Genomic DNA, 142,648 nt, shown 5'->3' on the forward strand with positions numbered 1-142,648 from the left:
TGCATCACTCAGATTTTTCACAGGTTATATTTATAGCCACGGACTTTAATAATGTAAATAGAATTAAATACAAAAAAAATTAAACTAGCAGGCCGCAGTATGGATGGCAATCTGGGAAATAGATCTACTATATCCTTGGCAACTTTCCCACTCAAACTGCTGTTTTTAAAGAGAGGGATGAAAGGATCAGTTCTGATGTCAAGTGACCAACTCCACGACTAAAACAGTGAAAGCAAAACAAAACAATGAGAGGTTAGATGAGGGTTTTGGAAGCTGACCTGGCTTGTCACCAATCACCAGCCTATGTGGCTCCATGGGCATCTTTGGTTGACTGCTTATGGCACCAGCATTAGTCCTCCTTCCTTTTGAAAGAGAACCCAGTGACATTAAGAGTGGGTCTTGACTCTTGCCCGAATTATATTTAAATGAGGCAGAGTTACACAAAGTCAACAACTGCACTCTCTCTTCCAGAATCATGTCCCAAGGTCAGGACAACTGCAGAGCGTCTGAGATGACCTTATTTGAGCAAGCTCTAAGCATTCCACAGCCCCTTCTTCAATCACCTTCATGGTCATTGACTCCATGTTCTGGCATAGACAGCTCCCTAACCCGACAATGTAGTCCATCAGGTATCCGGTGGTTTAGCCCACCTGCTGAGACAGTTCTAATGGGGTGTGGCCACTGTACATTGTAAGCTTCTTGGAGTCGTAGATGAGCAGCCTTGTAGGGCTTGGCAGCCCTCATACATAGGCCCTGCTCCTGTCTGAACATCCCATACACCCGTGTTCGTTCACTATCATCTCTCCCGCCTGATCTCTCAGTGTGGGCCAAAACAAGCAATCAATAATTATTACTCACATGGCCTTCCCAGAAATTCCTGGTCTTAAGGACAAAATGGAAAAATATGACGGACTCTGAAGACAAAAAAAAGGGGTGGGGGGGAGAGAAAGGAAAGGAAAGGCAGAAGGAAGGAAGGAAGGAAGGAAGGAAGGGAGGAGGGAAGGAAAAGAAGGGAGGGAGGGAGGGAAGGAAAAGAAGGGAAGGAGGGAGGGAGGGAGGGAGGAAGAGAAGGAAGGAAAGAGGGAAGGAGGAAAGAAGGAAAAAGAAAGAGAAAGAAAGAAAAAATACCACCACCACCAACAACAAAATCAACTTTTTACATTTCTACTGCCCGGAATTTCTTGTTCTTATTTGGGGGAGACTGAAGATGAAAACCTTCATCTCCCCACAGCTCCCAGCCTCTCCCGGCACGACCTGCTCCCCTCTTCCTTCTCATCCTGTCTGTGCAGACAAGGGCTCTGGTGGGGAAGGGGGAGGAGGGTACATCCTAGTGTGCACGTCTGAGTGGGCCGGATCCCTGCTAAGCGTCAGTCCTGTGCACCGAATATTTAAAAACAAATTTTAACATGAACAGAAATGAAATTTTTAATGGTCTGTGAAAAAAAGGGCTGCGTATAAGCCAGGTGTGGAGCAGTTGTAGCCTATTGATTACTCACCAGATGGCGCCCCTTCCCCATCCCACTCCACTCCTTCAACCCCAAAGACTAAGTCGTCCGCACTTTCCCTGGAAGTCTATTGGTAGGACCTGGAATAGAACCAGAATTTTCAAAAATGCAAATTTCTTCAACTCATTAAATCCCCGTTTCCATGATATGACTGTTTTCTTTCAACCACAACTTCCCGAGCTCATAGGAAGAGAGTGAGGTTGGGGGAACTGTGGGTATGTGTGGGAGGGGGCTTCTAGGAGCAGTTTAATGCCAAACAGCTACACGCGAGCAGCGGTGGTCAAGTGGCTTGTTTCCTTGTCAAGCTTCTCTCTGGGGTGAAAAGGGAGACTAAGGTGTGCTCTGGAATATCATGAAACTTTCAAAAAACCTTGTTCCTCATTGGGACGTCCCCACCCCAATCAGATGGGAGAAAAAATCTCTTCTTGCTTTGGGTCAGCTTAATCCCATGCATCACTCAGATTTTTCACAGGTTATATTTATAGCCACGGACTTTAATAATGTAAATAGAATTAAATACAAAAAAAATTAAACTAGCAGGCCGCAGTATGGATGGCAATCTGGGAAATAGATCTGCTTTCTCCTCCTTGCCCTCCCTTTCCTTCTACCTTTCTGAGAGAAAAATAGCAAAATGATACAAATCAAACCTCCCAAAACTTGGACAAGGAAAACTTGGACTCCAGGAAATCAAATGAACAGGCCAATCAGTGATTGGCCTAAATACTCTCTGCCTTGATTTCCCCCTCATCTCCCATCCCTGGTTCCTGGATTTCCTCCTCTAGGCATATCTTCTTAATATTAGCATGCTATTTCATCTATTTTACCTATCATTATAGATTATTATTTATTTTTCCTGTAATAACTGTACAATTCCTAATAATAACTATAAAATCTGTATACCTTTAGATACTACACAGGTATAACGTATACTACCTAATAAAGAAACTAGGGAAGTTAATAGGATCCTAGAATACCTGGATATGATATACCTCTGGAGAAAATTGAATACAGACAGAAAGGAGTAAACATTTTTCTCAGTAGTACATGGCAGTTACAGAAAAATTGACCATATATTAGGGCATAAAAACTTCACAATCAAATGTGGAATGGCAAAAATAGTAAATGTTTCCTTTTCAGAACACAATATAATAAAAAGTATATCCAATAAGGGGATACGAAAAGATAGACTAAAAACCAATTGGAAATTAAATAATATAATTCTAAAGAATGAGTGGGTCAAACAACAAATCACAAAAATAATTCATATTTTCATTCAAGAGAATGACAATAATGAGACAACATACCAAAATCTATGAGATACAGCCAAAGCAGTTTTTAGGGGAAATTTATATCTCTAAGTAGCTACACGAATAAAACAGAAAAAGACAAGATTAATAAATTAGGCATGCAAATAAAAAAGCTAGAAAAAGAACAAATCTAAAACCCCCAACTAAATACCAAATTAGAAATTTTGAAACTCACAACGCCAACAACAATGTATTAGTGTCTCAGATAATGATATTTATCATTATCCTTTCCTGTCACCTTAGCCAATCTGAGAGCTATGTAATGGTACCTCAGAGTCATCTTAATGTGCATTTCTCTAATCAATAATTATTTAGAGCATTTTTTATATGACTAGAAATAGCTTTCATTTGCTTATCTGAAAATTTGATCATTTATCAATTAGAGAATGGCTTGTATTCTAAAAAATTTGAATCAATTTTCTATATAAGAAATCAAACATTTACTGATAATAAATCATAATTTCACAATCTCTACATTCAGTTAGACAACCCCATATGGGATTGTTACCCACAGTTTAAGAACCTTTGATATAGAGGTCTGTCTTCATTGTTCTGTACTCTCTGTGGGCAGGGTATGCTGATATAACTTCAATCATTATATTCCTGAAAGAAACATTTTAATGTTAATTGGCATCATCAACATTTCTCCATCATTTTCTGAAATCTAGACAATTAGCAAAACAATAAATGAAATCTTTATTTATAGACTATTTTGAGCTACCCTGAAAATTTAGTCTCAAGCTAGCTCCATCATGACCCTATTTCTCCCTCTCAGAGGTTTCTCTATGTGACTTTGGTTATTACCTCTGGGTAGATGATTGTAGAATTTATGAGCAGTGTCACAGAAAGAGTGCTGGTTTTTGGGGGGGGGGGTGAAAAAATTGGATTTGAGTCCCAGCTCCAATACTTTCTAGCTATGTAATTTTTAGTAATTCACATTTCTTGGTCTGAGTTTCTCCATCCATTAAACTAGACATTTAGCCCTAAGTGATTTCTAAAGTTGTAGTTACGAACTGATCCAACCATTCTGGAAAGTAATTTGGAACTAGGCCCAAAGGGCTATCAAACTGTGCATGCCCTTTGATCCATCAGAATCTCCCATTTTTATGATCTCCCAAAGAGATCATAACAAAAGGGAAAAGCATCCACATCCCTTTTTTATAACAGCAAGGAACTGAACTGGAAACTGGATGCCCATCAATTGGGGAATGGCTGAATAAGTTATGGTATATGAATGTAATGGAATGTTATTGTTTTATAAGAAATGATCATCAGGATGATTTCAGAAAAGCCTTGAGAGACTTGTATGAACTGATGCTAAGTAAAGTGAATAGAACCAAGAGAACATTGTACGATGACCAATTCTGATGGACATGGTTCTCTTCAACAATAAAGTGATTCAGACCAATTCCAACAGACTTATGATGGAGAGAACCATCTGCATCCAAAAAAAAGACTGTGGGGACTGAATGTGGGTCACAACATAATATTTGGACCTTTTTTCTTGCTTTTTTTCTTTCTCATTTTTTTCCATCTTGATCTTTTTTCTATGCAGCATAATAAATGTGGAAATATGTTTAGAAGAATAGTATAGTTTTAAACGATATTGAATTACTTGCTGTCTAAAGGAGGGAAGAGGAGAGGGAGAAAAATTTGGAACACAAGGTTTTGCAAATGTGAATGTTGAAAACTATCTTTGCATGTATTTTGAAAATAAAAAGCTATTATTAAAAAAAGAAATTTTGGAACTCAAAGGAGAAATTGATAAAATAGAAACTAAGAAAACTATTGAACTAATAAATAAAATTAAGAGTTGATTTTAAGGGGGAAAAACAATAAAATAGATAAACCTTTGGTTAATTTGAGCAGAAATAGGAAAGAAAAAACCCAAATCACCAGTATCAAAAAATGTAAAGGATGAACATATTACCACCAATGAAAAAGAAATTAAAGCAATAATTAGGAGCTATTTTGCCCAACTGTATGGAGACAAGTCTGACCCCACACAACCTTGTTCAAATACCTCCCCAACTCAGCTTGGGGAGAATGGGGGTCAGGCCCCAGGGTCAGCATTCCCTGAGCTCTGGCACCTGAAACTATAATTAAAGGGAGATCCTGGCATCAGTCATACCAGCCTTCAACAGGTTCTGTCCAGCGACTGTGTGGGAAGAAATTGGGTATTCCTGGTATCACCTTATTAGTTGGCCTTCAAGTATGAGGGTGTACAGCATCTCTTCTCCCTTCACAGAGTGAAGAGAAATATCAAACAGCGCAGCACACAAAAAACACTGAGTTGTCATGTGCAAAAGCAAGCTCAGCCCCTTCCTTGGAGTCTTTGTTAACTCCCCTTCATTTGTAAGCTTGACAGTTTTCTTGAAACCATCAGAGTAAGCAAGGTCATCAGCCCTGAGAAATGAACCTATTTTTAGGATGTATACTTCCTAAATGAGGAGTATATTTACTAAGAATCTATAAGTTTGTTTAATGATGATGCTTTGTAACATACAAAACATGTTAAACAAAATCTCCTATGTGCGTAAATCCTGGTAAACTTTAAAAAATAATATATCTAGCCCTAAGCTGTAATTAATAGAATTCACTGTTAGAGATAAAATCTCTTGGGACTGTAATTGATATTCTTTAGAACTTTAAGTTTGGGTATAATTGCCTGATGGAACATTAAGTCAATCACTTACTGTCTGAGAGAAATACAATAAATTACTCAAGGAGATATCTTCCTTAACTGTCACAGGTAGACATCTTATCTGGGCATGACCTGGGAGGACAACCTTAGTCTCTGTCAAGGTAGGATCCTTCTGACTCAGTTTCCCAGTTCTGTTTGTTTCCCACCTGATTATTCCTGAGTCTGGCTACGAGGTAGAATTGTTACTGCATGACTGATTGTCAAACAGAACTAAGGATGCTTTATCCTGTCATGGATGTGTTCTCAGGCTGAAGCCTGAAGAACTTATTTCCATGTTACTATAAGCATGTCTCGGCTTTTTTCTTTTAGAGCCAATAATCAGAACAAGTGATTAGTAAAAATCATGAGCACAATATAAGTATCCTAAGGGACACTCAGTGGTTTTCTACTTTAGATCTTTTGTCTTTTTCTTTTTGCCTTTGAAGGGACCAATCCAGGGGAACATAGCCTCCACCAATTAACATAGTCGTGCCCATAACATGGAGGTAGCTCAGGGCTTTTAGGACAGTTCCCACATATTTGGACAGGCCCTGGCTACCCAGTATGTAGATGATATCTTGATCTGTAGCCCAACCTGAGAGCTTTCTGTGGCTGCAGCCATAAAAGACCTTAAATTTCTGGCCTCCTAAAGTAGAAAACTATCAGTCTGTTGAATATTTGGGCCATGAATTAACTCCCCCCTCCTGTTCTCTCACAGTGGCAAGAAAGCAGATAATTTTACCACTCCTTAAATCTTTTTCAAAGAAACAGCTGCGTACATTCCTCACATGGCTGGATTTTGTAGACTATGGCTACCTATTTTGGTTATTGTCAAACCCCTCTATGATTCTATTCAAGGACCTGACACCCTTCCCCTCCATTAGGGCCCTGATCAGCTTAAGCTTTTAAGACTTGAAAACTAAACTAATCTCTGCCCTAGCTAAAGCTTTTTACTCTGTATATTAATGAAAGGTGGGGCCAGGTCCTAGGGGTCTTGCCTCAGTCCTTGGGCCCCAATCCCAGACCCCTTGCTTACTTCTCAAAAAAACTTGGTGTCTTTGTAGTGACCCTCCTGCTCTAGAGCAGTAATTGCCAAACTCTTCTAATTGAGGGAATTTCTAAGCTCACCCTAGACCAACCCCTGAAGGTTCTAACTCTCCACCAGGTTAAGAACCAGAGTTTTATAACTGAAGGAAGGAATGAGAGTGAACATTTATCCTGACTCCAAATAGGCTTTTCATGTTTCTCATGCTCATGGGGCTATATAGAAAGAAAGGGGACTTTTGACAGCAAAAATAAATCATTACCCCCCTTTAATAGGTGGGGGAAATTCTACAATTATTGCAAGCTGTCCCTGGACTTAGAGAGATTTCTGTTATGTTGTATAAAGGATACCCAAAGGGGGATTCACTTCAGGTCAAGGGAAACAGGCTTACAGATTCAGCTGCCTGTTTGCCCCTGACCATGGCACCTTTAATTCCCCAGCTCCCCAATTCCTAGACTCTCTTATATAGCTCCCAGGAACAAGAACTTGCTAAAGAAAGGGGACACACTCTTTTTCCTTCTGGATGGTTTCGAGCACTTTCAGGCCAACTTCTAATCCCAAGGGTGAGCCAGTGTAAATTCTTTGGCCTACTCCAAGCTACTCATTTGGGAAAAAATGCTCTTCAATCCCTTGTGAAACCGATTTTCACTGGTCACAAGCTGGGAGAAACAGGTCTGTCAGGCCTGCCCAGTGTGTGCCCAAGTAAATCCTGAATGGGCTGTCAAACCCCACCATCCTAAAGTCCCTCCAGAGTAGGGGGACACACCCAGGGGAGGACTGGCAGATAGATTTTACATAAGCCCCCTTATAGGGGCTTCAAATTGCTTTGGGTTTTTGTTGATAACTTTACTAATTGGGTAAAAGCCTTCCCGTGCAAGACTGAAAAGTTTTTGCTAAAGGAGATCATGCTTAGTTTTGGCCTGCTCAGCTTTTTACACAGTGAAGCTAAAAAGCTTCTACTCTGCCTGTCATCCTCTATCCAATGCTTAATTAGTGCCTTTTAAACATTATGGGGCTTGCATCTTAGGTCCCCTGAGCACTCCTTTCACTGTATAGAATGCCACTGTTCTCCATTGACCCTACTCCTTTAAGGAGACAGTTTGGTTCTTATCCTAGGAAAAGCTGTTTGTGAGACATTCATAATAGCCTCATCACCCCCTTCCCTACCAGTTCTTCCTCTGGGTAGTGTTCCTGGTCACTGTCCCTAGGAACGAATCCCCATACTAACTCCACTTTTAGTTATTCTTTTTGTTGCTCATATTCGGCCCCCATGCATTTTTAATCTACTGATGAATTCAAGGCTTAGAAATATAGTTCTGGATTTGGGTCATTCCTACTTTGGTGAGTAGTGTCAGAGAAGTCAGTGAAAGGAATAACAGAATAGTTAGATGCCACTAGCAGAATATCATGGGAAAATAGTATGGCCCTAGAAAAGCTATTGGCAGGAAGAAGAGGAACATGTATTACAATTGGAAATGGTTTCACTCCTAGTATAGCCCAATCAGAAGAATTAGCAGAGAATTCAGGGATTAATTATCCATCCTATGTAAGATCTGTGCAAGGGTTAATAGACTTTTATTTTGAAGTGGGATGTAAAAATTAGCCAAATCTGAGGGGTCTGAAAAAAAAATTGGAAACCAAATTATTAAAAAGAAAAAAGGGGGGCAGCTAGATTGCACAGTGGATAGAGCACCAGCCCTGAAGTCAGAGGATCTGAGTTCAAATTTGGTCTCAGACACTTAACACTGCCTAGCTGTGTGACTCTGGGCAAGTCACTTAACCCCAATTGCCTCAGCAAAAACAAATAAATAAATAATTTTTTTAAAAAGAAAAAACAGGGGAAATTGTGAGAAATGGTAGACATTTGTTCTGGTATGAACAAATTATGTTTGTTATGAAAATTAACATGGAGAAATGAAACAAATTAAAAAACTGAAACCCACAAGGACATCAAGGAATCATCAAAGGTGTAGTTTTCTACAGAATAGTCTTCTTTCAAAAGAATGTAAACTCCTTGGGGGCAAGAACTGGCTATGTAATAGGAGTGGAGATTGATGTTACTTCTGTAACACCTAATTAATGGAGAATTGGGGGAAGGACTTTGCTTCAAGATAGGAAATAAAATGCTACCTTTAAAGTTTCAAAAGTGTGTCTATTCATCTAGGCACCAATTCTTGCAAGAATGTAAAATAAATCTTTACTGCATTCATCAGTGAGTCCATAGAGTTCTTGTTAAGATATTTTGTTTCTTACATTATACAATGTACAACATAGATTGTACAGAATTATTCATTACCTTAACACAAATTGTGTTAAAACACAAAAAAACAAGTTCACAGAGAAAAAAATTTAAAGCCTCATAACTGATATGATCCCTAAAGCTTATGACCTTGCTAGCTGCCAGAAAGAATGGGCTAACAGATCTAAGAATAAAATCCATCTAGATAAAGTTTTTACTGTATCAAATAACTCAAGAGAATAATTTATCCCAGTACTACAACCTTAGAAAGAATCCAAGAACTCAGTTAATATCTACTGAGAAGCTTTAGCTGATAGATTTTTTTTTAAAGAAACAAGACAATTCTAAAATTCTAAAATAGGTGATAACTAAATAATTTTGAGCAAAAAGTTCACAAAGTAAGCATATGTGCAGATCATTTACATAAATGAATAGCCAGTATCTGATATGTGGGGGCTGTCATGGAAGCCCTGAGTTACCTCCATGTAATGGACATGACTGCCCATGTTAATTGGTGGGAGTTATGTTTCCCTAGATTTGCCCCTTCACTGGCAAAAAGAAATTGTGAATATTTATACAATGGTATGCAAAAAAAAAAAAAGCATCTTTAAGATCTAAGATAGAAAACCATTGTGTTCTCTGGGATATTTGTATTGGGCTTATGGCTTCTACCGACCATTTGCTCTGCTTATAAAAATTTGTTATAAGAGGAAAAAGCAGAGACGAGTATAATAGCTCCATTACAGTCCCAAGAGATTTTATCTCTAATAGCAAATTCTGTTTATTATAGTTTGGGGCTAAATACATTATTTTAAAAGTTTACTAGGACTTACATAGGAGATTTTAACATGTTTTATATGTTTAAATTTACTCTGGTGCAAAGGATCAATCATTAAACTGGTTTGTAAATTCTTAGTAAACTACAAATCCTAAACAGGCTCATTTCTTAGGACTGATGACCTTGCTTACCCTGATGGTTTCAAGAAAATTGGCAAGCTTACAAATGAAGGGGAGTTGACAAGAGACCCCAGGAAGGGACTAAACTTACTGTTGCTCACCCCAACTATTCTTAGTGTTTTCATGGGCTGTGTTGTTTGTTTCCCACTCTGTGGAGGAAGAAAAAGGTGTTGTACACCTCACACTTGGAAGGCTTTCACCTCACCTCTCTTGTTCCACACAGAGTAATTATCAATTCTAGGTTTAACATGATGGCAATAACTCCAAATAACTTAGTTAACAATTTTAGAATTTTCCTAATAGCCAAATAGTCTTAAATAAGTTTCCCTCTTATTTTAGGGAGAAAACAAGACAATTCTTAAAATTCAGATAGAACAGATTTTAAAATTGACTTTTGTTAATGAGATTCCCTAAATTCTGATTAAATGTTCTAGACAAACTGAATTACCACTTGGTTATTTTCCAATTTACTCAAATCCTTTCTCGATTGTGAGCTAGGAAAATGGTTAAGGGGCTAGTTTTTACTGACAGGGCCTTCAGAAGTCTGACTCTACATAACTCAAAAACAGGCTGTTTGGGTTGCCAGAGTTTTTAAAGTAGTAGCAAACTGTTTTCACTGCTTCCCCTATTTCTACAGGTGAGACAGAATTTGAATTTCCCTACACTTTTGAGATGAGAAGAGTTAGCAAACAGAGAGACTTGAGCTATATTGATCTTGTTAGTAATCCTCACACTAACATACACTCAGGATCATTCCAAGGAGTGGAGTGCATTCCTCTCCATTAAGGAGAGGGTTCTTAATGCCTTCTGGAGGGCATTCCCAAAGGAGCAGAAGGGGGAACTCCAGACAAGATTGGAGTCGAGTGAGTCCAGGTGAAGCTTTTTCAAAGAGTCTGAGATAGAGTAGGTCAGATCTTATGCCTAAGTCACATGATCCCTATTCCCAGAGATCTATGAAGATGGAAGATCAGGTCTTGGACCCAGGTTGCAGGAAGTCACATAATCTTTAGTCCTAGAGATCTCTAAAGATCATTCCCTACATCAGCTTCAGGAAGTGACATGACCAATAGAAAGCAGACAATACTGGTGACCATTGATCAATGATGGCTCCTTCCTTTTAGTCTATCCAATGAAAAGATGGGTCTTTTGGTATTTAACCAGCTTTACTACGTCCTGCTGGACAGATCTAGCACATGTTGGGAGCCAAGATGCTTCCAAGGTGGGCTTGGGCCTCTCCCTGCAGGGACAATGCTTTCTCATTGTACCTGAAGATGTCTCTGATTAATTAATTTGGGGAAGGGGGTCTAGCACTTGTCCCCCACACAAGGAAGAGTTAACCAAACGTTGCTATTTACCTAGTTTTATTTTCTTAGTTCCAATAATTCTATATCTACATCCATCTTCCCTTCAACATTTTGTCAAGCTCCTGTTTCAACAATTTAATATACTCACCAAACCACTTTATAAAACTGATTTACCTTCTTTGGTTCTACTTACCTTTCTTCTCTTATTTTGCTTTGCCAAGGACCTTCTCTTTTCCTTTTTGAATTTATCTCTTTGGCTCCTCATTAATTTCTTTAAGCCAAATATTCTTTCAAACTAGTAGCAGAATCTGGACCACTCTCTGGTTCTTAGAGATTGTTCTTCAATGTCTTCGAATTTTTTCCTCTAAATTCAACCTATTTCTTCAGTAATCCAAACGCTTCCAATTTACCTAAACAATTTCATTTTCCTTCTAATCTATCTGAAGTTCTCTCTCATTGTGTTCCTTCTTTCATAACCTTCTTCCATGAATATAACATGAATTCAACATGAATATAATGCAATATTACTGTGCTGTAAGAAATTATGAAGAATGAGCTAGACTTTTTATAGGAAGAATAGACCAAAAAACAGGACTTCATAGATGGACAACAAGTTATAACTGGTTACATAGCTTAAAGAAAACAGTATGATTGGCTGCATCATAGATGAGGGAGACAACTGATTGGCTGGAAATTGAAAAGCCAGTAACAAAAGCTGATTGAGTTATGGAGCTCATCTATATCTGACAGGGCTTGTTAGTTGACCAAAGAACAGACTTCCTCGTGCCCACTTACATGTTAGGCTTACTATGTGATAACTGAATCCCCTTAATAATGCATAGGCAGTAAAATGTGTAGATATATTTCTTTGAATTAATATGATTTATGAAACGATTAAGCTAGAGAAGAAAGCTGAATCTCTGAACTTCTTTTAACTTAGAGACAAAGACAGGGTCTTAGGTATTTGTATTAAAAAAAACAATTTTTTAAAAAAGGCTAGATCAGACTCTATTATGTTAGCTGAAAAAAGGCCAAGAATAGCAATCATGATCTCAGACAAATAAAAGCAAAAACAAATCTAATTAAACAAGACTATCAGGGAAACTATTGCTAAAAAGCACACAAAATAATATAAAAACAACTTACAGCAAGTTTCTATGCTAAAGGCCTCTTTTCTCAAATATAGAGGGAACTGAGTCAAATTTATAAAAATTAAGAGCCATTCCTCAATTGATAAGTGCTCAGAGGATATTAATAGGCAGTTTTCATTAAAAAAAAAAAAATCAAAAGGGGCAGCTAGATGGCACAGTAGATAGAGTACTGGTCATGAAGTCAGGAGGACCTGAGTTCAAATCTGACCTCAGACACTTAATACTTCCTAGCTGTGTGACCCTGGGCAAGTCTTTTAACCCCAATTGCCTTAGCCAAAAAAAAAAAAAAAAAAAAAAAAAAAGCTATCTATAGTCATGTAAACACATTCTAAATCATTATTGTCTAATTAGAGAAATACAAATTAAAACAACTCTGCGGTACCATCTCACACCTATTAGAAATGATAAAGGCTGGATGGGATGAAGGGAAAATTAATTTTTTAATTAATTTAGTTTAATTGAGAAACTATTTTTTCAAGTAGTAAACTGATTGAACCATTCTGGATAGTTTGGAACTATACCCAAAAGACTATAAAACTATGCATATTCGTTGACTCAACAATGTCATTACTAGATCAAAAAAAAGAACCTATAGGTACAAAAATATTTATAGCAGCTATTTTTGTGATGGCAAAAATCAATTGAGGAGTAGTTGAAGAAGTCATGGCATATGATTGTAATGGATTACTATTGTGTTATAAGAAATAATGAGGGAGGGAGGTGGTTTCAGAAAGAACAAAGCAAAATCTATATGAATTGATGCAAGATAAAGTGAGAAGAAACAGGACACACATTGTGCATGACAACAATGTTGTAATGATGATTAATTATGAAAGCTTGGCTAGTCTAATCAATACTATGACCCCAGATAGTTCTAAAGAATTCATGTTTGAAAAAATGCCATCTACCTGCAGAGAGAGAACTAATAAACTCTAAGTACAAATTGTTGTATAATTTTCTTTATTTTTCTTGCTTTTAAAAAATATATAGTTAATATGAAAATATTTTGAATGATCTCACATGTACAATTGATATAATTTTACTTGTGAGAGAGGGCTGGGAGACAGAATTTGGAACTCAAAATTTTTTTAAATGTTAAAAATAAATTATATATACATATATGCATATAAACATACATACACATATATGTATTTGAATATATAGTATCTCCTACCCATAGCTGTGAGAAATATGATGTTTGATATTAACATATAATGGGTTTACAGGAGAATAATGTATACAATAATAGCAACATTATGCAAGGATCAACTATTAATGACTCAGCTTTTCTCAAGCAATAAAATAATCCAAGACCAAAAAAAAGAAAGAAAGAAAGAAAGAAAACCACTATCTTATGTCAATTCTCACGTGTAGTGGCCAGTTGAGTACCCAGAAAGTGGCTAACACTTTCAGGGTTTTAGGAGTAGCTGTGAGGAGATGAGTTTCTAGTAGTATTGTTCAGAAGCCCCCACTGATGTACTTCTCATTGATATAAGTGGATGGAGTTTTCACAAAATTACAAAATTGAATTAGAGAAATACAGCGAAGTGAAACCTAAAATGGAAGCTAGGATGTAAAACAAGGAAATAAAAATTTTTTAAAAGAGGAAAATACAAAGGTGGAAATTTAGAATAAGAAGCACTATGTAATTACAAGTAAAGAATCACTAAGGGGAGGGAATGTAATGATGTAATGAGGGGTGGAGACATTCTAATCGAACACCCACTCAGTGAGGAATCAGGAGAGGGATTTAACATTTTCAAATAAAATATTTTTATTTCAGGAAATAAAAAACTGTCTTGAAGTTTCAAAAGTGTACTTACTAGCTTAGATACCTGCTTTTGCAAGATGTAAAATTTTCTTGCATTCATCAATAAGTCAGTAGAGTTCTTGAGTAAGAAACCATTTGTTTCTTTCATTGATAATCATCTAAAGTACTCAAATTAATTTTTTTTAATTATAGATTTTTATTTACAAGTTATATGCATGGATAATTTTACAGCATTGACAATTGCCAAACCTTTTGTTCCAATTTTTCCCTTCCTTTCCCCACCTCCTCCCCCAGATGGCAGGTTGACCAATGCATGTTAAATATGTTAAAGTATAAATTAAATACAATATATGTATACATGTCCATACAGTTATTTTACTGTACAAAAAGAATCGGACTTTGAAATAGTGTACAATTAACCTGTGAAGGAAATCAAAAATGCAGGCAGACAAAAATAGAGGGATTGGGAATTCTATGTAGTGGTTCATAGTCATCTCCCAGAGTTCTTTCGCGGGGTGTCGCTGGTTCAATTCATTACTGCTCTATTGGAACTGATTTGGTTCATCTCATTGCTGAAGAGGGCCACATTCATCAGAATTGATCATCATATAGTATTGTTGAAATATATAATGATCTCCTGGTCCTGCTCATTTCACTCAGCATCAGTTTGTGTAAGTCTCTCCAGGCCTTTCTGAAATCATCCTGCTGGTCATTTCTTACAGAACAATAATATTCCATAACATTCATATACCACAATTTACCCAGCCATTCTCCAATTTATGGGCATCCATTCAGTTTCCAGTTTCTGGCCACTACAAACAGGGCTGCCACAAACATTCTTGCACATACAGGTCCCTTTCCCTTCTTTAGTATCTCTTTGGGATATAAGACTAGTAGTAACACTGCTGGATTAAAGGGTATTCATAGTTTGATAATTTCAAATTAATTTTTAACAAAGGTATTTACTAAGTTGCTACAGTAGCAAGTATGGTAACTGGAAAAAATAATCTCATTTCTCTAGCCCCCTGATGAGGTTAGTGGGAGACAGAATTTGGAACTCAAAATTTTTTTAAATGTTAAAAATAAATTATATATACATATATATGCATATAAACATACATACACATGTATGTATTTGAATATATAGTATCTCCTACCCATAGCTGTGAGAAATATGATGTTTGATATTAACATATAATGGGTTTACAGGAGAATAATGTATACAATAATAGCAACATTATGCAAGGATCAACTATTAACGACTCAGCTTTTCTCAAGCAGTAAAATGATCCAAGACCAAAAGAAAGAAAGAAAGAAAGAAAGAAAACCACTATCTTATGTCAATTCTCACGTGTAGTGGCCAGTTGAGTACCCAGAAAGTGGCTAACACTTTCAGGGTTTTAGGAGTAGCTGTGAGGAGATGAGTTTCTAGTAGTATTGTTCAGAAGCCCCCACTGATGTACTTCCCATTGATATAAGTGGATGGAGTTTTCACAAAATTACAAAATTGAATTAGAGAAATACAGCGAAGTGAAACCTAAAATGGAAGCTAGGATGTAAAACAAGGAAATAACAATTTAACGAATGGATGCCCATCAATTGGAGAATGGCTGGGTAAATTGTGGTATATGAATGTTATGGAATATTATTGTTCTGTAAGAAATGACCAGCAGGATGAATACAGAGAGGACTGGCGAGACTTACATGAACTGATACTAAGTGAAATGAGCAGAACCAGGAGATCATTATACACTTCGACAACGATATTGTATGAGGACATATTTTGATGGAAGTGGATTTCTTTGACAAAGAGACCTGAGTTTCAATTGATAAATGACGGACAGAAGCAGCTACACCCAAAGAAAGAACACTGGGAAACGAATGTGAACTATCTGCATTTTTGTTTTTCTTCCCGGATTATTTATACCTTCCGAATCCAATTCTCCCTATGCAACAAGAGAACTGTTCGGTTCTGCAAACATATATTGTATCTAGGATATACTACAACATATCCAACATATAAAGGACTGCTTGCCATCTAGGGGAGGGGGTGGAGGGAGGGAGGGGAAAAAAAAATCGGAACAGAAACGAGTGTCAATATAAAGTAATTATTAAATAAAAATTAAAAAAAAAAAAGAAAATAACAATTTTTTAAAAGAGGAAAATACAAAGGTGGAGATTTAGAATAAGAAGCACTATGTAATTACAAGTAAAGAATCACTAAGGGGAGGGAATGTAATGATGTAATGAGGGGTGGAGACATTCTAATCGAATACCCACTTAGTGAGGAATCAGGAGAGGGATTTAACATTTTCAAATAAAATATTTTTATTTCAGGAAATAAAAAACTGTCTTGAAGTTTCAAAAGTGTACTTACTAGCTTAGATGCCTGCTTTTGCAAGATGTAAAATTTTCTTGCATTCATCAATAAGTCAGTAGAGTTCTTGAGTAAGAAACCATTTGTTTCTTTCATTGATAATCATCTAAAGTACTCAAATTAATTTTTTTTAATTATAGATTTTTATTTACAAGTTATATGCATAGATAATTTTACAGCATTGACAATTGCCAAACCTTTTGTTCCAATTTTTCCCTTCCTTTCCCCACCTCCTCCCCCAGATGGCAGGTTGACCAATACATGTTAAATATGTTAAAGTATAAATTAAATACAATATATGTATACATGTCCATACAGTTATTTTACTGTACAAAAAGAATCGGACTTTGAAATAGTGTACAATTAACCTGTGAGGGAAATCAAAAATGCAGGCAGACAAAAATAGAGGGATTGGGAATTCTATGTAGTGGTTCATAGTCATCTCCCAGAGTTCTTTCGCGGGGTGTCGCTGGTTCAATTCATTACTGCTCTATTGGAACTGATTTGGTTCATCTCATTGCTGAAGAGGGCCACATTCATCAGAATTGATCATCATATAGTATTGTTGAAATATATAATGATCTCCTGGTCCTTTCTGAAATCATCCTGCTGGTCATTTCTTACAGAACAATAATATTCCATAACATTCATATACCACAATTTACCCAGCCATTCTCCAATTTATGGGCATCCATTCAGTTTCCAGTTTCTGGCCACTACAAAGAGACCTGCCACAAACATTCTTGCACATACAGGTCCCTTTCCCTTCTTTAGTATCTCTTTGGGATATAAGACTAGTAGTAACACTGCTGGATTAAAGGGTATTCATAGTTTGATAATTTCAAATTAATTTTTAACAAAGGTATTTACTAAGTTGCTACAGTAGCAAGTATGGTAACTGGAAAAAATAATCTCATTTCTCTAGCCCCCTGATGAGGTTAGTGGCAGTCAGAGAGTTGTTAAAATCCCTTTATGGTCGGCGCAAGTTTTTCATGAAAGAATTCATGAAATCCAATTCATAAAATTGGCAAAAATGAAAGTTTATTTTTGGATAGGAAGCCAGTTTTGCTAAGAGACTTCCTTCAATACTGGCAAAGTCATATTAGGGAAATGAAGTCTGGTACTAAGAAGAGAATGCCTTCTCGGCAGGCAGGGTCAGAGCAAGTGGTTTTGCCATGCCACAGATCAGATGAGTCACCTGAGCTAACATTGGAAAGAGAGTTAATAGTGTTAGAAGGCTGTCTCCTCTCACAGATAAAGTTAGGGATTTCTAACTTAAGGCAACTCCTGGTCCATCTGTACTCTTTTCTTCCCTGCTTTGCTCATGTTCATCTAACTCAGTAGTGTCAAACTCACATAGAAACGGGCCCACTAAGTGGTATGTAAGGATCCCATACTGACTTGGAAAATCACACAATTACATATACATATCCCTATATGTAAATTTTATTAATAATCAATTCACAAAAACCCAAATAGGAACATTTTATTCTGGTTCAGGCTGCTCTTGAAGTATTGTGGGTGACATATTAGACACCTCTGGTTTAGCTCCTACCCCCATCTCCTATAATTCTTTTCTCTCAGCCTTTTCCTCTATGCCTTCCTTCCTTACCTTCATCTCGAAGCTACTCTGTCTGCCTTCATTCAATCAGACCTTCAACTTCCTTCACAAATGCTACCAGACCTCCAAAAGTCAGGGACAGAAGTTCTTTAATGAATTCCTGATGGATTGTTAGGATAGGGTGCTTCAGAGTGAGTTAGGTGTGGAAAAATATTCTCTCAATAAGTCTAACTATTTAGGGAAAGGACTAGAAGAGACAGAAAATCAGTGACCCATGTTCAGCCATTAAGCAGCTGCTGGAAACTCAACTTCTTTGCTGTCATCTGCTGCACATTCCTACAGGAAGGTGCAAGAAAAGGGAGGCAAATTTGGAGATGGATGGGGATTCAGAGTATTTTAAGAAACAGAAAAGGTGGTTCTTTTCATTAGAAGGCAATACTTTCACCGATAAAGCACCAGCCCTTAAGTCAGGAGGACCTAAGTTCAAATCTAATCTCAGACATTTAACACTTCCTGGCTGTATGATTCTGGGCAAGTTAACACAGATTGCCTTAGCAAAAAAAAAAAAAAAAAAAAAAAAAGTAATGCTTTCCTGGGCAAGGAATAATCCTTGAAGTTGAGGATGGGGGTTTAGAGAGAAGGAGATATTATATTTTGTAGGAAAATCTGTTACCATGAGCACGCCTAGCATCATGTCATAGTTGTTCATCAAAAACACAAGCTGCTTTTTCCATGAAGAAACACAGAATTTTTTTAGAAAGGAACTCCTAAGTGACCAGGTCCCCTTGTAAAGCTTTCATACTTCAATTATCAAGAGCCCAGGTCATTCTTTCAACCAAGACTTCAGTACTAGCCACCTTCCCCTTAGAAACTAGTGTTTCTCCCAGCAAACCTCTGCCATGATTCCTTGGCTCTAGGATGTATCTTCCATACTCATTAGATCATCTTTCTCAGCCATCTTCTCATACTGGGGAGAAATATGGAGAACAAAAGCTGACTATCTCCATGCTTATTTTTCCTTCCCCCCTTCCCTCAAACAAATAAAGCATTATGTCTATACCCATGTCCCATGGCTCAACTGAAAGCATCTCAGCAGGGTCCTCCTTCGTTTCCCTTACCTCATCTTTGATTTGCCCTGCCCCTTAACTCCTTCCAGTTTTACCTGAACCTTTATAAACCTCCCCAGGTAAGAACGTGAGTAGGATAGATAAACTTTGCCCAGCGTTTCCACATACTGGTCCCTGATCTCTCTTGCTGTTGCTCATTAATTTCCCAGCAAAAACTGATAGAAAAACTTGCAATTTCCATGGGAATAATTCCACAGGAAGGCTCAGAAAGCAATCCCCCATATTTTATCCTGGCTTTCCCAAACCCTAATGCCCCTCCTCATGCCCTGTTCCACAATTGTGATCTGTATTTGAGCAAGGCAATCTGTGGATTCTGATAGTTAGTCATTGGTTTGAATAAATCTTCAATTTGAATTCTCAGGTCTTGGCCATAGCCTGATGGGAAAGGATCACACATATAAGGAAAAGACCCACCTCCCTCCTCACAGCTAAAGGGGATCAGGGAGGAAATAATAATGAGATTGATAATGGAAACTTTTCAGAGTTTCTGATTATTTCCAAGAGAATTTCTTGGAGAAAGGAGGGAAGAGAGCATTATTTATTTGGGTTATGGGGAAGTCTTGGGAGGGATATTCTGGAAGTCTCAAGGGCCACCAGGGCCACCATCATTCTCTTCCCCACCTTGACCCTAAGCCAATTCAGGATACCCCTGACATCTGCACAAGCTGCTGTCCCATGAGCTTCCTTCTTTCTGACAGCAGCTGCCTTGGCATCGAACTCTTGTAGCTGTTCCAGGAACTGAAGATCAGTATTGATGCCTCTAAGATTGCTTTGGGTATGGACAGAGGAGATGTCAAGTTATTGTGTGACAAGGAGAAACTTCTCCTTCCCTGCCCAAGAGCAATTATTTTTTTATCAAGATTCTTCTCAATCCACTGAGCTGTGAGGGCAGGATGGAGTTATATGACTTTAGTAATACTCCTAATTCCTATGGGATCTCTGGCAATACCACTCAAGAAATGTCTGACCCAAAATAATTCCTTTTTTTCTAACCCTTGATTCAGGTGATTTGACCGAAGGAAATGCTCATCAAAGAAAAAAATTCCTCAGTTTTACTGAATAACCTTTGTCTATCTCCTTTCTCTTCTCTCCCCAAGCCCAGTTTACCTGACTCAAAAACACTTGATAAGAAAGTGAAACACTAATCTTTTAAAAACATATAGAACTGGCTCTAATCTGTGATTCAAGTGATTCATATTATCAAATGATATTACATGACTAGGGCAAAGGGTACATATTCAGTATACTGTAATGATGTAATTGGACTAAGGTATATAAGGCTGAGAAGGACTGGAAATGAGATATTCCATTTCTGACCAGCCTCGTGATGGCTGTCCTGCCTTTCACTCCTCCACTGAGACCAAGGACTTGGGCTGATCTTGAGGTCCTCCAGGAAGCTAGCCCAAACATTACAATTTTCTATCTCTATAACATCTCATATATTTACTCCAGTTCCCTTCTCCATCAACCAGAGTTCAAAATCTCATCTCTCCTCTTGCATCTTATTTAGTCTCCCTGCCTTCAACTTGATTCAACTCTTTTTCCACTCTAAACATCTTCTGTATAGCTCCCAAAGTAATTTTCCTAAAGTACAATAAATTTATCAAGCACTTGTGAGCATAAAGTAAGGAGATTAAAAAAAAAGAGAAAAGCAAAAAAATCCCTGCTTTTTGTATTCTAATAGGGAGAAACTATATAACTATATATCTATATCTATAAGATTCCAGCTGCAAGTCAGATGGAAAAACCCAATAGTCCTGAGGATACAGGAGAAAGATAGAGTAAACCATTTAGTATATGTCACTCCCTATTTAATAAAACTCCAATGGCTCCCTCCTATCTCCTTCAAGAACAAATATAAAACTCCTCAGTTTTTGCAACCTGTTTCCTTATCTTTCCAGTCTTAATATTACTCTTCATTACTTAATAGTATTAATTAAAATTAATTAAAAATTACTCTCCTCCATAAATTCTACATTCCAATTATTCCTAGCACAAGAAATCCCATCTCCCATTTTGTTCTCTCCCCTATTCCATATCTGGATTATTCTCCCTCCTCTCTTTCCTTCCAAAAATTTCTGGTTTCCTTCAAAACTCAGTTCAAGTACTACTTTCTACATAAAGTCTTTTCTGAACCCTCCACTTATTAGTGCAACACCTCCCCAAAATAATGTATAAATGTACGTGTCCCTCTCCTCTCATTAAGTATAAGTTCTTTGAAGGCAGGGACTGATTCATGTTTGTCTCTGTATTGTATAAAATTGTTTAGCACATTATAAGCACTGAATAAATGCTAGTTTCTTGATTTTTTCATGGACCTTGAAAATGGTAGCAGTTTTTATATCAATTTAGACCTCATAGAATCTTGATCACCTAAGAAAATAGCTCACTAAACTCAAGGACTGCATCACAGACTGTAATCTGGTTGTGCAGTGATTCAATGTTCTCACTTTCCTGGATATATGAGTCATGGGAAGTTAAGAGGATTCACAGAAAGAACAGAGAACCCCAAATCTCTGAAGAACTTGTTAAGCACCCACCTTCTCAAATGTCAGATCTGGGAGAAGAAGAGACAATCTTGGCTATCCCTTCCACTCCACCCTTCAAGTTAATGGGTTTCTGGTGGTCAGGGAGTCAAATGATAAAGTCTAGTGGCATGTTCGAAGTGCTTTTGAATAATGACAGAGATACACACCCTGAGAGGACCAGAAGACAAGCTACATCAAAAGAAATCCAAAAGTCTAAGGCTCTGCAGGTATAGGTAGAAAGAGGTAGAAATTAAGATGAAGGGAAAATACCAAATTATCTCAATAGGGAAGATATTGGGAAATATTATTGGATGTAAAATGGAAGAATGGAAGACAAAAGAAAAGACTATTATAGGAAGCCTCACGGTTTTAGGAGCCTCCTTTTACCAAATAATCTTCTAGATTTGCCTAAATGTGAACTAAAATCAGAGATAAATCATGAGAATTGAAGCACACAGTTCTTTACCTCCCAGAACCCTTCCCCACAGGAATCCAAACAGTTGGCCCACCCCACAACTTTCAATTTTTCCCATTTTCCAGCCCTTCCTTATTTTTGAAACTTGAAATCCAGAGTTGTACCCCGACCACACCCTCCCCCTTCTCCTTTTCCCTTCCTCCCCCTGATGCAATTTGAGTGGTCTCAATTCCTGGTGGTCAAGATGATGAAGGGATCCCAAAACTCTAAAAATTCTTAAAGGAGAAAATCTCCTTCAACTCTGCCTCAGTGAGGGACCCCGCCCCAAGGGACAAATAGTTTGTTTGTCCCTAGATAGATAGGTGGGGTCACTCAGTGCTGAATTCACTGAATTCAATTCAAATTCCAGCTCAAGCTGAAACCCAGCTATGAGCCAACTTGAGACTCTACCCTAAGGAGTTCCCTTAGCTAAAGCTCCCATTATAAAAGAGCCAAACTAAAACTTTCTCTTTTCAGATGTTCCAAACATGCCAGCTCCATGCTTGGGATGCCAAGGAGTCTCTGTCTACTGGAATACTCTTTCCAGTGCCATCCTCTCTTTATCCACACCTATTTCCCTAACCAGACTTTATGCCTCTCTGTCAGGATTTCTAACCTTATTTCCAATCCCCATAATAAACTTCTTTTATCAATCTAGGTTTTCAGGTCTATAAATTCCTTTAGAGAGAATCTCTGCACTGCCAGAAGGGAGTTTCCAAAAATTCCCTACCCTTGCACCAAATCCCAAGGCGGTACAGAGGAGCCAAACCTCTCCATTTGGTTCCCTGAACCCTGAACCTGCCACTAGACCTTATCATTTAACTCCCTGATCACCAGAAACCCTAATCTCATTTTGGTTCCCTAAATTTAGACCTCATCAAAGAGGTTAGTGGCAATAAGAGAGTTGTTAAGAATCCCCTTTAAATCGGCAGCAGGTTTTTTAGGAGTGAAAGAATTCGCTCATTCCCGAATTTTTAGTGGCAAAATGAAAGTTTATTGTTGGATAGAAATCAGTTTCTTGTGGGAAATGGAGTTTTGGCACTGAGAATGCTTTCTCAGTAGGCAGAAGGCTCCTGGCAGCTGAGAGTGACAGTTCAGGACTGAGCCAACCCCACCTACCTGTCTAGGGATAAACTGTTTGTCCCTTGGGGCGGGGTCCCTCACTGAGGCAGAGTTGAAGGAGATTTTCTCCTTTAAGAATTTTTAGAGCTTCGGGATCCCTTCATCATCTTGACCACCAGGAACTGAGACTGCTCAAATTGCATCAGGGGGAGGAAGGGAGAAGGAGAAGGGGGAGGGTGTGGTCCGGGTACAACTCTGGATTTTAAGTTTCAAAAATAAGGAAAGCGCATTTGCAAAGACCTCAGTTGAGGGAAGTTGTTATATTGGGTATCTTGGTAGGGGGGTGGGACAGGCCGAGCAGATCAGACCAGGTGGGGAATGGGACAACTCAGATCAGGATTCCTCAATTGAATGAGAATTTAGAATTTCTGTGGGAGTTGATTCTCTCATCCAGAAAGGTTTGGGCTCTGTCTCAACTCCTAGGAGCCTGGGAGATCCTGATCAAAGGGGACACAATCTCAGAGTGATAATCTTAAAGGAACCACAATTTAAAGTGAAGGAAACAGTTCCCTCCTGCCTCACCCCCATTTCTAGGAACCCTCCCCCCTTTCTTGGCCTGCTTTCCTAGAATCTAATCCTCCCTCACCATCCACTTCATCTAGAATAAATTCCTCAGATGTGATATCCCACTCTCCCAGCTGCAGTGATTCCTGGATCCCGAGCCGCTCCCCTGGAGAGAGAGCAATTAGCAAAGGAGATCTAAGAGATATGACACGGGGAGAGGCAATCCCCAAGCGGTCCTCAAACTACGGCCCACGGGCCAGATGCGGCAGCTGAGGACGATTATCCCCCTCACCCAGGGCTAGGAAGTTTCTTTATTTAAAGGTCCACAAAGCAAAGTTTTTGTTTTTACTCTAGTCCGGCCCTCCAACAGTCTGAGAGCAGTGAACTGGTCCCCTATTTAAAAAGTTTGAGGACCCCTGCGGCGAAGCCCACACTTTGGGTAATGAATGCTCGTATATTGGGATGTATATGACAGCACGTGCCTCCCATATTCAGGGAATGAGGAGATGGGTGGAGAATAAAGCCGCCACTCCGCGGGGAAAGCAATCTTGGCTGCGCTGGCCCCAGGTTCCGACCTCCAGAGCCCGGCGAGGGGAGTGACAGCCCGAGCTTCGCGCCCCGTCCGCTCCCGCCGGGCTTCGTGGGGCAGGAGCGCAGCTGCGGGCCCCTCACCAGCGCTTTCTCCGTCTCGACCCCGTCTGAGGCGCCGGCCGCTAGAATCAGCTCTGGAGCTGCCATTCCCACGTCTCTACCCCGTCCCCTGGGCTACTTCCGCCAGGTGGGTGTCAAAACAAATCCGCCCACGGCCCAGGTGCAGGAAGGGGGTGGGGGGATGAGAGAATGTCTGGGGAGGTTTGACAGTCGCCAGAATGACGCTATGCCTCAAAGGCACGCGTGTGAGCACCGTTCCGCCAGCCCCCCGGACCGTTTGTTTAAGCCCTCTATTGGAAACCGGGATCAGCATGCTCCCTGCTCTGGACCTCGATTTCAGCGAACCTTCATTTGCAAAGCGATGAGCTTGAAAGCACACCATGGAAACGCCGAAGCCCAGACAGCCCCCTGCCGGAAGTTAGCGTCAGCGCCACGAGCGAGAGCAGGAAGTGTCTTTTGGCTTTCATTAAGCCTTTCCTCTCTCCTCCTTCCCCCTCCTCCCCGCCCTCAGGACTGCTATACAAACAAGGATACGTAACTTCCGTTTTCTCTTCCAGAGAAGGTTCTCACACCCCTCTCACAGCCATGGTGAGGCTCCTGTCTGGGTCCGGGGATCTGGCGACATCGGGCTCAGGGTTTTGCGGACCGAACTGGGTCCACTTCGAGGGCAGCCCAGCCCATAGGGCTACAGTCTGCCGGCGAGATTGCTGAGCACGCCCGCGGGGTTAGGTCGGGGCAGAAGGTCTTGGGCATGGAACCAGCTCCTGGGGCTGGTGAGGGGAGGGAACGCAGAGTGACGCTGAGGGAGGCGGGGGGCACCCTAGATCCTCTGCCCCCAGTCTGGGGTGGCTCAGTCTCACCTCCCCGGTTTGGGTCTCGTTTTTCGGCTTCTTAAAACTAACAGGGTCCAGTCCAGGCGTGACGGACCTCCTGGTTTTCCTCCCGCCACCGGAACTGTTAATACCCCCATCACTGACTTACATTTAGCTAAATTGCTCTTTCCTGTGGTCTCGGTTCCCTAGTCTCTTGTAATCCCCGAGAAGTTCCAGCACATTTTGAGAGTGCTCAACACTAACATTGATGGACGGCGGAAAATAGCTTTTGCCATCACAGCCATTAAGGTAAGGAGCAGCCACAGGGATGAGGGGGAGGGCAAAGTGAATTTTTCCCTGAGACCCTGAAGAAGAGAGGAGCCTAAAGCTGGGACAGCTCTGTAAAAGACGAGCGTTACTTAATGAAATAAAACGTAGTAACCACTCGGGTAGTTTTTGTACACTAAATGGTACCTATCCGCGTAAACCAATTCGTCCCCCACCTCCCACTCACATACCTGCCCTCTATCTATAGGCATCGATATATTCTGTATACTTAAACTAACACGTACTTGCACAGGCAGAATGATAGAGCGTGGAAAGATTTTTGTAGGCCTGGGACAGTTTAGGAAAATTCCCTTAAGTCTGCATTTCTTCATCTGTGAGATCGATGAGTGATCGTTGAAATCCTTTCCAACTCTTAAATGTCCCAGTCTTTACTAAATCTTGAAATGTCGTTGGGAAGGTAAATAAGTAGGAAATAATTGCTTAGAAAAATGCACTAATGGATAAATAACCTAAAATTACTTGTGATTATTTTAAGCATCTAGCTTGTATTTTTTTTTTCTTGAGGCATTTCTAATTTGTATTTTTTATACCTTATTTTGTAATGTTTTATTTTGCTAGACTTTGCCTTCAAGATTAGTGATCCTCCTGACATTCTTAGTACAGTGTTTTTTGTATAAAAGCTTGTTGGATGTGTTCTGTTCAATATTCTAGAGGTGGGATTTGAAACTAGGCCTTGAATAAAAGATAAGACAAAAAAAATTGGAATCTGTCACTCTGTTAAAAATTTTTAGTAAAAAAGTTTTAAGTTGGAGTGGTAACAGTGAGACAAACTTCTCATTTTCAACACTCTTAAGACAGAAATCCTGTTCTTTCCCAGATCCAAACTTCCCTATTTCTATTCTGTAAAAGCATCATCGGAAAGCCTGCTTTGTGTGTAACGGTCCAAGTTAAGGCGGATGAGGTGGTCGTTTTGAGGCTGAAACTGGCAATCAGGAGAATTGGGGTGGAGGGAGTTCAAGGGAAGGTGTTAATTAGTTAGTAAACATTAAGTTCTTGTTATGGGCCAGGCACTGTACTAAGGATAAAACTGCAAGGTAAAAGACTGTCTCTGCCCTCAAGGAGTTCACTCTCATCTAAAGAGGAAGACAACTTGTGTTTACACTATCTTCGAAATAGAATTGAGAGGGATGGGAAATTTTTCCTGGTGAAGAGCCTTATGTAAGAATCTCAGCCTTTCAAAATCTAGATCTCACACATATTTAAATTTTTTTAATTTCACATTTAAATTCATGTAACTTAAATTGCAGTAATACTTTACTACATTTTCTTCAGCCTTGAATTATATTCACTTCCTTTTCAGATCCTTAGTTTCTTTAAAGGCACTTCATGAAGTTTTTCCTGATCCCTCTGGTTGTTAGTGCTTTCCTTTCAATTACTGTATTATGGTAGTTCCATTTTGTAGATGTACACTTCTTCAGTAAAGACACTCTATGGTTTCCTTTCCCTTCCTTACCTAGTTTTCTTGCAAATAAATAGGAGACACTTGATGTTCACTTAAACTAAACATGTTTGGTTTGGAAAAGGTTTGTCAGAGGTTCAAATCTAGTGTGTACTGAACCTTGGGTCATCTTGTCCAGGGACTCCTTGATGGGCATGGAGGGTGGGGTTTGTATCTTTATTTTTTTTTTAATAACCTCTATTAGAAGTTTAACATGTGAAATTAGGCAACAAACCACATTATTTTTAGTACCTGTTGATAGCGATATCATTTTGATTTATCTCTACTTTGAAATTACTATAGTAATCCGTTGGAGATACATTACAAATTAGTTTGGTATTTTTAATAACTTATACTCTGTGGTTTCCATTTTGACTTGGTTTTGTGCATATTAAACATTCTGAAATTTTATATGTTTCACTTCACTGCCAAAGGTTGAGGGTGGCACAAAAAAGATGAAGTCCTTCTGATCTAGTGTGAATCGTTTATTTTACAAATGAGAAGGTTAAGGCTCAGATTTAAGTTGTGACTTGGCAAGCAAGGTCAGACAAGTAGTGACCATCACAAGTAAAATTACAAACCATTTAGCCCTTACATAGAGAAAAGATCATATTAGGACTGTAAAATATTAGAATTTGACAAAAATATAATGGGTTGTCTCTGGAGGTGTCAAGATTGAAGATCCACTTTCCTGGTTCTTTGGTGGTTAGATGTTTTATTAGATGTGATAGTAAGATCTTCAATGTAAGCTTTACAAAACAATAGAACTGTAGCAGCTGTTAGTCATTTTTTTAGTTGTATCTGACTCTTTGTGACCTATTTTGGGGCTTTTCTTGGCAAATGTTGGAATTGTTTTCCATTTCCTTCTCCAGCTTATTTTACTGAGGAGGGAAATAAAGTGACTTGCCTGGAACCCACAGCTAATAGATGTGAGAGACTGGATTTGAACTTGGGTGTTCCTGACTCGCCAAGTTCAGCCATCTGTCCCATTAAGCCTTCTAGCTACTCATCAATAACAATAGTATCAACTTAAATAGGAAGGAGTCACCTTATATTAGAATCCCTGTGGGGCCACATATTTAGAAAACCACATATTAAGATTTCCAAATCATGTTTTCATTTGGGTCATTCAGGCTACACAGGCAGGGGGAAAGAGGTAGGCTGGGCTGGTGGTTAATGTGCTAGTGTGTGGCACTTTTGCCAAATTCACATCATTTAAATGAGTTGAAAAAAGTTGCATATGACATCGTTGGTGGAGTTGTGAACGAATCCAACCATTCTGGAGAGCAATCTGGAATTATACTCAAAAAGTTATCAAACTGTGCATACCCTTTGATCCAGTAGTGCTACTACTGGGCTTATACCCCAAAGAAATACTAAAGAAGGGAAAGGGACCTGTGTGTGCCAAAATGTTTGTGGCAGCCCTCTTTGTAGTGGCCAGAAACTGGAAACTGAGTGGATGCCCATCAATTGGAGAATGGCTGGGTAAATTGTGGTATATGAACGTTATGGAATATTATTGTTCTGTAAGAAATGACCAGCAGGATGAATACAGAGGCTTGGAGAGACTTACATGAACTGATGCTAAGTGAAATGAGCAGAACCAGGAGATCATTATACACTTCAACAACGATATTGTATGACAACGATATTGTATGAGGATGTATTCTGATTGAAGTGGATTTCTTTGACAAAGAGACCTAACTCAGTTTCAATTGATAAATGATGGACAGAAGCAGCTACATCCAAAGAAAGGACACTGGGAAATGAATGTGAACTATTTGCATTTTTGTTTTTCTTCCTGGGTTATTTTTACCTTCTGAATCCAATTCTCCCTGTGCAACAAGAGAACTGTTCAGTTCTGCACACATATATTGTATCTAGGATATACTGCAACATATCTAACATATATAGGACTGCTTGCCATCTAAGGGAGGGTGTGGAGGGAGGGGGGAAATCGGAACAGAAGCGAGTGCAAGGGATAATGTTGTAAAAAAAAAAAAAAAAAAAAAAAATTACCCTGGCATGGATTCTGTCAATATAAAGTTATTATAAAATAAAAGAAAATATTTAAAAAAAAAGAAAAAGAAAAAAGTTGCATATGATTAATAGCAATTATAGGCAATATTTATATTTTACACAAGTCTTATTTTGGGGGAGACAATCTACAGTGAAGTCAATTTTTGGCGAAAAAGAATCAAGTGAAGAGGATTTAAAAATATATTATGAATTTTCTGTAGAAGAAAATTAATGCATTTTGCCTGGAGAAGATGACTGAAAGAAAGTGAAGGTCATAGATTTTAAATATTGGAAAGGCTGTAAAAGTGAAGAGGGGATAGGCCAGTGGATAAATCGTGCTAGGCTTGCAATCAGGACTTATCTTCCTGAGTACAAATCTGTCCTTAGACGTCTACTGTGTAAGCAGGGAAAGTCCTCTTTTTTTAAATTTTTTTTTTAAACTCATATTTGCTTCAATTCTCCCAAATTGCCCTGTTACTGTTGATAGTACCACTATCCCTTTAGTTACTCAGACTTGCCACCTAGGTCTCATTCTCAAATTCTCATACTCACCCTATACATACCAAGTTATGTCATTTCATTGTTCACAGTATCTTGTAGATGTGCTTTTCCTTCTATACACATCTGTTTATTCTTATGTTTATTCTGTCTATTACAGTCCACTCAGATAAGAATGATTTTTCTAAAAATACAGGTTTGATAATGCTACCCACTTTGGCATTCAAAACTCTTCACAGATCCTTCCCAGCCTGTCTTACTCTTTCCCCCAATCCTCTCCCATACATTGCTAGGATCTTTCCAACCCTCTGCATATAACTTGTACAATTACTTGGCCTGCTTCTTCCCCAATTAGAATGTGAGCACTTTGTTTGAAGGCAGAGACTATATTTTTGCCTTTATTTGTATCCTATATGCTTCAGAATTTATGCTAACAGTAAGCACTTAGCTTTTCTTTACTTTTTTCTTTACCCTTTTCTCTATATTTGAAGTGATGTAAAATACTTTACAGATATTCTCTCACTTAGTCTTTATAACAGCTCTGTATGATGGTTGCCGCCAGATACAGATGAGGCAACTGAGAAGTGTAAAGTGTTTGAAGTTAGATTTGAATTCAGATCTTCTGTCTCCAGGTCTGTCATTCTCCCTGTAAACTACAATACCTAACTGCCATAAAAAGTACAAGGTACCATTCCTCACTTGTCCTGGATAATACAGCTAATAAATGCTTGGAAAAGGTGGAATATGTGTTTGCAGTGTTAGGCCCGAACATTAGTATTAGGAATAATTAGACCACTAAAGTAATATTAGAGGTAGAAGAGACTTTGGGAAAGGGTGAGGCAACTTTTAAGAGTAAATGCTCCATAAAGTAAGAATGCATGTAAATTGTGTTATGAAATAACTCCTCACAGTGAGGAGATAATAGGTGGTTTTGATTGTTTCTGTATTTGGATGTACCTGTTTTTAATGAGTCTTTGTCCTACTATGGTCCAAGGTTTTCCTTTGCATAGGGGTAAAAGCTATTTGGGGAAAGGTGGAGATATCCATAAGGAGTACAGAAAGATTGCATTCTCAAAGTACAGCTCCCAAAAGGTAGATATCCCGAAAAGCTAATGTGATCTTAGGTATAGTATCCCAGGATTGGGGAGATGTGCTGTGCCCCTAGTCAGACACAGAAATCAGGAGTACATTTCTAAGCACCAAACTTTATGGAAGGTTGTTATTAGAAGGGGAGGACCTATCAAGAAAGCTTTGGAGAAAAAACACAAATTTGTGGTTTAGTAGGATTGCTAGATTGGGGTCCTTAAAAGCAAGGACCCAAAACTTTTCTCCCCAAGAACTGTAGAACTCCCCAAAGACATAAGAATTGTGGCAGTAAGCAGTTGGTATTGCCTAGATGTAAAATCCTTGTGGAAGTCAAATTCCCAGATCCAAATAACTGTTACTCTACATAAATGCTTCTCATTTCTGTGATTTTGATGATCTTGTCTCTCCTTATACTATTTTTTTCTCCAGGGTGTAGGGCGAAGATATGCTCATGTAGTGCTGAGGAAAGCAGACATTGACCTCACCAAGAGGGCTGGTGAGCTCACTGAAGATGAGGTAAGAAATTACTGGAAGTGGGTGAGGGAGGCATCCATTTTAGAAGGGAGCTTTGAGCTTGTACTACATACATTATTCCTTCCATCACAGGTGGAGCGTGTGATCACCATCATGCAGAATCCTCGCCAATACAAGATTCCAGACTGGTTTCTTAACAGACAGAAGGATGTAAAGGATGGAAAATATAGCCAGGTAGGCAGAGGAGGCAGGGCAGGGAGGTCATAAATTGGGGCAGTCTTGGGGGGAGCTGGTAGAGAACTGTTCTGTTTACCTGTACAGGTTCTGGCCAACGGTCTAGACAATAAGCTGCGTGAAGATCTGGAGCGGCTGAAGAAGATACGGGCACATCGTGGCCTTCGACACTTCTGGGGGTGAGTCAGATGGGGATGTTGAAGAAAGTTCTAAGGACCTAGAACATCCTTTGAATTTTACTTGTACAAACAGTTGGTGATGTGGTCCTTTGGGTCAAGGCAAAGTTGAGTTTCCAGGGCAGTAAGTTATTAAAATGCCTAGATTAGCCCATCAGATTTCTTGTTTACCAAATCATTCTGATTTTTGTCTCTTATTCCCTATAGGCTCCGTGTCCGAGGCCAGCACACCAAGACTACAGGCCGCAGGGGTCGCACTGTGGGTGTGTCCAAGAAGAAGTAAACACATTCATTGGCCTTGTCCATTAATAAATAGTTTATATCAAAATTGTCCATGTTTATGGTTTCTGTCCTTCCTTAAATGCAAGAGTTTTTAATCTCAGTTAATAAGCTTAATGTAAGATGTTTTTATTAACTTTTTCTCCATGACAGTTGAAAAGAAGAGTCAAAATCAAAAGTTGTTTTAGTTACTTAAAACATGGGGCCAGAAGGCTCTGGCCATAGGATTTCATCCTCTCCCCACGTATCTTTCACCCTTTTTAAGAAGTCTAGGGACAACTAGGTGGCACAGTTGGTAGAGCACAGGCCCTGAAGTCAGGAGGACCTGAGTTCAAATTTGGCCTCAGATGTTTAACACTTCCTAGCTGTGTGACCCTGGGCAAGTCACTTAACCCCACTTGCCTCAGCCAAAAAAAAAAAAAGTTTCACAAGACATCTTTGCCTAAACAAGCCTCCTAGTGTCAGCTAATTGTACTCTTCAGCAATGTAGTCAAATTTGAGGAATTTAAATTGCCTTGTTAATTGGATGAGGAATTCCTCCCTGAGGTTTTCAACTGGGGCAGAAAACTGGGAGATGCTGACAGATAGTAGGAGGTCACACCCTTGGCCTGACTTCCAGAGCCTCTGGCATTTTAGGGCACTACCAGCTCTTGAAAGCCACTTCCCATACTGCCCCAGGAGCCATTAACCACCAATTTCGGAAAACACCTTAGGGCTGGTGGAATCTGGTTGATAGGAAAAGTAAACCAGATTAGACTTTCCTGGGTGAGACTATGATCACCCTGCACACTCCCATTGCAACCACGGGGAGGAGAAGGTAGAAGCGACCCCCAATGCTGGAGAGGTTCAGGGAAGTAAGGGCGATGGAGCCAGCGCTGGAGAAAGATGCGGGGGAAGGAGCACTGCACACGCAGCTGCTGAGAACACTGTCACTGAAACGCCGGCTGCTGGGGAGAATGCCTCTTATTCCCCTACACTGGGAGGACTGGGGGGGAGGGGAGAGTAGAATAAGCGTCCCCCCAGATAAAAACTCTGCCTCAGTCCCAGAATGACAGAAAGGGAGAGGGAGAGCCAAAGAAAAGCTCAGTGGGAGATAAGGCCATTCAAACCCAGATGAGAGTGGAAGGAAAGAAGCGGGGGAGGGCTGGCTGGAGCAGCAGTCCCAAGGCAGAGAGTGATTGTAGTTAGTAGGCCATCAAGGGGTGGAAGTTAGGAGGGGCTAGGCGGGCGCACACCGCTGATAACCAGCACAACCATGGAGCCAACATTTAGGGCATCAGGATGCTGCACTCAAAGGTAACCCGCTTTTAGTACCCCTTACCCTTTGTCCCCCACTCCTGTTCTACCCTTCCTCCCCAGGCTTCCCCAAACTCTCTTCTGTCACTCCTCCATCTTCTGCACTCAGTACCCTCACATCCATTGCCCCATATCCATTCCTCCCTTCTGTCCCCATTCTCTCTGGCAGCAGGACCCAGGGAGGAGGATGCTGGGACTCGGACAGGTAGTTGGGGATGAGGCCATCTCAGAAGGGTGGGTGAAAATTAGATGACTATCTTTGAAGGATGTCTGCCTGTATTCCAGCTCTTTCTGCTCTCCTCCCTCTCCTTCTCCTCCAGGCCATTTCTCTCTCCAGGTCACTACCAAATTTGACTGTTTCTCATCATGTCCTCCTGCCTTCTGCATCCTCCTGGCAACCTTGGCATTCTTATGTCTCCATCTTTGGTCCCTCTGGGCTAAGGAAGGAGCTATCCTCCACTCCCCCAATGCCAGCTCCAGCTACACCTGGGCCCCCACTCTCCTTGCCCCACCTTCTGATTCCAAGTGTAGGGGCTCACAAAAGTTCTGGTACCCAACCTTTTCTTCTGAGCTTAGCACTGCACATGAGCATCAAGAGCAGAGATGCTATTCGAGCCTCCTGGGGGACTGCAAGTCCCTCACTTGCTCTGGATACTGTTCCCCCCTGTACCTTGGCCACGTCCACTGGAGAGTTAAATAAATAAATCAAAGAAAGCTGGATGTGGAGGAGGCTAGAAGAGGCCTAATCAACAGGGGAGGAAAAACAAAACAAAACATTTCTTTCCATCCTGGGATGATCAGAAGGGACAGAGTTGACATTGTCCCCCAGGTTGCAGTGTATTTGGTCAGGGGCAGGAATGTATTATCTTATATGAGATCACAGTAAGAAAGCTAATGTCATATAACTAATGAAAACTAATATGATCTTACGGTGCAATGAGTGGGGTCCAGGACTAGAACGCTTACTGTCCAACCTCTGAGCAGATGCACTTGGATTATTGGACAATACTCTTATTAGCATTTGCTTGGAAAATAGCCCTTCCCACTATTCTGTGCTAGCTTGATCTGTTGGTGTATAGGGAGAATGGGAGGAGGGATGAGAGGGTGGAATAAGACAAGCCAGTATGACTCCTGGCCGGATTCCTGTGTCTATTCCTCTGACTTTGACAAAGAAGAAAGACCAAAGGCTTCTGCTTATCCTGAGTCCGGCTGATTCTAAAGACCCAGGATGAATCTGGTTCAATTGTGCTTCATGCTGCAAATCACATCAGTTGGATTGAAAGCAGGCCTGCGAAGGTCCAAGAGAAAGATGAAGCTAAGATCTCCGTTTGCCATTAGAAAATCAACTGAGGGGGAAAAATTAGGTTGTTTAGGAAAAAACAGGGAGGGATCAACTTGAACTGTTTGGCCCCGAGAGCAGATCCAGGAAACAGGATGGAAATTTGGAGGCAATATATAGATTGTTAATCACATGTTATATGTGCCTTACTTTTCTATGTACTTTTTTGAGTTTGAGTTTACTGCCTTCTTGACCTTGGATAAAGAATAATGGATTGCATTTATTTATGTAACATTTTAATCTCATTCAGTCCTCACAACTCCGTGAGGTAGGTGCGACTGTTATCCCCATCTGTAAGATCATGACAGCTAGTGTCTGGGTCAGGACTCTAACTAACTTGGCTCCAGCACACATTCTCTGTGCCAGCTAGTGGCTGAACCAAATTATTTCAGCTCCCTGAGCCTTGATATCAATATCTTTAAAATAGAAAGAGTTGGATTACATGTCAACTGAGACACCTTTCAGCTCCAGAGCCACGACTGTAATTAGGTGTCTGGTTTTCAAGAATTAGCTATTTACTTCCAGCTCTGGTTTCCTCCCATGGATAGGGCAGGCATATACTTGGGTCAGTTCCTGCCTCCCTAGAAATATCCTGTTTATCACAATGTAAGAGTGGTAAAGGCCCTATTCAGGAGGATCATGTGGGTCCAGATCTTCTTTAGTACACCCCCCCTCCCCAAACCAATAAAGGGCTGACCATTGAACTTTAGAGTCATGTTCTTTAAGTCACTAGGTGGTCTGTTAGCAGTAATCACAGCAAACCCAAAATACATGCATCTTGGACTGATTAGGAAGAGCATAGAACGTCTATTTCAATGCTACAGCAGGAGTGGTCCCTGGGTTCTAGTCCACAACTAGTTCTGGGAATCCTTCCTCCAAAAAATGTCTGAAAGAATAAAAGTCCCACTACAAGATTCCTAACATGGTCATCTAGCCTCTTCTTGGAAGACTTCCAGAGAGGGGAACTTGCCCACTACCACTACAAGCACCCTGTATCCACTATTGGACAGCTTTGAAGATTTTAAAGTTTTCCCTTACAGTGATAACAACCCTAAATCTGCCTTTGTTAATTAGACAAAGCAGTTTATTTAGCAGGATTTGGGTTCAAACTGCAAAGATGCTAGAGGGTTTTACATATATGGTTGAGACTGTAGAATAAAAGTAATTACTAATATCTATCTAGGGCCTTAAATCTATTTACCAAGAACTGTTCACTTAGTCTGTCAGACCACTTACAGATAGATTTAAGAGTAAGGAAAAACTGAAGTAGAGATATTTAACTAGAATAAGTTACCTTGACAAATAGTGGGATCCCCTCACTGGGAGAATTTCAAGCATTCTTAGAAAGAGTTAATTCAGGTATAGGTGAAAAGTCTGTTAAGACTGTTGTCTCATATATGTTCTGATTCAAATTCTATGACTTATGGGCTCTAGAAACTATTAAGTTGTGATTCTAAAATGGGAAATTTCTTCTGCTGCTTCTTTCAAAGTAGGTAAAAAATGCAAGGGAGAGATTTTATTTCTGTATGTTTCCATCTCTAGACAACATTTATAATGGTGAACAGCTTTGAGGATTTTAATGTTTTCCCTACAGTGATAGCCACAACTAGAAAGAGGTAGAAGATGTCAAGAAGCCTGTCTGTAGCTCCTGGACACCTTCGTTCTCCCACCTCTTCAAAAAATTTCTTCTGCTTCTTCTTTCAAAGTAGGTAAAAAAATGCAAGGAAGAGATTTTATTTCTGTGTTTCCATCTCTAGACAACATTTATAATGGTGAACAGCTTTGAGGATTTTAATGTTTTCCCTACCGTGATAGCTACCACTAGAACGAGATAGAAGATGTCAAGAGGCCTGTCTGTAGCTCCTGGACACCTTCGTTCTCCCACCTCTTCAAAAAAAAAAAAAAAAAATAGAGAAAACGGGGAGTATGATGATACTTTCTCTAGGCTTAAAAGACAAACAGGTTCTCACTTGGAGAAAGCCAGGTTAATCAAATAACAAAGCTGTTTCTCTGGCAAAGAATGGATACCCTCATACAAAGTATCATATAAAAAACCTAAGTTTTTATTTAATACATTCTTCACCCATAACTCAGATGTCCAATCTCTTGGGCAGGGGTACAGGAAGGAAGTTCCAAGTCTGTAGCAATACACAAGATCAGAAATCTGGGCTTTCATCAGCGTTTAAATCGATCCAGAGCAGAAGGCAGAGGTCCAGTAGATAGGGGAGGAGTTGGTTTCTTCTTCTTTTTCTGTTGCTGATCTTGCTGCTGCTGCTGGCTCTGCTTAACTTTCTCCTAAAAGGAAAGACAGCAAAGTATAGGAGAAAGGCTGGAATAGTTTGATGGGTAGGAGAGCCTGCATCCTATAAGAAGCCTTTCTGTTTTCTTTCATTCTTCACTCCCCCTTTCGTGTCCCCAGTTCCTCTTACCCTCTGTTTCTGGTCTTTAACCTTAGTCTTCCTCTTCACCAAGTTTGCTGTTGAGCTCCGTCCCTTCTTTTTCTGCTTTGGCTGGAAGGGAGCCTTAGCCTCAGGGTCGAATCCCTGAGGAAAGAAGTGGTTGGCTTGTGAAACAACAGAATTTACTTTCTGGACATTCCTGATGAGACAAGGCCATTGCTCTACAAAGGCCTATGTATAATGAAACAGCAATATGTTTGCCCCAGACACAGAGATAAGTCCTGATTTAGATGAGGCTCTAGGACCATACGTTTTCTATTTTTTTTTAAAAGATGGGAGAATGAAGGTGTCCAGGGTTACAAACTAGCCTCTTGGCATCTACCAATTTCTGATTCTGTCCATCTTTATAGATAATGTCTAGAGATGAAAAATGTCTTCATCAAGGTCAGAAGGATCTTAGGGGCAGTCAGGTTTTGTGCTGAAATCTTCTGACTCCAAATCCAGTAAATTTTCTGACATACCTAACCTAACTGTTTCTCTAAGAAGGATTTGGGATTGATCATATGAGGAGAGGGGTAAGAGGAAGGAATGTAATGTTCTCACCAATCGCTCTATTTGTTCCTTCTTCTTCTGCTCCAAAGAGATGACATCAATTTCACCCAGATTCCGTGGATCCAGATCAATCAGTTCTGCTGGGATCTGGGGGTGTCATGAAGAAAAAGAGGAAAAAGTACTATCACAGGTTATTAAAGAAAGGGGATCAGGTTATAAAAAGGACTCACCCATAGGAATCAACAAGCTTGACCCTTCTTAATGGTCCTCAGCACATATACACCTCTCATCCTAACACATTCCAGGACCCACCTGACCTCCCACACAGAGATATGTATGCATCTTCACAACAGCCTCTACTTTCTCCCTTCTCCCTCCCCTCCAACCCTCCTCACCAGCCACATTCACCTTAGGAGAGCCCCAAAATACAGCTAGGTACTCACTTTCTCCATGAGAGCTTTCACTTCCCATTCCTGACGCTGTTTATGGCTCCTATAGGGATTGCTCTCAAGTCCATCAAAGTTGGGTTCCCCAGCCCCTAGGAAGTAAGGGAACACAATTTTAGATACAGAAAATAAATATAAAAATATCTTCCCCTGATTCCATTCCCCTCTCTCCAGAGTCCACTCATCCCTATGCCCTCCTATTCATTCTTCTTTACTGCCGCCAAAGCCATTGTTGCTTACTTATGATCTCCTAAATCACAGGGCACCAACAGGATGCTGAGGTTTATATTGTTCGTCTTATTCTCCTGTTCTCCTAATCTCCCATATTTAAGCTTATTTTCAAGCAATTGGGTAGCAGTAAATAGAATGCAATACCTGGGGTCAGGAAAATATATACATACATACATATATAAATATGTATGTATGTATGTATATATTTTCCTGACCCCAGGTACTGGCTGTGTGATCCTAAGGAAATCACTCAACCTTTCTTCCTTTGTAAAATGGGGATAATAACATCATCTCCCTCCCAAGGTTGTTATGAGGACAAAATAAGTTAATATATACAAAGAATATTATAAACTTTACAATACTCTAAGCAAAGCTCCCCATAATTAGTATTAGTATATAACATGGGAACCAGCATGCTAGTTATATTTACATTGTGTCCTCTCTTTTAACTTCCTATTCCTCCTGCTCACTGAGCATCAGCAAGCTAATAATGATGCTTGTACTATGGCCCTATCTTCAGCAGATCCCCAGCTTACCAGGTACCAGGATGCTAGTGAAGCCTCTGCTGTGGCCTGCCCCTAGCACATCCTCAAAGGGGCAAAACTGAAGGCTGTGGACATGGCCAGGGAGCCGATGGGTCAGATATGGCTGGTCAAGGGAGATAAAGTTCCCTTGCCCCTGTGGCCGCCATATATTCACCACATCCCCCATGCCTCCAGCCAATAGTCCTCGCTGTGAGAATGCCAAATGGCCAGCTCCCTGTGGCAGAGCCCGGGATGTCAGAGGCTGGAATTTTCCCCGAAGGTCAAAGATCTTCACCTGGTGGTCCAGACCAGATGTTGCCATGTACCTGGAAGAACCAATCAATATTTACTGAGCATTCATTCATGTGCCCAGAACTGTATTAGGCTGCTGTAGGGGATATAAAAGAAGTTTGAGGCAGTTATGAGCCAGCAGTTCCTCTTGAGTCCCCTATTATCCCTAGTGTGTACCCTCCTATTCATTCTTCTCTAGAAATTTGAAAGTCTTGTCCCTTTTTTATGATTTCTTTGGAATGCAGACCATATGCAGCAAACTGACAAAGATGCCAAAAGGAAGAAATAGTCAATATGGAGATTGTGGAAAATGGGCAAATTAAGGCATTATTAGCAGAGCTTCAAATAGTACAATCATTTTGGAAGGAATTATGAGATCCCACTATTACTATAGCAAAATATTTCTTTCTTTCTTTCTTTCTTTTTTAAATAACTTTTTATTGACAGAACCCATGCCTGGGTAATTTTTTACAACATTATCCCTTGCACTCACTTCTGTTCTGATTTTTCCCCTCCCTCTCTCCACCCCCTCCCCCAGATGGCAAGCAGTCCTATACATGTTAAATAGGTTACAGTATATCCTAGATACAATATATGTGTGCAGAACTGAACAGTTCTCTTGTTGCACAGGGAGAATTGGATTCAGAAGGTATAAATAACCTGAGAAGAAAAAGAAAAATGCAAGCAGTTTATATTCATTTCCCAGTGTTCTTTCTTTGGGTGTATACAGCAAAATATTTCTATGAGACTTAAGAATTACAAACAACATGGATATCCATCAACTGGGGAATGGCTAAACAAACTAAATATTTAACAAAATATTTCAGTACTATAAGAAAACAGGGATGATAAATACAGAGAATCATAGCAACACTTCCATGAACTGAAAGTGGTAAAGTAAGCAGAGCCAAGAAAAAATATATACAATGTCTACAACAATATGCTCTAAGTGGAATCAACCACAAAACAATCAAAAATGAGTGGTTCAAAATTACAAAGAACAAATATTCTTTCTAGGTATATGCCCAGACTGAAGTGAAAAAGGATCCATGTGTACAAAAATATTTATAGCAGATCTTTTTTGTGTGTGACAAAGAATTGACAACTAAGAGAATGCCTACCAATTAAGGAATGACTGAATAATTTTTGTTATATAACTATTACTAAATTCTATTATGCTATAAGAAATGATGAAGTATTTCAGAAAAATTTAGAAAGATTTGTATGAACAAGGCAAGAACAATTTTAAAGAATGACACTGTAAAAACAAAAATACTCTAACAGGAATTTTGATGAATCATACAATGAATAGCTATAATTCTACATGATTGATAATGAAATAGATAATTGACTAGAATAAAGAATTACAAGTTTCTTTTGGATGAGAGTGGAGGGATAATGATTAACAAAGAAATTTGTTTTGCTTTACTCTGCAAGTTTGTGATGGGTTTTGGTTTTCATTTTCTCAGTATAGGAAAAAAAGGGAGATGTGAAAGAGAGGTGAAAATAAAAACTTTAAAAAATAAAACAGAATTTAAAAAAATTTACAAAAGACAAGCATAGACCCAAAATAAAGCTATGAGAAGCCATCTTCCTCAACTGCTTTGAAGAACTGAGTGGGAGTTGGAACACTACATATAGTTCCAGATTTTTTTCGATGTGCTGATTGGTTTTCCCAAAGTTTAAAGTTTGGAAAACTATAAAGGAATCAAATATTAATTTGGGACCTTAATAGTAATGGAATTTTAGAGTTGGAAGTAACTTCATAATCACTGAGGGCTCAAAAAGAAACCCTATTATTACATACAAGCTAAGTGGTCATCTTTTCCATGCTTAAAGATCTGGAAATGAAAACCAACACCCTTTCTCCCATGGTAGGCCTGTTCTACTTCTGAAGCACAGCATCCACTTTTAGAAAGTGATTCCTGACACTAAGGCTAAATTTCCTGCCTTCAAATTCCTAGTTTGGCTCCTAGTTTTGCAAAATCCAATACTTGTAATCACTCCTTCATATGACAAAATAGTTTTCATGTTTTTTTTTTTTTTTTAATAATTATAACTTTTTATTGACAGAACCCATGCCTGGGTAATTTTTTACAACATTATCCCTTGCACTCACTTTTGTTCTGACTTTTCCCCTCTCTCCCTCCACCCCCTCCCCCAGATGGCAAGCAGTCCTATATATGTTAAATATGTCACAGTATATCCTAGATACAATATACGTGTGCAGAACCGAACAGTTCTCTTGTTTCATAGGAAGAATTGGATTCAGAAGGTAAAAATAACCCAGGAAGAAAAACCAAAATACAAGCAGTTTATATTCATTTCCTAGTGTTCTTTCTTTGGGTGTAGCTGCTTCTGTCCATCGTTGATCAATTGAAACTGAGTCAGATCTTCTCTTTGTTGAAGAAATCCACTTCCATCAAAATACATCCCCATACAGTATCAATACATCCCCATACAGTATTGTTGTTGAAGTATGTAATGATCTCCTGGTTCTGCTCATTTCACTTAGCATCAGTTCATGTAGGTCTCTCCAGGCCCCTCTGTATTCACCCTGCTGGTCGTTTCTTACAGAACAATAATATTCCATAACATTCATATTAAATGGTTTTCATGTTAACGTATTCTCCTATACTCCACCCTCAGCTGGAACTGAGGTAGAGGAAAGCTGAATGCATCTGCTATAAATCTCAAGGAGGCCAGGAATGCAGCAACTCAAGTTACTCCTCCATCTTAAGTGACTCTTTATCTCACCACTATAGCTGTCCTAAATCTTTTAGTTCTCCTAACACCTCCCATACCATCTCTGCCTTCTTCTTTTCCTCTAGCAGAGACCTCATTTAATATTTTTCTCAGCAAACAAAGCCATTCACCAGGACATCCTCTCTTCTTTATCTGCTAAAACCGATAGCTTCCATTCTTTGTGAACCTTCTCACCTAAACTAACGCATCTCCTGGAATTGATCTCACTCCCTTTTATCATCATTGCCCTTAACTCCAATTGATCCTTACAGTCTACAAATATGCCTAGATCTCCTCATCCTTAAAATAAAAAAAAAAAAAAACCTTCATTGGATCCTGCCAATCTCTCAAACTATCCTCTAGTGAGGAGTTATTCTACTTTTTCCTGTTTTAACAGAACAAGTGCTAAAATGAATTTAAGAAGGCAAAATGGGGAGGGGATGTGTGGGATTCTGGGAAAATGGAGAAATAGGATTGGTAAATTTCAAGCTCTTCGGATTTCCTCCATAAACAGAACAAATTTGTGTTTCAGGGCAAACAGATTTGGGGGTAAGACAGGGATGCTCCAGATACAACCAAAGAAGATGGAAAAAAAAGAGCTGGAGCTGGGATTAACCCATGTAAAGTGCAAACACTTGGCTAGCTCCATAGAAACACCAGTAAGGAGCCCTCAGACTAGCTGGGTGTGGCTGGAGCCCCAGCAGTTACCACAGACTTTCACCTTTGGGACTGCTTGTGAACTCCCAATCTAAATTTGAGATTAAGGGAACCTCAACTGATTAGGAATGCTAGGCCCAGCTTTGCTGTGGGAAACAGCCCTGGGCAAGAAGGAACCAGCACCCAGTGAATTCAGAGACAATGGGGCAGAGACTTTGCAGGCTGTGAGCACGTACTGGGCACTGGAGTTCTTGGTTTGGGGTTCCTGGTCAGAGGGGAGAGCTAAGGTGAAGCCAGAAGCACCATCCCTCTTCCCCCTCAGGATTACAAGTGCTTACACTAATATCTCTTATTTAAAACAAACAAACAAAAAATAACTGGCAAAGAAGAACCCTACCATAGAAACATATCTTTAGAGGAGGATGCTAAAGTAAAAAAAGCTTCTACTCCATAAAGAAACATAAAATGGCTCCCTTCCCAGAAAAAATGTATAGAACTCAAAAAAAAAAAAAAAAATTAAAAATCAAATGAGAGACATTAAGGAAAAACAACAATAAAAAAAATTCAAGAAAACAAGAAAATTATGAGGAAAAAAAAAGTTAACCAAGTAGAAAAGGAAATACAGATGAAAATAACTCTTTGAAAATTAGAACTGGACAAGGAGAAGCCAGTGAAGCTATGACACCAAGAAATAACAAAACAGAATGAAAATAAAGAATGAAAAAATAGAACAGAATGTGAAATATCTTATAAGAAAAACAACAGATCTGAAGAATAGATCAAGAAGAGAAAATATTAGAATTGGACTGCCTGAAAGTTGTGAACAAAAAAAGGACCTTGTCACACTAATATAAGAAATAATCCAAGAAAATTGTCCAGAAATGACATAATACAAGGGGAAAGTAAAACCTCACAACCTCAAAGAGATCCTTTGTGGAAAACACATAGGAACATTATTGTCAAATTTTGAAACCCCAGATCAAAGAGAACATTTTGCAAGAAATAAGAAAAAAAAATTCAAATATGCTGGAGCTGCAATTAGAATTGTACAGATCTTATCAGCAGCCACAATAAAAGATAGCAATTCCTGGAATCACATCTACCTCCAATCAAAAGAACTAGGGCTGCAGCCAAAAAACATATCCAGAAAAATTATAATATTGAAGCAGCAAAACCTGACATTCAATGAACTTGCAGATTTTCAGACTTTCTATTAATCAAACCTGAACTTAAGAGAAAATGTAACATATAAAAGTCAGTATCAAAAATCAATTTCAAGGAACACAACAATTTGGATAAATCTTTTGGTTTTTTTTTTTTAACATGGGAAATTTATAGCATATGTTTAAGATTGACAACAACAAGACATCTCAAAAGAAAGACTGGGGCAGAGTTAAGGTAAAAATAGCAATTATATCATATAAATGAGGTACAGAGAAGAACAGAGCATTAGAGGGGGAAGAAGGGCTTGTAGTTGTGAAAACCTACTCATATTAGGAATGGGTTAAACAGGCAACATAACATGCATACCATGAAGGGTATAGCACCCTCCAAAATCTATAAAGAAATAAGGGGACAGTGGATAGAGCACCAGCCCTGAGGTCAGGAGGACATGAGTTCAAATTTGGTCTCTGACACTAACACTTCCTAGGTGAGACCTGGGCAAGTCACTTGATCCCCAATTGCCTCAGCAAAAAAAAAAAGAAAAGAAAAGAAAAGAAAAAGATATAAGAGGGTAAGATGAGTGGACAGGGAAGCAAAGGGTGAGGGAAAAAGACAAAAGAGGGATCCCCCCAAAACAGGGGGAAGTTAAGTAATAGCAAGGCAAGTTAGGAACAATATTAAAAAAGAGTCAGCAGGGATAGGAAAGATTTTTTTTTTAAAATTATAACTTTTTATTGACTGAACCCATGCCAGGGTAATTTTTTACAACATTGATAGGAAAGATATATGTATGTTTGTGTGTGTGTTGTATATCTATATATAAATATATCCTTTCTCATAGGATATATAGGAAAGGATAGAATAATCAGCTTGGGTGTGGGGGATGGGAATAAGAGGGGGGGAAAGAATAAAGTAAAAAAGGTGTACAGCAGAGAACAAAAGAACAATTGACAAGGAAGGAAAGAAAATATGGATACTCATGAATATAGTTTCTTCAATTAATATATAAATACTTTCTTGAACTGGTACTTGTTATATATTCTGAATCCTCCCTGATGTCCCGCTGGGTACATGACAATGTTTTCTTTTGTTTTATTTCATTTTATTTTTTATCCCTTTTGTTTTTCTTTTTTCTTATTCTGTTTCTTTAAATAAATTGAGGGGAGGAGAAGGCAACATATATATATAGTATATATATATATGTATGTATATATATAATTTTTATATATAAATCCTACATATAAAAATTTCTTTTCTAAAATTATTTTAATAAGCATGAATCAATCCCTATTTCCCATTGTACATTTCACTAAAAATCTCATAATAAATATGCATAATCCACCAAAACATCTTCCCATACTGGTATATTGCCTTTCTACTATTCAAAAGCTCAAAGTCCAGAAATGGAGTGAATTGTTCATAGAATAGCCAGAAGGCCAGCATCACTGTATTAAATTATAAGTGCCAGGGAATAAGGTGTAAAAAGGCTGGAAAAGTAAAAGGTTATAAAGTGATATGGATGCCACAGAGTATTTTGTATTTGATCCTGGAGACAATGGGAAGCCCCTGGAGTTTATTGAATGGGGTGGTGACATGATCAGACTTATAGTTTTAATAAAATCACTTTAGTGGTTGAATGAAAAAGGATAGAGACTAGAATGAGGAGAAACTTGAGACAGGGAAAAAGTCAACTGGCCAAAAAAAGAATCTTTGTATTAAAATATCTTGGATCATAAAAAAGGGAAAGGACCCACATGTGCAAAAATGTTTTTAGCAGCCCTTTCTGTAGTGATAAGAAGCTATAAACTGAGTGGATATCTATCAATTGGGGAATGGCTGAATAAGTTATGGTACATGAATGTTATGGAATATTATTGTTCTGTAAGAAACGACCAGCAGGATGATTTAAGAGAGGCCTGGAGAGACTTACATGAACTGATGTTAAGTGAAGTGAGTAGAACCAAGAAAACAAAATAAGATTATGTGATGATCAATTCTAAGACATAACTCTTTTCACAAGCCAGTTCCAATGGTCTTGTGATGAAGAAAGCCATCTGCACCCAGAGACAGTACTGTGGAGACTGGGTATAGATCACAACATAATATTTTTACTTTTTTTGTTATTTGCTTGCATTTTGCTTTTCTTATTTTTTTCCTTTTTGACCTGATATTTCTTGTACAGCATGATTATTGTGGAAATATGTATAGAAGAAATGCACGTGTTGAACATACACTGGATCACTTGCCATCCAGGAGAGGGAGTAGAGGGAAGATGGGGAAAAAACTGGAACACAAGATTTTACCATTTGAAAAAATTTATCTCGGTATGTTTTGAAAATAAAAGGCTTTAATTTAAAAAAATCTGTTAAAAATCTGATAACCAAAATATAGACACAACTAACAAAAATATACCACCAAAAGTCTTAAAAGAAGGACTTAAAAACATATGAAAGAATGCCCCAAATCATTGATAAAAGAAATGCAAATCAAAATTCCACTTCACTGCCTGAAAATTAAAAAAATACAATAAAAAAGGGATTCGTTGGAGGGGCTGTGGAAAGTCAGCAACATAAAAGCATTATTGTTGGAGCTATAAATTGATACAACCATTCTGGAGAACAGTTTGGAGTTATGCCAAAAAAAAAAAAAGAGAGAGAAAGAGAGAGAAAAAGACTAAATTGTCCATAGCTCTCAGTCAATACTATGGACTTGACATATATGTTTATATGTATGTATGTATGTATGTATGTATGTGTGTGTGTGTGTGTACATAATCAATAATAAAAAAAATACTGGAATATGTATAGCAGTATTTTTGTAGTAACAATTAAAAACTAAGTGGATTCCCAATGTGCAACTATATACAACAATTACTCAAAAGGAAAAATATCAAAACAATTGAAAAGTGTGACATCAGTAACTTTCTTCACCTTTTCAGAGACAGAGGACTATAAATTACAGATATGAAATACAGAATATTACAGATGTCAAACTTTATTCCTTTCATTTTATTGTTTTAAAAGAATGCCCTACACAGGGAGACACAGGAGGAATACAAGAGGAAATGTAAGCGGCATAAAAACAAAAATATAACTTGAAAATTTTTTTTGAAGGACAATGAAAACATTTTTAAATGAATAAGCATTTATTAAGCATCTACTCTATACCAGGCACTGTGCTAAGCCTGGAGTTAAGAAATACACAAACAGAAGGATCAGGACTGGGTCTTGAGGTACTCCCACAATTAGGAGGCGAAAAAAGGCAATTATTACCATGGAAGAACAGTTTTTTTCCCCCTCACAATTATCATAAATATCCATAATAGTGCCCTCTAAGAGGTACCAAAAAAAAAAAAAAAAAAAAAACCTAAGAATGATAATTTACCTTTAAAGATAACCCACCAAAAACAGGGACACTAATACACTGTGGGTGGAATTGTGAATACATCCAGCCATTCTGAAGAGCAATTTGGAACTATGTTCAAAAAGTTATCAAACTGTGCATACCCTTTGATTCAGCAGTGCTACTACTGGGCTTATATCCCAAAGAAATCTTAAAGAAGGGAAAGGGACCTGTATGTGCACGAATGTTTGTGACAGGTCTCCTTGTAGTGGCCAGAAACTGGAAACTGAGTGGATGCTCATCAATTGGAGAATGGTGGGATAAATTGTGGCATATGAATAATATAGAATATTATTGTTTGGCAAGAAATGACTAACAGGATGATTTTAGAGAGGCCTGGAGAGACTTACTCTCCAGTGATACTGAGTGAAATGAGCAGGACCAGGAGATCATTATATACTTCAACAACAATACTATATGATGATTAATTCTGATGGACGTGGCCATCTCCAGCAATGAGATGAACCAAATCAGTTCCAATAGAGCAGTAATGAACTGAACCAACTACACCCAGTGAAAGAATTCTGGGAGATGACTATGAACCATTATATAGAATTCCCAATTTTTGTCCGCCTGCATTTTTGATTTCCCTCACAGGCTAATTGTACACTATTTCAAAGTCCGATTCTTTTTGTACAGCAAAATAACTGTTAGGACATATGTACTTATATTGTATTTAGTTTATACTTTAACATATTTAACATGTATTGGTCAACCTGCCATCTGGGGGAGAGGATGGGGGGGAAGGAGGGGAAAAATTGGAATAAAAAGTCTGGCGATTGTCAATGCTGTAAAATTACCCATGCATATAACTTGTAAATAAAAAGCTATAATAAAATAATAATCATAATAAATAAATAAATAAAGATAACCCACCTTCCCCTTCATTCCTAGTCCTATTCAAGCCAAAATCTCAGGTTCCTGACCTTTAGCATTCAGTGACTCACATGCCAGAGGAATCCACAGCCACAGATCGGACCCCACCACGATGACAGAGAATCTTAACCAGTGGCTCTTTCACAGCTGGACACCAGAGGGATACAGTGCCTGGGGATCAGGAAGTAAAAAGTCAGAGGAAACAGAGGCCAGATAACCTCACAGGGATTAGACTTGAAGAGTAAGGTAAGGGCATAGAAGGGATCATCATGCCTAGAGCCTGAGGTGAAAGTGCTCATGGAAAGCAAAAAGGAAATATGAGACGCCACAAGGTATGACCCAGGAGAAAATTAACTAAGTGAAGTAAAAAGACCACTATATAGGGATGAGAGGATGTGATTGTTCCTCTTGCCTTTGTGACGTGACCTTCAGAAAATCACTTACCCTCCCTTGCTCTCAAAGTGCTCAACTGTAGAACAAGGAGGCTAAGCTAAATGATTTCTAAGGTTTGTTTGCAGATTTGAACATTTAAATGGCCAGAACACAAAACAGAAAATGGTCACCAACCATTGCTGTGGCCAAGATGGATGATGGCATTATAGGGATTCTGAGTCATCACATCCAGACGCCCAGCCCGAGCTGTCAGGGATGCTACAATCTTGCCGACAGACACATCCAAGTAGGTAAGGAATCCCGTCTCTGACTGTAAAGGGGAGAAAATAAGACAGGTCACAACTAAGGCCTCTCTCCCCTCCTGCCCAACCCCCAAGGACTCTGCCACCAAATCACACCCTCTGTCAAACATCCTACTCCAAAGATGGAGATGTGATTTCCCAACATTAATCAATGAAAAATTCTCACAGCTGTAGCCAACAGAAAGTGGAAGGGCAGGAACTCAAGTCGAGTGACACGGTCACATCTTCGAACACAGTGGAGTTCAATCCCTTGGTTATCATAGATATGGAGCCAGCGTTTCTGGGCAACTGCAAACAACGTCTCAGAGTGCAGGAACCTAGAATCAGGAATTGCATCAATGCCACAAAATGACCTCAAGCTTGATCAATGACTCTAAATACCTGCAGACCCTTATAAGGTCAGAGCCCCACCCACTCAATGATGGCCTTGGATCCCACTGACCGTATGTCCCTCACAGCTTCCATGACGTTGATTTCACACATTAATTTCTTTGTTATCCAGTCAAATGTGGCTACGTGACCTCTCCGCCCACACAAGGCAAGATGTCTGATGGAAGAGAAATGTATATCCCTGTGTTAAGAACCCTCAGTTCCCAGAAACTTATATTATCTGCTCTGCCCCTCCTCCTTTTCTCCCTCCTTAGGAGAAAGAGGAAGACATAAATATTGGTTCAAAAGAATACATGCATAGAAAGTTATTTTGATACACTGAAACTCTCTCCTCTACCCAGAAATAGCAGGACAGTTTGACTGACAAAGAGTAAATCTCATTGCCCATTGGTGAAAAAGACCAGCCAATATTTTGTTAATAATCTACTAAGTGCCAGGCACTATACTAGAAAAGAACATTATGTGAGAAAGATTCACAATATAAACAAGAGAACATCCTTTACCTTCCAGTCCGTGAATAATCGAGCCTATAGGGTCCAAACTGGTGCAAGTTCAGGTCAAAATGCTACATTAAAAAAGGGAAAGGGAATAAATATTCACACAGCGCCACTGTGTTAAGTACAGAAATAGTCAGAGACCAGACAAACCTGGAAATCCTCCCACCCAAACCCAATCACATCATGATACTTATGTCTTCTCCACATCATCATCATCATCATCATCAATTTCTTCCCAGCTTTCAACCTCACCTTAGCTGCACTTGCAATGTCCACAGCTTCTGCAATGTCAGCCTGGCGGATTGTAGCTGTGTCTTCCCCATCCTCTCCCTCTAAGAATCTGTAAAGGATGAAGGCTCATTGTAAAGTTCATTAGGACAAGGTTGAATAGAGCTCAGAATACTGGTTGTGAGAAGGGGAAGGAGAAGAAGATAAGAGGATGACAACAATAACAACACAGGTTAGAATGCCAGGGCTGTGGTTATGGACCTCTGAAAGCAGGAGCTGCTAAGCAAGTTTGGCTCACTTACCCAGGCTCCTCAGAAAGCAAAAGTTCAGCCTGGGCTGCACGGACACTTGTTTCCTCCTCTTCATCTGTAGCTGTCTTGAGCTTGTGTTCAGTCACAAACTTGAGGGGATATTTCTGAGGGAATGTGGAACCAAAGATCATAGGTTAAGAATCAGAGACTGAGAAACCCAACTTCTTTTAAACACTGATATCGATTAACTGGCTGGTGATTCAACAATGAGGAATGGTAAAATCAAAGATATTGAGATCAAAAGTGATCAACTTCAGGTCTTCCTTATCAATAGCTGTAACAGACACTCAGACCCCATTCCTCCCCAGCCTGTCTTCTTACCTTAACAAATTTAGAACTTCCTCTTTGGAACTTCTTTACAGCATTCTCTGAGACTGGAGCTGGTCCTGGGAATGGATCCTGAGCCTAGGGGCAGTGATATGAGTTTGCATCAGAGATGGAGACTATCTTACCTTTTTCCTCCCTCATGGTTTTATTAATTACAATGCCTTACGTTTATATATCACTTTGCAATCCAAGGTATAGACTTTCCTGGGTGAAAAACTATTTAGATATAAGGAAACTTATCCTAATTGTCCTGTCATCTCATACTTTTTTCAAAATTCCTTCCTTTTCTTCTCCAACCCCTTTGTTTACTCTCATTTTGCCCTACTGCCTTAATTCTCCAAACACATCTTACTCTCTTCCTTTCCATTCACAAAATCCACATCAAAGCATCTCAGAAAGTAGGCATGAGGCAAACCAGCTATCTGCTGATGGGATTCCTCCAGTTTCATCTAATGACTCAAGGAGGATGCAGGCTCCCTCCTTCCCAACCTGGAACTTACCCCAGATATGGTGTGATTCAATCTCAGCTCCTGTTTCTGATTTGGCCTCAGATCCTTCTTCAATTGCAGGTGCTTCTGATTATGCTTTGACTTCAGATTCTTCTGGTTCTGTTTTGACTTAAACCTCTGTGTCTGTTTTAGCTTTTTCGATACCTGGGAACCCCTGGGCTGGTTCCCATCTTCCCTTTTCCTCTTGGTTGCGATGACAGAGTCTGGGGCAGTGAGATTGGATGGGAGAGAACTGGCTTCATCAGCTTTCCCTTCCCAGTATCGTAGAGGCTATTGGGAGGGAAGAGGTGGCTATGAGCAGGGAACAGTAAGGTCTAGGCCAGATTCCAGGATGCTGCCTTGCCCTGTACCCAAACCATGTCCATAAAGGATATGACTCCTGGGCATTGAAGGTTTAAAAGTGCTAAAACTTTGTATTAATTGCAAAATTTGTCTTATATTCCTTATTTGTCATGCAAATTTGTTGTTTGTCTTCTTAAAAGTGCTGCAACTTTGGAAAAATTGTAAGATTTGTTTCATTTATCTAATTTTTTCTAACACTTCACTTAGGAAAAAATGTGAACTACTGATATCTATACAGATTTAGAAATAAAAACTTAAGTGGAAAAGCACCCCAGATGGGGCCGTGAGAAACAACCTTGAAACTCTGTAGTTAGAAGTTTGTTACTAGCTCTTCATGCCCTAATGTAGATGGTATTTTTACACACCCAGATGTGCTGCCCTAAAAAAACCTAAGACCTTGACAACTTGATAAACATAAAGAAAACACTGTCTTATTGCCGTATGGGAACGGCACCCTTAGTGTCATAACCTTTGCCTTCTATCTAGAATAGAAATTCCTTTTATTATGACAAATGTATCAAGAAACATTTTGATGTCTTTCTCTTCATTCTCTAAATATGTGGCCTTGAGACCACTCATTCTCTAACTCCCCTGTTCTGGTGGGATCAGTCGCTAGCTAGCAATAAACGCTTTTAAATTTCATTATTTTGGCTGTCCTGTATTTTCTCTCGAATGGGCACTTCAAAACAACACTTTAAAACTATTTTAAAAAATGAATTCTAATATTGATTAAAATCAGGCTACAATACAAGGAGTGGAAACTTTAATTCCATTTGCAACAACAAAAATTTGTGAATATGGATTTTCAACACTATTAAAACTAAAAATCACCATGGATGGCCAAAATGACACCACTGTTGTCTTGTTAAAAACTATCCAATAACTTAGCATTTCTTACTGAAGCTCAGCAACAAGTCTTCACATTGACATCTTTTAAAAATAAAATTTAGCTTCAATTTTCTTATAGTTTAAATGTGCTACGTTGTCATTTCACATGTTAACAGAAGCACATCGATTACTACATCACTAATTTGATTTTCTAATACTTTACAAACTGTTACGAATTTTGCTTGACGTCTGAAGGGCTGCACGACACAAATACAACTTAAAAGTTCCCGATTTAGACTAATAACAATAGTGATGTTCCCCCAAAACAAGAGCAGCTTGGGTCCCTCCCGCTTACCCCGCCGGGACAGGAGCAAAGGCACGCCATACCTGTTTCTTGCCCTGAGCCTGGCTCCGGGCCTTGCTACAGGGTTTCGGAGCGGCTTCCATGCACCCGGCTCCCCAAACTCCTCCAAAACCACGTGGAAACCCTTCTCCACACAGTCCCACAACCCGGCAATGGCTAACACCGGAAGTTATTGTGGACGTGGGAGGAGCCCGAAGACTAGCAGCCAATCTAGGACAGCTGTCTTCCGGAAATCATGATGGTAAAGTTTGTATCTGCGGGCGGCGACGTTGAACGTTGGCGCAGGGACCGTGACGTATTTGCAAAAGATAAGAAATCATCTTGAAGGTTGCAACTAGGCTGCCAGAAAGGGCTTCGAGAGTCAGGAACTTTTATTTTGTTTAAGTTGTTATTCCGCTGCTGAACACCTTTGAGGTGCCGGTTTTTCCGGCTGACTGGCCTGCTTGCAAAGATGTCGGGACTACATTTCCCGGCGTGCCCTGTCCTTTTTTCCTCTCGTCACGTGCCTCTAGTTTTCCCAGCGGCCCCTTTTTACTTCCGGGTTCTGGAGTGCTGCTAGAAAGTGAAGGAACGGTGTATAAAAGTGGAGCATTCTTGGGGTCTGAAGCATTAGAGACGGGTATAGAGATCGAGACGCGCCTGAACTGCCCCGGGACTCTGTGGAGGGCAGTGCCGCGCTGCCGGTTGTGCAGTGACGTTCTCCTGCGCCTACTCCCGGTGATCCTCAGGTCCTCCCGCCATGGCCGAGGTGATTCAGAAGAGGCTTCAGGGGGAATTGGAGAAGTACCAACAGCTCCAAAAGGGTGAGTGAGACGGGACGGAGCTGCCTCGGCGCACTACCGCCCAGACCCAGCGCCAGATAGTGCGGGAACCCCCGGGGAGACCCCCACAGGAACCCTCCCCGCCACCCAGCTGTGGCCGACTCAGGGAAAGGGCGGAAAGAAAAATTAATGAAACTTTTTAGACTCCTATTCCAGTGCTGGCCTTGTCAGTAACCTGGCACGCCAGGTTGGGCCGGTCATTTCCCTTGTCCAGGCCTTTTTTCCTCATCTGTAAAATGGGTTTGTCGTATGGGGGAAAGCGAGGGCTTTGCATGTAAAATTTGCTCTGTTTTTCAAAGTGAGTCACTAAGGTTTGTGACTTCCCTGATGTAGTGGGATTAGTGGTGTTTCACGCTTTCTAAATTTCTTTTTCCATTTCTTTTCACCCCAGACTTGAGTAAGTCTATGTCTAGTCGGCAGAAGCTAGAGGCACAGTTGACAGAAAATAACATTGTGAAAGAGGTGAGAGACTGGGTTGGAAGGTGTCCAGGAGCCAGGAGGTGTTTCCAGGCATTGTGTGTCTCCAACCATTTCTCTCTAACTCCAGGAGTTAGCTTTATTGGATGGATCCAATGTGGTGTTTAAGCTTCTGGGCCCAGTGTTGGTCAAACAGGAACTGGGGGAGGCTCGAGCGACTGTGGGCAAGAGACTGGACTATATCACAGCAGAGATGTAAGTATTATCCTCCCTTCATGCCCCATGCTCCCATTCCCACCCCCCACATTGAACTCTTACCTTTTGTCAGTATGATTTTCATATCATTTCATTTTCAAATATACTTTAACTTTATTCATTTCTTTTTCTCCTATTAATTCTATCTATTCCCAATACTAAATCACATTGATCCCTCATTAGTTTACTAATCTATTGGACAGTTGTCCCAAACTTTCCCCTCCCAAATTGTCAAGTCCCTACCATGATTATCTTTTTGGGTCTTCCCTACTTCCCTTTAGTAAACGATATGAATCTCAGCTCCGAGACCTGGAAAAACAGTCCGAAAAACAACGTGAGGCCCTGGCTCAGTTGCAGCAGGAATTCCAGCGGGCCCAGGCTGCCAAGGCAGGCTCTATGGGAAAGGCTTGATCTTGGTTGGCGAGGATTTAGTGAAGGAAAAGACTGTGGCAAATAAAATGTGAAAATACCTGACCTTGGTCTTGTTTTCTAAGCATTATATTACTTTCATCTATTTTCCTGCCTCCTTTCATAAGGCTGTTTCAATCCTGTACCAACCATAGTTTCACCTTAGTTTCTCCTATTCAACCTTATTTCTTTCCTAGTGAATGGGGATTTTCTAAGTTTGATTAAAACCTTAAGTTACAGACTAAAAATTAAATCTGTTTTTCACCCATGTCCTCAACTCTCTATTCCGTTACTATAGGTCGTATAGTCAGACATTAAAATTTCATATAGAATAATGATACCCATATATGGGAGGGGAAAAAGACACTTAGAGCTTGGGGATGTGAGGCAGATATGTTCTTTGATCAAAAATACAAGAAACATCTAATATTGTGCGATAATCACTGTGTGATGAACCTATGATTATATTCCATATTATTAACCCCAAAAGGTTAGTGACATCTATCCTTACCTGACAAGGTTTTTATTGAAATTATGGGGTAGACCTCAGAAGTCATGAAAATTGGTGCCTATTTAGTCTGTTTTAATAGAACTGGAGGGGTCAAACTTTAAGAGAAGTCTGCAGGTGTGTACAATACCAAGGGTGTATGCACTATTTTGTTCAAACATCCTTACCTTCTCTGTAAACTGCTATGCTATATGATCCAGAAATTTGAATTGAGTTTCTTGAAACATTTTAGTTTACACTACTTTTTAGAATCAAAAGTTCCATTATACTTTCTCTTTAGCATGTCCTTAACATTCTCTTTTTCAAATTAGCAACTAGCAGAGCAATTTGGTGTTCACACTATGAGTTTTTGGTATGTGACAGTGATCCTTGATTGGATGACTATAAGGAAGGACAATATATTTGTTGGGCTCTCAGCTGGGAAATGAAGGTTGACTATAGGAGGGTTTTTTAAATGATGGTATTATGGAGTTAATGGGCTGAACATGAATTCTTGGAGAATTAGAACATTGTTGTCAAGCCCTCTCACTTGAAACCCTTCCAGGGAAATGGCAGCTGGCATGAACCAGGAGTTGGATCTGTGAGCTTCCAAGGTGAACAGATTCTAGAAGTCAAAGGATGAGTCAGGGTCATGTAGTGTGTTTATTGTTTTAGTGTTGTCATAGCACAGGAGTTCCTGGCTGGGAGTGGGGGATCATAGAAAGGGACCTTCCTTTTTCTCCCCTCCCTCCACCCATTCTTAGTACTCAGAGCCTCTAGGCCATGCTCCTTTCAAGCCTTTCCCTGGCCCTTGCATTCTGAGTGTGACAAGTAGAAAAGAGTCAAGGGTGACAATATGACACAAATAATAAGACTCAGAAGATAGGAGCCGTGAGAAATGTTACCTTTCCCTGTCTTCTACCAAAATAGCCACAGGAATCCAAAATGGCTATCTAACATAGCTGTGTAGGAAACAACCCAGGGCTGTTCCTTTCTGACCAAGCATGATTAATTACCATACAAGATGATTGTCTCAATCCAACATGACTACCACCATTCAAGATGGCTAATGTCCAACAATATAATCACCATCGCTTCTGCAAAACGATATGATTTCCTCAGAACAGCGCCCGAGCAATTTTTCGTCCGGTGGCCTTGATCCTGGGAAAGGAACCTCCTCCTCCCTCACTGGAAGAATCTGCAGGGATAGCAGATCCACTGGAGAAACCAGGAATTACTGAAGAGGGTTGCCGTCGATGTCTCAACAGGAAATCACTAGAGGCACCATCCATGGCATAGAAGACATTAGCTGATGGTGGAATAGTCAGTTCTGAACAGTCATCAGAGAGACATAAGATCCAGGGTCAAAAAATAAAAGCAGAATTATTATTCCAAGTCACTGAAGTTCCCAATGACCAAACCCATTACTTTAAAAGATTGGCTTTTAACCTCCCTCCCTCTGTGACATCTGACCTCGATCGCTTGGCAGCAGTTGCACCAATTCAAAATCTGCAGCTATTGCTGGATCCCGATTATTTTTTTTCAGGACACAGCTGATAACACTTGGAGCCTTGTCCTGGCTTGTTACCTAGGGGCAATCAAAGAATCAGCCTAGTTGGACATTGGTGCCCAGATCTAACATGAATATCCATACGTAACATGCTAATGTGTAAAAGAAAATCCAACATAATGACTGATCCAAAAGGAGCCAATGATACCCACTGGACTGTTCACAGCACATCTCATTGATAAATCCCCAACACCACCACCTCCAACCTTTCAGATTATCAATCATTCAAGAATGGACACCAAATGTGTCAGGTGGTTTCTGATATTCAATAGAATCAACACACACACACAAAAGTATACCTTTTGTGTATTTTGGGGGGCTGCAAAAATCTAAGACAGCAGACAAATTCAAACTGGTTCACCTCATTCTATTTTTGTCTTCAACCCTCTATTAGTGTCCAGCTTCCTCTCACCAGTATGCTCTTGTAGACACTTCCATCATTCCCAAGCTCCATCTGCACACGGATGATGCGACAGTCAGAGGCCCCTGGTCCACTTCCCTGCCCACTCCCAGAGCCTGTCCCAATGGCAGTGCCCTCTGATCCACTGCTAAAAGGAGAGCCACAAGAGGCAGAGCGGCGGTGACCTCGGGTGGGCCTGGGAGAACGGGATGTTGGGGAGAGGAAACTAGGATTGGCAGGAGTGTGGGAGGAAGGAGCCCCATCCAGGGCAGAGTCCAGAGAGGAAACAGATGGCCATTTCATGTGCTGGAGACAGATGAGACATAATAAAAGTCAATGGAAAAATAAGGAAGACACAGAGAGGACAGCACTAATGTCTAGGATCAGGGCCTTACCTGGGCGAGGCGAGTGAGCAAGGGAGCAGGAGAGCCGGTTGTGCTATCCTCTCTAGGACCAGGCTGATCCCAAGAGACAAGAGGAGTAGGACCACCAACAGATCCTAATACACTGTGAGAAAGGACTGGATAGGTTAGAAGGAAAAACTGAAAGTCCCCTACTAACCCCTTCTAGAGGTTACTCTTTAGCTTCCATAGAAACACCCTCCCTTAACCCCCATTCTCTCCATCCTCCTCTCACTCTGTCCAGTGAGAGATGACCAGTGTTGGCCGAAGCATCCGGGGAGCTGGGGGATCACTGACTCCAGTTGGCTCCACTTCACAAGATACATGGTGACTGATGGAGGTTCAAAGTTCAAGAGTCAGAACTTGCTACCCCAAATATCTTCTTATGTTTAACATCCCAGTCTCCAGCTCTCTTCTCCCCTCTCCCAAGCTTCCATTACCCCTGGGACACCAAATTAGTCACCTTTGAGCCTCTGTCAGGGGCTGAAGCCCTTGAAGCCATTGCTGGACATTAGGATCAGGCTGGAGGTTATAACGTCGACATTCATCCTGAAGACGTCTAAGCTCACACAGAACAGAGAATTCCTGCAGGAGGTACCCCAAGAATGAGGGATCCTTGATACTGAGGGAGCCCAAAGTCAACTCTCCTCATCCCTTCCCTGGGGAGCCTGTATCCAACTCCCCTCATTACCTTCCTCCTCTTGTCAAAGTTGATGTAGCCGTTCTAGTGGGGGGAAAAGGGAGGAAGGTGGAAGAATGAAAACTTTGACCCAGTTTCCTAGAACTTGATTCCTACCCAACCTCTAATCACACATTTAAAAAAAAAAAAGCCATGCTGACCAGTTTTCACCCAATGATGCACTACTCTCCCCCAAGGCTAGCCACACACACTGACCTCCAGCTCATCCCTGGAGGCTGCATCCAGCATTACCAGATCTTTCAGGAAGGTGCCAAGGTATGGGACCACACCCTGAAAGCAGGAAGGAAGAACCATGGTTTAACTACCTCCCCACATTCTTGGTTGCCCCCTTGGAATAGAACATTTTCCCCACCATCACTTTGTCCTTTTATAATGATGATGATAATGATGAGTTCATATTTTTAGTGCTTTACAGTTTATGAAATACATTTCTACTAAGGTAGATAGTATCATTAAGGATAGGGCAGGGACTGGATGATGATTTCAATGGCACAGGGAATTCCCTCCCAGAAGAGGAAATTTCCTCTAGCAATTCAGGCTGACATCTCCTTTGCAACTTAAGAGTTTTCTTAAACACTGAGGTTAAGTGACTTGCCCAGTATGTAGCAGGTGCTGACCCTGAGCTTTCCTGGCTCCAAGGCCAGTTCTCTTTGCTATGCAGTCTCTTAATGTTACTGTAGATACATTTTATAGACAAGAAAACTAACTAAGGCTTGTAGTAAGTGAGAGTGCTGTTGCTGCAGCTTGAAGCCAGATCTGTGTGATTCCCAATTCAATGTCCTGTCTTCCACATCTGATCTTCTTGTTACCCCAAGATCACTTTCTCTCAGCAGACACTCACCCCACCCTGAGGCAGCACATTTTTCACAGGTTTCTTGATGTTTGACTCTAGCGGCATTAGCACTTTTGCTTCCTGGAGGAAAACGAAATAGTTTGGAGGAAAATTAAAGAATGAGATCTGGGGACTGGCATTTGAGGAGTCAAGAGGGAGCAGTAAAGGAATGAAGAGGTAAGGGGAGTACCTGGAGTAGTAGCTCCCGGCTTTGGGAATAATTATCTTCCTCTGAGAAAATCTGACAGAGGTTGGAGAAGAGGCGGAGGTTGTCCCTGGTTAGAAGAAGGGGGAGAGGTCCTGATAATCTTTATCTTCTAACCTCCTAAAATTCTCAGGCTCCATCCCTTAAAACCATCTTTTCCTTAGGAGTGCACTCAACTTTCGCTCATGAATCCAGATGAGGACTCTGCCCCTTCATCTATGATTCCATTCCCCACAAGTACCTGGTTATCTCTCCCCAGGCCAACCGGAGCCTGTGGACGGGACTGGACTGAAGGGCTGACACAACAGCATAAACAGATGAGAAATTGCGGAGAAGACGGCACTCCTAGTGAAGGATGGAAAGGTAGTGTGATTATTTTATCTGGTATCTGGAATCAGAATTCTCCGATTGCTCCAATTCTTCAGCCAGGAAAAGCTTCTCTTCAAAATCCTGGCTAAGTTTGCCTTTGATCTCCTCTTGCTCTACCTTCCCACTGTGGGTGCAAAGTGTTCCCTAAAAGTCTTCTCACCTCTGCCACCCGGATCCATTTCTCTAAGAGCCTTGCCCTCTGGGGGGGTCGGAGAGGCCGGATGTTCACCTCTTCAAGGCCCTCTCCAGATGCTGTGGCTCCCAAGACAGAACTAACCACAGCTCCAGCTACCTTGTTAAACTGAGTAACTGTTGCTCTGACAGAAGGACAGAGGTGGGAGTGACCAGGCCGGTCCCTGTGGCCCCATATTGCGCCAAGGCACTGAGAAGGGACCAAGGAGAGGAACAGCTCCTGGTGGGGCAAAGATTTAGAGGTCAAAAGTTACAGTTGGGATCCTTCAAAAAGAAGGGTCATGGAGAGGTGAGGGGCAGTGTGCCAATAATCATGGGCTTGGAGACCTCATATGGCTAATGAATAAGTTTCCATGGAGTTTATAAATATAAATAGGCTTCAGTAGGAAAAAACGGACAGGGACAAGGAAGGTTATGGGGGAAAGCATCAGAAGCAAGGGAATGATCCAGGAGTAAAGGATAATTTAGTGAGAGATCATTTGAGGGAGGATGGGAGAGGTCAGAGGTCAGGGTCTCACCGCATCCAGCAGGGTCAGCTGCTCGGCCAAGTGGTCAGCGAGGAACACCAGGACATCCGTGGGATCAGCAGGGGGATCGCCAGGGGAAACCAGGGGCTTAGGAAGGTCAGGGACTGGGAGGGCCACCCGGGATCGGAGGTCTTGGATGAGATCAACGATGTCCCCCCCAACAACCTCCCCTGCTTCATCCCCTGTCCGTAGCAGGAAGCTCTCAATCCGGTCAAGTTGTCCCCTGACCTCAGAGCCAAAATCCTCAGGGTGAGAGGTCAGCCAAGTTGAAAGAACAGAGATGGCTAACCTGGGGGGAGGGGATCAGCCTAGTATAAGAAATCAAGCTGGGGTCAAGCCATAGCTAGAGTGGAGTGGGATAGGAGGGTCAAAGGTTCAGGAGTCACTTACTCTCTTGTTCTGCACAAATCAGCACTGGAACTGGACTCTAAGGCCTCCAATCTGGAAGGAAAAGAGGGAAAGTCCATCTGTCCATCCTTCCCAAATACCCTGTGGCCTCTGACTTCTCTAGCTAGATGACTCTGGACATTCTAATCCCCCATTCCCCCTGACCTGTCAGCCAACAATCCCAGTACAGTCGGTGTGGTGGTGAATGCCCTGTGGGTGGCCAAAAAGGCCGGCATGAAGGTCAAGTCAGACCCTGATGTCCTGGCGTCCAGCAGATGTCTGACCAGAGCAGATAGAGTCCCAGCCCGAAGTCGACGGGAAGAACGAGGAGGAGGCATGGGAGCCTGCAGAAGACAGGAAAGGGCTGCTGACTCTTCACTTAGTCCACTTCTCCCCCCACCCCCAACTCAGAACTCGTACATTCAAACACTTGTTAAGTGGAAGAAACTAGCAAGCGGCCTATGAGGAAGTCTAGAATCTCTGTGGAGTCAGCAGAAGAGTCCCCCGGAGCTATGGAAGGGTTAGGTGTTGGTATAAAGAAAGAAATTGAGGTTCAAAGAGAAAGCTTCTTGCTCAAAATAATAAAATCCATGGCAGAACGCAGGTGGCTTGATCCTTGATTTTGATTGCTAGTTGCAGTGCAATTTTCAGGAAGACCGATTATAGGAGAGCAGGGAGGCGAAGGCATAGAAGGCGAGAAGGTGGGAGACACGATCTTACCAGTGGATCAAGGGGCCGATACTGACGGCTGGTGACAGTGAAGGTAGCACCATCCTCATCTTCATCCCAGACAGACACAGGGGCCTGGAAAGGGAAAGGGTTGGGGAGGGGGAAATGAGTCAGTGTTAACTCATTCCTCCTCTATACACTGTGCTGGCTCCCTGCCTCCCAATCGTCCCCATTTCCCTCTCAATATTTGTTCCATCACCTGAGGAGGGGAGCAGTACCATCGAGTTGGGGGACTGGGAGAGGTTGTGAACCCTGGAGCCCTTGTCTTGAGAACGAGGCAGCCCCGCCTCCCCCAAGCCATCTCTGTGCCCTGTGGGGGGTGGGGTGGGAGGGGGACTGCAGTGAAGGGGAAGGTTGGGCACACAAGCCCAGATCCTGGGGGCCCCTCCCTCCCACAGTGGCAAGACACTGGCAAAGAGACAGAAACTTGAGTTACATAGTTTCATTTCAATTCCCTGCCTCCGGCTAGGGCAATAGCTAAGTCTGGGGAATGACCCTGTCTCCCCCACCCTCCACAACCGTATTCCTCTGTGAGTTTCCCCCTACATCCTCTGTTTCTCTCTCCTCTCAACCCCCAAGAACCCCTTCCTCAAGGCAGCAGCTCCGATCCTGACAGGAAAGAGAAGGGGAAGTGGGATTAGTTGGAAGCTAAAGAGGGGGTGGAGAAGATTCAAGGGTCACGTGGCCCCAGTCCCTCCTAAAACCAATCTAGAAAAACCAGCCCAACAGGTCACATCACTCTAACCCAGCCCCGGCACCCAGAAGTTCAGGCCCTGGGGCCCCACACGGAGCTCCTGCTCACCCCCAGCGCCAGAGAAACTCGGGCATCTGACATTCCACCACAAAGCCAAACACTTCCTCCACCTCCACCATCATCTCTGCCCCTCCCAGGAGAGGAAACTCCCCGGTCTTTTCCCTAAACTTTCCCCCATGGCTAAGGGGAGGGGTGACAAATCTGAGGGCTTCCTCCCCAATCCCAGAGCAAGAGGATCAGGTTACTGTGGAAACAAACCCCTCCTCCTCAAACAACAAGGGAGGACAGACAGTACACCATCTGTGTACGGAAAGGGACAGTGACAGACACGGAGGAAACAAAGCAGGAGCAGGAGGGAGAAGGAGCAGAAGAGGTGACAAGGAGACAGGTGGGCAGGCAGGTAGATGGGCGAGCATCTGAGACACGCTGGCAAAGAGAGCCTAGAAATGGAGCCACAGAGACAACAGAGGCAGACTTAGGAGAAAGCTACATAAAGGAACACTTTTTTGTGCATACGTTGCTCCCCCCCCCAGCTATCCCCAAGTCTTACCTCTTCCTCTTCCTCCTCTTCCTCTTCTCCGCCCCTCCCCAGGCTTCTGCCCCTTTCGGGGTCCCGGCTCCTAAAGCCGCTCAGAACGACTCCCTCAGGGGAGGCCTCTCCCGAATCCAGCAGCAACCTCAGGGGTCTGGGGAGCATGGCTGAGATTAGGGTTTAGGGGATCAACCGGGTCGAGCCATGGGGCCGCCTGGGGAAAACAAGGAAGGAGGAGCGTCGAGGTGGGGGAGAGAGGAGGAGGACCCCCAGAGAAGGGCTGGAGGGGGTGGACAAGAGGACAGAGCCAGACGCGGGGTGGACAAGTTCATTGGAGGAGGCATCTGAAGGGGTTACAAGCACGGCGGACGGTATGTAGGAGTGGGGAACCAGAACGGAAGGCTTGGGTAGGTCCAGGCTGGAAGGAGACTTATACAGGGGGGGATATGTGGGGATTCTGGCGGGAAGAGATTTTGGGGGCCGACCCAGAGGAAAGGACAGCGTCTGGGTGGAGAGGGGGGCTCTGGGGCTCTGACCTGGCTCCGGTCGGGGCAGGGATGGCGCGGGCCTCTGGGCAGCTGTTCTTGTCGGTCTCAGGCCGCAGTCCCGAGTCCCTCCCTGTTTTTTCCGCCCCCCCCCCCTTTCCGCTCCTCCTCCCTCTTCCTCCTCCTGGCAGTCCTCCCCTTGCTCAGAGTGCAAGAGTCCAATAGAGAAGGAAGTAAGGGGGAGGTGTGTGCAGAGAATCCGGACATTGGGTGTGAGATGGGTGGGGGAGGAGGGGGAAAGAGGGTGTCATCTTATCAGATAGCCAGGACACCCCCTAGGCGTGAAGCCTTTCCTCTCTGGGGAACCCGGCCCCAAGTTCTTGTTTTTACACCCGCTCCCACCCTAGTCCAATTGGCAAAAATGACCAGGATCTTTGCGGCTCCTGAGCCAGGAGCATTATAAATGGGAAGTATCCACCTCTCTTCCTCTCTCTTATTAAGGAGTGAGGCGGGGATAGAATCCAGTACTGGTTTTCCACGAGGCCCACGGGGTTTAGGTGGAGGGGAAACGGTAGTCCCGAGGCTCGGGAATTTATGCTCTCCTGGCCAAGTCTCCTTTGGAGGTGGGCGAGCCTGTTTTCCTGGGGCCTACGCTGTGCCCTTCTCCCCCAAACTCGCACTCTTGAGGAATGCCGGTATCTGGTGGTAGTTAGGGAATAACTGCAAAGGGAATGGCTGCGGCGAAACCGGACCAGGGCAGCGATGACAGGGCCTGATTCTGGCGCTGGCATATAAGGTCTCTATTTCTCAGCGGCGATCTGGGGACCATAATCCCAGCTCCAACCTTCTACAGCCCTCCTTAACCTGAGGAGGGAGCGGTGATATTAAGCGTGTAAGGGGAGTGGGAAAGACCGATAACCCTGCAATCCCTGTTTTGGGAATGAAGCAGTTCCCTTAACCCAAGCAGCCTCAATGCTCGGCAGAGAAAGGGTGCCACCGGTGAAGAGAGAGCCCAATCTAGACCCCGATCTTTTCTAGAGCTGAACCCCAAAACAATGGTGACACACGGGAGAGAGCTCTTTCCATTAAGTGAGAATACTGTTCCCGGCTAGTGCAGCCACCGCAGCGGCTCTCCCCCCACCTCCAAGAGACCCCAGATTCATCGTCCTGGGACCTCCTTCTGAGGGAACTGATGAATGAAAGCCCCTCTTCCCTCCTTGCACCATTGCTGTCAGGTCCCGTCGGGAATGCCCTGCATTAGCTAAATCGATCGGCCTCCTTGAATAAAATTCTCCACCTGTTTCCCGAGGTCTGGAAGCAACTTAACTTTTGAAGTGTCCAACAGTAACCGGGAGTCTTCTTCCTTTCCCAGAACAGTCACGCTTCTCACTTGATGGGACTGAGGGAAGGCACCCACACCATACATCTAGTCCTTGGAAGCCATACTCTCCCAAGTCCTCTTGAGGAGGATATGGACTGTTTTTGTTCCAAGTGAAAAAAATCTTAGCTAAATTTCAGTAGTTAAGAATAGTGAAGTATAATGTTCTTCTCTAAAATATAATATTCTCTGGGAGCAGGTTTCTTGGGGGGCTTCTGGAGGCAGCCTTTGTTTCAGTTCAGAGTAATCATCCCAAATGCAGCCAGGGATTAAAGTCCAAATCCTTTATGGTCTCCTTTGCAGTCTTGTCTCTTTTCCCGGGGCCCGGTTAGCATTAACAAGGCCTAGCTCTCTCCTTGGTTCCGAGAGCTCCTGCCGCTAATCCTTTGCCTCTCCCAGCTTCAGCCTCCAGCCAGCACAAAGGTGGAAGATGGAATGAATCTGTCTCCTCCTCTGAGACAGTGGGCTTCTGTGTGTGGCCCTGAGAGCTCCTCCTTCATATGCTCTCTTAAAGGTGTGAATCTTGTGGAATTATAATAAGTACTAAGTACGTGTAAATTAGAGAATCATAATCTCATCAATTCCACTGACTTGGCACCTTGTAAAAATCCTGACACTGAAGTGATGTGGGGCTGAGTAAGAATACTGAAGGGATGTGGGGCCAAGGAAATGGTGAGGTCATAGGGCAAATTAACCACAACTGGAACTGTTCCATCTGATCCAACTTTATTTTGATGAGAGAGACACACTTTCCCCTACCCAAAACACTTCCCATCAGTCTGGCAGGACTCCTTCGAAGCTCTAAGCAGCTGGGTCTTTTTCTCAATAGGATTTCTGGAAGCAAGAATGAAAAAATAGGAGATGCAGTATAGTGGGCAATAGACGTCAATCGGGACTCCAACCCTTTCTGTTCCAACCCAAATGAGGAAATTAAGGTCCACATATGACAAATGACTTGTCCAACATCATGACCACTAATAAGTAGCAGATAGTGGATTAGGGATTTTAGGAGGTAGAATGGGGTGCTTAAGCACTGATAATGAGAAAAATAAAAAGTCTATATGGGTGATGGATCAGATGAAATGGAGACCAATTCTGAGGACCTTAGTCTCTAAGAAGCTGATTACCTTTTCCTTTGTATCTGGGGCAGGAGACCGGAAGCTCACTGGAAGAGAGAGAGAAAGTGGTGAGAATGGTGATTCTGGTTACACAGACCTGTGAAGAGAGAGAAAGAAAGAGAGAGAGAGAGAGAGAGAGAGAGAGAGAGAGAGAGAGAGAGAGTGAGTGTTCGGAATAGAAGATAGGACACAGAAATTTAAGAAAAAAAAGGAGAATGAAGACAGGATTTTGAAACATTGTGAATAAACATTTTGGCAGGCTCTCCTCATTTGGAGGATTGATAGGGTGAAGTTTTAGGGGGCTAAATTCCTCCAGGTTTTGGGGGGAAGGGGTTCCAAGATTTGAGAGTAAGATGCAGAGACTTACTGATCCACTCCATTCCTCTGAGGAGTCCAAGAAGGAGAAATGCTGAGAGGAACAACCCTACTCCATCTTCCAAGGAAGGCCCAGAAACGCCTGGGGGTGTAGAAGAGGCAGAAGATCACATTTATTTTGTCTGGGATCTGTGCTCTCAGAACTTGAGACCCACAGACTTCTTCTTCTCCCATCACCTTGTCCTTCCTTACCTGCCACTTCTAGAGACACTTGGGCACTGAGTCCTTTGGCTTGAAGGCTGGAGTGGTGGACCACACAGATATAGCGAGAGCCATGCTGCTCCACCGTGACTGGGGGTGGGCGAAGGTATGCTGAGACACTGACAGTGCCATCCGGGTGATATCGGTAACTGGAGCGCCAGGCTTGGCCACCTGCTTCCCTGCTCCCTCCTCCTGTACCATTCTGAAACTCCCAGGACACTTGTAGCTCTTCCAGGGGGTAGAAATGGGAAATGAGGCAGAGGAGCTCTGGGGGAGCTTGCCCTGGATATGCCCAAACCATAGGAGATGGGGTTAGGCTCACTTCTGGAGGCTCTGCAGGAAAAAGGAGGAAGAGTATTGGAATCATCAATGTCAAGGGGCAATTAAACACAATTTTGCCTTTTAAAAAGGCAAACTCATCTCATCCCCACCCTGGGGAGCCTTAACTGGCCTCTTCCTGGTCCCTAGGAACTCTTTCTTCTTCCAGTTCAATCTTGCTCTCAGTTCCCCTCCAGAGCCAACCTCTCTCCACACTTGCCACTATTCCCACCCCATCTCAGTCCCAGGCCCCTTTTCCTACTTCAGGTATTTCACTATCTAGTTCCCCTTCCACTTACTTTGTATTTTCAGCTTCAGAGCTACCTGGGCCTGCAGGTGAGGAAGGTAGACAGTAGCCAGGTGAGTACCCTCCTGGTGAGGTTTCACTTCGGGCAGCAGCAGGGTCCCGTTCCCACTCCATGGGCTCTTCACACCTTTCTCATCCCAGGAGGCAAATGCCACTGCCCCTTCTGGAGATCCTAGTGCCTGGCCACCCAGTTCTGGAGTCACGGCCAAGAGCAGCTGTCCAGTCCCCCGATGCTGTCGCCGCCACTCCAGCCCAAAGGGAGGGGGATGCAGGGAAGAGGAGGCCCCACTGGAGTAGGGAGGTGAGTAAGTAAAACTCAGGTCCAAAGTGGCATTCTCACCGGGCCCCACCAGGACAACAGGAGAGTGAGAGAGAACTGTCAGCACAGCTTTGAGGGACAGAATGGAAATACAAGAGGAAAATGTGGAGGGCATGAATCAGTAGGAACAGGGCAAAAGGGAGAGAAGTACATGAGGGAAGGGGACAGAGTAAATGACAATTGGAAGAATAGGAAAAGAAAATAGGAACATAGAAAAGAATTTGTAAAATGGGAAAAATTGCAGAGAAATTGAGTTAATGAGGGCACTCCATTTAGGGAGCCTATCTCTCAATCTCCCTTGTCTTGACCAGTTTCTATGTTCTCTTCTCTTTCCCTTCCTCCTCCCCATCAGTTAGTCAAACAAGAAGACTCTTGCACTTTCCCCTGTCACTGGTCACTTTGACCTGGTTGTCATGAAAATGTGCTCCTAAATAGTCTCATTACATACACTTAGTTTTTTGGGGGGACAAAATAGAGGGGTGCCTGAGATGGCCTGTGTTTCAGAATGTAGAACACTATGATCTTTGAAAGGCTGCTCCCCACTTCTTAACCTTGAGACCTGATAAGTCACTAACAGAAAGTTTTAAACTAACCTACCTACCTACTCATTGACCATGTACATACCCATTCTCATTCTAAGCTGGTATAGGGTGAGGGATGGATAAGTGGAAGGTTGAGGGGAAGGGGAACCAAGTTCCTAGAGGTATATAGTAGGATATTAAAGTTAAAGGGAGTCTAAGTTGAGTGGAGAGCTAGGAGTAGGCCCCAGTAGGAGATAAGACACTGGTCCTGGAGGTTTGAGATAATTCTGTCCCAGGGCCATTCCAGTCTCCCTTAGGGGAAAAAAGGATGGGAGTTAAGCAAGGTATAAGAATGAAGAAAGAGATGGAGAAAGAACTATTTACTGATGTTTATGATAAATAGCTGGTTTATAAGGGGTGGAAGATAATTGCAGAACACCAATTTATCCATTGATGCCTGAAGTCAAAACCAAATTGCGGTGCATAGGACGCTCTGCTAGACACTAGGGGAGATTCAAAGTTTAGATGAGACTAAGTCCTTTGCCATAATGGAACTTAAAAGTCTAGTAGGCAGATATGAAATACAAAAAGTATAATGCATCGTAAGTGCATTACAGAGAGATGCATATAGGCTGCATTAGGAGTTGGAGGTAGAGCACATTATATATAATATGATTATATGAGGGTAAAAAAAAAAAAAAACAAATAAGAAAGTCCACAAATCCTGTGGAACCATATATGTCCTTAGAAGGGACAAACTTAACACTGAAGAAACCAAGTGGGCTTCACATTTGAGTCAAATAGTTGAGGCAGCTGCCTTATACTTAAATCGATTATTCCACCTTTTCCTTCCCATGGTGGGGCTGAGGTGAGAAGAAACAAGTCTATCCAAAAAGCAGGAAAAAGGGGGAAAGGAGTAAGGAGAAAGTAAACTAAGTGTTGGCAGAATAAAAGGGCAATTTATGCAACGTGTGAAAGCAATCTAAGGGAAGGCATATGTGTCAGAAGGGACGTTATAAACCATTAAGTCTAATACTCTCATTTTACAGAGGGGAAAACTGGGAGACTATATTTGCAAGTAATTCACTTAGGGTCACACAGTCATAAGTCAGTGGTTGAACTGGGATTAAAACCTTAGTTATCCTGATTCTCAGTTGCCTTTTGTAGGGGAAATATTTGCTGGGGAAAGAAATTGAAAAGAATGAGGAAAAGGGGGAAAAGTAGTGAAGGAAATTAAGGGGAAGAGGGTAGATGACCCTCAGGTCATAGTCCTACAATAACTTTAAGTGCCTTACCCTTTAAATATCTTAAGTGATCTGATTAAAAGTATGTAAGAGTTCTGACTTTCCAAGCTCCAAACCCCACTTAGGTCTGGCTGTAGCTCCAAGATGCCCCCTCCCTTACTTCTGTCCCTTACCTGTTGCTATGGTAACCGAGGAGGTGACAGACTGGGACTGAGACAGCTGCAAGAGGCTGGAAAGGCATACTTGGGGGCTAGAGAGGCTAACCACCAGCCAAGTCCCATCCAAGGATCGAGGAGAGTAAGGCTCAGGGGTTAAGACAGCGGCCCAGTCTGAAGCTGCAGGGCTTGGGACATATCGATTCAGCTCACAGCTTGGGGCTACTGATCCCTTCAGGGAGTCCCCAAGAGAGCCAGCCGGATCTGGGGCAGGAGAAAGAGGGAGTTATCAGCTAAGAGAGTCAGGACTCAAAAGTAGATAGGTGGCATCGAAGGTAAATTTCCCACAGTAGAGTGGAGGGGAGGGACTGAGCAGTTTAGGGAGGTGAGTGAGACTGAGAATTGATTTAACAAAACCTCAATAAATGAAGGGAAAGGGGCCCAGAAGTAGGAAATGATAATGCTAATTAAGAATGAACTTTTAAATAGAATAATGATTAATAATGGCTTACATTTGCAAAATACTTTAAGGTATATAAAGCTCTGTGAAAACATTAACTCAGCCAAATTCTCTGGAAAGGGGACTGGCTCTGGAGTCAAATCCGACCTCCTGAAATTCATTGAATTATCTTTGGCCTCAGTTTCCCCCACTGTAAAGGATGTTTCTGGACCAAATGACTGTTAGGTACTTCCAATCTAAATCTACAATTCTTAGAACTATTCTGTATAAAACAGGTTGAAAAAATATATCAATCCTCATTTTACAGGTTCAGGTTAAGTGACTTGGCCAAGATCATAGAGCTAGTAAAAAATAAAATTCAGATGTGAGAACCTCTGTTTTTGGATTCCAAATCCAGTCCTCTTTCCACTATAATACTGATGCAAACTCTTTGATAAGTACAAGTGAAGGGGGTGGTGACAGAGGTGAGACCTCAAGACTGAGAAGCTCCTTCCAGGCCAGGAAGGGAGGCTTTGGGGTGTCCAAATCAGAACACTTACCATCCACTTTCAGGTAGAGTGAAGAGTCAAGATCAGGCCTTGGTGGTGGCTCCCCAGTCCCCTGTCTCAGCAGCAGCACAGCAGGCCGTTTGGTCACTCCCTGAAGCATGCCCCTACCACCACCCTGCTCTTCTACAAACCAGCACTCCAACTCGGAGGGCCCTAGGCGAGCAATGCACCGGCTGACTGCTAGTGTGCCTAGGGAGAGGAAGGACGCTAGGGAAAGGGCCAAATTCTCAAGGAATCTCCTCCCACCAGGATCCCAATCTTAATAGGGTCTTAGAGTACTAGAATCCCTAATTAAAGGGTCGGGGGCACACAACTATCAGGCCAATTAGTGGGGCTCAGGGAAATGGGAGAATACCTCACCTAAGGTTAGGAGCAGGTACAGTGGCTTCATAGCTCCTCTCCCCAAGCCTCTCCAACAGCTACTGCTGCCGTTGAGAGGTTCTCCTTTCAGTTTCACTTTCCCCTAAAAGGCAAGTACCGGGAATCCCCTTCTTTAACAAGAAATATCCGGAAGCAGGTGAGATCCTAATACCATCCCACAAGGGAGGATACCTAATTAATTCACACAACCCCTGTGAAGTCGAAGGACTTCTACACAGCCCAGACAGACCTTCCCAGCCCCTACCACGCCAAGTCCCCACACTCCCTTCCCTAGACCAGGCGTTTGGTCATAGAATAATGCCATGTCATACCTGGAAGAAGATTCTAAAGTTATTTAGTCCAACCCTCTTGTTTTAGAGAGACAGAAACAGAGACCTACCTTTCCCTGTATCCCTAGTCCCACCCTGATCACTTCTTTCTTGTCAGCCATTAGCAATGAAACACAGGTGATTGTCAGGTCAAGTGAAGAGACCAATAAATATTTTAATCACCGTTAAAAAAAAATTAAAAAATAAAAACTTTAAATTCCCAAAACTGGTTCCCTTCATGTCCTTGAAAGCCCCCTTCCCCAAATATGTGCATACCCCTCTGGGACTTACTGCAGGGATGGAGTATGATGGAAGAAACAGATATAGGTTTAATAATCCTGTAAAGGGGAAGAGGAGATGCAAAAGGTATGAGATGGCAGGTTAGTCACCATAGTGACACACACAGATTCCAAGCACAAATTACAAATGGGACTACCTGCCCTGTAATCCTTGGGGATTCTGGACATACCCCTACCCATGCACACTCTTCTCCAGGTGGATGATACTCTGGGAGGCCGAGTCTTGAGTTATTTATCTACTTATTCCCACTAGTGAAGGGAAAAATAGAAGGCTCACAGTTCCAGAATTTTCCAAATGTTGGGGAATGGAATGGGGTTAAGGTGGGGGGAGGGAAGAGAACTGTCATGAATTTCCTTCTTTATATACAAATCCATGGAGGAGAAAGCTTATTACCAGGAGTCCATAGTCTTATATCTCCTCCCCGCCCCGCTCCCATTGAGGAATTTTTGGAGGACTCAAGCTCTTGGCCTATGCCCTTACTCTTCCTTTCTAGGGGTGTCAATCCAACAAGAGTATTATGGGAATTACTCATTAACTGCTTTCTCCAGTTCTTGGATTCAGTCATGAAGGAATAGTTCCTTAATGTCCACCTCCACTGCCATTGAAACCTATCTCTACTTTGTGTGCTCCTGGCGGGGACCAGATTCTCCTGTTGGACTCCCCTACTTCATCTCCACTGCCACCCCCAGGAGGCTCTCTCTTGGGCAGTCCCATAATTCCCGTGGGTCCCCCTCCACCCAAGCGATGCCTCCGTTCACAATGTCCTCGGTGTCGCATGAAGCTGTCCCTCCACATGAATTTCTTCGCGCACACACCGCACTCATAAGGTTTGAGGCCTGTGTGAGTTTTCATGTGCTCTGTCAGGTGGTGTTTCATCTTGAATTTTTTGTTACACACTGGACAGTCAAAGGGGCGAAGATTCAGATGCATATTAACATGCCGATCACGCATGCTCTTGTGTGAAAAAGCTTTCCCGCAGTGACAAAGGAAGATCTTGTTCCCATCCCCACCACCACTTCCCCCAGAACCACCCCCACTACTTCCAGACACTCCCAAGTTGCCCCCTCCAGTCCTTCCCAAGGGCACTGCTCCGTGTTCAGCTTGGTTTCCGGGAGGCTGAGTGGAAGCCTGAGAAGAGGAGGGAAAAACTAAGATTTGATTGCCCTGCATGTCCAGGGGCAACAAAGGACGGGGTTGGTGGGAGACAAAGGAAGGGGTTGGTCCTCCAGGGTCATCCAGCCCTGGCCCAGCTGTCCCAGATTCATAAGGGCTGAAGTCTTCAGATGATTCACAAAAATTCACTTGTTCCTCACCTTTGTCTGGGGGACCAGTCAGTGTCCGTACATCAGTAATACTTAGGCCAGGGTCAGAACTCCTACCTGGTGGGCCCCCTGAAGCTCCACCTAGCTCCTCATCCTCATCATCCTCACATGTCAGTACCAGATCTTCCTCCTCATCCTCTTCATCCAAGTCTGGGTCTTGAGAGGTAAGAGGAGCTGAAGTGGAGTAGCTTCCCCCACGTTTAACGTAAACCCAGTGTTTCTGAGGCACAATGCTAGGGGGCACATAGGTAGGCCGCTGTAGCCCAGCCCCAGGAACTACCATCCCAACTCCATCCACTCCATCATCACTCAGCTCATCTGCCTCTAGCAATAGCTTTCCAGAAGGGCCACTCCTGCTGCCCACCATAGAAGTAGGGAACAGAGGGCCTCCTCCACTTCGTCTTTCTCCCCCCCCCATAGAAGAAGTTGAATACACATCATGAGAGGAAGATGAGAAATCAGCAGAGTCTCGGGGGCTGAAGTAGTTGCTGCTGCTAGGGGACTGATTCTCGCTAGCTCTACTGGACGAATGAGGGCGGCCAGAGCCTGTTGCTGTGGTAGTTGGTCCTGCTCCTGCACCTCCTGTTGGGCCTCCTGCCCCAGAGGCAATGGCTGCTGTAGTGGCCACGGCGGTGGCAGCGGCTGCAGAGGCCCGGCCTTCTCGAAGGAGCTCTGTGCACTTGTCCACAATATGCCACATCTGGAGCACTGAGCCAACAGTGAGAAAGTTGACAATGTCTGCAGCAGCCATGCTAAGCCGACCTGTATAGGCAGAGGCTAAAACAGTTTCAAAAGCTCCAGGGTCCATGACGCTGGGCAGTGAGATTGAAGTCATGCCCTTGAGCAAGACTTGATCATGGAAATAAGGGGAAGAGGCAGCCAAAACAGCCCGGTGAGCCCGGAATTCACGGCCCTGCACTCGGATCGACACATCACAAAGCTGCCCTTGTAGCCGCTGCTGGTTAAGGGACTCTAGCAGTGCACTGGTCACTTCAGGGAAGGACACATGTACCACAGCAGCTGTTGGTAGTGGCAGTGGGGGTGGTGCCAGCGACATAGGCTGGGGCAGAGAGGCCCCCTGGGGAGAAAGAGGGGTTGGCTCCATTGCAAGAAAGAACATAAGGAAGGGGGCACTCCCCCCCCCCCAGCCACAGGTACAGAGAAAGAGAAAGGGCGGCCGGGGGGGTTTCTGTGAAGAGAAAGAAAAGAGATGGGTCAGGAAAGTGAGGGAACTTTTGGGGACAGGGAGCAGCTTTCTTTCCATACTCTAAATTCTTAAAGTCAAAGTTGAAAGGGATTTCAGAGGCCTAGGACCTCCCTGTGGTATGGTGGAATAAGCACTAGAGAGTGTAATAAGATACCTCTGTTGAGAAGGATCTGAATTGCCAAAAACTGGATGAATGGTGAATTCTGAGTTAAATGTTTTGCTTTCTCCAGGCCTCAATTTTCTCCTGTCAAATCAGTAGGTTCAACTAGGTAATCTCTAAGATCCCTTCCAGGCCTGGTAATGTGACCACACAATGTCATTTCTACTCTGCTGTCATGTTTAGTGATGGGGGGAAACTGAGGCACAGGGAAAAATAATCTCATATTCTTCCTTTCAGAAACCTCCCTTCTCCTAGGCCCCCCCTGCCCTTGTAATCCCTTTTGATTGTTCTGCCTCTCAAAGCAGAAGTGAGAGTCATAATTTCCCCAGGGTGTTTCTCCCCATCTTTCCTTGTCCTTGAAGCCCCACCCCTGGTGCGTCCTCAGACCACGCCTCTTATGAATTACCACGCCCATCCCCCTACAAACCGCCCCTACTCAGACCTTGCTTCCTGTGAAATCCCAAGCCACGCCCCTTAGACCACGCCTCCCAAAATCCTCCCGGTCCCTCCTCCCCCTCGCACCTTCTAGGACACACACACCACACACCACACCATACACACACACACCCCCCACATACATCCCACACATACATACACACACATACACACACACACACACACACACACACACCCGATCTTCTCACCACTGCACACTCAGCACTCCTCTCTGCACTAGCCCTTCTCCCCCTCAAGGCGCGCGTCCCCGCTTACCGGGCCGCGCGCCCCCAGGCCCCCCCGCCCCTCACTCAAGGACCACAGCCGCAGCCCGGGCCCCTCCCGCCGCCGCCATCTTGCGCCGTCTCCCTCCTCTCTCCGCCCCCAACCCGCCCCCGACCCAGCCGACTTTAAGGGAGCCAGCCCAAACTCCGACGTCCTACTGGGAAGGATTTCGCCGACTCTTCCACTTCCCCTTTAAGGAAAAAATACACTTCACTTTAAAGGTACTAACCCAATTCCACAGAATGTTCATGTACTGTTTCAGCCGACTCGGTGTTTTTCCCTTTAAAACAGCAAGGCTACCTGTCCCCATTGACGATAGGTTCAAGAATCAATCAATCATGGCTTAGGCAAAATGAAAGCAAGCTGAAAGAGCCAACTAACCAATGGTAATAGAAATACCTCTGTATTGCTACCAATTGGTTAAGTTGGCTCTTAGTTCTGCTCCCTCCCTTTTACCCGCCTCCAATGCTGTTTGCTTCTCTCAGAAAGGGTAAAGCTTCCTTGAGTCGAGCATGGATTGGCTAAAGATACTTGAACTTGGCGCTGGATTGGTCCTCTTATTCAAAAGGAAGACAGGCAGTAGGAAGCATTTTCACGGCTGGCGAACCAGCTGGGATACAAGAGCAGAGTACGCAAAGTGTGGTGTGGACAACAAGATTTTTGAGTAAAAGTGGAAAACAAACCTAGAGTTAGTTCTAGTCTGCAGGACAAAGCAGTTAATCAAGTAAGCAAAAGACTTTAGCTCCCTTTATACTGAACTCTGAAGGAGGATATTCCCCTTGTGCAAGGATTGAGTATCATTAAATTATGGAGTAGGGAGAAGGAGGTAGATGAAGTTTGGAAATGAGAATAAATTACCGTAAGAAAAGAACTTTTATTTAGTTTCATTTTTATAAACCTTTAAAGTTTTTATTATTTTCAAAACACCAACAAAAAGGGTACAGCTCAGCTTCCCCCTCCCCCCAAAAAATCAAAACCGTGGGAAGTGAGGGCAGGGAAAGCCAGACAGCTAGTCAGAGTCTGAGAGGATGATGATCTCTTCGGGATCACATTGTGTTGCCACACTCATCTGGGGGAGAGGAAAAAGAATTGGGAAGAGGTTGGAGAAGATAGTAACATATGGCAGGGAAATTTCAAAGGGTCAAAGGATCATAGACTCAGATCTGAAGGTCACTGAGCTCAATATTCCTCATTTTGCAAATGAGGAAAACAGCTCAAAAAAAAAAAAAAGACGAAATAAGTGGTAAACAGACTAGCAAAATCAGAACAATGAGAATAGAAGGATAAAAATGGCAAAAAAAAGACCAGCATCCCTCCCTAACCCCCATTTCTGACCTTGCGGACTGCAGGCCTGGAAGCTTGTGGTCTAGGGAGCCTGGATGGTGGAGGGCTACACCTAGAACTGGTGACCAAGCCATGGCTAGGCGAATCTGCTCGTGTGGAAGAGTCAGCAACTGGAAGCAGGGAAGAAACCAAAGGGAAGGGGGAACTGGGGAAATGACACCTCTTCCCATTCTCTCTTTCATCTGCAGCTTGCACCTCAATGCAGCTAGGGAAACAGGAATTAAGTATTAGTACTTCTTGAAAAAGCCCATCTTCCAAACACCCACGTCTAAAGATCACTTCATAGACAAAAAGCACCCCCACCCCATTACTCCTATTCATGTTACCTGCACCCAATTAGTTCTGTTTCTGCCATGTCTTCCTTCCGAGACTTCTTGAGAGGGGGACTAGGAACCCTCAAGGTGTTAGGAGACACTCCACCATTGAAGGAAGTAGAGGTAACAGTGGCTGCCCCATTCTCCAGGAGGCTGTTGGGGAGGGGAAGTACTGGGCACTTCTTGGGAGAAGGGAGATCCCTGTCCTCAGGAGAGGGGACTGTGTCCAAGGGTAAGGCTTCAATCATCAATTCAAATAGTTGGGAGGCTGGGCTTTCAACATCCTGGGACAACTCTTCTGATAGGAGCTGTTCCCCATTGTCTTCATTTTCAAGGCAACTGGGAACAGGTTTTTTCCTTTGAGGTAGGGAGTATGACCCTGACATTCCTGCTTCATCTTCTTCCACTGAAGAGCTGCTACTACTGCTTCCCCGCTCAGGCTCCAGCTCTTGCTCAGTAGTCCTTTGAAATGGAGACCGAGAAGCTACATAATTCTTACCTGGAAGTTATAAAAAACAAACAGGAAACAGGATTAGTATAGAAAGTAACGGTTAATCACGTTAATTCATCTATCACTTTTCACACTAACCCTGCCTCCTGTTTGGAGGAATAAGGAGAAAATAGGAGGGGAAGATGGGAAACTGAATATGGAGAGAGAAAACAACTTGGGAAGAATAATAAAGTCCCTCCTCACATAATACCTGGCTCATCTTCCTCCCTTAGGCCCTCCTGCCTCTCTTCCATTTCTTCCTCTGAATCTGTGAGTTCCTCATCTTCATCTTCATCATCTTCTTCCTCTTCCTCCTCCTCCTCCTCTTCATCCTCATCCTCATCTGTATCAATTTTGGAGACAGTGGGGCAGGATGTGGACTTTTTCCCACTAGGGCCCTGCAAGAGAGGGAAGGCCTCTAATGAAACCATTCTCCCAAATCTTCATTCTCCTGAGTACTTCACTTAAAACTAGTCACTCTCATCCCCAAAGATCTAGTATAAGACCTAGGCATGATTCCACCCTCCAGGAATATCTGATATAACATTAACATCTCTTATCTTGCCTCCATACCTCTCCCAAGTCTGTGGATGCTGTTGGAAGGTCTTCATTGTGAGGAGAATTTCCTTGGGAAAGCCGGGCTCTTCTTCTTTGTCTCTCACCCTCCTCACTCTCATCTTGCATCATTGCATATTTGGAGATCACTTCATCCAGCCTACTGAGCGCCAAGCTTCTATTCTCCCGAAGCCTACGGGCCAGGACAGGATCTGATAATGCAGGGTCAATGCCTGAAGCGGGAGGGAGATATGCAGTGTGAAGACAAGGAACCAGAACTCCTAGTTCCAAAGCCTAAGGAATAACCCCCTCCCCACAGGTCTAGTGTGTGTGGCTCCCTCCGTGTACCTGGCCTATAGTCATCTGTCAGGTGACAGCCAAAGTTGTAGACAAGATCAAGATGACGCCGCTCCTGTAACTTGGTGCCAACATCTCGAAAGGCATCCTGAGCAAGGAGCTGAAGCTGTCGCCTTGGGAGGCAGAGGCCATGTCTGGTGGCTGCCTTTTCCACAGCCCGAAGGACATCCCCATAGTCAGGAAAAGTGTCTGGGCCAGGTCTATTGATGAGACGCTCTACACGGCGATTGACCTCTGGGTATCGAGTGCCCCGGTAGGGTATCCTTTGCTCAGTCACACGGCCTGTCAGTGAGCTACATGCTTTTAACTCACATAGACGCCCAAAGAGTCCTAGTAGCTTACGTTTCAGCCGCCCTTCTTGCAAATATGCGGAGTCCGGGTCATCTAACTCAGATAGATCCAGCTCCTTTTCCTGTAGTCGTTTTATCTCTCCCACATACAATGCCAGCAGTTGCTCTAAGCGCTGGATCTGTCTCCTTGAACCTCTGGGTCGTGAGGAACCAGGAGCAGTTTCTTCAGTAGGGGCAGGGTTAGAGGAAGGATTAGCAGGGGGAGCATCCCCAGGGGGGTCACTGGATGTGGAAGCAGGGGTCAGGGGCACCTTCCTCTTGATTGAATGGGCTTTAAGGAGTGTACAAAGCTCATTAATGTAGACGTAAAGCTTGGTAGGCCGAGTTTGGGCACGGGAAAGGACTCTAGAGAGCACATTTCGGAGCTCAGCTGAGGCCAGGAACGTCGGGCGAGCACGTTGTCTTCGATTACAGAGGAATGGGACGACCTCAGGGTGTTCTCCAGTTTGCTTCTTACATAGATCAAGAAACTGGGGTAGGGGAGGAGAAGTCCAAGGAACAAGGAAGAAGGTTGAGAAAAACAAAAATATAGGGTTAGTAGGGAGAATCTGACTAAGGACAACTTTTTTGGTTCCCCTCCCTGAGGCATAAGAATCTTCCCCTTTGGCTCACCTCTTCAAACAGCTTCTCGTTCTCCAGCTGGTAGCATTTCTTGCTGCCCCCACTACTGCTGCTGCCTTCCCCACTGGACTGAAGGGAATCAGAGGCTGCTGCCAGGGGTTGGACCCGATTTGGAGCTGGAGAGGAAGGCCCTGGCTGGGCAGCTGCTTCATCCTCCTCATCATCATCCAGCACGATAATGCTGTTAGCGACAGCCATGGGGGGAGCGAAGCCCCTGGTGGGGGTGTTGGGGATTTCAGGAATCCTGCTGGGGGGGATGGGGCCTCAGAGACAGCCCCTCCAGGACACCCCCCTCCCCCAATCTCACACCTTCTAGCATCAGTCTCATGTTACTCAGTTGATGCCTGCTTCCCCTTCCTCCCCAAGGACCTATCTGTCTGACCTCCCTGTCATCTGAGTGTCTTGTCCTCTGAGACAAGGCTTACTCCACAAGTTTTCTCTAAGACCCCCAACATACTCCTCCCCACCCCAAAACCCTCAAGTCCCACCCATTTGGCTCCATTCCTCAGTCCTCTCTTCTCCACTTCCGGTCCCATCTTCTCTACTCCCAGCTCCCAAGATCTTATTTTCTCTTAAAAGATCAGCACTGTCACAGCTAGCACCAGGGCTGCCATTCCTGCCTCCAGCCCTCATACCTAGAAACAAACCGATTCCCTCTTCTCCACACCCCAAATTTTCATTTACCCACATCTTGTCTGCCCACCCCCCTTCGGGGCTGTCAGCAGCACATATGACCCAGGGCTTTCCCTGAGCATGGCCCCGGCAGACACTTCCTCTCCTAAGCCTGCCCCCCAATTTCGCCTCTCCTTATGGCCCCCACTCACGGCCCCCTCGTCAGACTCCACAAGCCCCCAGCTGAACCCCGTCTCCTTGCCTTCTGAAGGACTTTTCCCCCCTCCCCCCATTCTCGAGCGCGCGCACGCACACACACACACACACACACACACACACACACACACACACACACACACAAACACTCGCGCGTGCTCGCGAGCGCGTTCCCTTCCTCAAGGGAGGGTCTCCGGCTGCTTTCCCCCTCTCCCCACCCCAGCCTTGTCACCGGGTCCTCCCCTCAGACTCTTCCCTCCTCCCGCCCGCCCCGTGCGGCCCCCACCTCAGAAACAGTCCCTACGCCGCGGCTGCCGCCTCCACCGTCGCTGTCCGTCCCTCCCCCCCTCCCCCTTACCCCCCGCTCAGTCACCTCAGCTCTCCTCCCTCTCACACTCTTCGCCCCCCTCCCGCAGCAGACACTGCGCAGAAACGGAAGCGATCATGCCTCAGCCCCTCCCAACCACGTCCCTAGGCGCCGCCATCCAACCCTAATGGAGTTGGCCACAGGAATGTAGGAAGTGAAGGCACACAAGATACCTGCTCGGCCCTTCTACGGGAGGCGGACGGCGAGTCGCCCGGTGATTGCATTGGCCCAATCCGACCGAATACTTCGGATGGAAGGGCCTCTCTGAGGCCGGGAGACTCGGAAGTCCCTGAGGGAAAAGGAGGAGGCCATGTTGCCGTACGGCATCTGTTATGACGGAGGGAACCCAATTTAGTGCAGGAGAAGCAGGGAGGAATATATTCCTTTGGGGATTTGCCAAATTAGTGATCACGAGAAGGACCCCTGCTTTACCAATCAGAGACCGACGTCCCCTCTGCTTTTTTCCTCTGTCGTTTGTCCATAGCGCTCCCAAGTTAGTACTGGCTAGCGCAACAGTGCGGGGTAAGGGACCGGGAAATGAAATTAGTGGATGCTTCGATCCATTTTGGGGAGGAACTACCCATCTTATTGGAATATAAGGTGGGCTATCCTAGGGCCGCTCTGGAATCCCAAGAAGGTTTGGGGAGAATTATAAAGAGAAAGTTTTCTTTCAAGGCTAATGTTGATATCTAACCTTGACTCTGCATTTGATGCGTACCCCGGCCACTCTGTCCTTCCAGACCGCCTCTCTGTCTCTAGCAGCCACCGAGAATCGGTCCAGGGGTTACGGCTTCTACGAGACGGGATTAATTTTATGTATACGGAATGTATGCACGTAAGTAATCATTTTCTCCACCAATCAGAAGAGTCTTATGTAAATAATACCAGCCTCGAACCTTAGAGTCGCCGAAGTATTTAACGCCGACTCTAAGCGTCACTGCACTCAAAGGGCACCGTGGCAACTGAATGGAGAGAGCTGCTCCACAATCCCGGCGCTGGGACTTGTCCGCCGTACGGCAAGATGGCGGCCTCCAGAGCGTGGGGAGGCATACCCCTTTCGCCTAGCGGGTTGTTGCGTGGGGCCTCTCTTCTCGGACACTCCTCAGTCTGAGGATCCTAGGGGCTCGGTGGGAATGGCCGGGGGGACCCCAGGACTTGGTGTTTATGGTTGGGGTGGGAGGTGAGGGGAATGCAGATGCCTCGGAGAAAACGAGGCTTTTAAAAGGACAGTAGGTTTTTCTTCCTGTGTAGTGGGGGATGGGGCGGTTTCGACCCAGAAGGGGAGGGAAAGGAAAAGAAGCGGAGACTGACGCTTCTCACTCAGTTTATTGGGCTGAGAGAGGAAGGCTGGGGGAGACTCATGGCCGTTTCTAGGGCGTGTCCTGGTTTCCAGAGGAGGAGAAAGGGTTAACTAGAATGGGGCACCGGAGTGTCCCCCTTCCCACTTGACTCCTTTCTACATTCTGGCTCTTTTCCTTATCTTGGGGTGCCCTAGCAATGGAGGAGCACGGGAGACCGAGTTCTAGTCTTGCTCTTAGTTTCCTTTAGGCAGCTCGGTTTCCCTTCTTTGGGATTCAGTTTTCCCCTTTATAAAATGGGAGGTGAACTAGATCATCTGAGGCTGATGGGTATTGCAGTGGACAGAATCAGGAAAACCTGAATTCAAGTCCTACCCCAGACACTTATCAATTGTATAATCTTGGGCAAATTATTTTAATCTCTGCTTGCAAGTTTCTCACCTGGGTTGAGAGGAAGGAGGCATTCAATGATTGCAGCTCCAGTTCCTCTTCTTTTTGAGGTTTTCCAAGCAGCCAGCCCCAGCAGTTTGCCCAGGGTATGGCCACAACAACTTGTAGACAGTCTCTAACATCAGCACTTCCAGGAAGAGAGCAAGAAAAATGAAAAAGGCCCTGTCAAGGGCTCGAAGAAAGGAATCTGGGAGGAGCAGGACCCTGGGCAGATGCCAAGAACCCATTTCTCTCATCCCTATCATCCTCCTGCTCTGCCATTCTGACTTGAAGGCTAACAACTGAGCAGATCAACCTGAATGGGATGGAGACACTGGCTCAGCACTATTTGGATTAGTGGTAATGGGGGGCGCTGCATCTGCCCTCTGTGATCTAATTCTACAGAGACAGAAAGAACAACATACAGCCCCTTAAAGTGATTTACATATTAGTATGAAGGACCCCCACTATCCCATTAATGTAAATATAGAAGGAATAGACTAGACTCAATCACAAGTGTAAATGAGGCATATTAATCAATTTGAAAAAATTTTAGGACTGACCATTGAATGAAGACAATGAATGACACCAACAGGAAACAACTGTATTTGAAGGAAAGAATAAAAATACATCTGGGATCCTGTAGTCCTGAATATTCAATTTGATCCAAGCCTGTAAGAGGGAATTGCTCTGCTCATTGACCATATTATTATAAAGATGTTATTGGATCAGTAGTAGAGAGTTCACCCACCTGAGATCAGAGAGACTAAATATATATATATAGCAGGGAGGTATCAAAGACCCTCATGGGAGAGAGAATTGGCCAACTATGAATCCTATGAATCACTAATCCTCAGAGCCCAGTGGATGTTGCTGATGTTTACCCTAAACCAATTTGTTGTCAGGAATTGCTAAAATAAATCCATCCTGTTCCTATTAATCATTTTGATGGAGTCATGTGACAAGGTTCAGGAGAGCAAAGATGAAGTAAAAAGACTGAATAATCACAGTGCAGCATTCTCCCTGTCAAAAGTTACTTTTATTAACAAAGGTCTCAAATCATGATTTTGTGCCATATTCTGAAAAGGAGTGATTTTTATAGACAAGAGAGGGAAGAAAGCAGAAGAATAGTTTTGATAAACAGTTGGGGAGATGTTTTGCTTGTAGGATAGGATCAGGGAGGAGTGTGGAGAAATCATGGATAAAAAATAAAAGTATGGAGACTGTTAGGGCCCCCTAGGGTCCCTTTGCTTACAGATAAGTGAGGCCTGCTCTGACCAGCAGAAACTCAAGGCCTAATAATGCAGAGACTGTGAATAATGATGAGACAGGGAACAGAGGTGATGCAAACTCCGTTTATTTCAGCTTCTACCAGCAGCCTTAAAGCCTTGGTTACATCAACATAGCAAGAGCTCTCTAAACCAATCATACTAAAGTACCAGGGACTCTCACTCCTATCTCACTCCCACTCACACATGCCACATGGTCAACAGGGGCAAGGTTCCTTCTGCTCAACATCATCTTGTTGTCCACAGGGGTGGGGCTCCTTCCTCCCAGTGTCATCTTTTTCAACCCTTACAGCAACACCCTCAGTTTACCTGAATCGCATTCCATGTGGTTATCCAAAGATACCTGAGGTTTGGCAACCCCTTACAAATCTCCTTTTTTGTTTTTGAAGTCTGTCTTTGAGCTCCAGTGTGGCAAATGTTCCCTAAGAATAATCAGAGTACATTTTAAAATTAATATAAAAGCAATTATAACAACTAAACATCCAATGAGACTAGTTCCTATTAGAGTGAGTAAACTTTTCACAGTACCCCAAGGGTCGGCTTTCTGAAAGAAATTCAAGATCTTGTTGAATATCACATCAGGCCGCATTTGAGCATCAGCTTACAAATCAACATCAGACACCAATTGCACCAATCTAGATAATTCCAAAGTAACATCTGGTATGAACCCATGCAAATGAGCTCTTATCAGTTCCTATTCCATATGAGTTTCATTATATTTCTTTGGTGTAAGATAAAAGATATTATAATGATAATCACATTGTAATTTTTGTAATAATTCCAAATATGCCACATCTTCACCCAACAGTTTTGTGGCCTCTTGTAAGGTATGAATAGCACCATAAATCTTTATCTACTTTCAACTGTATTTTGAGTCCTTCAGACAAATTTTTCATAAGGTCATAAAATACATCTTTTTGTTCCAACCATTAATTGATCCATATGTTCTTGCAATCTGTCAAATATCTCATCCCCAGGAGTTCGAAACCATCCTTTTGCTTTTACCACAGTCATATATTTTGGTCTTGTTAATATAAAGACTTACCCAGTAATGTCACGTCCTATATGTTGCCAAAACAAGTAAAATTGAATATTCCAGTCCTATACACAATTGTGATTGGTTCCCAATGTGATCCACTAAAAACACATGATCTTTCCCTTTACTGTGCTGTAAAAGAGATAGGAATCAGTTGCACTGTCTACCCCCCTACAGCTAGAATCAATTTATCCAAATCCTTTATTGCTACACCCTTATTGGTGACATATTGTCATGAAAAAGCACTTATATGAGAATCAGATGGAGCATAGTACTATGACATGATACAAGTGTTTCAGTATATTCCTTATCTTTAAGCATAGTGTAATGACAATGATGTGTTTCACAATCTTGAAAGGTCAAAACCCCCAGATACTTATGATAAACAGATTTTGTTTTATACCTATCATGATGAACAGTGGCACATTCGGCCTATATACCTAAGAGGGATATCTATCCCTTCAAGTCTCCAAATCCAAAGATTAAAAAACCTCATCCATGCACACTGAAAACTATCTTTGTTGAAGAGCTGCAGCTTTTTTGAGGAATCTGTCTTCTCCATTGAGGGCCCTGCAAAATCTTTAACAGCATCCACAATCCCAATTTTCCTTATTGGGATCCAACGCTCCTCTATACCTGTGGAGACACACACATAATCCTTTCCCCAAGTTAGTACAATGTCTGGACTATGCTATTCTTTATTATTGTCCTGCCACATGACCTTTCAAGGGTCCGTTACAGTTTCCAATTTATCATCATGATTAATAATTTGTTTTGTGATCTTATTTTTTTGGTCTTTTGTTTCAACTTTAGATTTTATGGTTGAAAACAGCCCTTTATCATCAAATTTAAAATTATTCAGAGTATAAATTGCTCTTTGTAATTTATTGTCAGAAGAAGACATATATTCAGGAGAAGCCATATAACTATTTGTTGTGAGGTATAATGTGTATAAATGGCATCAGGATCTCTTCCTGTGAAAGCAGAGTTTCCCAATAGTGTTATGAAGTATTGGCCACCAATACTATATAAGTATGACAAGCTCTATTCTTAACTTGTGGTAAATGCACCCATTCTAACATATTATCCTTTTGATGTATAACACTTATTGGTAATCCTATAGTAAAAAGTATAGAGACCTCAACATCACACTGTTCCTGAATCCTTTCTGTCATTTGACTTTTTAAGAAATTCTCAATTAATTGAATACATTTCACTACATTTGGAGGCCATTCCCTAAGGGAATGTAATGCAGATAAACCCCTTAGAATATCATAAAGAGGTGCCATCTGATTGGTGGTAATATCCAATCTAGGTCTGACCTACTGAATTTGTCCTATTAATTTTTGAAAATCATTCAAAAGAGTCACTTCTATCAAATCAAATTTTAGTGTTCTCACATTCATACATGTGTCATATATCTGATAACCTAAATAATTTATGGGAGTACTTATTGTATCTTTTCCTCTGCAATATCTAATCCGCTTTTTCTAAGCTAACTGTCTCTTCCAACGTATTTTTCCAATATATCAGAATCCAAATGTGTAGCTAATATATCATCCATGTAATGTATGATGATTGCTTTTGAAAATCTCTGCCTAACTGGTTAAATAAGTTTATCTACATAACACTGACTTAAGATGGGACTATTTTTCATCCCCTGAGGTGATTTCCACTGACCTCTATGTGAAGGTTCTGTCAGATTGACGGAAGGCACAGAAAATGCAAATCTGTTTATCCTTTATAGTAATGGGAACACTATAAAAATAGTCTTCCATGTCAATAACCCACAATTTATAATCCTTTGGTATCATATTAGGCGATAGAAGACCTGGTTGAAGAGCATCCATAGTGGTCATAGATGCATTTACTGCTCTCAAATCTGTAGACATTCTCCATTTTCCTGATTATGTATTTATAACAAACACTGGAGAATTCCAAGGACTAAATGATTCTTCAAAATGTCCCAATTGTATTTGTTCCTGAACTATGTCATTCAAGGCCAGCAACTTTTCTTTTGTAAGGGCCCACTGGTCAATCCACATGGGATCTGAAGAGATAACTAAAGAGCCTCACCAGGGGGCCCCACTGAAAATTTGCAGTCGTGGTATGTTTTTCCCTTTGCTGGAAGTTCATCACAAGCTCTCTCAACACAACAGGCGAGCCTTTCATAATTGTTGAGCATCACTGGAATGATCTCCAGTTCCAAATAATTGATAATAGTATCTTTGAGCATTAGGGTCATTACTAGGGTTAAGGATGAGCACAACTGCTCTGCACTCTCCAGCAATAAACTGAAAAATGTAACATACTCTCCTGGACTAAGAATAGTCTGAAAAATCAACTTCCAATCATTAGATGTTAATACAAGTTGCCTATTCTTTCAGTCGGAGTTTAACATATGGAGATTTTAAACCCATACTCCGTAATTGCCCTTTTCATTTATTTTATAGAGCTCGAAGATACAGCAATGTTCAACCTGTAAGGTACACCATCATCTCTCCTGGAGTCTCTTAATACTGGGAAAAAAAAACCCTAGAATCACCTTTTGTACAGGAGTTTTTCCACTAGGCGGCACTGTTCAGCCTCCTACAAATTTATTCTGCTTGTCTCTATGCAGACCACCAAATGTCTCCCTTCCTTTCTGCTCTACTGTATGAAGACCACTAGATGTCTGCCTCTCCCTCGCTACATGGCTCACTTTCACCACATTTACAAAGTTCCTTTGTTCTCACAATCTTGTTAGAAATTTCTCATGGCCTAAACCTGTTTTTATGCTGTCCTTCCCTGGGCTTATCACCAATAGTCTCAGACTTGCATTTATGCAACTCCTGATACTTCCTCTTGAAGATCTCCCTCTCTTATATTCTCAAATTATTGCTGTCTCCTCATGAACTCCTCTATTTCAGCTTGCATTTGAATATCCTTTTCTTTTTCTTTCCATTTTCTTTTTCCTATTGAGAGGTCTGGATATAACTTCTCCCGACTCATCTCCCTAGAACTAGAAGTACCAGTATGTTTAGTCCAAGTACTAGTTGTAAATTGTCTTATTCGCTTGGAACAACCTCTTTCTCCTGTCTGAAATATCTCTTTAATGATATTGTACAAAAAGAAGGTGGTCGCAGATAGTTCTCCTGGCTTTTCCAAATCATAATGCGTCAATTGTTCTCCCACTACTTTCCAAGAATGCAATGTCATGTGGGGGGGAGGGTATGATTTACCCAAGGACGTATCTCCTGTAGGTTTTCCACAAATTCCCGAAACATCCTCAAAGGTATAGTAGCCCCTACATCCTTAGCCTTCTTGTGAATACTTTGGGCATATTCCCCTTTTTCCACTTCCCCCTTAGAGAATGTGTGTCCCACGGCAAAACGTTTGCCTCACTGCTAACACCAGCAGGTTACTCACGATTTTGAATTATTTCTTATCACGAATTTGAAGTATTCCTTATTCATCACCCAGAGGCTGATGCCCAAGTCTTCCCACACAGGACTCTTCCCTGACCATGAGGCACCTCTTTGGTGTGCAGGTATGTCTTTATTCTCCCTAAGAATCTCTACGCCTTTGATCCTACACTGCCCTCCACTCCATTGTAATTCATTTTATCCCTGGCCATATTGGGTGCCCATTGTTAAGGCCCCCTAGAGCTCTTTGCTTACAGGTAAGTGAGGCCTGCTCTGACCAGCAGAAACTCAAGGCCTAATAATGCAGAGACTGTGAATAATGATGAGACAGGGAGCAGAGGTGATGCAAACTCCGTTTATTTCAGCTTCTACCAGCAGCCTTAAAGCCTTGGTTACATCAACATAGCAAGAGCTCTCTAAGCCAATCATACTAAACTACCAGGGACTCTCACTCCTATCTCACTCCCACTCACACATGCCACATGGTCAACAGGGGCGAGGTTCCTTCTGCTCAACATCATCTTGTTGTCCACAGGGGTGGGGCTCCTTCCTCCCAGTGTCATCTTTTTCAACCCTTACAGCAACACCCTCAGTTTACCTGAATCGCATTCCATGTGGTTACCCAAAGATACCTGAGGGTTGGCAACCCCTTACAGGAGACATTTGGGGGAATGATTTCAAAATGGATTAAGGGATTTTGATCTTTGGTAGAGAGCAAGCTGGCTTAAGTTCCCATCAATATCAGGTTATTTCTCCCAGACTGTCCTGTTTGCATAGAATTTTGGGAAGCTGGAATCATCCAGCCTTACTTCAACCTCTGAGACCATGCTGATGATCATATTTGAGATAGCTTTGATGGGAGCTCCATTATCCCAGATTGTCTTTAATCAGTCTTAATATCTCAACATAAAACTTTGTTGCTCCCTAGATCTAGTCTTTATTTCCCCTCCTTCCTTTGAGCTATAAAAGTCAGTCCCCCTCCAAAAGCAAGTTGCTTAATCATCTGACTCTCCCTTGCTTAATTTTGGTTGATTGAGCCCATAAGCTGCTTCATGTAAATGGCAAATATCTATTGTCTGATGGATGTCTTGTCTTTGTTGTTCCATTGTCACTGCTACATTCTCCCAAATCTATTTCATAAATGTGTTTCATATTATCACATCGTAATCACCTATAATACCTTATTTATCCTTTCTAATTTAAATCCATCCTGGAGCAGAAATCAATCATTTGGAATAAGCACATTCTGGAATTTCATACATAATATATGATAGTCCACTCAAAATCCTGAAAAATGCTAGCTACTTATTCTAAGCTTTCAGACCATAGATAACAATATTGCCTATTTATCCCTATGGTAAAAACAAAATCACTGCTAAAACCTACTTTCATGAAGATTTTTTGAGGGAAGAATCAGACTACCAAATTATTACTAACCAGGAATCTTGAATTACTACCCCTTTAGCATATATGCCTCACAGTCTTTGTGTTTTACACTTATGCCTGTTCTACATATAGATCTTATATATATATATATTATATAATTATGTAATGTAATATATATATATATATATTATTATTATTAGTTGCGGAGTATATCCAAAGTTGTTGAGTGAGGGTGAAGAGGGAGGGAAACTTCTCTTTACTGAAGCTGTGTTCCCTTTAAGATTATCACTCTGAAACCGTCTTCTCTTTTGATCTGTGATCCCTTTGGGAGTCTCAGCCCCTCCTGGGGAAGGCATATTCCCCTAGATAAGTTGTCTTTCGGGGATGCCAGACCCTTTGATTCAATTAGAAATCCTGGTCAAAAAGCACCCCTTTGAAGTGTTGTTAATTCCAATAGGAGATCTGGGCCAGATACTGATAAGCATCTAGGCCTGGGACTCTTGGCTTCCTGAAGCCTCAAGACTCCTTTAAAAGGGCAGTTTCTAAACTCACTCCTCACAGAGGCCCAAAAGCAGGAACATGCCATGCCAAGGGATCTCTCTTTCTCTTTCATATAGCTGTCTGCGAGGACCTTCTGCCTGCTGAGAAAGCATTCTCTTCTTAGTGCCAGACTCCACTTCCCTAATATGACTTTGTCACTATAGAAGTAAGTCTCTTTGCAAAATTGGCTCCCTATCCAACAATGAACTTTCATTTTTACCAATTAATAATTCGAGGTTTCATGAATTCTTTCATGAAAAACCTGCCCCGACCATAAGGGGATTTTAATTGCCACTAACCTCATCAGAGAGATAGAGGAATGGGAGATTATTTTTTCCAATTACCATAATTGCTACTGTAGCAACTTAGTAAATACCTTTGTTAAAAATTAATTTGAATACTTTAGATGATTATCAATGAAAGAAACAAATGGTTTCTTACCAAGAGCTCTACTGACTTACTGATGAATCCAAGAAAATTTTACATTCTTGCAGAAACAGGTGTCTAAGCTACTACTTAGCTAAGTACACTTTTGAAACTTCAAGACAGTTTTTTTATTTCCTATCTTGAAATGTTAAGTTTCTCTTCTGATTCCCCATTGAGTGGATGTTAGGTTAGAATGTCTCCATCCCTCATTACATCATTATACTCCCTCCCCTTAGTGATTCTTTACTTGTAATTACATAGCGCTTCTTATTCTAAATCTCCACCTTTGTATTTTCCTCTTTTTAAAAATTTTTATTTTCTTGTTTTGCATCCTTAGCTTCCATTTTAAGTTTCACTTCTCGGTATTTCTCTAATTCAACTTTTGTAATTTTGTGAAAACTCCATCCACTTATATCAATGAGAAGTACATCAGTGGGGGCTCCTGAACAATACTACTAGAAACTCATCTCCTCACAGCTACTCCTAAAACCCTGAAAATGTTAAGACAGCTACTTTCTGGGTACTCAACTAACCACTAAAAGTGAAAACTGACACAAGATAGTGGTTTTCTTTTTTTCTTTTTTCTTTTTTTTTTTTTTTGGTCTTGAATCATTTTATTGCTTGAGAAAAGCTGAGTCATTAATAGTTGATCCTTGCATAATGTTGCTGTTATTGTATACATTGTTCTCCTGTAAATCCATTATATGTTAACATCAAACAGATCATATCTCTCACAGCTATGGGTAGGAGATACTATATATTCAAATATATATGTGTGTGTGTATGTATATATGTATATATCATTTATTTTTAACATTTAAAAAAATTTCGAGTTCCAAATTCTCTCTCCCATCCCTCTCTCCCAAGTAAAATTATATCAATTGTACATGTGAGATCATTCAAAATATTTTCATATTAGCTATATTTTTTTTAAAAGCAAGAAAAATAAAGAAAATTATACAACAATTTGTACTTAGAGTTTATTAGTTCTCTCTCTGCAGGTAGATGACATTTTTTCAAACATGAATTCTTTAGAACTATCTTGGGTCATAGTATTGATTAGACTAGCCAAATCTTTCATAGTTAATCATCATTACAACACTGTTGTCATGCACAATGTGTGTCCTGGTTCTTCTCACTTCATCTTGCATCAATTCATATAGGTTTTGCTTTGTTCTTTCTGAAACCACCTCCCTCCCTCATTATTTCTTATAACACAATAGTAATCCATTACAATCATATGCCATGACTTCTTCAGCTACTCCTCAATTGATTTTTGCCATCAGAAAAATAGCTGCTATAAATATTTTTGTATTTATAAGGTACTTTTTGGTGATCTAGTAATGATATTGTTGAGTCAAAGAATATGCATAGTTTTATAGTCTTTTGGCTATAGTTCCAAACTCTTCTCCAGAATGGTTCAATCAGTTTACTACTTAAAAATAGTCTCTCAATTAAACTAAATTAATTTTAAAATTAATTTTCTCTTCATCCCATTCAGCTTTTATCATTTCTAATATCGTGTTTCCCCGATAATAAGACACTGTCTTATTAATTTTTTGACAGAAAAACACCAGAGGGCTTATTTTCAAGGGAGGGCTTATTTTAATGAACATTGACAGCAATTTTCATAAACAGGTAAATGTGAACAAAGAAAATTACCTTTATTCAATAATGATCATGTCATCTTCTTCAACAACATCGTCATAAGTGTCCATACCCTGAATTCCATCCTGGATGTCTTGCACCTCTATTTCCTTCAGAAGAAGTGGACCCAATCTGTCATGTCCAGCAATATAGCTCTCTTTAAATGAACTTGTCTTGTCCAGGTAACCTGCTCGTAGTGCCTTGGCGACACAGCTGTCAGTAATTTTATCCCATGACTTCTTCACCCAAGTCACGACTTCTTGCAGACAGGGCTTCACAAAGTTTCCACGCTGATTTCTTTCCATTCTATTTTCAATGTAGTCATTGACTTCCATGCACAAATGGTCCTTGAATGGCTTGTTTATTGCAAGATCAAGGGTCTGGAGATAGGCAGTCATTCCTGTGGGAATCATTACTTGATCTATTCTTCTCTCTGCAAGGAAGTTCTTCATTTCTTTAGCGCGGTGAGTGCTGGCTGAGTTCTTTTATCCTCCATCATGCCCCCTCACTCCCGCTTACATACCGGGTTTTTATGTTGTCCTGCCTCAGCTCTCCTCCGTGGCACTGCTCTCAATGGCGCCAGCAAGCAAATCACTGGGGAAGAACAGGATGACGCGCTCACTGCTGCAGCTCTGATTGGATGCAGCTCGGAGCGCGGCGTGCGTTCCCCCACCCGGGGGAAGGACGGGGAGGACGGTGCATACAGAGGGTACCATAATGTAGCGTGTAGTGCAGGGGATCACCTTCACTACAGTAGCAATCTTAATAGGGCTTATTTTTGGGGGAGGGCTTATTTTAGAGGAATCTTACACAGTAAGGGGAGGGCTTATTTTCGGGATAGGTCTTATTATTGGGGAAACACGGTAGGTGTGAGATGGTACCTCAGAGTCATTTTAATTTGTATTTATCTAATTAGACAATAATGATTTGGAATGTGTTTATATGACTATAGATAGCAAAAAAAAAAAAGCTAAGGCAATTGGGGTTAAAGGACTTGCCAGGGTCACATAGCTTGGAAGTATTAAGTGTCTGAGGCTAGATTTGAACTCAGGTCCTCCTGACTTCATGACCAGTACTCTATCTACTTTGCCATCTAGCTGCCCCTTTTGATTTTTTTTTTTGAGAACTGCCTATTAATATCCTCTGAGCATGTATCAATTGAGGAATGGCTCTTAATTTTTATAAATTTGACTCAGTTCCATCTATATTTGAGAAAAGAGGCCTTTAGCACAAAAACTTGCTGTAAATTATTTTGTGTACTTTTTAACAATATAGTTTCCCTTTAATTAGGTTTATTTTTGCTTTTATTTGGCTGAGATCATGATTGCTATTCTTGGCCTTTTTTCAGCTAACATAATAGAGTCTGATCTAGCCTTTAAAAAAATTTTTTTTTTTTAATACATGTACCTAAGACCCTGTCTTTGTCTCTAAGTTAAAAGAAGTTCAGAGATTCAGCTTTCTTCTCTAGCTTAATTGTTTCATAAATCATATTAATTCAAAGAAATATATCTACACATTTTACTGTCTATGCATTATTAAGAGGTTTCAGTTATCACATAGTAAGCCTAACATGTAAGTGGGCACGAGGAAGTCTGTTCTTTGGTAACTAACAATCCCTGTCAGATATAGATGAGCTCCATAACTCAATCAGCTTTTGTTACTGGCTTTTCAATTTCCAGCCAATCAGTTGTCTCCCTCATCTATGATGCAACCAATCATACAGTTTTCTTTAAGCTATGTAACCAGTTATAACTTGTTGTCCATCTATGAAGGCCTGTTTTTTGGTCTATTCTTTCTATAAAAAGTCTAGCTCATTCATCATAATTTCTTACAGCAGAGTAATATTGCATTATATTCATGTTGAATTCATGTTATATTCATGGGAGAAGGTTAAAAAAGAAGGAACACAATGAGAGAGAACTTCAGATAGATTAGAAGGAAAATGAAATTGTTTAGGTAAATTGAAAGCATTTGGATTACTGAAGAAATAGGTTGAATTTAGAGGAAAAAATTTGAAGACATTGAAGAACAATCTCTAAGAACCAGAGAGTGGTCCAGATTCTGCTTCTAGTTTGAAAGAATATTTGGCTTAAAGAAATTAATAAGGATATAAACAAGTTAAGGAGGATCAAGATTAGTGACTTGAGCCAAAGAAGTAAATTCAAAAAGGAAAAGAGAAGGTCCTTGGCAAAGCAAAATAAGAGAAGAAAGGTAAGTAGAACAAATAGAAGGTAAATCAATTTTATAAAGTAGTTTGGTGAGTATATTAAATTGTTGAAACAAGAGCTTGACAAAATGCTGAAGGGAAGATGGATGTGGTTATAGAATTATTGGAACTAAGAAAATAAAACTAGGTAAATAGCAACGTTTGGTTAACTCTTCCTTGTGTGGGGGACAAGTGCTAGACCCCCTTCCCCAAATTAATTAATCAGAGACATCTTCAGGTACAATGAGAAAGCATTGTCCCTGCAGGGAGAGGCCCAAGCCCACCTTAGAAGCATCTTGGCTCCCAACATGTGCTAGATCTGTCCAGCAGGACGTAGTAAAGCTGGTTAAATACCAAAAGACCCATCTTTTCATTGGATAGACTAAAAGGAAGGAGCCATCATTGACCAATGGTCACCAATATTGTCTGCTTTCTATTGGTCATGTCACTTCCTGAAGCTGATGTAGGGAATGATCTTTAGAGATCTCTAGGACTAGAGATTATGTGACTTCCTGCAACCTGGGTCCAAGACCTGATCTTCCATCTTCATAGATCTCTGGGAATAGGGATCATGTGACTTAGGCCTAAGGCCTGACCTACTCTATCTCAGACTCTTTGAAAAAGCTTCACCTGGACTCACTGGACTCCAATCTTGTCTGGAGTCCCCCCTTCTGCTCCTTTGGGAATGCCCTCCAGAAGGCATTAAGAACCCTCTCCTTAATGGAGAGGAATGCACTCCACTCCTTGGAATGATCCTGAGTGTATGTTAGTGTGAGGATTACTAACAAGATCAATATAGCTCAAGTCTCTCTGTTTGCTAACTCTTCTCATCTCAAAAGTGTAGGGAAATTCAAATTCTGTCTCACCTGTAGAAATAGGGGAAGCAGGGAAAACAGTTTGCTACTACTTTAAAAACTCTGGCAACCCAAACAGCCTGTTTTTGAGTTATGTAGAGTTAGACTTCTGAAGGCCCTGTCAGTAAAAACTAGCACCTTAACCATTTTCCTAGCTCACAATTGAGAAAGGATTTGGGTAAATTGGAAAATAACCAAATGGCAATTCAGTTTGTCTAGAACTTTTAATCGGAATTTAGGGAATCTTATTAACAAAAGTCAATTTTAAAATCTGTTCTATCTGAATTTTAAGAATTGTCTTGTTTTCTCCCTAAAATAAGAGGGAAACTTATCTAAGACTATTTGGCTATTACGAAAATTCTAAAATTGTTAACTAAGTTATTGGAGTTATTGCCATCATGTTAAACCTAGAATTGATAATTACTCTGTGTGGAACAAGAGAGGTGAGGTGAAAGCCTTCCAAGTGTGAGGTGTACACCACCTTTTTCTTCCTCCACAGAGTGGGAAACAAACAACACAGCCCATGAAAACACTAAGAATAGTTGGGGTGAGCAACAGTAAGTTTAGTCCTTTCCTGGGGTCTCTTGTCAACTCCCCTTCATTTGTAAGCTTGCCAATTTTCTTGAAACCATCAGGGTAAGCAAGGCCATCAGTCCTAAGAAATGAGCCTGTTTAGAATTTATAGTTTACTAAGAATTTACAAACTTGTTTAATGATTGATCCTTTGCACCAGAATAAGTTTAAACATATAAAACATGTTAAAATCTCCTATGTAAGTCTTAGTAAACTTTTAAAATATTGTATCTAGCCCCAAACTGTAATTAATAGAATTTGCTATTAGAGATAAAATCTTTTGGGACTGTAATGGAGCTATTATAGTCGTCTGTTTTTTCCTCTTATAACAAATTTTTATAATCAGAGCAAATGGTCAGTAGAAGCCATAAGCCCAATACAAGTATCCCAGGGAAAACTATGATTTTCTACCTTAGATTTTTTTTTTTTTTTTTTTTTTTTTAGTAATTATAACCTTTTTATTGATAGAACCCATGCTAGGGTAATTTTTTACAACATTATCCCTTGCACTTGCGTCTTTTCCGATTTTTCCCCTCCTTCCCTCCACCCTCTCCCCGAGATGGCAAGCAGTCCTATACATGTTAAATATGTCACAGTATAGATACAATACATGTGTGTAGAACCGAACAGTTCTCTTATTGCACAGGAAGAATTGGATTCAGAAGGTAAAAATAACCTGGGAAGAAAAACAAAAATGCAAAGAGTTTACATTAATTTCCCGGTGTTCTTTCTTTGGGTTTTACCTTAGATCTTAAAGGTTTTTTTTTTGTTGTTGTTTTTTTGCATACCATTGTATAAAGATTCACAATTTCTTTTTGCCTATGAAGGAGCAAATCCAGGGAAATATAACTCCCACCAATTAACATGGGCAGTCATGTCTATTACATGGAAGTAGTTCAGGGCTTCCATGAGAGTCCCTACATATTTGATCAGGTACTGGCTATTCATTTATGTAAATGACATACACATGTGCTTACTTTGTGAAATTTTCACTCAAAATTATAATTATCACCTATTTTAGAATTTTAGAATTGTCTTGTTTCTTTAAAAAAAAAAAACCTATCAGCTAAAGCTTCTCAGTAGCTATTAACTGAGTTCTTGGATTCTTTCTAAGGTTGTAGTACTGGGATAAATTATTCTCTTGAGTTATTTGATACAGTAAAAACTTTATCTAGATGGATTTTATTCTTAGATGTGTTAGCCCATTCTTTCTGGCAGCTAACAAGGTCATAAGCTTTAGGGATCATATCAGTTTGATGCTTTAAAATTTTTTTCTCTGTGAACTTTTTTTTTTGTGTTTTAACACAATTTGTGTTAAGGTAATGAATAATTCTGTACAATCTATGTTGTATATTGTGTAATGTAAGAAACAAAATATCTTAACAAGAACTCCATGGACTCACTGATGAATGCAGTAAAGATTTATTTTACATTCTTGCAAGAATTGGTGCCTAGATGAATAGACACACTTTTGAAACTTTAAAGGTAGCATTTTATTTCCTATCTTGAAGCAAAGTCCTTCCCCCAATTCTCCATTAATTGGGTGTTACAGAAGTAACATCAATCTCCACTCCTATTACATAGCCAGTTCCTGCCCCCAAGGAGTTTACATTCTTTTGAAAGAAGACTATTCTGTAGAAAACTACACCTTTGATTATTCCTTGATGTCCTTGTGGGTTTCAGTTTTCTAATTTGTTTCATTTTTCCATGTTAATTTTCATAACAAACATAATTTGTTCATAACAGAACAAATGTCTACCATTTCTCACAATTTCCCCCGTTTTTTTCATTAAAAAAAAAAAATTATTTCTTTATTTTTACTGGTTTCCACATTCTTTTCAGACCCCTCAGATTTGGCTAATTTTTACATCCCACTTCAAAATAAAAGTCTATTAACCCTTGCACAGATCTTACATAGGATGGATAATTAATCCCTGAATTTGCTGCTAATTCTTCTGATTGGGCTATACTAGGAGTGAAACCATTTCCAATTGTAACACGTGTTCCTCTTCTTCCTGCCAATAGCTTTTCTAGGGCCATACTATTTTCCCATGATATTCTGCTAGTGGCATCTATTCTGTTATTCCTTTCACTGACTTCTCTGACACTACTCACCAAAGTAGGAATGACCCAAATCCAGAATTATATTTCTAAGCCTTGAATCAGTAGATTAAAAATGCATGGGGGCCGAATATGAGCAACAAAAAGAATAACTAAAAGAGGAGTTAGTATGGGGATTCGTTCCTAGGGACAGTGACCAGGAACACTACCCAGAGGAAGAACTGGTAGGGAAGGGGGTGATGAGGCTATTATGAATGTCTCACAAACAGCTTTTCCTAGGATAAGAACCAAACTGTCTCCTTAAAGGAGTAGGGTCAGTGGAGAACAGTGGCATTCTGTACAGTGAAAGGAGTGCTCAGGGGACCTAAGATGCAAGCCCCATAATGTTTAAAAGGCACTAATTAAGCATTGGATAGAGGATGACAGGCAGAGTAGAAGCTTTTTAGCTTCACTGTGTAAAAAGCTGAGCAGGCCAAAACTAAGCATGATCTCCTTTAGCAAAAACTTTTCAGTCTTGCACGGGAAGGCTTTTACCCAATTAGTAAAGTTATCAACAAAAACCCAAAGCAATTTGAAGCCCCTATAAGGGGGCTTATGTAAAATCTATCTGCCAGTCCTCCCCTGGGTGTGTCCCCCTACTCTGGAGGGACTTTAGGATGGTGGGGTTTGACAGCCCATTCAGGATTTACTTGGGCACACACTGGGCAGGCCTGACAGACCTGTTTCTCCCAGCTTGTGACCAGTGAAAATCGGTTTCACAAGGGATTGAAGAGCATTTTTTCCCAAATGAGTAGCTTGGAGTAGGCCAAAGAGTTTACACTGGCTCACCCCTGGGATTAGAAGTTGGCCTGAAGGTGCTCGAAACCATCCAGAAGGAAAAAGAGTGTGTCCCCTTTCTTTAGCAAGTTCTTGTTCCTGGGAGCTATATAAGAGAGTCTAGGAATTGGGGAGCTGGGGAATTAAAGGTGCCATGGTCAGGGGCAAACAGGCAGCTGAATCTGTAAGCCTGTTTCCCTTGACCGGAAGTGAATCCCCCTTTGGGTGTCCTTTATACAACATAACAGAAATCTCTCTAGGTCCAGGGACAGCTTGCAATAATTGTAGAATTTCCCCCACCTATTAAAGGGAGGAATTATTTATTTATTTTTGCTGTCAAAAGTCCCCTTTCTTTCCATATAGCCCCATGAGCATGAGAAACATGAAAAGCCTATTTGGAGTCAGGATAAATGTTCACTCTCATTCCTTCCTTCAGTTATAAAACTCTGGTTCTTAACCTGGTGGAGAGTTAGAACCTTCGGGGGTTGGTCTAGGGTGAGCTTAGAAACTCCCTCAATTAGAAGGGCTGGGCAATTACTGCTCTAGGGCAGGAGGGTCACTACAAAGACACCAAGTTGTTTTGAGAAATAAGCAAGGGTGAGCAAAACTACAAAACACTTTCCACACAAATTAAGTCTGATCTAACCAACTGGAAAAATATTAAATGCTCTTGGATTGGGCGAGCAAATATAATAAAGATAACAATACTACCTAAATTAATCTATTTATTTAGCGCTATACCAATCAGACTCCCAAAAAACTACTTTGATAAACTAGAAAAAATAACAACAAAGTTCATATGGAAAAACAAAAGATCAAGAATCTCAAGAGAATTAATGAAAAAAAAAATCAAATGAAAGTGGCCTAGCTGTACCAGATCTAAAATTATATTATAAAGCAGCAGTTACTAAAACCATTTGGTATTGGCTAAGAAATAGACTAGTTGATTAATGGAATAGGTTAGGTTCAAAGGACAAAACAGCCAATAACTTTAATAATATAGTGTTTGACAAACTCAAAGACCCCAGTTTTTGGAATAAGAATGCATTATTTGACAAAAATTGCTGGGAAAATTGGAAATTAGTATGGCAGAAACTAGGCATTGACCCACACTTAACACTGTACACCAAGATAAGGTCAAAATGGGTTCATGACCTAGGCATAAAGAATGAGATTATAAATAAATTGGAAGAACATAGGATAGTTTACCTCTCAGACCTGTGGAAGAGGGAGGAATTTATGACCAAAGAACAACTAGAGATCACTATTGACCACAAAATAGAAAATTTTGATTATATCAAATTGAAAAGTTTTTATACAAACAAAACTAATGCAGACAAGATTAAAAGGGAAACAATAAACTGGGAAAACATTTTTACAATCAAAGGTTTTGATAAAGGCCTCATTTCCAAAATAGATAGAGAATCGACTCTAATTTATAAGAAATCAAGCCATTCTCCAATTAATAAATGGTCAAAGGATATGAATAGACAATTCTCAGATGAAGAAATTGAAACTATTTATAGCCATATAAAAGAGTGTTCCAAATCATTATTAATCAGAGAAATGCAAATTAAGACAACTTGGAGATACCACTTCATACCTGTCAGATTGGCTAGAATGACAGAGAAAGATAATGCAGAATGTTGGAGGGGATGTGGGAAAACAGGGACACTGATACATTGTTGGTGGAATTGTGAACACATCCAACCATTCTGGAGAGCAATCTGGAATTATGCTCAAAAAGTTATCAAATTGGGCATACCCTTTGACCCAGCAGTGTTTCTACTGGGCTTATACCCCAAAAAGATACTAAAGAAGGGAAAGGGACCTGTATGTGCCAAAATGTTTGTGGCAGCCCTGTTTGTAGTGGCTAGAAGCTGGAAAATGAATGGATGCCCATCAATTGGAGAATGGCTGGGTAAATTGTGGTATATGAACGTTATGGAATATTATTGTTCTGTAAGGAATGACCAGCAGGATGAATACAGAGAGGACTGGCAAGACTTACATGAACTGATGCTGAGTGAAATGAGCAGGATTCTGATGGAAGTGGATCTCTTCAATAAAGAGAGCTAATTCAGTTTCAATAGATCAAAGATGGACAGAAGCAGCTACACCCAAAGAAAGAACACTGGGAAATGAATATAAACTGCTTGCATTTTTGTTTTTCTTCCCTGGTTATTTATACCTTCTGAATCAAATTCTCCCTGTGCAACAAGAGAACTGTTCGGTTCTGCACACACATATATTGTATCTAGGATATACTGTAACCTAGTCAACATGTAAAGGACTGCTTGCCATCTAGGGGAGGGGGTGGAGGGAGGGAGGAGAAAAATCGGAACAGAAATAAGTGCAAGGGATAATGCTGTAAAAAATTACCCTGGCATGGGTTCTATCAATAAAAAGTTATTTAAAAAAAATAATCAAGGGGTCTGGGATTGGGGCCCAAAGACTGAGACAAGACCCCTAGGACCTGGCCCCAACTTTCATTAATATACAGAGTAAAAAGCTTTAGCTAGGGCAGAGATTAGTTTAGTTTTCAAGTCTTAAAAGTTTAAGCTGATCAGGGCCCTAATGGAGGGGAAGGGTGTCAGGTCCTTGAATAGAATCATAGAGGGGTTTGACAATAACCAAAATAGGTATCCATAGTCTACAAAATCCAGCCATGTCCAGGAATGTACACAGCTGTTTTTTCGAAAAAGATTTAAGGAGTGGTAAAATTATCTGCTTTCTTGCCACTGTGAGAGAACAGGAGGGGGGAGTTAATTCATGGCCCAAATATTCAACAGACTGATAGTTTACTATTACTTTAGAAGGCCAGAAATTTAAGGTCTTTTATGGCTGCAGCCACAGAAAGCTCTCAGGTTGGGCTAAAGATCAAGATATCATCTACATACTGGGTAGCCAGGGCCTGTCCAAATATGTGGGAACTGTCCCAAAAGCCCTGAGCTACCTCCATGTTATGGGCACGACTATGTTAATTGGTGGAGGCTATGTTCCCCTGGATTGGTCCCTTCAAAGGCAAAAAGAAAGACAAAAGATCTAAAGTAGAAAACCACTGAGTGTCCCTTGGGATACTTGTATTGTGGTCATGATTTTTACTAATCACTTGTTCTGATTATTGGCTCTAAAAGAAAAAAGCCGGGACATGCTTATAGTAACATCAAAATAAGTTCTTCAGGCTTCAGCCTGAGAACACATCCATGACAGGATAAAGCATCCTTAGTTCTGTTTGACAACCAGTCATGCAGTAACAATTCTACCTCGTAGCCAGACTCAGGAATAATCAGGTGGGAAACAAACAGAACTGGGAAACTGAGTCAGAAGGATCCTACCTTGACAGAGACTAAGGTTGTCCTCCCAGGTCATGCCCAGATAAGATGTCTACCTGTGACAGTTTAGGAAGATATCTTCTTGAGTAACTTATTGTATTTCTCTCAAATGGTAAGTGATTGACTTAATGTTCCATCAGGCAATTATACCCAAACTTAAAGTTCTAAAGAATATCAATTACAGTCCCAAGAGATTTTATCTCTAACAGTGAATTCTATTAATTACAGCTTAGGGCTAGATATATTATTTTTTAAAGTTTACCAGGATTTACGCACATAGGAGATTTTGTTTAACATGCTTTGTATGTTACAAAGCATCATCATTAAACAAACTTATAGATTCTTAGTAAATATACTCCTCATTTAGGAAGTATACATCCTAAAAATAGGTTCATTTCTCAGGGCTGATGACCTTGCTTACTCTGATGGTTTCAAGAAAACTGGCAAGCTTACAAATGAAGGGGAGTTAACAAAGACTCCAAGGAAGGGGCTGAACTTGCTTTTGCACATGACAACTCAGTGTTTTTTGTGTGCTGTGCTGTTTGATATTTCTCTTCACTCTGTGAAGGGAGAAGAGATGCTGTACACCCTCATACTTGAAGGCCAACTAATAAGGTGATACCAGGAATACCCAGTTTCTTCCCACACAGTCGCTGGACAGAACCTGTTGAAGGCTGGGATGACTGATGCCAGGATCTCCCTTTAATTATAGTTTCAGGCGCCAGAGCTCAGGGAATGCTGACCCTGGGGCCTGACCCCCATTCTCCCCAAGCTGAGTTGGGGAGGTATTTGAACAAGGTTGTGTGGGGTCAGACTTGTCTCCATACAGTTGGGCAAAATAGCTCCTAATTATTGCTTTAATTTCTTTTTCATTGGTGGTAATATGTTCATCCTTTACATTTTTTGATACTGGTGATTTGGTTTTTTCCTTTCCTTTTTCTGGTCAAATTAACCAAAGGTTTATCTATTTTGTTGTTTTCCCCCCTTAAAATCAACTCTTAATTTTATTTATTAGTTCAATACTTTTCTCAGTTTCTATTTTATCAATCTCTCCTTTGAGTTCCAAAATTTCTTTTTTTAATAATAGCTTTTTATTTTTAAAATACATGCAAAAATAGTTTTCAACATTCACCTTTGCAAAACCTTGTGTTCCAAATTTTTCTCCTCTCTTCTTCCCTCCTTTAGACACCAAGTAATTCAATATAGGTTAAAACTATACCATTCTTCTAAACATATTTCCACATTTATTATGCTGCATAGAGAAAAGATCAAAACAGAAAAAAATGAGAAAGAAAAAAAAGCAACAAAAAAGGTCCAAATACTATGTTGTGACCCACATTCAGTCCCCACAGTCTTCTTTCTGGATGCAGATGGTTCTCTCCATCATAAGTCTGTTGGAATTGGTCCGAATAACTTTATTGTTGAAAAGAACCATGTCCATCAGAATTGGTCATCGTACAATGTTCTCTTGGTTCTTTTCACTTTACTTAGCATCAGTTCATACAAGTCTCTCAAGGCTTTTCTGAAATCATCCTGATGATCATTTCTCATAAAACAATAACATTCCATTACATTCATATACCATAACTTATTCAGCCATTCCCCAATTGATGGGCATCCAGTTTCCAGTTCAGTTCCTTGCTGTTATAAAAAAGGGATGTGGATGCTTTTCCCTTTTGTTATGATCTCTTTGGGAGATCATAAAAATGGGAGATTCTGATGGATCAAAGGATATGCACAGTTTGATAGCTCTTTGGGTCTAATTCCAAATTACTTTCCAGAATGGTTGGATCAGTTCGTAACTACAACTTTAGAAATTACTTAGGGCTAAATGTCTAGTTTTATGAATGGAGAAACTCAGATCAAAAAAAGTGAATTACTAAAAGTTACATAGCTAGAAAGTATCAGAGCTGGGACTCAAATCCAATTTTTTCACCTCCTCATCCCCAAACCAGCACTCTTTCTGTGACACTGCTCATAAATTCTACAATCATTTACTCAGAGGTAATAACCAAAGTCACATAGAGAAACCTCTGAGAGGGAGAAATAGGGTCATGATGGAGCTAGCTTGAGAGAAAACTAAATTTTCAGGGTAGCTCAAAATATTCTACAAATAAAGATTTCATTTATTGTTTTGCTAATTGTCTAGATTTCAGAAAATGATGGAGAAATGTTGATAATGCCAATTAATATTAAAATGTTTCTTTCAGGAATATAATGATTGAAGTTATATCAGCCTACCCCTGCCCACAGAGAGTACAGAACAATGAAGACAGACCTCTATATCAAAGGTTCTTAAACTGTGGGTAACAATCCCATATGGGGTTGTCTAACTGAATGTGGAGATTGTGAAATTATGATTTATTATCAGTAAATGTTTGATTTCTTATATAGAAAACTGATTCAAATTTATTAGAATACAAGCCATTCTCCAATTGATAAATGATCAAAGGATATGAACAATTTTCAGATAAACAAATTAAAGCCATTTCTAGTCATATAAAAAATGCTCTAAATAATTATTGATTAGAGAAATGCAAATTAAGATGACTCTGAGATACCATTACATAGCTCTTAGATTGGCTAAGGTGACAGGAAAGGATAATGATAAATATTATCTGCGACACTAATACATTGTTGTTGGCATTGTGAGTTTCAAAATTTCTAATTTGTTATTTAGTTGGGGGTTTTAGATTTGTTCTTTTTCTAGCTTTTTTATTTGCATGCCTAATTTATTAATCTTGTCTTTTTCTGTTTTATTCATGTAGCTATTTAGAGATATATATTTCCCCTAAAAACTGCTTTGTCTGTATCTCATAGATTTTGGTATGTTGTCTCATTATGGTCATTCTCTTGAATGAAAATATGAATTACTTTTGTGATTTGTTGTTTGACCCACTCATTCTTTAGAATTATATTATTTATTTCCAATTGGTTTTTAATCTATCTTTTCGTATCTCTTTATTGGATATACTTTTTATTATATTGTGTTCTGAAAAGGAAACATTTACTATTTTTGCCATTCCGCATTTGATTGTGAGGTTTTTATGCCCTAATATATGGCCAATTTTTGTGTAGCTGCCATGTACTGCTGAAAAAAATGTTTATTCCTTTCTGTCTGTATTCAATTTTCTCCAGAGGTGTATCATATCCAGGTATTCTAGGATCCTATTAACTTCCCTAGTTTCTTTCTTGTTTATTTTGTGATAAGATTTCTTTGATTCTGAAAGGGGAAGATTGTGGTCCCCCAACAAAATAGTTTGCTGTCTATTTCTTCCTGTAACTAGCTTAAAATCTTCTCTAGGAATTTGCTTGTTCTTCCACTTGGTGCATACCCATTTAATATCATTACTATTTACTATCATTACTATGAAAGGTACCCTTTATCAAGATATACTTTCCTTTCTTATATCTTTTAATAAAATCTATTTTTACATTTACTTTATCTGAGATCAGAATTGCTACCCCTGCTTTTTTTTTAAATTTCAGCTGAAACATAATAAATTCTGTCCAGCCTTTTACCTTTACTCCATATGTGTCTCTCTGTATCAAATTGATATTTCTTGTAAAGAAAACATATTCTAGGATTCTGTTTTTTAATCCACTTTGCTATTACTTTCCTTTTTATGGGACATAAATTCACATTCACATTCACAATTATGATTACCAGCTCTTTATTTCCCTCTATTCTATTTCTTCCCCTGTATATTCTTTTGTTCACTCTTTCCATTCTGTCCTCAGTCTTGTATTTGTTTACTCATCCCACCCACTATCTTATTTCTATCTTCCCTTCTCCTTCTTTTACTAGTGTTTTTTAACCACTCCACCCATTACCTTATCTCCTATCACCCCTCTCCTCTTCTCTTAATGATGTTTTTTTAACTCATCCAACCCACTACCTTCTCTCCTATGTCTTCTATCAACCCTTTCCTCCTCTTAACTTTTCCCCTAGTGTTTCTACCCTCCCTTCTATCCTGTCCCTCTTTTTTCTTTTCCTCTTCTTTCTCCTACTTTATAGGGTTAGATCAATTTCTATACCCAACTGAATGATTAAGTTATTCCCTCTTAGAGCCCAAACTGATGAGATCAAGTTTCACACAATGCTCATCCCCCTTCCTTGTCTTCCATTTTAATAGCTCTTTTGCCCCTATGTGAACTGATTTTTCCATTATACCTTCCCCTTTCTCCTTTTCCTATACAAACTTCTAGCTGAAATAGATGAATATTTACAAAAATATAAATTACCCAGGTTAACAGAAGAGGAAATAAATTAATTAAATAGTCCCATTTTAGAAAAAGAAATTGAACAAATCATTAATGCACTCCCTAAGAAAAAAATCTGCAGGGCTAGATGGGTTCACAAGTGAATTTTACCAAATATTTAAAGAATAATTAATTCTAATACTATGTAAATTATTTGGCAAGATAGGTAAAGGAGACCTGCCAAAGTCCTTCTGATCCAAATACCTAAATCAGGAAGAGCCAAAACAGAGAAAGAAAATTACAGACCCATCTCCATAATGAATATTGATACAAAAATTTTAAATAAAGTATTAGCAAAGAGATTATAGCAGCTTCTCATCAGGATAATACAATATGATCAAGTGGGATTTATACCAGGAATGCAGAGCAATATCAGGAAAACATCATCGACCATATCTATAACAAAATCAACCCAAACCATATGATAATCTCAATAAATGCTGAAAAAGCTTTTGACAAAATATAGCACCCATTCCTATTAAAACCCTAGGGAGCATAGGGACAAAGGGAGCTTTCCTTAAAATTGGATATACTTTTTATTATATTGTGTTCTGAAAAGGAAACATTTACTATTTTTGCCATTCCGCATTTGATTGTGAGGTTTTTATGCCCTAATATATGGCCAATTTTTGTGTAGCTGCCATGTACTGCTGAAAAAAATGTTTATTCCTTTCTGTCTGTATTCAATTTTCTCCAGAGGTGTATCATATCCAGGTATTCTAGGATCCTATTAACTTCCCTAGTTTCTTTCTTGTTTATTTTGTGATAAGATTTCTTTGATTCTGAAAGGGGAAGATTGTGGTCCCCCAACAAAATAGTTTGCTGTCTATTTCTTCCTGTAACTAGCTTAAAATCTTCTCTAGGAATTTGCTTGTTCTTCCACTTGGTGCATACCCATTTAATATCATTACTATTTACTATCATTACTATGAAAGGTACCCTTTATCAAGATATACTTTCCTTTCTTATATCTTTTAATAAAATCTATTTTTACATTTACTTTATCTGAGATCAGAATTGCTACCCCTGCTTTTTTTTTAAATTTCAGCTGAAACATAATAAATTCTGTCCAGCCTTTTACCTTTACTCCATATGTGTCTCTCTGTATCAAATTGATATTTCTTGTTAAGGATACCCTTAGAGAATCTTAGAAAATCATCCAAAAACCTACTGAAAATTATTCACAGCTTTAGCAAAGTTGCAGGATAGAAAATAAACACACAACTCATCAGCATTTCTATATATTACTGACAAAGCATATCAACAAGAGATGGAAAGAGAAATTCCATTTAGAATTGCTGTAGACAAAATACTTGGGGAAGTCTGTCTGCCAAGACAAACCCAAGAACTATATGAACACAATTATAAAACATTTCTCACATAAATAAAGTCAGATCTAAACAGTTGGAGAAATATTAACTGTTCATAGCTAGGCTAAAGTAATATAATAAAAATGACAATTTTACCTAAATTGATCTATTTGTTCAGTCACATATCAATCAAACTGCCAAAACATTATTTTGTAGGATTAGAAAAAATAATAAAATTCATATGGAACAAGAAAAGATGAAGAATATCAAGGGAATTACTGAACAAAAATAAAAAGAATGGTGGCTTAGCAGTACCAAAAGTAAAACTATGTTGTAAAGCAGCAGTCATCAAAACTATTTGGTACTAGAAAAGATCAGTGGAATAGATTAGATACACATGACACAGCAATTAAATAATTTAGTATTTGATGAACCCCTAAACTCCAGCTTCTAGAATAACAACTCACTATTTGACAAAAATTGTTGGGAAAACTGGAAATTAATGTTAGATACTTGGTATAGACCTACATCTCATATACCAAAAATAAGGTCAAAATGGATATATGATTTGGGCATAAAGGATGATACCATAAACAAATTAGGAGAACAAGGATTAATTTACCTATTAGATCTTTGGAGAAGGAAGGAATTTATGACTAAAGAAGAATTAGAGAACATTATGAAAGGTAAAATGGACAACTTTAATTACATTAAAGTAAAAAGGGGTTGCAAAAACAAAAGCAACAAAAACAAGTTAAAGTGCAAAGGTCGGAAAAAATCTTTACAGATAGTATTTCTGATCAAAGTCTCATATACTGTGTCTAATTTATAAGAATACAAGTCAATTTTCAGATGATGAAATTAAAGCCATCTATAGTCATAAGAAAAACGGCTCTAAATCACTATTGATTAGACTATATTTACAAATTCCTTTGGGTTGAAGTCATGACACTGGCTCATCACCCCAGTATGCTTTTGGAGTCTCACCTTATAGCCCATCATTTTGGTGGCTAACTTCATCATTCTGGTGACTTGGTACAAGAAGAATCTGACTGCACCCTGCAATCTCATTTTAGTGTCCTTGTATGAAGATATTCCTCCTAAACATCAACAATATCCCACAGCTGAAACACTAAAAGGAAAGACTGGACTGTGGGAGCAAGATAATTCCTATTTATGTTGTCAAATATGATATGTTGATGCTGTGAATGATTTGGGTCTAGTCAAGAGTGTTGCTCAACACATGATATGTTTATTATAATGGCAGTTGTAAATGTCTAAGACGAAGTATCAAATTGGGCATACTTAGAGCTATATCAGCTTACAGAGATATAGAAAGGTCCCATCAAGCTGCCAGCAAAGCCAGGTCACTACCTCCTTTCACGCAGTTTGTTCCTGAGAAAGGAAAGCCACAGACTCTACAGGAAAGGTATAGGATAACCCTGTTAAGACCAACAGTAAAACTGGATTTTACCTCCCCTTGAACAGCCAGATGAGCCTCAGTGACCAAGCTGGCTGGTCTGCTCTGGGTAAGGCTGGCTGACCAATGGACAAGCCATGGGTTTTAACACCATTTTAAGAGGGTGTAATTGTGTATAAGGGGAAAAACTCTGAGGGGTTTATCTTGGGTATACACGTGATAAGCTCAGCTAGGGCCCTCCAGCTGAACTTATCTATATTAAATTTATGCCTATGATAGTATGATTATGCTTGCAGTTTTACATAATATGGAGGCTTAGAAATATAACTAAGTTATGGAAACAGTTGAGATTCTTTACTATATCCATTACTCTTGTCTCCCTCTCCATAATCCAGGTTTAATAGATGTTTCTTTGTCATGCCTAATTGTCAGTTCTTTTAGCAAGAGTGCCTAATTGTCAGTTCTTTTAGCAAGAGTGGGGTCTTAGGTTTCACAATATGATTTGGGGTGGCTAGGTTCTGTTTGGGTCCTAGGCTGTTTGTTGAGCTAGTTGATGTCACCTGAAATTCATTTTCAGAGAAGAGGAATGACATCATAATGTTGAGGTCAGGATGCAGTGTGTATGAGTGATATCTTAACTAGCATGTCAATTAGGTTTAAATGAAGGAGACCTGCATAAAATTCTCAGGCTCACTCTTTCTTCCTGAGTCATCTAAGTCCAGTGGTAGCACAAAAGTCAAGACTGTCCATGATCTATGATGTAATGGATGGCCCAGGTGTCTTTGATGTCTGACCAATCTCTTAAGTGTTTCACAGTACCTACTTCAATTGCCTTCATGGTCATGGGAACAAAGTGTTCTCATCCACCTATTCTTTCAGAAGTTTGGGTTAAACAGTCCCCTAACTTATCAATGGGTTTGAGATCTGCCCATTACCCTTAACCTAGTTTATCCCCTCTCCTGAAATAGTTCTTCTGGGCTATGGCCACTGTACATTCCACATAGCTTCTTGGAACCATAGGTGAGAATTTAGTGCCAGGTGGCCACCAAAAGTGGATGAGCAGCCCTAAAAAGGACTCACCAGAGGTGCCAGTCCTTCTCAACACTCTGTACAACCCTCAAGCTAGCAGATCAGGGTTTGAAGTACTACTTTGTAACTTAACTAGATAGATCACTCTAAGTACCTCTTTTAGAAAACCTTAGTATCCCCAAGCACTACCAACAAGAGGAAATACTCTGTTTCTGGGTCATTTATCTCTCCTTTGAAGTTTTGCCAAGGGTTTATCTTTATTGTTTAATTTAAACCTTATGACAAAATGCTACAAGGTTCCTCTTCTTTTACAAATGTGTAAATAAGGAGAAATTGAATGACTTGTCCAGGGTCATACAGCTAGTAATGGCCTAAGATGCGATGTAAATGCAAGTCATCTTGCTGCCCAGTACAGGCTTCTATCACCAAGCTTTCTTTTATTAAGTTTCTATCATTCTGATTTCAGGACTTACATTATTGCATCACTAAGCTCTAATCTGCATTGATTTCATCAAACATTTTCATCAATGACTTCTATAAAGACATAGCATACTTGCTGAGTTTGCAGGTGGCACAAAATTGAGAGAAATGGTTGATACATTTATTGGATGACAGAGTCAGGAATCCAAAAAGATCTTGACAGGTTAACATTGGTCTAGAGTTAAGAAGATGAAATTGAATTATAATAAAGATTAAAGTCTTAAAATTCACTTCACAAGCACAAGATAAGAGAGTTATAACCAAGAAGCTTATCTGAAAAAGTTCTGAGAATTTTAGTGGGCTACAAGCTCAATATGAGACATCAATGAGATATGAAGACATCCCAGAAGGATTATGAGGGGTTTTACCTGGTCATAGGTCCTGAATGCTCAAAGAGAGATTGCATCTGGTTGGAGCCTCCTCTCCAACCAGGACTGACTCAATCAAGAGAATGGCCTCCCCCTCTTCAAGTCTTACCTTGAACTTGGACTTGAAATGTGTACCTTGATTTAGTTTTAGGCAAGATTCTTCACAATCTTTCAACTCTCCAGCTACTTTGGAAGGAAGAACTCATATGAGCCTGAACTTCATCAGAGTGGAGAGGAATAATAGCAGCTAGTTGATGTGGTAGATAGAGCACTGACCTTGTAATCAGGAAGCCCTGAGTTCAAATTCAACCCCAGACACTTACTAGCTGTGTGATCCTGGGCAAGTCACCTAACTCTGTTTGCCTCAGTTTCTCATCTATAAAATGAACTGGAGAAGGAAATAGCAAATCACTCTGTATCTGTGCTAGAAAAGTCCAAATGGAGTCACAAAAAGTTGGACATGAATGCAATGATTCAGCAACAGAGGAGAATATAGCTGTGGTTCTCAAATATTTTGATCTTTAGAGGTCTTTACATTTTTAAAGATTGAGGATCCAAGAAAGTTCTATGGGATCCTAGAATTTTAATTTATGTGTGTTATATCTATTATTTATTGTATTAGAAATTAAAATATCTTAGTATTAATATGAAAATAGTTTTGGCTGAGAACTCCCTGAAAAGATCTCTGGTACTGGTGTGGTGTAGCACTTGAGAATGATGCAGTAGAAACCCCAATAGCAATAAAGAACCCAATACTTTTCAAGAAACCTCAGGCCACTCAACCTCAAAAACAATGTAGTCTTCTTAGGAATGTAGTTACTGGAAGTGATGGGGTATTCTAACTATTGTGTTATGTATTATGCTATTTAAAAAATGACAAGTAGGATATTATCAGAAAAACCTGGAAGGATTTACATAAACTGATGCAAAATGAAATGAGCAGAACCAGGAGAATATTGTATAGAGTAACAGCACTATTATATGATGATCAACTACAAATGACTTAGCTATTTTTTAGCAATACAATGAGCAAGACAATTCTGAAAGACTTATGATGAAAAAGGCTATCCATTTCCAGAAAAAAAAAAAAAAAAAAGCTGATGGAGTCTGAACGAAGCATACTTAACCACCCTCCCCCTCCAACACTTTTATTTATCTTCTGTGTTTTTTGTCTTGTGTTTTCTTTCACAATATTTTGGAAATATTTTGCAACATGTGCATGTGCAACATTGCACATGTATAGCCTATATCAAATTGCTTGCCTTCCCAATGAAGGGGTTGGGAGGGAGTATGGAGAGAATCTGTCACTCAAACATTTTTTTAAATGTTTAAATTGTTTTTATATATAATTGGAAAAAATAATATATTAAATAAACAACCCAATTTTATATGTAAATCCTTAATCCAATTTTGAGAACTTATCATCTTTATTTTAACATCCTCTCCCCACTTTAATTATATTTGTCTGTCTGTTTATCTAGCTATCTAGCTATCTAATCACACAATCTAGAAAAGAGTTGCTATTGTGTGGATGTTACACATAAGTGCATAATCATTAAAAAGGATAAGCCTAACAACCCTAAAATCAGTAAGATCTTTCTTATTTCTTATTTTACTATTCTTTATAGTAATTTAGACAAGTTGCAACAAGATCCATCTTAATAGAAAACTTAAAAAACTAAAAACTTAAAATAATAAAAAAACTTAATAAAAAACCTTTTATAATTCACCTGCCCTAGTTATAGAAATTTGTTATGAAAGGAAAAAGGAGGGACATGGTTATGCTAATATCAAAATTTCCTTCAAGTACAGAGTGACCTGGCAGAGCACAACAGGGGAAATCTCCCTTAGCTCTGTTTGATTCCAGGTAAGAATCAGTTATTTTTGTGTAGCAAAGTTTCACATTATTCACAGGGTATCCTACTAAGGCTCAGAATTAACAGGGTGAGAACATTTCCTGTTCGGAAAGTCAATAGTACAATGGTGAACTGAATCAAGAACATCTTACCATCAACAGTGTAAGATTGTCCCCTCAACTTTCCTAGGTACCCGTAGTTCAGATCAAACACCTATGGAAGAGCACATGACATTTCCCTTGAATGGTGTATTATTGACTCACTGACAATTCAGATAATCAAACTCAAAATAACATCAAAATTCTTCCAAGATATTTTATCTCAAAAACCAAATTTCACTAATCACAGGTTAGGGCTTGGTTTGTTTGTTTTTGTTTTTTAATGTTGTGGCAATGACACTTAACAATGTGATATGAATACTAAATCAGCTTATTCTCAGGAATTACTGGAATGACTCCATTCTGTTTCCTTTTATTAATCATATAATCAAGTCAGTTCTCCCACATTGCTCTTTTTGCATAAAAATGATGAGAAGCCAGAGTCCATTGTTAATCCATACATCCTGTCTTCAGCCTCTGAGATTCTCTTGATTAGTATATTTGAGACAGCCTTGATGAACTCTTTTTCCCTGACTGTCTTTAAGATAGTCTCAACATTTCAATACACAACCTTGTTACTCCATAGATCCTACATTTATTTCCCCCTTCTCCCTCTGAGATCTTAAAAGGCCTGTCTCCCCCAAAGCAAGCTGCTCAATTACCTATGACTCTGTCTTGCTTAGTTGTGCTTGGTTTGAGCCTGTGAGCTTTTTCATAGTAAATAAATGACAAATATCTGTCATCTATGATGGATGTCTTGTTATGGTTGTTCTATGTACTATGCTCTCCCAAATCTATTTCACATTATTACTTCTGGTACCTTTATTTTCATATCATAAACCCATACAATAATTTATTTATCCTTTCTAGTTTAAATCCATCCTGGAGCAGAAATCAATCATTTGTAATAACCATATTCTGAATTTCACATATAATATATATATATATATAGTTCACTTATAATCCTGAAAAATTCTAGCTAAACTTTCAGATTAACTAAACAGCCTATTTTTTACCCCAAGGCCAAAATAATATCACTTTCCCAAATAACAGCATTTTGTATACAGTGATTTTCCAAAACTCAAAGTGCAAGAAAAACTAGAAGCTTCACAATAATATAAACAATATCAGGGATTTTTTTTTCCCCTGAGGCAATTGGGGTTAAGTGACTTGTCCAGAGTCATACAGCCAGGAAGTATTAAGTGTCTGAGGCCACACGTGAACTCAGGTCCTCCTTACTTCAGGGCTGGTGCTCTGTCTACTACACCAACTAGCTATGTTGTGCCACAATTCCCTTTTGATGTCCTGACCTAGTTTCCTAGTTTCCCCATTGTCCTATTTAGTTACTCTGCCTCAGGTTACAACCTTTCCCTCTTAATGTTTGATGAGATAAAGATCTACCTCAGTTGCTCTGCCTCAAAACCCCAGGAAAATCATTGCCTCTTAAATGGTTGATGAGATAAAGGTTTTATATCTTTAGGTTATAGTCATTCCTTCTTAATGTCTGACAGGATAAAGGTCTATCCATTTTAGACATCATTAGAATATCAGTAACCTCTCCAGTACCTTCCTCCATTGTGTCATCCTAGGTGCCTCCCCCTATTAGGTTATCCCCATCCAGGTACCTCCCCCATTATGTCATTGTTCTTGTTATCCTATAAAAGAGTCTTGCTCTCTGATACTTAGTGCTGGATTCTTTGAGATGATAGTCTCCTCCAGCCCTGGGACCACATGGATCCATTTGGTTCTAGTATATCTCTCCATTTAATAAACTATCAAATTGGTCTCTAATCTCTGTCTTGCTCAGTTTCTCTGGCATTACAGCTACCCCTAATATTAGGGATTTTACATTACACAAAATGTTTCCAGTCAAATAACATCAATTCAGTTGAATGTGTTTTCAAAATTCTCTGATAGAGAAAAATATCTAATCTACCCATTGATTTAGCATTATAAATTGATTGCATTCAAAAACCAGTATGAAATAATATTGAAGCAATTTCACTTAATAATAATAGTTCATATCAGACACTGAGCTAAGTGATTTGCAATTATTTTGGCATTTGATACTCACAAGAATGTAGGAATTGGATGCTATTATTATCCCAAGGAAACTGAGGCAAACAAGTGAGATAACTTGTTCAGTGTAACATAGCTAGTAAGTATCTAAGACAGGATTCCAGCTCCCAGTTTTCCAATCTATTCATTTTCTAAGTATTTTGCCTTAATGACAAATATCAAATGAATTTTGCATAAAATTTTAAATTTACTACAATTATTGTAATAGGAAAACACTTTACATAGGACCATATAATTTTGTTTCAGGATAAACTTCAACCAAATCAAATCTGGATTTTACAATCACAAATGGTATCATTCAAAATAATTTTTCCAAGGGCCATTAGCTGCCAGTATTTCAAATCATAGCACCCAGAGTATTCAGTCAGTTTTTTTTTTCTCCTAAGGCAATTGGATTAAGTGACTTGTCCAGAGTCACAGAGGTCTATTAATTAATTAATATAAGGAGATTGATTTAATTATGACAAAGAATGGATACCCAGCAAAGGGTATAATATTGATTTGGGTAGATTCAATATACTCCTTTCATATAGAAACACATCTGATTAAAAGAAATGTGGTGATTTTTACAGTAGAATGTCTGTCAAATCTTGAAGGTGACAATTCTCATGCACTGACTGACCCCTTTTATGCCTTTAGGAGATAAGCAAGCTGCATCAAGTGCATCTGCTTTACTCCTTGGACCATTCCAGTCTTGGTTACATCTTTCTTGTCTTTGAGGGGGAAAACTAACGTACTACATGGCAGGGACCCATTGCTTCTTCCACTCATCCCTTTATCCAAGGAATTGGAGCATAAATGAGATGGATATCTGCAGGACAACAGAATTTTTTTTTTCTACTTTAATTCTTTTTTATTTTTTTAGTTCTAAATTCCTTTCCTCTCTCCTTCCCCTCTCCTACTCACGGAGACCAAAAAAAAACCCCAAAACTCATAAATATGTAAAACCATGGAAAACAAATTTCTGTGATAAAGGTCTCATTTCTCAAATGTATATGAACCTGAACCAAATTTATAAAAATAAGAGCCAATCCCCAACTGATAAATGATCAAAAGATATGAATAGGCAACTTTCAGAAGTCAAAAAAAATTTTTTTTCAAGAGGAGACAGACTAGCTACTCTTTGAGCCACTTTGGGATTTTTTATTAACATATTCAAATTGTTTTAATTTTATCGCTAAAACTTTAAAATCATTATCCCAAAGTCATCAGCCTCTTTTTTAATGCTCTGCTGATTTAGAGTTATGGAAGTCTTCATTTCCTCTGGATTTTATATTACTTTACATTACAGAAACCTTGACAAGCAGCATCTAGGTGGTCTTCCCTGATTTAGCACATATTTACCAGCATGCAAGTTTTAGTAATAATTTGTAAATTTTGCTGCTTTGATCTTTGGAATAGTTTGTTTGTGACTTTCAGCTTCTCCTTTGCAATCTTATTTCCTGCAATAGCCCTATAGTGGCCCCCTATATAACTTACTATACTAACTAGAATATAGGAGGTGCAATGATGGTCAAAGGAAACAGAAAAAAATATACAATTTTAAAACAACCCTACTCTCTACATGTGGGGATCTCTCATATTTTACATTAGAGATATTCTCTTTGCATTACATTATCTCAAGAATGATGGATTCTTGTTTAGTGATGGAATTCATTTAATGAATTTTCTTTAAAACTTTTCTCTCTACAGCCATTCAAAACTGATCTAGAAAGTTTTCATTGAAAATAGAAGGGGAACACTATTTGTGTGACCCTGGGCAACTCACCAAACTGCCTCAAACACCTCTTTCCTCCTACCCCCCAAAAAAAGAAAATGGAAGGGAAAGGAGGAACCATCCACATATATCTGTCAAGACATAACATAATACACAACATAGGAAGAATATTAACAAAGTGGATCAGTAATTCACAAGGGACAAAATTCAAGAAAAGGACAACAATATATATCACAATTTCAAATGTCTATTCACAGATGCAGAAAATATGGATAATAAGCAAGGTGAACCAGAGTTCCTAATTTTGTTATAGATAACTTGGAAAAATTCTTGATGTTGTATCCAACCCTTCATGATCCCATTTAGAGTTTCCTTGGCAAAGATACTGGCATTTCCTACTTCATTTCCTTCCCAAGCTCATTTTACAGATAAGAAAACTGAGGCAAACAGGGTTAGTTAGCTAGTTAATAAAGAGTCACATAGCTAGTTAGTGTTTGAGACTGGATTTGAACTCAGGTCTTCCTAACTTCAAGCCTGATATTCTATCCACTTTGTCACCTAGCTGTCCTTTTGTTTTTAATACAAAGAGGCAAATTCAAAATCACGGAGAACTGAATATTAGGTAGTATACAGTTATACCTGTGCAGTATCTAAAGGTATACAGACTTTATAGTTATTATTAGAAATTGTACAGTTATTACAGGAAAAATAAATAATAATCTATAGATAATGATAGGTAAAATCGATGGAATAGCATGCTAACATTAAGAAGATATGCCTATAGGAGGAAATCCAGGAACCAGGGATGGGAGATGAGGGGGAAATCAAGGCAGATAGTATTTAGGCCAATCACTGACTGGCCTATTCATTTGATTTCCTGACCTTGCTTTCCTGGAGTCCAAGTTTTCCCTGTCCAAGTTTTGGGAGGTTTGATTTGTATCATTTTGCTATTTTTCTCTCAGAAAGGTAGAAGGAAAGGGAGGGCAAGGAGGAGAAAGCAGATCTACTTCCCAGATTGCCATCCATACTGCGGCCCGCTAGTTTAATATTAGTTTAATATAGTCCGTGGCTATAAATATAACCTGTGAAAAATCTGAGTGATGCATGGGATTAAGCTGACCCAAAGCAAGAAGAGATTTTTTTCTCCCATCTGATTGGGGTGGGGACGTCCCAATGAGGAACAAGGTTTTTTGAAAGTTTCATGATATTCCAGAGCACACCTTAGTCTCCCTTTTCACCCCAGAGAGAAGCTTGACAAGGAAACAAGCCACTTGACCACCGCTGCTCGCATGTAGCTGTTTGGCATTAAACTGCTCCTAGAAGCCCCCTCCCACACATACCCACAGTTCCCCCAACCTCACTCTCTTCCTATGAGCTCGGGAAGTTGTGGTTGAAAGAAAACAGTCATATCGTGGAAACGGGGATTTAATGAGTTGAAGAAATTTGCATTTTTGAAAATTCTGGTTCTATTCCAGGTCCTACCAATAGACTTCCAGGGAAAGTGCGGACGACTTAGTCTTTGGGGTTGAAGGAGTGGAGTGGGATGGGGAAGGGGCGCCATCTGGTGAGTAATCAATAGGCTACAACTGCTCCACACCTGGCTTATACGCAGCCCTTTTTTTCACAGACCATTAAAAATTTTATTTCTGTTCATGTTAAAATTTGTTTTTAAATATTTGGTGCACAGGACTGACGCTTAGCAGGGATACGGCCCACTCAGACGTGCACACTAGGATGTACCCTCCTCCCCCTTCCCCACCAGAGCCCTTGTCTGCACAGACAGGATGAGAAGGAAGAGGGGAGCAAGTCGTGCTGGGAGAGGCTGGGAGCTGTGGGGAGATGAAGGTTTTCCTCTTCTGTTTCCCCCAAATAAGAACAAGAAATTCCGGGCAGTAGAAATGTAAAAAGTTGATTTTGTTGTTGGTGGTGGTGGTATTTTTTCTTTCTTTCTCTTTCTTTTCCCTTCTTTCCTCCTTCCCTCTTTCCTTCCTTCTCTTCCTCCCTCCCTCCCTCCCTCCTTCCCTTCTTTTCCTTCCCTCCCTCCTTCCCTTCTTTTCCTTCCCTCCCTCCCTTCTTTTCCTTCCTCCTCCCTTCCTTCCCTCCCTTCCTTCCTTCCTTCATTCTTTCCCTTCTTCCTTCCCTCCCTCCTTCCTTCCTTCTGCCTTTCCTTTCCTTTCTCTCTACCCCCCCCAACCTTTTTTTTTTTTGTCTTCAGAGTCAGTCATATTTTTCCATTTTGTCCTTAAGACCAGGAATTTCTGGGAAGGCCATGTGAATAATAATTATTGATTGCTTGTTTTGGCCCACACTGAGAGATCAGGCGGGAGAGATGATAGTGAACGAACACGGGTGTATGGGATGTTCAGACAGGAGCAGGGCCTATGTATGAGGGCTGCCAAGCCCTACAAGGCTGCTCATCTACGACTCCAAGAAGCTTACAGTGTACAGTGGCCACACCCCATTAGAACTGTCTCAGCAGGATACCTGACACCTGACGGGCTACATTGTCGGGTTAGGGAGCTGTCTATGCCAGAACATGGAGTCAATGACCATGAAGGTGATTGAAGAAGAGGCTGTGGAATGCTTAGAGCTTGCTCAAATAAGGTCATCTCAGACGCTCTCCAGTTGTCCTGACCTTGGGACATGATTCTGGAAGAGAGAGTGAAGTTGTTGACTTTGTGTAACTCTGCTTCATTTAAATATAATTCGGGCAAGAGTCAAGACCCACTCTTAATGTCACTGGGTTCTCTTTCAAAAGGAAGGAGGACTAATGCTGGTGCCATAAGCAGTCAACCAAAGATGCCCATGGAGCCACATAGGCTGGTGATTGGTGACAAGCCAGGTCAGCTTCCAAAACCCTCATCTAACCTCTCATTGTTTTGTTTTGCTTTCACTGTTTTAGTCGTGGAGTTGGTCACTTGACATCAGAACTGATCCTTTCATCCCTCTCTTTAAAACAGCAGTTTGAGTGGGAAAGTTGCCAAGGATATAGTAGTCTAAGTGTCCATGTAGGAATACACGGTCCATTTCTTTTACACTTTTTTTTCCCTATGAATTAAGTCTTGTGACCATAGCAAGTTTTTTTATCTTTAACATAAAAATTTAATAATCATTATTATCAAACCAAATAATTTATTTATACAGTACTTTTCAGTTTGCCAAAGGCTTTGCAACCCTTTACAATCCAAAGGTTTGATCCAAAGACTAATTCCTAGGTTAAGAACTCACAATTTGACAAAAGCTTCTGGAAAAATTGAAAAATAATGTGGCAGAAACCAGGCATAGATCAATATCTCACACTCTATACCCAAAATAAGGTCAAAATGAGTTCATGATTTAGACATAAAGTGTGATATTATAAGCAAGTTAGAAGAACAAGGGATAGTTTACTGTTGGATCTTTAGTGAAGGAAGAAATTTATGACCAAAGAAGATATAGAAAACATTATTGTAATGCTGGAGAAACTGAGGCAAGATAGATTAGAGAGTTTTTAATATTTTATTTGAAAGAGGGAGATTTACTGGGACCAAATGGATCCATGGTTTGGTCCCAGGGCTGAATGAGACTATCGTTTCCAAGAATGTCGGATATAAAGATTCTTTTATAGGGCAACAAGAATGATGGATGACATAATGGGGGAGGCACCTGGGATGGGGATGACCTAATGGGGGGAGGCACTGAAGAGGAAAAGGCACCTGATATTCTAATTAATTGGGATGGGGAAAGGCACCTGATAGTCTAATGGTGTCTAAGATATAAGATCTTTATCCTATCAAACATTCTCATGATTAAGAGTGAAGGGTGGTGTTGCAGGATTACAATTAGGAACTGAGGCAGAACAATTTAGGGAAACTGGGTCAGGAAAATTAGAGAAACCTAATGAGGATAATAAAAGGGAATTGTGGCACACATTATGAAATGCAAAAAGGATAATTTTGACTACATTAAATTAAAAAGTGTCTACACAAACAAAACCAAAACAGCCAACATTAGAAGGGAAGCAGAAAATGGGAAACAATTTTTCTAGTCAGTACTTCTGATAAAGACCTCATTTCTAAAATGTATAGAGGGCTGAGTCAAACTTATTAGAATACAACTTATTCCCCAAGTGTTACGGTCAAAGGATATGAACAATTTTCAGATGAAGAAATGAAAGCTATTTATAATCATGCAACAATTCAAATTGATTCAAATTAGAGAAATTCAAATTAAAACAACCCTGAGATACCACCTCACACCTATCAGATTGGCTTGAAAATGGCCCGGGTCGAGGCTCCTGATTGTCCAAAGGCAAGGTAGGGAAGAAGGGAATCCCTAAAACAGAGCCCATGAGATGCAGGTGAGGACTCCCTGGCTTGCTTGTTGTTGCCCGCTGCTTTGCCAGTTGGAAGCTAGTCCAGGAGGAGTGGATGCTCTTTTAGAGTGAGAGAAGACTCCTTATTCTACAGTTCTTGTGAGAAGCAGGTATGCTCATGAGTATGATACACATGAATACAGAATGGAGAACAAGCTTTATGTTGTTAGTTTGGTTTCTTATCTCTTCAAGGTTCAGATTGGTGGGATTTACAATCCGTTAGCTACCACAGGTCGAATTTATCATCTGAATTATAATTGGTTGGATTTGAAACCCGAGTTACAATTCTCCTCATTCACCCATTCCAGGCCAGAAAATGGTGGCTCTCTTCTCCCGTGGGGTGAGTCAGAGAATATGGATGAGGTACGTGCAAAAGCTTGTGCTCTGTTATTGACCCTGGCTGGTTTGGGCCAGTTTAGAAGTTTATCAGGAACCTTGTTATGAGCCTAACAAACAAAGGTCAGGCAAGCAAAATTGGGATGTAACAGAGGCCCGAGGCCTGGAGGTCCCCGGACATGATTTGCTTTGAGTAAACAGGGACCACCTTCGTGGGCAGGAACTCGGGCCACAATGGGAACCCTGAACACTCTGAAGTGGAGTCAGGAACGGGAAGTGCCTCTGTCTCTGGCTGCGCCTGTGACCTGAGGACCCAATATAAGCTCAGTCGGGGAGGAGCTCGCCCCTTTTTACCTGGGCTCTGCTAGGAGTAAGAACTCAGAGAGTGCAGGAGGTCTTGGAGCAGGATGCAACCCACAGGGATAAAGTTCCTGAGCTTCCCTGCAAACCTCTCGCTCTGTTGTGTTTTAACTGCGTCCCTGTGAGACGCAGCCAGAGGATTTGACGATCTCGGAAAGTGATAAGCTTGCTATGAATATTTAGCAGAGATTTCTCTGAAGCCCTGGTGATGCGGTCTAGATCTGGGTACCTAAAGGAAATTAGGGTGTAGTGGAGGTCTAGTGGCAGGTTCGGGGTACAGGGAAGTCCAATGGAGCTCCCCTGCAACCCCCTTGGATTCGGCGCAAGGATATGGCAGTAAATGAGGTCTAGTAGTGACCAAGTCCCCAATAAAGGCATTTATCGGCCCCAACAGCTAGATTGATAAAAGAGGTTTATTATGGGGTTTGGAAGCAAGGTTAAAGTATAGGCGAAGGTAGAGATAAGGAGGGCCCCGGACAGAGGGTCCTGACATGGCTAGCATGTTTGGGACCTCTGCAAAGAGCATGTCCCTTTTATAATGGGAGATTTAGCTAAAGGGGCTGATGGGGGTAGTCCCAAGTTGGCTCAGATCCGCATGGGGACTGGGACAGGTCCGGGTCTTCTATTGGAATACAGAGGGACCAGGATTTGGGAGTTAAAGGGTAATTATATTAACAAGGGGGGGTTTGGAATCACAAAGGAATCTTTCCCAAATCACTGGGAATTAGAGAGACTGGCAACAGCAAATGCAACCATAGCAAGTTGGACTTGTTTCAACAATCTCTTGACTCACAAGGTGATTGATTGGCAATATCTTAACAAGATATTTCACTTTCCTTCATTCTGTTTTGTGGAAACCTAACTTTTCAAACTCCTCACATTTGCCACTGTACAAGAATGTATGCAATTGTATAACTCTTTAGGTGTAATGGCAGATTGTTCTCCAAAATGTTTGGATCAGGGGCATCAAAATGTTTGTAGTAGTAGAGCACTAGCTCTGAAATCAGAAGGACCTGAGTTCAAATCTGGCCTCAGACACTTAACACTTCCTGGCTGTGTGACCCTGGGCAAGTCACTTAATCCCAATTGCCCAAAAAAAAAAAAAAAAAAAAAATTAGTTGGATCAGTTCACAATTCCATCAACAGAGTATTAAAATATCCCAGTTTTTCCACATCCCCTCCAAACTCTATCATGTTCCCTTCTATCATTCCCATTCTATCTGATAGTGATAAGATATTTTTTTTTTTGTTTGTTTTTTATTAAAGGTTTTTATTTTCAAAATGGATAATTTTTCAACACTGACCCTCGCAAAACTTTGTTTTCCAAATTTTCCTTTCCTTCCCTCCACCCCCTTTCCTAGATGGCAAGTAATCCAATATATGTTAATATGTTAAATCCAATATATGTGTACCTACTTATACAATTATCTTGCTGCACAAGAAAAATCAGATCAAAAAGGAAAAAATGAGAAAAAAACAAAATGCAATCAAAAAACAACAAAAAGAGTGAAAATGCTATGTTGTGGTCCACACTCAGTTTCCACAGTCCTCTCTCTGAGTGCAGATGGCCCTCTTTATCACAAGATCATTGGAACTGGCCTCAATTGTCAGTGAGATGATATTTTAAAGTTATTTTAATTTGTGTTTTTAAATCAATAATGACTTAGAGCATTTTTTGATATGACTATATATGTGGTTTCGATTTCTTCATAGAAAAATGCCTATTCAGATCCTTTGGCCATTTATCAATATCATCACGAATAATTCATTCTTATAAATTTGACATAGTCCTCTATATATTTGAAATGTGACTTTTATCTGAGATATCTGAGAAACTGTTTATAAAAGTTTCCCCCTCTTTTCTGCTTTCCTTTTAATCTTGTCTATATTGGTTTTATTTGTACAAAATCTACTCCCACTCCCTTAGATTTGAAGACAATGGGGTTAAGCAACTAGGCCAAGATCATATAGCTATTGTGTATCTTGAGTGTCTAAGCATAGATTTGAACTCAGGTCCTCCTAACTCAAGAACTGTTGCATCCACTGCATGCATCATCACCTAGCTGCCTATGTATAAAATCGTTTAAATTTAACATAATCAAAATTATGCATTTTGTATCACACAATGCTCTATCTCATTTATTCATAAATTCTTCTATCCATGAGTCTGACAAATAATCTGTTCTTCCAATTTTCATGTTATCTCCCTTTATATCTATGCCTTGTATCCATTTTCATATTTTGTTAAATGGTGTAAAATATTGGTTTGTATCCAATTTATGCCTGACAGCTTTCTAATTTTCCCAACAATTTTTACCAAATAGTATATTTTTATTCTCCAAATTTAAATCTTTACATCTATCAAATACAAGGTCAGTATAATAATGTACTACTATGTATTATTTGTCTACTCTAATCCACTGATCCACCTTTCTCTTTCTTAATTAGTACCTAAAAGTTCTTATAATTACTGTCCTACAGTACTTTTTTCCCCATTGATTCCTTTGATAATTTTGAACTTTTGTTCTTCCAAATGAATTTTGTTATTTTTTCTAGATCAATAAAATAATTTGGGGGTAATTTTATTAGTATGATATTGATTAAGTAGATTAAATAGACCTGTCATTTTTATTACATTGGCTCTGCCAATTTGTGAACAATGAACATTTCTCCAATTATTTAAATCTGACTTTGTTTAAAAAAGTATCATAATTATTTTCATGTTGTTCCCGGGTTCCTGTTTTGGCAGCTTTATTCCCATTTATTTTTATTGTCTACGGTTATTTTAAATAAGGTATCTCTAATTATTCCTTCTTGCAGGATTTTGTTGGTGATAGAGAGAAATGTTGATTTATTTGGATTTATGTTATACACTACTATTCTGCTAACATTATTTCAACTTATTTTTTTACTTGAGTCTCTAGGATTTTCCAAGTATATCGTCATATCCTTTGCAAAAAGAGTTTTATTATCTCATGCCTGTGAGAATTGAAGAGTGGTTTCATTTCCACAGAATTATGAAAACTGAATTAAAGAAATATAGAGAGATGAAATTTAAATTAGAAAAATAAAATTAAACAAGAAAATAAAACAATAATAAAAAGAGAATGTAATCTGGGTTGGGAAATTCAGACTTAAAAAGGAAAGGAAAATGTAATCTGGGGTAGAGATATAGAAAAAGAACAGAAGTGGAGATTTAGAATAAGAAACTGTTGTAAAATGTAATTACAGGTGCCAAACCACTTGCACTTGGAGGGGTGGAGGGCAAATGTAATGGTGTGATCAGAGGAGTAGAGTTAGATTTAGACTATGTGCAACAGTTATATTCTTTAAATAAGATAGTACTCAGCCAATAGGAAATCGGGGGAAGGATTGAACTATGTCCAAATAAGGTGACTGCCAAGGGAGGAGTAGTGATGTAATCAAGGGTGGAGATTCACACTCAAGTGAGGGGATTACCACTCCTGATAGTTTGTCACAATGGAGCATTAGGAGAGGGACTTGAATTTCAGGTATGCAAAAAGACAAGTATTGATTTCAAGGATTTCTATTTGATAGGATGCCCATCTCTGCACTTATGTAATTAAAGATTTTTAACTTCATTCTTCCCAAGTCTAATGGAATTATTTCTCACAAGCCCATTCCGATTCCTTCAATTTCTTTTTTTTTTTTAAATCTTGCATTTCTAATACAATATTGAATAATATTGATCTTAATGGGCATCCTTGTTTCATGTCTGACATTATTGCTTATTGTTGTTTGTTTTGGGGAGGCAGTGGGGATTAGTTGATTTGTCTAAGTTCAGATTTAAACTGAGGTTCTCCTGACTCCAGGACCAGTGCTCTAAACACTGTGCCACTTAGCTGTCTGTCATGATCTTATTGGAAAGGCTTCTAGCTTACCCCTATTACAAATAATGCTTAGTGATGGTTTTAGATAGATGCTTCATTTATAATTGTGCATTTTTAATAATCATGAGTTGGATTTTTCAAAAGTTTTTTTGTAACTTCATATACTCTTACTTTTGCTGTCGATGTAATCAATTCTGTTATTAGTTTTCCTCATGTTAAACCATCCCTACATTACTGCTATAAATCCCACTTGGTCACCACGTATAATCTACTAATCTACTAATATTCCTGGCTGGTATTTTATTTAGGACTTTTTCATCCATTTTCATGATTGAAATTGGTCTATAATTTTCTTTCTCTGTTTTTACTTTCCTGGTTTAGTTATCAACACCATATTTGTTTTATAAAATGATTTTGGTAGGATTTCTTTGCCAATTATTCCAAATGATTTATTTAATATTGTAATTAGTTGATCTTTAAATGTTTGGTAGAATTCACTTGCAAATCAATGTAGTCCTAATGCATTTTTCTTAGGATATTCATTTGTGGCCTTTTCAATTTCTTTTTTAAAAAATATATTTATCGGGGCACAGTGGACAGAGCACCAGTCATGAATTCAGGAGGATCTGAGTTTAAATCTGGCCTCAGACACTTAACACTTCCTAGCTGTGTGACCCCGGATAAATCACTTGACCCCAATTGCCTCACACACACAAAAAAAAAATCCAAAAATAGTTTTTTTAAGATGTTCTATTTCGTCTTCTATTAATCTAGGCAGTTTATATTTTTATAAATATTCTTTTCATTTCAATTGTTGTAGGGGGCTGAAACTCTGTATGATTTAAACAAGGTGCTAACTCAGTGGAATTGATAAGCCAATGGTTATCTAATTTAGCATGGTGATTAATAATTCTCTAATTCAGTACGTGTACTTAGCACTTAATATAGTTGTATAAGATTCACACCTACAATGATATAATTATCATAGAGTATATAAGCTGGGAGAAACTCAGCCAGAGACATTCATTCCATCTCCCACCTTTGTGGTGGCTGGAGGCTGAAGCACAAGCCCTCGGACTGAGACAGACTTCAAGATGGAGCTCATCATGGTGGTTGGTCCTCCTGCCTCCCCCACAGAAACCAAGACAAATTCCGGAGGATCTCCAGAAAGCTAGTCGAGCCCCAGCCAAGGAGATAGACTGTGAAGGAGACAATAAAAAGTAATGGCCTTTATCTCTGGGCCATGATTACTCTGCTAAAAGGAAGGCTGGTCCAGAGACCTCCACTACAAATTATTTAATATATTGTCACTTAATTAGGCAAAAATAACTCTAATTGCTTTGATCTCATTTTTATTAGTGATATAGTCACCCTTTTCATTTTTGAAACTAGTAATTTGGTTTTCTTCCCTCTTTGTGGAAACTACTTACTCAATGGTTTATTTATTGTTTTTTCTCCCAGTAAAATCAACTTCTAGTTTTATATATTAATTCAATGGTTTTCTTACACTCAGTTTTATAAATGTCACTTTTTACTTTTATATTTTTCAATTTGGCATTTAGGTGGGATTTTTTGTTTGTGTTTTTGTTTTTTTGCTAAGGCCACACAACTAGAAAGTGTTAAGTGTCTGAGGTCAGATTTGAACTCAGGTTCTCCTGACTTCAGGGCTGATACTCTATCCACTGTGCCATCTAGCTACCCCTTAAATGATTTTTCAATAATCACATACCCAATTCACTGGTCTGCTCATTTTCTATATTGTTTATGTGAGCATATAGACATATAAGTTTTCCTTTAATTATTGCTCTTGCTGCATCTCATAGATTTTGATTTGTTGTCACATTATTATCATATTTAAAAAATAAAATTATATATTGCTCTATGACTTTTAAAAAACCCATTCATTCTTTAAGATGAGGTTATTTAACTTTGCATAAGTTTGCATTAAGAAATGGGAGTTGGGAGTAGAGATATAAAAGAGAATCTGAACTGAAAACTTTTTTTTTTTAATGTAAAAAAAGTTTTAAATGTAATTGGCAAAAATATTAAAGAATTAAAGAAATAAATATTTTAAAAGATTAGGTTATTTGGTCTCCAATTACTTCTTAACTTGTATTTCCAATAGTTTTTTCATATAATTTTATTGCATTATGATCTGAAAAGGATTCAGTTAATATTTCTGCTTTTAATTTATGACATAATATGGTTAATTTTTGTAAAGATGCCATGTACTGTTGAGAAAAAGGTTTCTTACGTTATATTCCCATTCAGTTGTCTCCAGATATTAATCATATCTGGCTTATCTAAGATTCTGTTCATTTCCTTGATTTTTTTTTTTTTTTGGTTAGATGGTAAATCTCTGAGAGGGGAAGGTTGAGAGGGACTTCAATTACTCACTATTAGAGTTTTGCTATTTATTTCCATTTGTAATTCATTTAGTTTTACCTTTAAAATTTTAGATGCTATATTGGGTGCATATGAATTTAGTATTGATATTATCTCATTATCTCTGGTGTCTTTTATCATAATAAAAAGATATAAATATAAAATAAAAAGATGCTAAATTAGATAACCATTGGCTTATCAAAAAAAGCAAAAAAAAAAAGACATCATAATGTCATTTTACTATATGCATTTATCTTTTAATTAAATTGATTTTAGCTTTACCTTTGTCTGAGATCATGATTACTACCCCCTGCTTTTTTTTTTTTTTTTGCCTTAGCTGAAACATAAATTCTACTCCAACTTTTTCTTTTTACTCTATGTGTATCTCTCATTTTACAACGTGTTGTAACGAACACATTATTGGATTCTGATTTTTAATTCATTCTGTTATCCATTGCCTTTTTATGGGTGAGTTCATCTCTTTCACATTAAAGATCAATTATAAGGGATTCAATAAGGAAAATGTTTACTTCTATGGAAAAAAAAAACTTATTGTAACTCTTAATGTTATAAATACTTGGATAGTTTGAAAGAGTAAACATAGAAGGCTTGGGGTTGAATTAAATATGATGGATGATCCTAAAAAGTAAAACTGAATAGTGAAAGATAAAATAGAGCAATTATCTCATAAAAATGAGGTGTTATTTTATATAATTATGATATGGGCAGAAGGGTTATAGAGGACATCACACACACACACTCTCTGTCTCTGATTCTATGTATATGTTTCTATCTCTCACTTTATATATATACATATATATATAAACATAGATTTATATGTATATATATAGAGAGAGACAAAGATAGAGGGGGGTCTTCTTAATTTACAAAGAAACAGGAGGGCAATGGGAACAGGAAAAGGGAGGGGAATAATCATAAGGAATGAGGATTAGAATGAAAGTCGTTGGAAATAAATTAGAAATTTGAGGAGGAATAGGGTAAAAAAAAAAAAAGAAAAGAAAAAAGAAAGAATAGACAGTGAGGAAAAATAGAATGCAGGGAAATACACAACCAGTAATGATAACTTTGAATGTGAAAGGGATAAACTCACCCATAAAAAGGCAATGGATAACAGAATGAATTAAAAATCAAAATCCAATAATGTGTTGTTTACCAAAATGGGATCAGAAAGGGTCAACAGTTCTCAGCAGGTTTATATATATATCCTAGCAGGGCTCCTCAAACTACGGCCTGTGGGTCAGATGCAGCAGCTGAGGATGTTTATCCCCCTCACCCAGGGCTATGAAGTTTCTTTATTTAAAGGCCCACAAAACAAAGTTTTTGTTTTTATTATAGTCCGGCCCTCCAACAGTCTGGGGGACAATGAACTAGTCCCCTATTTAAAAAGTTTGAGGACCCCTGTTATGTCGCCCTCACTCTGAGCTTCTGGTGAACATTTTCCCCAGCAAAAAGAGTGAGAAATAAGATGTTTTCTCAACAGGTAGGGAGACTTGTAGTCTCACTCTTCTCCCATCTTGAATGCACTGAGGGAGCTTCGATAAAGCAAAGCTCAGGGCAAAAACAAGATCAAAAACCCAAAAAGGTTTATTTTAAATCTCATTTCATCCTCTCCCCCTTAACAAAACTCAGTCCCTGCCCCTAAGGAGCTTGCATCCTTACATTTTTTGGGGGGGAGATAACCTCCACTCCAATCCCTCCTCCTTGTCCCTGTGGGTTTCAGTATTCTAATTTAAGTTTAATTTCTCCAGTCTAATTTTTATAATTATAAATTGTGTGTGGAACAGTGACACCCAAATTAAAATTAGAGACCCAAGGTAAAAGGCAAAAAAAGGATTTATTACAATCTTAAGAGAAAGGACAATTCCCATCAGACAAGATATCAATAGAGGAAGGCAAATTGCAAAACACAAGATTATATAGATTCTAATTAGAAGCCCCCACCCCTTGCTTCTGACTATTTCTCCCATTGGCTGGGGAGTTTTAATTTACCCAGAGCCACAACACACTTTTTACTTTATTAGGTACTTAAATGCTAATGAAAAAGTGGAGGGAGGACCGAAAGGGAATGTAAGTTTATCTAAGATAATGGAACACCTGCAGCTTTTAGCTATAGCTCAATTTGTTATTGAAAGTCTGACTCCACTAAAGCTATCAGCAGAAACCAAAGAACCCCTTTCTACCAGCTGCCTCCAGAACAGGACCAAAGAGTTATTAAATCGTGAGGACCAAGGAACGGGACATAAGCCAAATTTGTAACATTTTTGACAATTTCCTTCACTATCTATCCATTATCATCAGTTTTTACACAGCAAGTGGATAGATTTAATTTCCCACCAACTCCACCATCTTCAGCCAAGTGTCTAACATTAATCCATTCTGTATTCTCTAGCCTCAGTGGCTTGGTCTGCTAACAACAAATCCAGTGCCTTTGTCATCTGCTTGGTAATTATTTCCACCATGGTCTGGAGTGTATTGAGTCTATTCAGCATATAAATTGGGGTTCTCTGGCCCCAACTCCCATCTGGAGCCATCTATCACCCCAAATATTTGTGTTCCCAGTAATTAGAGTAAATTTTTTAGATTAAATCTTTCTTAAGATGCCTATCAGGAAAGTCAGCAACAACAGAAATGCTAAAATTAAACAGATAGACTTATGCATCTAGTAACAGATAAATGAACAGTCCAAAGACTCATTTACCTACTTATTTAAGATATTTATAAATAAAAGATATTTAAGATATCTTTTCAGATAGGAAATTGCAAGATCTTACATATTTGAATTGTGCTCATATTTTCTTTTCTTTCTTTTTATTGGGATTAAGTGACTTGCCCAGGGTCACACAGCTAGGAAGTATTGTGTCTTGAGACCAGATTTGAACTCAGGTCCTCCTGACTCCAGGGCTGTGCTCTATCCATTGTGCTACCTAGTTGCCCCCTCCTATTTCTACTGACCATTTGTACTAATTATAGAAATTTGGCATAAGAGGAAAAAGCAAGGACATGATTATAATCATAACTGGTCCTTCAACCTGAGAGCACTTATGACAGGATAAAGTATCCTTATTTCAGTTTGACTTTAGGTAATTGTATGCAATAACAATTCTATCTTATAGCCAGACTCAGGAATAATCAAGTGGGTTCCTATTCAAAGGAACATCACTGGGAAACTGAGTCAGAAGGATCCCACTTTAAGTGGAGGCCAAGGTTGTTCTCAACTCTTGCCCAGATACTAGCCTCCACCTGTAACAAGTCAGGATTACTGACTTGAGACAATCATACCTGAATTAAAAATTCCAAATAATATCAGCTACAGTTCCAAGAAATTTTATCTCAAATAGCAAGTCTCATTAATCAAAGCTTCAAGAATCACACATCCTAAATAAGTATTGACTCTATTGTTATACTGATAACAATAAGAGATCCTAGAAAGTTCACAGTTTATCTTCATAAAGAAGTAGATATCAACATTACACAAATTTATTTTCCAATAGATTAACTCAAGATAGCTGATAGACGGTGCCAAGCAACTTAATGACTAGTCTCAAAATCCCCCGAAGCTGCTAAAATGTTTTTAGCGGTTCTATAATTTTATCTATTTCTGCAGACTCTAATTGGCCAGTTCTAGTTCTAGGTTCAAGAAATATGTCAGTTTTTTTCTTTTTGATGGGGCAGTTAAAACTTTCCCTATCTCAGAACTATTCCCTCCTCTCTCTAGCTAAAAGCTATTTGCATAAATCCAATTATATGCAAAACAATCGATTTTAAATCCCAAATAGCCAGATCTTTTCCTTTTTAATTCAGCTGAGAGAAATGTAGAAGACAAAAACACAGTGCAAGCATGAACACACACACACACACACACACACACACACACACACACACACACACACCCCTTTTCTAAATCAATCAAGCTCCTATTCTGGGCCCTTCCTTGGGGTGGAGGTAAGGAGGGGAGTTCTGGAGCTGAAGCCATAGGAGCCTGGTAGGTTGCATATTAAAGGCTCCTTTGAATTTATACCCCGCTCTCAGGGGATAGACAGTTCCTCTGAGTGGGGCATCTATCCCCTGCCTCCCCACCAAAAAAAACACAAAAACCCCCAGTATTTAATCCTTATATATTTTGATACTTCATCCCAATTCTAACTAATGGGCTATCTTTCTGAGACACTAGATAGGTTTTTAGAGCCAGCTATGTTAGATTGCTCGTTTCCCATGGTTCATAATATCTTGTCCTCTTTGGTGAAAGATTGACCCAATTTTGCCAAAGGGAAATGGGAGCATCCTTATGGATTAAAACTGGTTAGTTTCCCAATGTCATAGGGAAATTGGAGCCTTTTAGGGATTCTAATCACTTTTTTTCCACTCCCAATCCAAGTTGTCCAGGTGTCAAGTTTTGTCAAAGGGAAAATATTCGTATGGACTTAGAGCCTCTCCCCTCCCTTCTCCCTCCAGTTACTTATCTACCTGGGCTGTACACACCTTATCTAACTGATGTCAAACTTGATCTCCTGAGGCAAATTAATTCTCCATCTTCCCTAGCCCACTTCTGTTTTTGCTTTCTCCAAGTTTCTGCCTTTTTACTCAATTGGATTTACTCAATTGGATAGGGAGTTCCCGCGCTGAGTCAAAGGACCACTGGAGAACTCTCTGGAGGGTGCCTGCCAAGGATTCAGTACGGGAGAATAGGAAATATCCCAGAATGAACCACCAAAACTGTGTGGGACTGTGAATGCCCATGATGGCACTCAATACTCTTGTGAATGCCCTTGGTAATGCCCGCTCTGCATTCACTACTGCCAGGCTCTCCGAGAAATCTCCCGTCACTGTCTTTTGCAGTGCTTAAACCAAATTTACCAAGCTTACCTCCTTCTGAGGTCTTCAGAGATTTCTGGCCACTGTTTCATAGGATGATGGTTTAAATCAGGAGTCCTCAAACTACGGCCTGTGGGCCAGATGCAGCAGCTGAGGACGATTATTCCCCTCACCCAGGGCTAGGAAGTTTCTTTATTTAAAGGCCACAAAACAAAGGTTTTGTTTTTACTATAGTCCGGTCCAACAGTCTGAGGGACAGTGAACTGGCCCCCTATTTAAAAAGCTTGAGGACCCCTGGTTTAAATGCACAGTAGAGCGCTTGAGAACAGCCATGTGCAAGCTCAAGATCTTTTATTCACATGTTCACATCCTGCCCTTGGCTGACATCCTGCTGATTCCTAGTGAACTCCTGATGAACTCCTGGCCAAAGAGACCTACTTCCTCTTCCCCACAGCTTAAATAGGGTCTATGAGATAATCAGAGCCAATCAGAGAAGGAGATGACTTCTGTCTCTCATTTCGACCAGAGTTCCCGCCCATGAGGTGGTCCCTGTTTATTCACAGAAATCCACATCCAGGAATCTCAGGCTACTGTTTACTTCCTTATTGCGGAGTATCTGACTCCTCCTCTGATCCTTACATGGGACAATGACCATTACCCAAATTAAAATCAGAGACCCTCAAGGTAAAAAGCAAAAAAAAAAAAAAAAGGATTTTTTTCGATCCCTTGTGAAAGGGCAACTGCCAACAGACAAGGTGTCAATAGAGGAATGCAAAATACAAGATTATATAAACCTTAAAGTATAAACCTGTGTAAGGGTCAAGGGAGGAACTTCACACAGTATAAGAGGAAGTAAAGAGGCTTTTTTTTTTTTTATTATAGCTTTTTATTTACAAGTTATATGTATGGGTAATTTTACAGCATTGACAATTACCAAACATTTTGTTCCAATTTTTCCCCTCCTTCCCCCGCTCCTTTCCCCCCAATGGCAGGTTGACCAATACATGTTAAGTATGTTAAAGCATATATGTCCTAATAGTTGTTTTGCTGTACAAAGAATCTTTGAAATAGTGTACAATTAGCCTGTGAAGGAAATCCAAAATGCAGGCAGACAAAAATAGAGGGATTAGGAATTCTGTGTAGTGGTTCATAGTCATCTCCCAGAGTTCTTCCCCTGGGTGTAGCTGGTTCAGTTCATTACTGCTCTTTTGGAACTGATTTGGTTCATCTCATTGCTGGAGATGGCCACGTCCATCAGAATTGATCATCATATAGTATTGTTGTTGAAGTATATAATGGTCTCCTGGTTCTACTCATTTCACTCAGCATCAGTTCATGTAAGTCTCTCCAAGCCTCTCTGTATTCATCCTGCTGGTCATTCCTTACAGAACAATAATATTCCATAACGTTCATATACCACAATTTATTCAGCCATTCTCCAATTGATGGGCATCCACTCAGTTTCCAGTGGTAAAGAGGCTTTGATGCCTGATGCACCCGGATGTAATCGCAGCCAGCACTGATCACCTAGTGAGTGGAAGCTCTGGTCGCATTGAGAATGCATCATCAACGGGAGACGCCTCCTTCCCTTATTGGCTGTGCATGTGAGCTCATAGATCCTATATAAGCAGTGGGGACCAAGAATTAGGGGGAGTTCAATGGGAGTCAGTAAGAGTGCAGGACGTGATCGTGTTAAATAAAGACCTGAGCTCACAAGCCGCTGTGTCTGGGTGCTCTGTTGGACATGAGAACCACTGCTAGGAGAGGTGGTGGCCAGAAATCTCTATGGGCCTGTGATTGGGTAAGATTTCTGAAGGCCCGGGACTAGGCAAGACTGGCAATCAGTAACCTGTGGCTGAGAGGTTACCAGCCTGCACCCCACCTTCTTACTTTTTCTCTCATTGGCTGGGGAATTCTAATTTACCCAGAGGCCAGAAACAAAGAATACTAGTCAATAACACACTCTTTATCATATTAGGTACTTAAATGCTATTAAGAAGGTATGAGGGAGAGGGAGACAGGAGGGGCATGCAAGTTTATCTAAGATAATCAAACACCTGCAGCTTTTAGTTACATCTCAACTTGTTATTGCAAAGTCTCAAGTCACAATTAGGGCATAAGTGGAAGCCATATTCTCATGAGAGATCATTACTCAGTTTATCCCATTGAATCTCATCATTTGGTGCCAAAATTTGTTGTCATCTTTTTTTTTGTCCACATGTTTAGACCTATTTCTCTTTTTAGTGAGAGTCTTTGATGAAAATCCAGTTTTTTTTTTTTTTTAATTTGGTTTTTGTTGATCATCTAGCATAACTGGGTACTATCTGACCTCATTCAGGAGTCACCTTGATTAAGTTGCTTTGTTATTTCTGGTGTCCCACTTTTTGGGACACTAGATCTGTGGGAATTGGCTATGAGGATGGGACAGGGACCTTAATATCTCTCTCTCCATTTTTTTTGTCTTGTTCCCTTTCTTCCAATCAGCTAACTTCATTTGACTTATTGTGTTTTTAAAAGTAGGCCTATTAGTATAATTAAAAGAAGCCTACAATCGTCAAAACCTGAGGCAGAAAAGCTGCAGAGAAACAACCTTAGCAGATTTTGAGAAACCCGTTCCAAAACATCTGAATATATTTTGGGGTGTTACTTCTCTGTGGAATTTTTCATACTTCTCTCCCTTAAACATGCTTGTGGAATCAGACGTGGCCAAGTCAATGCGCTTAGACTTAGTCTGATGTGGTCTGATGGGCATCCTATATTCCTGCTACACTAGTGATATCTCAGCTTCATATGGAAGCCTCCTAAAAGAGGTCCCTATCTTACCATCATCTGTGATGGCATAAAGTGAAAAAGAAGTAAGAAGCCCCCTGGCAATCAGTCCGATCACTTTTTGGCAAATAGAGGAAGAAGAAATGAAAACAGTGTCAGATTTTATATTCTTGGGATGATGGCTAAAGCCATAAAATCAAAAAATGCTTAACAGGTTCTTCTCTAAAATATATTGTTCTCTGGGAGCAGATTTCTTGGGGGGGCTTCTGGAGGCAGTCTTCGTTTCAATTCAGAGTAATCAGCCCAAATGGAGCCAGGAGTTAAATTCCAACTCCTTTATCGTCTCTTTCCCTGGGGCCTGGTTAGCTTTCTTAGAGGCCTCTCTCTCTCCTTGATTCCAAAAGCTTAAGCTGCCTTCTCTGGCTTGTGAATCTCCTCAACTGAATCTGGCTGAGGCTCCAAGCTTATAGTGGGCTTCTTCCTCTAGTGGGCTTGTCCTTTAATGGGCTTCTGTTCTTTGGCCCTGAGAGCTCCTCCTTATATATGTTCTCTTAAAGGTGTGAATCTTGTGGAATTATAGTAAGTACTAAGTACGTGTAAATTAGAGAATCATTATCTCCTCAATTCTACTGACTTGGCACCTTGTAAGAATCCTAACAGCTCCTTGGAAGAAAAGCTATGGCAAATCTGAACAGCATACTAAAAAGCAGAGACATCACCTTGCTGATACGCTGTGTATAGTCAAAGTTATGGCTTCTCCAAAACAATGTATGGCTGTGAGGGTTGGATTCTAAGGAAAGCTGACTTCCACAAAATCAAAGTTTCTGAATTGAAATGCTAGAGAAGCCTTCTGAGAGTCTCATGGACAGCCAGGAGGTCAGATCAGTTAACATTTAAAGACATTTATTGACTGGAAATCCTAAAGCTGAAGTTTAAGTATTTTGGCCACAAAATGAAAAGATGGGACTTATTGGAAAAGACTTTGATGTTAGGAAAGATTGAAGGCAAAAAGAGAAGGGACAGGAGAGTATGAGATGATAGTGTAATGAAAATAATGAAGATGAACTTTGGAAGAGAGAACTGTCTGCCATGCTAAAGTTCTGCTATTATGAAGAGTCTAACAACTGAATAAATCAACTACAAGAGATAAGCCCAAGGATGGGCCCTTTATGATGAAAAACTTCTAGAATTTGTTTTATAATATTATCCTCCTCTGAATGTATAAAACTTTAGGAAGAGCAGGAAAGGCAAAGATAAGGCAAGATTCTACTGGTTTATATATAGATGAGGAATCTGAATTCCAGAAAGGAGAAGTAGATAAGATGCGTCTAGAACTCAGGTCTTTGACTCCCAAACTTGAAGTAATATAAAAAGACAAATATCTGTTACATTAGCACAACTGCCTAATTAAGAGTTCATAAGTTCGTAGGGTTCTAGATATAGAAGTAGAATGGATTTCATAGTCCATGCAGCCCAAACATTTCATTTTATGGATGAGGAAACTGAGATTTGAGGAACTTAGCCAAAGATCACCTAGTAACTCATGCTAATGACCTAATATCTTCCAGGGGCATCTACTTCTTATACAAGGAAGATTAAGATCTTAAGTTAAGTGGTAGAGAGCACTTATTCCACTGTCAGTGACTGGTAGGGAAAAAAAAATTCAAGATCATGTCATAGGTCTCAGCGTTACAAAGACTTTCTCAGAAGACAAAGTCTCAAAGACTTTAAGAAGACATGCAATCCAATTCTTAACTGAAGCATGAATAAATATTCATCTTAGTTCTTATGAAGACCTCCAATGATGGGAATTTTATTACCTACAATAGCTGTCCATTTTGGTTTTTTTTTTTTTTTTAAATAGAATTGGGGGGACTGCCAGGCAACTGGTCAGAAAGAGATTAAAGATGGCTCTGTTAGCACTGAATACAGCTGGTTTTGATTGGAAACTTTACTGCCCATAGGAAGTTTTGAGTTAGGTTTCCAGAATAGAGAGTAGCATTTGTTATAAATCAAAAGGCATTAGACGTTCTGGTCACAATCCCAAGATAAAGAGATGCACTAGCATTTGTGGCTGCAGAGGAACATAGGCCCTTCCTGGTTAAAGACCAGAATGAAGACCAATAAAACAGTGACCACATCTCTCCCTAGTTCACACCACCTTGGAAGCCCTCAAAACTTGTAATGACATGTTTTAAATTACTCTGAAAATAACTCAAAAAAGACTGAAGCCTGAGACAGTGCCTCCTCACCCCTAGGTAAGTCTGGCCCAACTTTAACAAAAAGTTCCAAGTCAAAAATAGACTGGGAAAATGAGCAATCAACAAACAAAGTAATGTGACAATAAAAAGTTACTACGGAAGCAAGAAAGAGTAAGATAAAAACTCAGGTTAGATAAGATAATTTTTTTTTTTTTTTTTTTTTTTTTTTTTGCTGAGGCAATTGGGGTTAAGTGACTTGCTCAGGATCACCCAGTTAGGAAGTGTTAAGTGTCTGAGACCAGATTTAAACTCAGGTCCTCCTGACTTCAGGGCTGGTACTCTATGTACTGCGCCACCTCGCTGCCCCAAAATAAGAAGTTCTTAAAATGAAAACTAGGCCAAATGGAAAAGGAAGTACAAAAATGTATAAACAAAAAGAATTCCCTAAAAATGAGAGACAAATGGAAGCTCCATGAGACACACACACACACACACACACACACAAACTATAAAACAAAGTCAAAAGAATGAAAAAGAAGAAAATGTGCAGTAAACTATCTCATTGAAAAAATAACTGATGTAGAAAATCAAGGAGAAATAATTTAAGAATTATGGGACTATCCGAAAGCCATGACCTAGCATAATTTTTTAAGAAATTATGAAGGATATTGTATTGTTTGGTAAGAAATGACCAACAGGATGATTTCAGAAAGGCCTGGAGAAACTTACACAAACTGACACTGAGTGAAACGAGCAGGGCCAGGAGATCATTATATACTTCAAAAACTATATGATACTATATGATGACCAATTCTGATGAATGTGGCCCTCTTCAGCAGTGAGATGAACCAAATCAGTTCCAATGGAGCAGTAATGAACTGAACCAACTACACCCAGCGAAAGAACTCTGGGAGATGACAAAGAACCATTACATTGAATTCCCAATCCCTATATTTTTGCCTGCCTGCATTTTGGATTTCCTTCACAGACTAATTGTACAATATTTCAGAGTCTGATTCTTTCTGTACAGCAAAATAACTGTTTGGACATGTAAACTTATTTTGCATTTAATTTATACTTTAATATATTTAACATCTACTGGTCATCCTGCCATCTAGGGGAGGGGGTGGAGTGAAGGAGGGGGAAAGTTGGAACAACAGGTTTAGAAATTGTCAATGCTGAAAAATTACCCATGCATATAACTTGTAAATAAAAAGCTATTTTAAAAAATAAAATAAAAACAAATTATGAAGGAAAACTTCCCCTGTATTCAGATGACAAAATAGAAATTGAACAGATCTACCAATAACTTTCCAAAAGAGATCCAAAAATGGATATTCCTAGGAATATTATAGCCAAATCCTAGAGCTTCCAGGTCAAAGAGAAAATATTGCAATCAGCCAGAAAGAAACAATTCAAATATCAGGGAAGCACAGTCAGCATCAAACAAAGTTTAGCAGCTTTTACATTAAAGGAGCTTAGGGGCTCTGAAAATGTCTGAATACACCAGTTACAAAAAAATCTGAAATTGGGGAATCATGCTCTCTAACCTGGAAGCACAGCCCAAATGTAGCATAGAGTTAAAAGTAAAGAAATATGCTAGAATGTCTAGGAGACGTGGGAGGGAGGAAGGAAGGGAGAAAAATTTGGAACACAAAGTTTTGCAAGGATGAACGTTCAAAACTGTCTTTTCATGTATTTTGAAAAATAAAAAGCTATCATTATAAAAAGAAAAAGAAAAAAACACTAGAAAATGGATAAACAACAGAAAAAGATCCTGATCATGGGAAGTTACTATGATGACAAAGATAAAAACACAAACTCAGAAGAAGACAACAAAGTCAAAATTCCTACATCCAAAGCCTCAAATAAGAAAAAAATACAAATTGGCTTCAAGCCAGAGAAGAACTCAAAAAGGATTAAAATCAAGTAAGGGAGGTAGAAAAATTGAAAATGAAAATGAGAGTCATGCAAGAAAATCATGAAAAAAGAATCAGTACCTTGATAAAGGAGGCACAAAAAATACTGAAGAAAACAATAGGTTAAAAAAAACAAACAAAGAGAATAGGTTAAATGATAAATGAGTCCAACAATCCAATGAAGAGAAGAATGACTTGAAAAGTAGAATTGACTAAATGGAAAAGATATACAAAAATTTGCTTGAAGAGAACTCCTTTAAAAATAGGATTGGTGAAATGGAAAAGGAGGACAAAAGCTTGCTAAAGAAAATAATTGCTCAAAAAATAGAATTGGATAAGTGGAAGCTAATGACTATGAGAAATCAAGAAACGATAAAAAAAAAATAAAAAGTATAAAATTAAAATAGAGGAAAATGTGAAATATCTCATTGGAAAAACAAATTAGACTCCTTTTCTAATTGGTTAACTTTCTTTTCATAATGTTTTTCTTAGATTTTTTTTTTAATTTTTCCTCAATTACTCTCATTTGATTTTTTGAAACCTTTTTTGACTTCTATAAATTCTTTCCCAGTAGGTAGCCATTTAAAGTTACTTTTTAAAATAGAAGTGTTTTTTTTTTTTTTTTTTTTAATTTCATTGTCCTCCTCTGAAGAGCCCTGATCTTCTCTTTTCCCATAGAAAATTTCTATGTCTGGATTCTTTCTTCTTTGCCTATTCATTTTTTAAACAATAAGTATAAATGCCTCTAATCCTGGGATGAGGCTGTGGGTTTTGGTGTTTTTAGTTTCACTTCAGCTTTCCCTTCTGACCTGCAACCCAACACCAAAGGTTCTACCATTCTGCAAGTGCTAGCAGCCAGCAGGGTTTTTGCCTCCCTGCTTCTGCACTCAAGAGATGTGCTGATTCCTCCTTAGTAAAGGCTGAGCCTTTACACCTCTGAACTAGTGTTCCTAATCACCTGAGGTTCCTTAAGTCTTCCCAGATTCAGACCCCGGACTATCCAACTCCTGGAAGTAAAAGTTACTGTGGTTTGGTCTGAGGCTCCCTAAACCCAGTTAGTCACAGGGTTTTTCTGCTTTCTGTTTCAAGGACTTAGACTAGAGGTGTTTATACATAACACCACTTATGTATAAATGCTGGTGGTGATTTTCTTCCCCTTTTCCAATTGTCCCAGGAGGACCTCTGTTCTGCTTCAAATCTTACTTGTTGACAAAATAGTCAACTATAGCAATCTAGTGTTTGACAAACCCAAAGATCCTAACTTTTGGGATAAGAATTCATTATTTGATAAGAACTGCTGGGATAACTGGAAATTCATATGGCAGAAATTAGGCATGGACCCCCACTTAACACCGTATACCAAGATAAGATCAAAATGGGTCCATGACCTAGGCATAAAGAATGAGATCATAAATAAATTATGGAACATAGGATAGTTTATCTCTCAAACTTGTGGAGGAGAAAGAAATTTGTGACCAAAGATGAACTAGAGACCATTACCGATCACAAAATACAAAATTTTGATTATATCAAATTAAAAAGCCTTTGTACAAACAAAACTAATGCAAACAAGATTAAAAGGGAAGCAACAAACTGGGAAAACATCTTTACAGTTAAAGGTTCTGATAAAGGCCTCATTTCCAAAATATACAGAGAACTGACTCTAATTTATAAGAAATCAAGCCATTCTCCAATTGATAATGGTCAAAGGATATGAACAGACAATTTTCAGATGATGAAATTGAAACTATTAGCACTCATATGAAAGAGTGTTTCACATCACTAATGATCAGAGAAATGCAAATTAAGACAACTCTGAGATACCACTACACACCTGTCAGATTGGCTAAGATGACAGGAAAAAATAATGATGAATGTTGAAGGGGATGCGGGAAAACTGGGACACTAATGCATTGTTGGTGGAGTTGTGAACGAATCCAACCATTCTGGAGAGCAATCTGGAATTATGCCCCAAAAGTTATCAAACTGTGCATACCTTTGATCCAGCAGTGTTTCTATTGGGCTTATATCCCAAAGAGATACTAAAGAAGGGAAAGGGACCTGTATGTGCCAAAATGTTTGCGGCAGCCCTGTTTGTAGTGGCTAGAAACTGGAAATTGAATGGATGCCCATCAAATGGTTGGGTAAACTGGTATAAGAATGTTATGGAATATTATTGTTCTGTAAGAAATGACCAGCAGGATGAATACAGAGAGGACAGGCGAGACTTACATGAACTGATGCTAAGTGAAATGAGCAGAACCAGGAGATCATTATACACTTCGACAACAATATTGTATGAGGATGTATTCTGATGGAAGTGAATTTCTTTGACAAAGAGACCTAACTGCGTTTCAATTGATAAATGATGGATAGAAGCAGCTACACCCAAAGAAAGAACACTGGGAAATGAATGTAAACTATTTGCATTTTTTGTTTCTCTTCCTGGGTTATTTTTACCTTTTGAATCCAATTCTCCTTGTACAACAAGAGAACTGTTTGGTTCTGCAAACATATACTGTATTTAGGATATACTGCAACATATTTAACATATATAGGACTGCTTGCCATCTAGGAGAGGGTGTGGAGGGAGGGAGGGGAAAAATCGGAACAGAAGTGAGTGCAAGGGATAATGTTGTAAAAAAATTACCCTGGCATGGGTTCTGTCAATAAAAAGTTATTATAAAATAAAAAAAAATCTTACTTGTTCTTCACCAGCCTGAGGTGAATTTTGTTTTGTTTCTTGAGGAAATATGGAGAACTTTGAATTTTCTAACAATCTTTCTAAAATCTTCCTTGTTCAATAATTCTTAAATTCTCTTTCCTAGACCTTTTTTACCTTTTCCTCTATTTATTTTTATTCTTTTGATTTTATTTTATTGTTTCTTGATTTCTCATAGTCATTAGGTTCCACTTGTCCAAATCTATCTTTTGAGAAATTATTTTCTCTCTCTCTCTATCAATTATATTTGTACATTGTATTTTTTATATATTTCCTTATGATTCATGTTGGGAGAGAAAAATCAGAACAAAAGGAAAAAACCACGAGAGGAAAAAAATGGAAAAGAAAAAAAGTGAACAAAGCATGTGTTGATTTGTAGTTGTCTTCATAGTTCTCTCTCTGGCTGTGGATGGCATTTTCCATCCAAACTTTATTGAATGTGCTCACGAACCACTGAGAAGAACCAAGTTTGTTATAGTTGATTATCACAAAATGTTGCTGTTACTATGTACAATGTATTCTGCTTATTTTGCTCAGCAACCATTGACATAAATCTTTTGAGGCCTTTCTAAAACCAGGTTGTTCATCATTTTTTATTATAAAGAGTAATATTCTATTACTTTCATATATCATAACTTATTCAGCCATTCCCCAATTGATGGTATCCACTCATTTTCCAATTCTTCATCAAAATTATCCAAAATATATCTTGCGTATATCTTTCATTCATTGTTATAGAGATGGTAAGTCAATGCTTTGAATTGCTCGTCCTTATAGAGAGCAGGTCTCAAGTAGGAACTGGATCAGATGCTTCCTGTACATGAACTTATTCAGTACTGGCCCTCCATGCTGCTGGATCAAAGAGTATGCAGTTTTGTAACCTTTTGGGAGATGGAGTTTTAAAAAAGAAAATAGTTCTTTGAAAATTGGAATTGGGCAAAGGAAGCCAATGATGCTATAAGAGACTAAGAAATAGCAAAAGAAAATATAAAGAATGAAAAAATAAAAAAGATTGTGAAGCATTTTATAAGAAAAACAACAGATATGGAGGACAGATCAAAAAGAGAAAATATAAGAATAATTTGAGCACCTGAAAGCTGTGACCACAAAAAAGAATCTTGACTCAATAATGCGTGAAATAATCAAAGAAAACTGTCCTGGAGTGATAGAACATAAGGGGAAAGTAAAAATAGACCTCAAAAAGATCCTACAAGGAAAACACATAGGAATATTAATTCTAAATTTTGAAACCCTCAGATCAAAAAGAAAAGAAACAAAATAAAAAGCCAAATGTATAAAAAATAAAAGTCATTTCCTAAGTGATACATGGTCAAAATATATGACGTTTTCAGAAGAAATCAAACTATCAACCATAATATGAAAGAAATGCTCTAAATCACCATTGTTTGAAGCAATGCAAATTAAAACATTTCTGAGATACTACATCACACAAATCAGAAACAACAAATGATGGAGATGAGAGGAAATCAGTTCACTAAATAATTGATGAACTATTCTAATCATTCTGGAGAACACTTTGGAAATATACCTCAAGGACTATAAAACTGTGCATTCCCTTTAAGCCAGAAATGCCATTACTAAATCTGTACTTTAAAGAGATTAAAGGGGAAAAAAAGGTTCCATTTCTACAGACATATTTGTAGTAACTCTTTTTGTGATGGGCAAGAACTGGCATTTGAAGAGATGGTCCTCAATTGGGGAATGACTGAGCAAATTTTGTCCTATGACTGTGATGAAGTACTTACATAAGTACTTAAAAATACAATAGGTACTTAAATGAAAAGGGAGATGGTTTCAGATAAAAATGTGGCAAGACCTATATGAAGTGAATAAGAAGTGAAGTGAGAAGAGATAGCATATCATTGTAGTAAGAGC

At 40.1% G+C, this 142,648-nt stretch overlaps 7 protein-coding genes across 15 annotated transcripts; 2 read left to right on the forward strand and 5 right to left on the reverse strand.

The window, feature by feature from the left end:
• The first annotated feature begins 24,587 nt into the window (after nucleotides 1-24,587).
• On the forward strand, nucleotides 24,588-31,699 carry LOC127561132 (40S ribosomal protein S18). Its single transcript, XM_051996377.1, has 6 exons — nucleotides 24,588-24,874; nucleotides 25,309-25,407; nucleotides 30,917-31,003; nucleotides 31,094-31,195; nucleotides 31,283-31,374; nucleotides 31,579-31,699. Exons 1-6 carry the CDS (start codon nucleotides 24,872-24,874, stop codon nucleotides 31,652-31,654), a joined length of 459 nt encoding a protein of 152 aa, XP_051852337.1. The 5' UTR covers nucleotides 24,588-24,871; the 3' UTR covers nucleotides 31,655-31,699.
• A 4,626-nt stretch (nucleotides 31,700-36,325) lies between these two features.
• On the reverse strand, nucleotides 36,326-52,211 carry WDR46 (WD repeat domain 46). The gene is made up of 15 exons (XM_051996362.1): nucleotides 52,087-52,211; nucleotides 50,521-50,799; nucleotides 50,015-50,098; nucleotides 49,685-49,797; nucleotides 49,407-49,494; nucleotides 49,161-49,222; nucleotides 48,710-48,814; nucleotides 48,434-48,584; nucleotides 48,140-48,275; nucleotides 47,644-47,743; nucleotides 38,450-38,763; nucleotides 37,680-37,774; nucleotides 37,288-37,383; nucleotides 36,715-36,828; nucleotides 36,326-36,580 (listed from the first exon to the last, which is right to left on the reverse strand). Exons 1-15 carry the CDS (start codon nucleotides 52,144-52,146, stop codon nucleotides 36,461-36,463), a joined length of 1,917 nt encoding a protein of 638 aa, XP_051852322.1. The 5' UTR covers nucleotides 52,147-52,211; the 3' UTR covers nucleotides 36,326-36,460.
• Nucleotides 52,212-52,419: 208 nt separating this feature from the next.
• Nucleotides 52,420-54,030, forward strand: PFDN6 (prefoldin subunit 6). Its single transcript, XM_051996376.1, has 4 exons — nucleotides 52,420-52,866; nucleotides 53,276-53,346; nucleotides 53,432-53,556; nucleotides 53,838-54,030. Exons 1-4 carry the CDS (start codon nucleotides 52,803-52,805, stop codon nucleotides 53,965-53,967), a joined length of 390 nt encoding a protein of 129 aa, XP_051852336.1. The 5' UTR covers nucleotides 52,420-52,802; the 3' UTR covers nucleotides 53,968-54,030.
• Nucleotides 54,031-55,095: 1,065 nt separating this feature from the next.
• Nucleotides 55,096-62,705, reverse strand: RGL2 (ral guanine nucleotide dissociation stimulator like 2). Of its 5 annotated transcripts, XM_051996352.1 has the most exons (18): nucleotides 62,586-62,703; nucleotides 62,068-62,263; nucleotides 60,755-60,838; nucleotides 60,200-60,378; nucleotides 60,038-60,088; nucleotides 59,639-59,936; nucleotides 59,089-59,340; nucleotides 58,801-58,904; nucleotides 58,545-58,629; nucleotides 58,364-58,435; nucleotides 57,718-57,792; nucleotides 57,514-57,546; nucleotides 57,286-57,407; nucleotides 57,058-57,153; nucleotides 56,817-56,928; nucleotides 56,434-56,727; nucleotides 55,925-56,039; nucleotides 55,096-55,781 (listed from the first exon to the last, which is right to left on the reverse strand). In XM_051996352.1, the coding sequence occupies exons 2-18, from the start codon at nucleotides 62,212-62,214 to the stop codon at nucleotides 55,570-55,572; spliced, it is 2,331 nt and encodes a 776-aa protein (XP_051852312.1). In that variant the 5' UTR covers nucleotides 62,215-62,263; nucleotides 62,586-62,703; the 3' UTR covers nucleotides 55,096-55,569. The 5 variants fall into 5 exon arrangements, 4 of the variants coding, with proteins under 4 accessions (XP_051852312.1, XP_051852314.1, XP_051852313.1 ...); XM_051996354.1 differs by lacking the exon at nucleotides 57,058-57,153 and having other exon boundaries at nucleotides 62,586-62,705; XM_051996353.1 differs by lacking the exons at nucleotides 62,068-62,263; nucleotides 62,586-62,703 and adding an exon at nucleotides 60,963-61,276.
• Nucleotides 62,706-64,621: 1,916 nt separating this feature from the next.
• Nucleotides 64,622-74,149, reverse strand: TAPBP (TAP binding protein). Its single transcript, XM_051996371.1, has 10 exons — nucleotides 74,106-74,149; nucleotides 70,459-70,505; nucleotides 69,839-69,941; nucleotides 69,470-69,667; nucleotides 68,489-68,734; nucleotides 66,224-66,619; nucleotides 65,598-65,939; nucleotides 65,398-65,487; nucleotides 65,040-65,077; nucleotides 64,622-64,746 (listed from the first exon to the last, which is right to left on the reverse strand). The coding sequence occupies exons 3-10, from the start codon at nucleotides 69,867-69,869 to the stop codon at nucleotides 64,735-64,737; spliced, it is 1,353 nt and encodes a 450-aa protein (XP_051852331.1). The 5' UTR covers nucleotides 69,870-69,941; nucleotides 70,459-70,505; nucleotides 74,106-74,149; the 3' UTR covers nucleotides 64,622-64,734.
• ZBTB22 (zinc finger and BTB domain containing 22) lies at nucleotides 70,318-74,230 on the reverse strand. 2 transcript variants are annotated; one of them, XM_051996360.1, is made up of 2 exons: nucleotides 74,106-74,230; nucleotides 70,318-72,978 (listed from the first exon to the last, which is right to left on the reverse strand). In XM_051996360.1, the coding sequence occupies exons 1-2, from the start codon at nucleotides 74,184-74,186 to the stop codon at nucleotides 71,047-71,049; spliced, it is 2,013 nt and encodes a 670-aa protein (XP_051852320.1). In that variant the 5' UTR covers nucleotides 74,187-74,230; the 3' UTR covers nucleotides 70,318-71,046. The 2 variants fall into 2 exon arrangements, with proteins under 2 accessions (XP_051852320.1, XP_051852321.1); XM_051996361.1 differs by lacking the exon at nucleotides 74,106-74,230 and adding an exon at nucleotides 73,868-74,039.
• A 500-nt stretch (nucleotides 74,231-74,730) lies between these two features.
• DAXX (death domain associated protein) lies at nucleotides 74,731-79,915 on the reverse strand. Of its 4 annotated transcripts, none has more exons than XM_051996357.1 (9): nucleotides 79,797-79,915; nucleotides 79,276-79,391; nucleotides 77,899-78,151; nucleotides 76,928-77,756; nucleotides 76,598-76,812; nucleotides 76,236-76,422; nucleotides 75,547-76,033; nucleotides 75,212-75,425; nucleotides 74,731-74,945 (listed from the first exon to the last, which is right to left on the reverse strand). In XM_051996357.1, exons 3-9 carry the CDS (start codon nucleotides 78,103-78,105, stop codon nucleotides 74,886-74,888), a joined length of 2,199 nt encoding a protein of 732 aa, XP_051852317.1. In that variant the 5' UTR covers nucleotides 78,106-78,151; nucleotides 79,276-79,391; nucleotides 79,797-79,915; the 3' UTR covers nucleotides 74,731-74,885. The 4 variants fall into 4 exon arrangements, with proteins under 4 accessions (XP_051852317.1, XP_051852316.1, XP_051852319.1 ...); XM_051996356.1 differs by having other exon boundaries at nucleotides 77,899-78,154; XM_051996359.1 differs by lacking the exon at nucleotides 79,797-79,915 and having other exon boundaries at nucleotides 77,899-78,154; nucleotides 79,276-79,676.
• Nucleotides 79,916-142,648: the final 62,733 nt, after the last annotated feature.

The sequence above is a fragment of the Antechinus flavipes genome, chromosome 4 (assembly GCF_016432865.1).
Source record: "Antechinus flavipes isolate AdamAnt ecotype Samford, QLD, Australia chromosome 4, AdamAnt_v2, whole genome shotgun sequence".
Taxonomy (NCBI): Eukaryota; Metazoa; Chordata; class Mammalia; order Dasyuromorphia; family Dasyuridae; genus Antechinus; species Antechinus flavipes.

Bases quoted from the DNA above. Each gene is read 5' to 3' on its own strand.
- LOC127561132 (XM_051996377.1), top strand. The intron at 31,196-31,282 runs GTAGGCAGAGGA...TTACCTGTACAG, and splicing joins AGGATGGAAAATATAGCCAG to GTTCTGGCCAACGGTCTAGA. The intron at 31,375-31,578 runs GTGAGTCAGATG...TATTCCCTATAG, and splicing joins GGCCTTCGACACTTCTGGGG to GCTCCGTGTCCGAGGCCAGC.
- WDR46 (XM_051996362.1), bottom strand. From the start codon at position 52,146: ATGGAAGCCGCTCCGAAACCCTGTAGCAAGGCCCGGAGCCAGGCTCAG. The intron at 38,764-47,643 runs GTGAGTCACTGA...TGGTTCTTCCAG, and splicing joins GCTGTGGATTCCTCTGGCAT to GTACATGGCAACATCTGGTC. The intron at 37,384-37,679 runs GTGAGTACCTAG...TGACACCCCCAG, and splicing joins TGAAAGCTCTCATGGAGAAA to ATCCCAGCAGAACTGATTGA.
- PFDN6 (XM_051996376.1), top strand. From the start codon at position 52,803: ATGGCCGAGGTGATTCAGAAGAGGCTTCAGGGGGAATTGGAGAAGTAC. The intron at 53,347-53,431 runs GTGAGAGACTGG...CTCTAACTCCAG, and splicing joins AAAATAACATTGTGAAAGAG to GAGTTAGCTTTATTGGATGG. The intron at 53,557-53,837 runs GTAAGTATTATC...ACTTCCCTTTAG, and splicing joins GACTATATCACAGCAGAGAT to TAAACGATATGAATCTCAGC.
- RGL2 (XM_051996352.1), bottom strand. From the start codon at position 62,214: ATGCTCCCCAGACCCCTGAGGTTGCTGCTGGATTCGGGAGAGGCCTCC. The intron at 59,341-59,638 runs GTGAGACCCTGA...TTGCCCCACCAG, and splicing joins AGCTGACCCTGCTGGATGCG to GAGCTGTTCCTCTCCTTGGT. The intron at 57,154-57,285 runs GTGACTAATTTG...AACCTCCATCAG, and splicing joins CCCCTGACAGAGGCTCAAAG to TCACCATGTATCTTGTGAAG.
- TAPBP (XM_051996371.1), bottom strand. From the start codon at position 69,869: ATGAAGCCACTGTACCTGCTCCTAACCTTAG. The intron at 68,735-69,469 runs GTAAGTGTTCTG...CTCCTGCCCCAG, and splicing joins ACTCTACCTGAAAGTGGATG to ATCCGGCTGGCTCTCTTGGG. The intron at 65,078-65,397 runs GTAAGTCTCTGC...TCTCTCTTCCAG, and splicing joins CAGAGGAATGGAGTGGATCA to TGAGCTTCCGGTCTCCTGCC.
- ZBTB22 (XM_051996360.1), bottom strand. From the start codon at position 74,186: ATGGGGACAGGTAGCCTTGCTGTTTTAAAGGGAAAAACACCGAGTCGG. The intron at 72,979-74,105 runs GTTAGTACCTTT...TTCTCTTCACAG, and splicing joins TGAACATTCTGTGGAATTGG to AAACCCCCCCGGCCGCCCTT.
- DAXX (XM_051996357.1), bottom strand. From the start codon at position 78,105: ATGGCTGTCGCTAACAGCATTATCGTGCTGGATGATGATGAGGAGGAT. The intron at 77,757-77,898 runs GTGAGCCAAAGG...CCCCTACCCCAG, and splicing joins ACGAGAAGCTGTTTGAAGAG to TTTCTTGATCTATGTAAGAA. The intron at 74,946-75,211 runs GTCAGAAATGGG...CCTCTCCCCCAG, and splicing joins CCAGGCCTGCAGTCCGCAAG to ATGAGTGTGGCAACACAATG.